Source organism: Schistocerca piceifrons, chromosome 11 (genome assembly GCF_021461385.2).
Source record: "Schistocerca piceifrons isolate TAMUIC-IGC-003096 chromosome 11, iqSchPice1.1, whole genome shotgun sequence".
NCBI lineage: Eukaryota > Metazoa > Arthropoda > Insecta > Orthoptera > Acrididae > Schistocerca > Schistocerca piceifrons.
Window position 1 is genome coordinate 58,083,361 of NC_060148.1, and position 144,179 is coordinate 58,227,539.

Consider the following 144,179-nt stretch of genomic DNA (forward strand, 5'->3'; position numbering starts at 1 on the left):
CACTGAACTTAAGCGCTGTCGGGCCGAGCTAGCACTTGGATGGGTGACCATCCGGCCTGCCGAGCGCTGTTTGCGAGCGGGGTGCACTCAGCTCTTCTGAGGCAAACTGGGGAGCTACTCGATTGAGGAGTAGCGGCTCCAGTCTCGGAAACATACATACGGCTGGGAGAGTGGTGTGCTGATCACAAGGCCCTCCACATCCGCATCCAGTTACGCCTATGGGCTGAGATGACACGGCGGCCGGTCGGTATAGTTGGGTCTTCATGGCCTGTTCGGGAGGAGTTTAGTATAGTTTCTATGTTGTAGTTTTGTAGTTTTTGGTGGAGATTTTAACTTACGAGCAACAGACTGGGAGATGCCATTGCTTAGGATGGCTGATATGTGTAGTTATTCTAACTGCTTTACTCGAAAATTACCTTGAGCAATTAATCAGAGAATGGACACATGAAGATAACGTCTCGGACCTGCAAGTGACAAACTGACCCGAAATGTTTTACGCGGTTTGCCCAGAACAGGGCATCAGTGATCACAAGGTGGTTACAGCATCACTGAATGCAGTTGTAAAAAGGAATACAAAGAAAGGCAGGAAGATATTTCTGATTAGCAACAGCGAAAAGAAACAGATTTCATATTACCTGAGTGATCAGAACGAAAAATACATCACCAGCACTTACAACGTTGAGTACCAATAGAGGAAGCTCAAGAGCATTGCACAATATGCTTTAGATAGGTACAAGGTGACAATTATTGAACTACATGCAATGAAATCGTCACAACTTCGTAACAGTTTGCGTTAGGATGTTCAAACTGTATGGTTGGTCGCGGGGCATGATGGGCAATAAGTGTGTGCTGCATCGTTCGGTTTAGTGACGAAGTCCACTTTCATTTGGATGGATTCGTCAATAAGCAAAATTGGCGCATATGCGATACTCAGAATCCGCAATGCGCGATGAAGATGTCCCTTCACCCTCAAAGGGTGACTGTGTGGTGTGCGATGTCCAGTAACTGAATAACTGCTGCGATATTCCTTCATGGCACTGTAACTACCGAACGGTACGTGAAGATTTTGGAAGATGATTTCGTCCCCATTATCCAATGTTACCCTGATTTCGAGAAGATGTGGTCCATGCGAGCTCGACCCCATCGAAGCAGGAGAGTGTTTAGTGTCCTGGAGGAGCACTTTGGGGCCGCATTCTGGAATGAGCCTCGATTGCCCGCCACATTCTCCGGATCTGAAGACACGCGACTCCTTTTTGTGGGACTGTATTAAAGACAATGTGTTCACCAATATCACTAAAACCAATGTTGAGCTGAAAACAGCCATGCAGAATGTCATCGACAGCACCGAAGTTCCGACCCCTCAGCGTGTCACGCAGAATTTCGCTATTGGTCTGCGCCGCATCATCTCCAATGATGGCAGGCATATCGAACATGTCATAACCTGAATCCGAATGTCTGTAGTGACGTTTACACGTTGAATAAAGTGTGTGCACTTCGTAGTTTGTAACTAACTCACGTTTATTTTTTCAAATAGTTCAATAATTGTCACCCTGCATGTGCCAAGCAAAGTTGTGAGGTATGGAAAATACCTACCATAATTTGACAGCCATGTTATAAAATTGCTACGAAAGCAAAGGGAACTTCAAATTTGAACGTAGTCAAAGCCTCACATGCAAACAAACGTCAAGCGAAGTCACGCATGACGCGTTAAACGAATTCGGAAGTAAAATTCTGTCTACCGACTGAACAGATTATCCTAAGTAGCACTGGCCTTATTTTAAACTAGTAATCGGATCAATGACATGAGGATGCAGAACGCAATGGAAACCACTGCATTAAAGACACGTCACGTGTATCCACAGGACATGTGGCCTGTAATTCAAGAAGTGTCATGATGATCTCTCCATTGGCAAAAGAGTCTGGAATAGTCCCCCATTCGGATCTCCGGGAGGGGACTACCAAGGGGGAGGTTACCATGAGAGAAAGATTGAATAATCAACGAAAGGGTAACGTTCTACGAGTCGCGGCGTGGAATGTCAGAAGCTTGAACGTGGTAGGGAAACTAGAAAATCTGAAAAGGGAAATGCAAAGGCTCAATCTAGATATAGTAGGGGTCAGTGAAGTGAAGTGAAAGGAAAACAAGGATTTCTGCTCAGATGAGTATCGGATAATATCAACAGCAGCAGAAAATGGTATAACAGGTGTAGGATTCGTTATGAATAGGAGGGTAGGGCAGAGGGTGTGTTACTCTGAACAGTTCCGTGACCGGTTTGTTCTAATCAGAATCGACAGCAGACCAACACCGACAACTATCGTTCAGGTATACATGCCGACGTCGCAAGCTGAAGATGAACAGATAGAGAAAGTGTATGAGGATATTGAAAGGGTAATGCAGTATGTAAAGGGGGACGAAAATCTAATAGTCATGGGCGACTGGAATGCGGTTGTAGGGGAAGGAGTAGAAGAAAAGGTTACAGGAGAATATGGGCTTGGGACAAGGAATGAAAGAGGAGAAAGACTAATTGAGTTCTGTAACAAGTTTCAGCTAGTAATAGCGAATACCTTGTTCAAGAATCACTAGAGGAGGAGGTATACTTGGAAAAGGCTGGGAGATACGGGAAGATTTCAATTAGATTACATCATGGTCAGACAGAGATTCCGAAATCAGATACTGGATTGTAAGGCGTACCCATAGACTCAGATCACAATATAGTAGTGATGAAGAGTAGGCTGAAGTTCAAGGCATTAGTCAGGAAGAATCAATACGCAAAGAAGTGGGATACGGAGGTACTAAGGAATGACGAGATACGTTTGAAGTTCTCTAACGCTATAGATACAGCAATAAGGAATAGCGCAGTAGGCAGTATAGTTGAAGAGGAATGGACATCTCTAAAAAGGGCCATCACAGAAGTTGGGAAGGAAAACATAGGTACAAAGAAGGTAGCTGCAAAGAAACCATGGGTAACAGAAGAAATACTTCAGTTGATTGATGAAAGGAGGAAGTACAAACATGTTCCGGGAAAATCAGGAATACATAAATACAAGTCGCTGAGGAATGAATTAAATAGGAAGTGCAGGGAAGCTAAGACGAAATGGCTGCAGGAAAAATGTGAAGACATCGAAAAAGATATGATTGTCGGAAGGACAGACTCAGCATACAGGAAAGTCAAAACAACCTTTGGTGACATTGAAAGCAACGGTGGTAACATTAAGAGTGCAACGGGAATTCCACTGTTAAATGCAGAGGAGAGAGCAGATAGGTGGAAAGAATACATTGAAAGCCTCTATGAGGGTGAAGATTTGTCTGATGTGATAGAAGAAACAGGAGCCGATTTAGAAGAGATAGAGGATCCAGTATTAGAATCGGAATTTAAAAGAGCTTTGGAGGACTTACGGTCAAATAAGGCAGAAGGGATAGATAACATTCCATCAGAATTTCTAAAATCATTGGGGGAAGTGGCAACAAAACGACTATTCACGTTGGTGTGTAGAATATATGAGTCTGGCGACATACCATCTGACTTTCGGAAAAGCATCATCCACACAATTCCGAAGACGGCAAGAGCTGACAAGTGCGAGAATTATCGCATGATCAGCTTAACAGCTCATGCATCGAAGCTGCTTACAAGAATAATACACAGAAGAATGGAAAAGAAAATTGAGAATGCGCTAGGTGGCCATCAGTTTGGCTTTAGGAGAAGTAAAGGGACGAGAGAGGCAATTCTGACCTTACGGCTAATAATGGAAGCAAGACTAAAGAAAAATCAGGACACTTTCATAGGATTTGTCGACCTGGAAAAAGCGTTCGACAATATAAAATGGTGCAAGCTGTTCGAGATTCTGAAAAAAGTAGGGGTAAGCTATAGGGAGAGACAGGTCATATACAATACGTACAACAACCAAGAGGGAATAATAAGAGTGGACGATCAAGAACGAAGTGCTCGTATTAAGAAGGGTGTAAGACAAGGCTGTAGCTTTTCGCCCCTACTCTTCAATCTGTACATCGAGGAAGCAATGATGGAAATAAAAGAAAGGTTCAGGAGTGGAATTAAAATACAAGGTGAAAGGATATCAATGATACGATTCGCTGATGACATTGCTATCCTGAGTTAAAGTGAAGAAGAATTAAATGATCTGCTGAACGGAATGAAGAGTCTAATGAGTACACAGTATGGTTTGAGAGTAAATCGGAGAAAGACGAAGGTAATGAGGAGTAGTAGAAATGAGAACAGCGAGAAACTTAACGTCGGGATTGATGGTCACGAAGTCAATGAAGTTAAGGAATTCTGCTACCTAGGCAGTAAAATAACCAATGACGGACGGAGCAAGGAGGACATCAAAAGCAGACTCGCTATGGCAAAAAAGGCATTTCTGGCCAAGAGAAGTCTACTAATATCAAATACCGTCCTTAATTTGAGGAAGAAATTCCTGATGATGTACGTCTGGAGTACAGTGAAACATGGACTGTGGGAAAACCGAAACAGAAGAGGATCGAAGCATTTGAGATGTGCTATAGGCGAATGTTTAAAATTAGGTGGACTGATAAGGTAAGGAATGAGGAGGTTCTACGCAGAATCGGAGAGGAAAGGAATATGTGGAAAACACTGATAAGGAGAAGGGACAGGATGATAGGAAATCTGCTAAGACATGAGGGAATGACTTCCATGGTACTAGAGGGAGCTGTAGAGGGCAAAAACTGTAGAGGAAGACAGATATTGGAATACGTCAAGCAAATAATTGAGGACGTAGGTTGCAAGTGCTACTCTGAGATGAAGAGGTTAGCACAGGAAAGGAACTCGTGGCGGGACGCATCAAGCCAGTCAGTAGACTGATGACCAAAAAAAAAAAAAAAAAATCGGATCGAAGCCATCTGGTCAGACACTCGGAGACCTTAAGGCAGTGAAACGGAGGGCGACACAGAAAAGGCCGAACTATGAGCGCTAAACCTCTTTTTCCAAAACTGTTTTGCAGGGGAAGATCGTACTGTAGCGCCTCTTGTAATTCGTCACACTAACGACAGAAGGCTGATATAGAAATAAGCGTTCATGTGGTTGAAAAGCAACTGAAATCGTCAACAGAGGGAAGGTCTCCGGACTTTATGAGAGCAGTACGATTCTAAACAGAGAACGCTAAAGAACTTGCCCCTCTTCCAGCAGCTGCGTACCGTAGATCATTTGAGGAGCGAAGCGTTTCTGATGACTGGAACACGCACAGACCATTCCCATTTTCAAGAACAGACGCACAAAATTGTAGGTATGTATCTCTGACGTCGGTCGCTTGTGGAATTTTGGAAAATATTTTATGCTCACGTATTATGAGAATCTTGGGGGACGAAAATCTCCTCTGTAGGAATCAACATGGATTCCGAAACCTACGATCTTGTGCAACCCAGCTCGCTCTGTAGATACAGACCCAGAAAGCAGTAGATACAGGCGTCCAGGTAGATGCCCTGTTCCTTGACTTCCGCAAGGCATTCCATACAGATCCGCACTGGTGCCTAATTAAGAAAATATCACAATAACTGTGTGACTGCAAACAGAAAGCAACAAGTCATTCTGAACGGGTAGAAGTCTTAAGAAGACGTAAAAGTAATCTAGGGCTTGCCTCATGGGAGGGTTATAGTACCATTACTTTTCAAACTATGTATAAATGACGTAGTACATAATATCCGAAGTTCCATGAGGCTTATCGCGGATGACGCTGTTGCATACAGAGAAGTCGCGACGGTGGCAAATTGTAGCGAAATGTAGTAATTCTGCAGAGGACTGACGCTTGGTGCGTGGGGTGGCAGTCGACTCTGAGCTTAAACAAATGTAACGTGTTGCGAATACATAGACAGAAAGACCCTTCACTTTACGATTACAGAATTCCTACCCAGGAGCATGCATACAGAGCGGGTTGGCTTTGAACGACAACAGATTAATCGCGAGTAATGCAGATGGCAGACTGAGATTCATTGGAAGAAAGTCCGGAAAATCTAGCCCATCAGCACAGGCAGTAGTTTACAAAACACGCATTCAACAAATACTTAAGTATTGGTCGTCAATCTGGGATCCGTACGAGACAGGACTGAGAGAGGAAACGGAGGAGATACAAAGAAGAGCGGCTCGTTTCGTTGCAGGTTGTTTAATAAGTACAGCCTGCTCTCGGTGTAGCCCCAGCGGCACCTCTGCCCTGGAGTTCCTGGATAGGACATCAGCAAGAGCAATGGCCTTCCACCCGTCAGGCTAGCGGGTCAGGCCTGCAACAACAGCAGCAGCAGCAGCGAGAGCCGTCACCACAGCCAGGCTGCTCTCTCTGGCCTGACCCAGTAGCAACGTCTCCTACTCCATCATATCCCCTCCAGAATCAGCGTCAACGAAAGGTGTGTGTGGCTTGGCGCATACCCCTGAACACCTTGCTGTAACCACTTTTGGCAATAGGGTGGACACCGTCATCATCTACTTATAGTATTAGTAGTAGCAATGTTCTTTCAGTGAAGAACATCAGAATAGTAACACCATACCACAATTAGAATACCCGGTGATTGCGGACACCATTGAGGAGCGAACCTCCTTCACTAGCATCGAGAATTCGGCAGAAGGGCACCGCAACATTGTTGGGTTTCTAAGAGCATGCCTTCCCGTCTTGGAGCTCCTTAAGGGTGTTAATGATCTGCAGTGTCCTGCCATTAAATGGATGAAACTGTCCCCCCCCCCCCCCAACCCCCCCACTGTTGCCTCTGGAGTTGAAGGTACAAGTCTTCATTATCTTTGGGAGGATAATGCCGTGATATACCGACCATATCAGTCACCGATTGGTTTCGTGAACCACGTTGTGAGCTATACTGGCCCATCTTTTCTGGATGGAAGTTACGGGGTCAGCTAAAACACTCAGCCACTGGACTTCCGTATACATGTCTATGATCGAGTAAATGAAGAGTCTAGCTATACCGAGTTACCTAAGGATATAGCGAATAATAAGGCATACATTAACGTCAAAAATGAAAAAGCCTTGTTTTGCATGGTCAATCCTGGCTTGCAAAAGGAATTATACAAAAGGGCTGCAGTGTACAGGTAAATACCATTTGCGTAAAAATACTATCCCTGGAGGGCATGACTTTGATGGTATCGAGTTCCCCATTAAGATCCAGAACATACCTAAATTTGAAGCTCAGAGTACTGGAATATTTGTTCATGTTTATGGCTTGGAGAAATGCAAGTCATATGAGCAGAACAAGGGTATAGTCATCAGCCTCCTCCATTTCTCATAATTTGCCACTGATTCTAGGATGCATGAGCCGACCGCTGTGGCCGAGCGGTTCTAAGCGATTCAGTCCGGAACCACGCTGCTGCTACGGTCACAGGTCCGAATCCTGCCATGGGCATGGATGTGTGTCATGTCCTTAAGTTGGTTAGGTTTAAGTAGTTCTAAGTCTAGGGGACCGATGACCTCAGATGTTAGGTCCCATAGTGCTTAGAGCCATTTCAACCATTTTAGGATGCATGTAAACATGATCTTATTCTATGATGAGAAAAATAAGGAAAAATTCAATTATAATTATGTTTGGATCAAAGACGTCTCATTTTCTCGTCTCCAGGTGAGTAAAAACAAGGGTAAAGGAAATCGAGGTAAAGAACATATTTGCATAAGGTGCCTCAATGCCTTTTCGAGAAGCGAGTATTTAGCAAGCATCTAGCAGATTGCGCTTCCAAGGACTCTGTAGGTGTTATTGTGCTTACTGAGGAAAACAGGTTCATAAAGTTTAGGAATGCCCACCATCTGTTTCTGATATATGCCAACTTTGAATGCCTTCTTGCTCCTGTCACCCTCCAGCCTCACATACTGCCTATACAGAAAAACATGTATCATATGAAACTTCCTGGCAGATTAAAACTGTGTGCCGGACCGAGACTCGAACTCGGGACCTTTGCCTTTCGCGGGCAAGTGCTCTACCAAGCACGACTCACGCCCCGTCCTCACAGCTTTCCTTCTGCCAGTACCTCGTCTCCTACCTTCCAAACTTTACAGAAGGTCTTCTGCGAACCTTGCAGAACTAGCACTTCTGAAAGAAAGGATATTGCAGAGACATGGCTTAGCCACAGCCTGGGGGATGTTTCCAGAATGAGATTTTCACTCTGCAGCGGAGTGTGCGCTGGTATGAAACTTCCTGGCAGATTAAAACTTCCGGAACGAGACGCGAACTCGGGACCTTTTGCATTTGGTAGAGCACTTGCCCGCGAAAGGCAAAGGTCCCGAGTTCGAGTCTCGGTCCGGCACACAGTTTTAATCTGCCAGGAAGTTTCATATCAGCGCACACTCCGCTGCAAAGTGAAAATCTCATTCTGGATGTACCATATGTATTGTGTTCCAAATGGTATCGTCCTATGTTTCAACTCTAAACCACTAGAAATCTTACATCAGGGACAATCCTGCAGTTGGCTTCTCACTGAGCTTGAAAAACTTTCGTAGAGGTTTGAGAAGCTTTACCATGACAATGTTCCCATGACCAGATCTCAGGAGAATGAAGATTTGTACAATAACTTGGTTGACTGTCAAGTTTGTGGGCTGCCGTTAGGTAGAAAAACAGAAACTCCTCATAGGGATCATTGTCATCTTACAGGGAAGTTCTGTGGCGGAGCTCACAAGACGTGCAATATGAATTACCAGTCACCAAGACAGATACCATAATTTAAGCGGGTATGCTCTCACTTTCTTGGTGAGTACTTGGCTGATTTTGGCTGGGAGAAAAATCTGTTCGGTATCCTACCTGAGAGCACCGAGAAATATATTTAATTCTCCAAATGTATGATGCCAAGACTCACACTCTGCTTCCTTGTCTCGCTTCGTTTTATGCGGAGACCACTCCAGAAACTCGTTAAAACCGTACCTCATGAGGATATGCACATCACTCTAGCTGCTTTTGCCTATGAGGAGAAGTTTCAACTTGTGGCTAGGATGGGGGTTTTCCCACATGAGTATCTGGATATCATGGCAAAACACAACGAAACCAGGTTACATGAATTAAGTGCATTCTCCAGCTACGTAACAGGCGGTGCCATAATGGATGCAGATTATGGGCATATCATGAATATCTGATGGGAATTCAGAATCTCCCCTTTAGGATAGTATACACAGATTTACCTGGACACAACGTGAACTTGCTTGCAGATATTTTCGAGAAATTCCATAACCACGTATTCTCTGTATCCAACCCTATATTAAATGGCACCTGGGTTGTATTGGAACGTAATGTTTCAGAAAACGAAGAGCAGCATCAAATTATTCATTGATTCCAGCATGCTTCTTTTCTTTGAGTGAGAGATTCATGGGGGCGTTTGCTAATGTGTCCATAGGCACGTAAAGGCAAATAGCTCACAGATGGGTGACAAGTTCAATGCATCCCTTGATTCGAATTACATCATGTACCTGGATGTAAATAACTTATACAGGCATGCCATGCAGCGATCACTGCCAACTGGCGAATTACGATAGGTGCCCAGACAAATCCAGGGGACTAGGTTGAAAAATCAAGGGCAGTATGGCGGCTGATGCTGATGTAGGATATGGGGTGGAGAAGGAACTCACATACCCCATTAGTTTGAATGATACACAATCTGGTTTGCCACTGTGTCCACAGCAGCTAATTCTGCGAGGATGCTCCACCCCAAAAGCGATGACAACACTGGGAAATGAGGGGAAATATATTATTTACTATTACAATTCCAGCAGTGTCTAAGCTTGGGGATGGAGCTGGTTAGAATCACTCAGGCTACCTCCTTCAAGCATTCCTCCTGGCTGAAAGAGTATATTCATTTGAATGCAAGACACAGAGATTCCATGATGTGTGCCCTTAAGAAGGATTTTTATAAATTAATGAATAATCCAGTTTTTGGCAAAACAAAGGAGAATTTGAGAGATCGTCGTGAAATTTTGATTACAACTGAATTGGACAGGCGTTATGCTGTAAGAGAATGCATTACCAGACCGAATTTTAAGTGGGTCGCCATATTCAATGAGAGGTTTTTTACTGTGGAGATGGGGAAGATTGCAGTGGAGCTTATGAAGCTTATTTATGTGCAGATGTGTGTACTGGACTTATCCATATTCCCATGTTCCACTTTCATTATGAGTTATGAAAAACTTATTTGGCAGATCCAAAGTTACTTTGTATGGATACAGGTAGCTTCATCTACTGTGATCCTTATGAGGTAATGAGGTGCCATGGTAATGAATACGGCATATCCTCATACAAAGTCCACAATCCTTACGGTATTGTTCCACAGACGAAGAGGATTATTGGCGTTATGAAAGATGAGGTGAATGTATTGCCAATTGTAGAGTTCTTAGGTCTGCAATCAAAAATGTATGCGTCTCACACATTGGAAGGTGCCACCTCAATAATTATCTACATACACTCTATGTGTAGTGTGTCACGCAAATAGAATAGTTTTTAAGTTTTGCCTGCCGATAACTGAATGGATAACTCACAGTCCATCACAATTACTGTAAAACATCCGCTATGGGACTGTGGAATTTAGTTGCAGTAAAAAAAAGTACCCTTTTGTTAGTTTTTACCATAGATTTTTGTATCTAGAAAATTGTGAATATTGACATCCATTGCTACTGGAAAATTGTAGAAATATTCTCAACCAGTGTTGCCTCTGGGAGGTTTATTCCTACTAATTAGTACTAGCATGTAAGTTAAAAGTAGATCTGGACTGAAATATCAGAGCCAAATTGTGTCTCAAGAGCTGAACTGTACCTTAAGAAATGGCTTATACCTCAAGAACTGAACTGTATCTCAAGAAATGAACTGTCTCTCAAAAATCAAATTGTTTGTGTGTGAACTGAATAAACGAAAAATTCGTTACTATATATCTTCGTCGTTATTTACAAAAAAAAAAACTATCCCCTATTTCGTTGTGTATATAAAGGACACACAGGACACAAATTACATTAGTTCTGAAGATGAAGGTGAAGTTTAACATGTAAGATAACAAAATGTATAGAATGGTTGCATGGGATATGCCTATTGTGCTGCACATATTGGGTTATGGGAACAGGTGGCACATAACTGTGCCTGCTTCCACATAAATACAGCAAACATGTCTAAAATTGTATCTCCTGTGCATGAAGAAAACTGTAGACATAGTATGTGAGTAAAGCTGTGTGCTATCAAAGTGAAAACAGGGTGAACACAAATCATATGCAGACTTTGAGATGAAAATTTTTCACCCAACTTAACAGATATTTTATATTTTCATAAGCAGACACAACACTATTTTTCACACATTTTCTTCTGTGTCTTGAGTCGACGGAGAGCAGGACACCCGTAGACTTACAGGTCTTGAATAGCAGCAAACTTGAATATTCGACGTATCCATGTGATCTTCTTTTTCCTCTTCACATAGATGATGATATCTGTGTGGTTGAATAATCGAAGCGACGTCTTTATATCTTTATATGCTATTCCAGGATCATAGCAGTGAATTCCATAGTAGAAATGTGTTAATCACTTGCACTCCTTTGTGTTTTAGCACACTTCACATCTTTGAAAGACCTTGGTGATACAATGTTTGTTGAGAATGTCTCTATTATAGCTGCATCTTCTGTGTACGCTATGAATGAAACATCTCTAACTATGTACTGTCTACGCTCATCATCATAGAAACCCTGAGCATCTGCAGTGATGTTCACACCTTGAAATACCATTGTGAAATGCTCTGGGTATTTGTACAGCTTGTTGCACAATGCAGGTGAGCAGGCAGTAGTTGACCACAAGGTCATGTGTAACAAAAGCATTCACTGCAGTGTGTTCTGGGAAATCTGCCAAAGATTCAAATTCAAATCGTACAACTATAGATCCAGATTTATTTATCTTATTATGTTTTGAGCAGTCTATCACAATTATTGACGCCAGCTACTTGAATTTCCGAGGAATGAATAGACATTCTTCCTCTTTATATTATGAAACACGGAACCTCACGTACATGTCATATACTAGACTGTATACATTTTCATCCCACTGCAGGTGTAAACTTTCATTCAGGTAGAAATTAGAGTTCAGGAAGTCTCTGGCATTAGTTAACTTGCAGTTATCAAATTGGGTGAATCATATGCTATATTCCCACTTTTATTGGTCCGAAAGGCAAGTATGATGAACCTGGGCATCTCCAGATGAGCGGAAGTTTTAATAGACTATGTTTGTCTGCTTGCAGTCGGTAGAATTGGGTACTCAAAACCTCCCATGAACAGAAAGATAACGGTAGAAATACACTAGCATTCAGAACTTGTAAAAGCTTCAAACGCTGCTTATCTGATACAATGATGTGTGGCATTTTCCATATTATATTATTGATGGTGATCTCGTTCTCCTCTTGAGCTCCTTGAATGAATGAGTTGTTATGTGTTGCACTCTATAGCACAATATGTTCCTGTTTAGCATCCATAACAATTCACCACATGTCCTCAAAGTGTCTCATAAGCAATTTTAAAGGTATACATGCAGTAAATCTCTTGTACTCATCCATTGTTTTATCCATTGGTTCGTCAATGAGCCATCCATCATTTTCTAAATCGTTCATATCCGAAGGAGAAACAGATACATACGTTTTAAGAGTTGTTACGCCTACATTGCGTGTACAATCAATCTCGACCCTATTAAGTTCATATCATATCTCAGGAAACAGGAACGCCAAAGCATTATGCATAAGGTTCGATGCCACTGTAGCTGTACCATCCCTTTTCGTAACGATCCATCAAGATACACGAAACTCTCGCATGGGAGGTTTAAAGCGTCTTGGTATTGAATGACTGTCCTGATTTCATTGCTCTTGTTAAAACGTTATTGATGCATAAGGCTTCTGCAAGAAGCAGGCTAGTTATACTGAACGATGTCACTGCATGGCTTCAGACCCACCGATTTAAGAAACTCGTAGTCTGCTCGTATTATCACCTCGCTGTTCTGTTGTGAAGAGCCACACTGTGCGCTGAGCACTTTGGTTTTATACCTTACGCCCGTCCTGTCTTTGTTGTCAATATGGGGATACTGCGATCCCTGACTGATTGACAACTTAAAGTTTGTCGCTTTCGCCGTCAACAGGTTCTGGCTTGCTGAAGGCCACCACTGTTTCTGGGTCTCTGCAGTTACAACGTCACTGGGGTTCTGCTTTAGGTGCAGCTGTACAATAATTTCGTCGCCATGAAAGTCGACAAGTCGATTATCCTGCTCTACAACACACAGGTCCAGATAGTCCAAAGCCTGAACTGTTACTGGAAAGTAAGTAGCGTAGGTCGGGGTCTCAACGACCATATACTTTGTTCCCACTGATGGGGATAAGGGTTTATTGCAGTGTTACACTGAACATGGATTGTCCTGACAGCAATTACATCGATCGACTGTTCGGGTCTGTAGAATTTAATACGATTCTTCTTCGAAACCTGTTGTTTTGTGAAACCCAACTGCCGTCCTATTGATCCTTTCTGGATAATTAGAATCGTTGCACTCATTGCCTTTATTTCAGATTTGAATGTATTGATATTTGCATGTACTGAAATCAGTTTTGGAGACCACTTTAAATCGTCAATCTCGTATGTAGCAGGTTCTACACTACTGGCCATTAAAATTGCTACACCACGAAGATGACGTGCTACAGACGCGAAATTTAACCGACAGGAAGAAGATGTTGTGATATGCAAATGATTAGCTTTTCAGACCATTCACACAAGTTTGGTGCCGGTGGCGACACCTACAACGTGCTGACATGAACAAAGTTTCCAACCGATTTCTCATACACAAACAGCAGTTGACTGGCGTTGCTTGCTGAAACGTTGTTGTGATGCCTCGTGTAAGGAGGAGAAATGCGTATCATCACGTTTCCGACTTTGATAAAGGTCGGATTGTAGCCTATCGTGATTGCGATTTATCGTATCGCGACATTGCTGCTCGCGTTGGTCGAGATACAATGACCGTTAGCAGAATATGGAATCGGTGGGTTCAGGCGGGTAATACGGAACGCCGTGCTGGATCCCAACGGCCTCTTATCACTAGCAGTCGAGATGACAGGCATCTTATCCGCACGGCTGTAACGGATCGTGCAGCCACGTCTCGAGCCCTGAATCAACAGATGAGGACATTTGCAAAACAACACCCAACTGCACGAACAGTTCGATGACGTTTGCAGCAGCATGGACTATCAGCTCGGAGACCGTGGCTGCGGTTACCTTTGACCCTGCATCACAGACAAGAGTGCCTGCGATAGTGTCCTCAATGACGAACCTGGGAGCATGAATGGCAAAACGTCATTTTTTCGGATGAATCCAGGTTCTGTTTACAGAATATTGATGGTCCCATCCGTGTTTGGCGACATCGCCGTGAACGCACGTTGGAGGCGTGTATTCGTCATCGCCATACTGGCGTATCAACCTGCGTGATGGTATGGGAACCCACTGGTTACGTCTCGGTCACCTCTTGTTCGCATTGAGGACACTTTGAACAGTGGACGTTACATTTCAGATGTGCTACAACCCGTGGCTCTACCCTCCATTTGATCCCTGCGAAACCCTACATTTCAGCAGGATAATGCACGACCGCATGTTACAGGTCCTGTATGGGCCTTTCTGAATACAAAAATGTTCGACTGCTCCCCTGGCCAGCACATTCTCCAGATCTCTCACCAATTGAAAACGTCTGGTCGATGGTGGCCGAGCAACTGGCTCGTCACAATACGCCAGTCACCACTCTTGATGAACTGTGGTATCGTGTTGGAGCTGCATGAGCAGCTGTACCTGTACACGCCATCCAAGCTGTGTTTGAATCAATGCCCAGGCGTATCAAGGCCTTTATTACGGCCAGAGGTGGTTGTTCTGGGTACTGATTTCTCGGGATCTATGCACCCAAATTGCGTGAAAATGTGATCACATGTCAGTTCTAGTATAATGCATTTGTCCAATGAATACCCGTTTAACATCTGCATTTCTTCTTGTTGTAGCAATTTTAATCGCCAGTAGTGTATTTCCACAATTTCTATGCACCATTAATTTTCAGAGAGAATTTATTGTTGGCCTCCGTGATATTCGGAACGTTCTCGTAAATCTCCAGACCAACCAACGCAGTATTCCACCCCCAGCTGCTTAAATCGATCGGTGCGAAGCAATTCGAGCGTAATACAGACGATCAATCTTTTAAAGTCAGACTATATGACATTGTATCTGTCTTGGAATCGTGAATTTCTTCCTAATAAACTTGTGCAGATCTGTATTTGCAAGCGGTCCATTCAGTACAAGGGTCTTTTTATCTATGACGGCGTCTAGTCCTTTCTTGTATGGTTTCAGGTATAGTCGTTTTCCGGTGGGTGCTGCTTCCCTAATGTGGTTACGTCTTCTTGCTTCCTCTAGCTGCTCCTAGTAGTTCTATGCATTCTTCACTGTTCTGGCAATAACTACAGCACCACAAGCCAGTGAGACCTTCGGTGAGAGACCTGGGAGGGCAGGAAAGAGAAAGGGAATAATTCACCTGATATCTTGGGTGTCAGCGAAACCTTTAGTGCTTTAACCGGTCACTTATTCTTCAGGGCCGTTTTAGCTGCATACAAAGCTGTCAGGATATAGATTTTTAAACATCCTTTCTTCTTTCTACATCGTTGTCTTCTTCTTCTTCTTCAGTGCAGGACGTGCAGCGTTCATAACTTGCTTAAAATCTACACTCAAACACAACATTAGTTTCCCATGCATTGTTTTATCAATTACAAATGCTGCAATGCGCTATCTTATACCAGTATCCTTTCTTGCACATAATGCTTAGCCGTTATCAGCTAAAATTTGATCTGCAGCTTGATGTACTGGGAGATCTTTATGTTTTGCGTATGCAATTTCATGTTCCAACCAGGGCTCATCAAACAGGTTAATCCTTCCAAACAGGGCTCATCAACACAAGGCAAACGATTTTGAAGCTTTGTGCCAGATGCACAGTAATTATACCACAGAATGTGCAATTTGACAGAAAATATGACGAGTATACTACCGCCTCTTATAATGCATCTCCTACACTGAAGATAAGCACATCATGCTGGGGGCACTGTCGTCAGCAAGTGGGTGTTCCAGCTCTCTTGGCCACGCTTTGGCAGTGCTCACTCCTGCAGACAGAGTGTGTTAGTTGTCAGGCCTATGTAGGAAACAGCACAGTGGTTGCATGCTGGTAGTTGCCAATCACAAGGTTGCTTTCACAGGTAGCCCTGCGTTTGTGTTGGAGACGTCTGACAGGGCTGGAGGAAACATGCATGTCTTGCATGTAGCTCTGTTTCGGGGATATGAGACATGAGGCAAGAGGCTGTAAGCAGGGCTGGAGTAGCAATGGGCAAGGATATTTCGTCAGTTCAGTTGGAGACAAAATACAACTGTTGCAAAAGTGGAGAGATTATTCCTCATTTCAGGGCATGAGAGGTAGGGTAAATCCTGGCAGAAAATGTGATTCAGTTGCTTCAGTCATGGGTGGTACCGATTTGCAAGGAGAGTGGTTCTTTATGGGGTCGACCAAAGCATCCAATCCCACCCGTCAGCTTTGACCTGTGACGTAATGCAGTTGTGGTGTGTGACGTCATGGCAGTGCGGAATTTAGTTTGTGAGAGTGGCATGTTTGTAGGTGTTTTGATGTGATTGGTAGTACTCTCTGGTGATGTGTTTGTGTGTTGTGTGTTAGGTGACGTTTCTGGTTTAGTTTGTACGTGTGGAGCTTTTATAGTTGGTGTATTGTTGCGGTCGGTGGTTCTCTCTGGTGGTGTGTTTATGGGTAGCATGTTACGTGGCGTATGGGGTTCATTTGCATGGTAGCATTGCATGTATGTGTTATTGGTAGTGACTATGCTTTCAGCGGAATATTTTTCAGGGAGTTAACAATTTTGGTTTTGTTATATTGACGTTATTTTTTTCTGTTCGCTGTGTGTGAATTTTGGTAAACAGCTTTTTTCATGTCTTTGGTAGGTATGGATATGACTGACAAGGTCAACAGTTTTCGGTTGTTGATGATGGGGGACAATGTGTTGTCTCTAATGAAATTTCTTCAACTATTCGGACTTTTGGATGAAGTCATGAAGTGTTAAGTGTGTCGTGCAGAAATGCGCCTTACTAAAGTTCTGGAGTCTCGGACCAGGGACGGCTATATGTGGAGATGTCGTAAGGATAACAGGTCAAGGGAAGTGTTCGAATCCAATTAGTGGGATCGGGAGCTGCTGTTGAGCTATGTTGCTCAAGGGATGTATCTGATTCCAGAGTATATTGTGTTTAGTGGAATTCGGGGAGATTTGTGTTGTCGGGTTTTTGCGTCGTTTTGTGTGGTTTAGTATGGTGGTGTGTGTCTAAATTTGTTTATATTTATTTTGTCCCCACCCAAAAACCTCCAATTTCTCATACTTGTCCCGTTAGTTTCATTAGGTTTTCTGTGGAACGTGTTGGTTTTTAATTGTATTTCCATGTTAGTGGTCATGTTTACAGAATGACATCATAGGCGCCATATTGGATTCATGGTGTATGGTCGTTTCCTCCATATTTGTGACATCATGGGTCGAAGCAGATGGGTGGAATCTGACGCTTCTGTATTTGTGACTGACAAGACAAGGCATGAGAGATCCGTTTCTGGGAAAAGGCTCTATAGGAAATTTTAGGCTGTGCAGGCCTCAGTGTGATCCTTAGCATATTCCTTCAAACCACATTGTTTCCCAATATTCTTAGCTGGTGGAGTCTCCTTACATTTCCTTTCCCCATAATACTCTGTATCAGAAAAATCTACCTTGCACACCTACAAATTCTTTCATCACCACCACTATAGTTTGTCGGTAAACTGAAGAGCGAGTGAGCGAGTCCCTACTCTGTCTACCCAGCTACGTCACAAGGCGTTTCTACAGGCTGTTTCACAACGTAGTACCGAACCTGCCGCGGCGCGCGCTTTAAATCTGTGGCGGTGCCGTGTACAGATGCATCTCGGCTGCGTTCAGTTTTAGACCATAAGAAATACAAAAAACGATACCTTCTTCCGAAACACAACATTATAGAGTAAATAATATTAAGATAAGAATGGAAGGCAGGATTATACTACAAACATAGAACTGAACGCCTTTTCATTAGAATGTATTGCATGTTCCTCTATTGCTATTCATAAAACGAACCCCGTATAATGCAATCAATCTGTAGAATTTGAGGCTTGTTCTTACTTTGTGTTTCTACTAAAAGGTACAAATTTTCTTTGAAGGACTGCATTGAAACTTAACAATTTTTGCAACACCAAGAGTGTTTAAAAAATAAGTAGAAATTTACAATTTTGCGTGTTGTATTAGTCCGATTTGCACTACCTTTTTTGTCACTATCTTCGTAAACATGTCTCTAAAGTATGTGTACAATGTTATGCATATTGAGTATTTACACTGTTGTCAGCTGTCAAAAAGGTTACATGTGTTTTGGTAGCATCAACGAATATTTGTTTCGTATGAAAATAGATTAGAGAATCTGTATTTAATTTTGTTATCGGAATGGAATGAAGTGTATGAAACTTTTAGAAATGTTAAATATTGCTTTTGGTGAGCCTGTTATAAGTGAACCAAGAGCATACAAGTGGTATAAACATTTCAAAGCAGGCCTTAAAAAACAGCGGTTTTACAAGCATGGATGAGATTAAAAATACACAGTTCAGAGACCTATTAACTACCCCGAAGAAACTGTTCCTAAATAATTTCGGGAATTGCAAAAAGCACTGGCACAAGTATATAGTATGTAATGGTGAATATTTTGAAGAGGATAACATTGCTGTAGATTAACGAATAAAGTTCTTATCAGAAAATAAAAATTAATACGTGAACGCATCTCACACGTCAAGCTATTTGCTTAGAAGTCCAGAATCGATGTACATGTTTCGAAGAAAATTTCAGCAGTGTTTAGAATAGCTATTGCCCACAAATTTCAAGCAATATGTCTCAGTGTCAAATGAATAGTGACCGAGATAGAGATTTAATGTTCCATAAGCATCAAAGGTTTTACGTGATTTTGAAACTGTCTATAACGATCGGTTTCCTCCCAAGGTTATTAGTTTTGCATCATGGCGATTCCACTAAACAATGCCGCTTATTTTCGCGTTCCTTCCTTGTGCGTCCTATTGGACGAGGCTAACGTTTACATAAATTGCATCCCTTTGATTGTGACTGGTACTATTAGCCAACAGTTCTTCTTGGGTCGCCTCTTTAATGTATGATGTAATAACATTAGAGACGATCGAAGGCTCGTTACTCTGCAAATACCTCCTCTTCCTCATATTCTGCACATTTTCTTGCAATGCTAGACGATTATCCATTACTTCGAAGTATATCAGTAATTATACATAGTGAACTGACTGGGACTGGCAACTAAGATAATACGAACAGAAACGACGTATATCCCTGCACGCCGATCTACACCTCTAGACAGATAACGGGCAACAGAGGTCCTACTTGTTGCAGACTAACAAAAACCTGTCAAGGCTACTTTTATAACATGACATCGTCTAGCGCGGGTATACATTTGTGTTTTCGCTGCTTCTAGAGAAACTCTCAAGATGAATGATTCAGAGAAAATTACATTTTTTCAGTGTCACAGGAGTGTTTTGATCTAGCTAAACAAAAAAAAATTAATTACAGCACTTTGATGAAGAAAGAAATTAAGGATATATTTTCAAAACAAGCTCAATGAGGAGAGAATTTTCTGTAAAATGTTGATGGCCACACACTGGAAACTTCAAAATCCAGCTATTCTCAGAAAAACTGAATCAAGAAGTGAGCTCTACAGTAACTTTAGCATGTTTTAATTTGCCAGAAGCTGACAGTGACATTCGGCTATAATTACTTCTTTTATGAGCACCAAATCCATAGGCATATGTTGTGTGTTACAGATGTGTCATATTTGAGCCCACGCAGTATAACTCTGTGATTATATTAACATTTAAGTAATTTATGTGATACCAAATATTTGGAATGGTAATGTGAAGATCTACTGATTAAAGAGCATTGCAAACATTCCATAGTTAAAACTGTAACACTCCTTTATTCTTTTAGTATCAGCATTACCACCATTTCCTTCTTAGGGCTCTAAATTACACTACCAATTACACTTTCATTTAATAGTATGTAAGCTCCTCAAAGGATTTCAACAATAATTCTTGGTCGCCTACCAATTCCCTGTTTTTAATAGATTCTGAATACCTGCTGACAAAACAAAAACAGAACAAGAATGGTAATATTGCTAACAAGAACTTTGAGGGTATAAAACCAATTAGTTGAGCAATAGCAAAAATAATACACCAGGAAAACAATATTGTAGGTCATGAGTTTAAATTTCTCCATCAGGCACCATGACGAATAGACTGCTAAATATTGTTTTTGCAATAAATCCACATATATATCCCTTTTGTCTGAGAAAGCAACTCTGGTCAACTTAAAAATTGACCACAATTATAGCATCTGATTAATTCGTCTAGCAAGCCATACAGCTGATCTACAGCAGTAGCTAAATCTGCCCTCTAGCAAGTAAAGTCCTACACATATATTACTGTATCATATCCATTGATAATACCACTTTCTAAAAAAACGAACAAATCTAGACATTAACAACTCACCAAACCAAATCTCAAAGTAGAAAGTTAATTCATAACAAGTGATTGCTAACGCCACAATAATTCAAGAACATGTGACAATTTGCTAGTAGACACAAACCTGTAATCATTAACTACTAGCATGCCAACACCACACTACCAATAAGCTACAGAAATTTTGAAACAAATTAAATATTAGAGAGCAGCATCATATACAAAACACCAATCCATTGCAAATATGTTGCACAGCCAAACGTTACAACTTCATTTGGTCAAGAATCAAAACCAACAGCCAGTACCAATTTTTTTCCGACAAACAACAGGACATGTCATCTGCGTGTTTACACACCACTTTGCACAGAGAAATTAATGAAACAATGGTAAAAATACAAAAACCTGTTTACCAAGGAGCCTGGTTCAGTATATACTTCATTCTTCTCTTTTTTCAGCCAACTAGTTTCCTTGCAGTCCATGATTGCCCTCCTAAGCCACCGAGAAACAAGAAAGCAGACGTGATTTGTTTACATTGTTACTATTGGACATAGTGCACAGACAGTGTTATCTGGCTGCAGCAAATGAGTCAATGCATATGGAAAATTTAAAAATGGCTGAGGAACAAAGAACCTGATAAAAAACTGATTTACAACTTGTTGGTTATAAGGACTCTGAAGCCTCACTGTCATTAATGGAAAACAAAACTCTATTTGAGAGAAAACAAAAACCACACACAATGGAAACAAATGACTTTAAGTTACTGCTTTTACTTAGTAGCATTTGTTTGTTGTATACAATCCTATCCTGAATATAGTAGCTGACATATCGTGCTTTTTCCACATAAATTTCTAGCTGTCATGTGAAGCAACTAAGATGAAGTGAATTTACCAAACAAATCTATTTACTGTAGACAATTTTGTGTATGAAGAATAAAAGATTAAACTGAGTCTCAAGCTATATCGAAGCTTGTCAATCTAGCCTACAAATTCCTTAATATATAGAATAATCTAAGAGGTTTATAATTATGTTCTCAGCAATGTATGCAAGGACAGAAAAGAATTATTTCTCAATCATACTGGCTGCACTTTCAGTCAATCTATAAACCCATATTTGCCCACGGTATTTAGAAAAGCACAGCATGAAAATCCCTCTGTGCGGACAGTACTTTCTTTTTTTTTCAGTCTGTTTAGTATGTATTTTTAACAATTGTTTCCTTATACAGTCATCTATATTCAACGTTATCAACCCAGTATAGAGCAACGCTGGAATCTTTACCCAGCCACTTAAAAACACGCACTGCTGCCTACACGTTGCATAGCAAAATAAATGATTCTTGACTGTCAAGATTTAACACCGATTAAATTCGTCTAACAAGACTTACCGAAATTACTTTCTCATAAGAGTACCTATGACAATGTTCTGTGGTGCTGTGATGCTTTTGTCGGTGGCAATTACACATACCCTTTAGGCCTTATAGAGTGAATTATATTTCCCATATCTTTCCATAGACTGAAACTGTACATTACTACAAACAGCAGTTAACACTATTTACTAAACTACGGAGCACATAGGCACATTGAAAAAAATCCATGGAAAACAACACAATGAATCCTCTCTACAGCATTCTCTTTCATCCCAACATAACCAATCCCTGGTACTCTGTATTAACATGTGCTTACGAATCTGATGTATCGGCAGTACAACTGTTTGCGCTACAACCCGGGCGAACCACAGATCAGATTACAGTAAACTCTTACTCTTCCTAGTCGTTCCTTTACAAATATTGTTACCGAACGTCGCATGCACAACAGCAAATCAATATAACGATATGAATGCAGAGGGTATGTGAAAATCATGAGGGTCTTTTTTCGTCAATCACAAAGTATTTCATTTGGACCTTCACTTTCTCTAACTACCACAGCATACAGACACTTTTCCGGTAATTACAGACAACCAAAAATATCAGGTGGTTCTTTTGCTAAATCACGGGAAGCATTTAGCAGTTTTATCGGACGGGATGAGAACAGCAAGCACATTACATACACGTCGATCTGGTATTTTTCGTAATTGACGAACAGCACAGGTACGTAATGTGCACTAATATGTTTGTCTAGTCACTAGTCACCTCCTGCTCGCAATGCGGAAACACAAGCTCGCTGAAAATAACAAGTGCTTGGTTCTGATACACATAACCTGAAATAATTACTTATGAAATTCTAAGGTTACCTCAAATCATAACCAGAGGCGCCAATGTTGATACAACAATTAAATGTGGAATAAACTTATGGTTCAAATGTGTCCAATAAATGACATTAAACCAATGTAATAATTGTATGAACAGTTACTATAGCATTATTACAAGGCATTGGCAAACTACTTCATTCGAGGCAATTAGCTGTAATGATAATAAAAATTAAGTACTGACTTAGTACCAGACTCAATATGCGTCGTTACTTGATTACCTGCCTCTGTCATCAAATCACTTACATATTACAAGGAAAATGCAACGCAGTTCCCTACAAACGCGTGATGTGAAGTACTAAACTTTAGAAATTACAGCCATCTGCTGCTGTGGTCAAAGTCATTAAATGGCGAAGAAAGAACCTACCACGGAGGTCGTTCTAACATTCTTGGAATCAGAGCTGCATATCTGCTAGGAAGGGAAATGAAAGTCGTTTGTTGGTTAATTTGGGGGAGGGGACCAAACAGTGAGGTCATCAGTCCCATTCCATTAGGGAAGGTTGCTGAAGGAAGTCGGCCGTGACTTTTCAAAGGAACCATCCTGGCATTTGCGTGAAGTGATTTAGTGAAGTCACTGAAAACCCAACCAGGAGACCTGGACTCGCGTTTGAACCGTCGTCCTCCGGATTGCGAGTTCATTGTGGTACAACTGTGCCACCTCGCTCGGTCATGAAAGTCATATGGGAAACTATATGTTTTTTATTACTTTTTTAATAGTAGCAAGTATCGTTTCAAAATCTATAAATAACTGTACATTATTTATGGCTACTATGGTCACACAAATTAAAAAAAACATTATTCATCCAATCGGCAATATAACAACTAAAACAATATTGTGAAAAATATATCCCATACTTACCAAATTTTAAAAATAATACTACTAACGAAAACAGAGACTCATGGCTTGACGTGTAATGTGGAGTGTATGATATGTCAGCTTAATACTGTATTAGGAACCATCTACCAGACTTCAAACAAATTCAAATAAAGCAATGCTTTATACAATTTTAGCATTCACAGAATCCCTCGTTCCTAACTTCATAGCAAATTTGAGAAAGGGAATTTTCGAGCTTTATCTTTAAAATATTGCCGGTAAATTGAGATTCAAGTACAGAATAAAAAACAGTTGAACGATTAATTAAAAATACAGAGAAAAACCAATCAAACAAGTTTGAATGGATGGTGTCCATCAATTAATGGATAGATTACCTGTAATTAATGGAGAAGGATTAGATGGGAATAAAAAGTATGATAATGAAAAACTAGGAATAATTTAAGTGATAACAAATAAATTTAGTGATTTAATTATTAAAAATCTAAGAAGAATTCCACTTTTAATTAGATTTTGAATGATCTTCCTCACACATTTTGGAAAAGTGAAAAATATGGAAAACGCTTAGTAAACAATTTGATTAACAAATTACCATTTGAAACGCATCTACTAAGCTATATGTACTGTGGTCCTGGACCCAAAGAGATGAAAGATTAGGTAGAGACAATCCAGGAATAAATGAATTAGATGAAACTTCCAAAGAGTATGACATCGCCCATCACAACTGTAAATATTTAGAAAAAAGACATGATGCTGATAAAGAACTTCATTTAAATGCAAAAGAAAAAATACACACTTCCAGCGCCTCATTAGGTCAAAAATTAGTTGCAACTGCATTTAAAGGGATAATGTATGAAAAAGTAATATTAGGTGTGAGCTTAGGTGTGGTTGAAAATGGTTGGCGAGTGTAAAAAATGTTGATCCTCATAAATTTTTATCTACATAGATGAATAAATTGAGCATTGATTATACTTTGCTGTCTAATGGCAAAACTAAACCGAAATCAGTTAAAGTTAAGCTAAATAATGAACAACTACATAGTATTGATCAACTTTTAACTGATCCTCAAAAAAGATAGATTAAAAAGCTGGTGGAAATTTACATATTACATTAGGTATTCCAGTTGTGAAAAATATTATCAAATAACTAAAAAAAAAGAAAAACGGCTCTGGAGAAACGAAACATGAAGTTGGATTATTACCATTTCTGCTTCCTGCATTACTGTTTTTAGCTGCAGCTGGCTCAATAGGTGGAGGAACTGTTGCTATAGCAAATGCAGTAATAAATAAGAAGAAACTTGAGAAACAATTGGAAGAACAAAAACATAATTTAGGAATGAAAAAGAAAGGGACAGGAGTAAAAAAATTGCAAAAAATGTCCCATATGTGGTCATAATGATTTAAGTAATTTCGATATCGAGGAATAAGTTAAACAATTAAAAATTAATCATTTTGGTGGTGTATTCATGACTGATGAATTACCAAGTTATCCTTGAGCATGTGAAACTGGAATGGTTAATTTAGATACATCTGATCATGTTGGTATTCAACAGACCTTTTATTAGAAGAATAAAGGAATAAAATTTGTTTTTGATTCGTTTGGTGGTAATGTACCAAAACAATTAGTTAACTATTTGGAAAAAATGATCTACACAATATTAAAAGAAAACAAAATGTTAATGACGTAAAATGTGATCATTTCTGTATATTTGTGATAAAACTATTAACAGACAATTATAAGTGTAATGATATTTTGGCTTTAATAAATGGACATTTTTGGAAAGAAGTTACATCCTAAAGACAGTCGAGAATTTTAAAGCAATCAATGATTTTCAAACAAATATAGAAATGAAAATTATGGAACAATTAGCATCAGAATGACAAAAAATTAAAATCATCATTAGAGTTGTTACAAATCAAATTTAGAGATATTCAATAAGTAGACACAAAAATACATAATGATCAAACATCTTCACAAAGAATTACACATCATTTTTAAAGTAACTATAGGTTATGTTACTTTTAAAGGTAGAATAATTATGAATATAAGTGATACAAATGTTGTAACAGGTGTCGTGAACAAATAATATTTACAGGATGAGTTATCGAATCTTGTTGGAAAAACAGGATACACAAGTATTGTAATACACCTGAATAATTATATCAGTTAAACAGATTTTTATGAAAATATTAATCAACTTAATAAAACTGATCTGTCAAATTACTTTACTAAGATGGAGACAAAGCTTTTTCAGATTATTTCCCAGAATCTCTATACATATATGAGTTAAGTAATGTTAAACACAAAGAAAATTATAAACAAATAACTGAATTTATATTTATACTGTAGGCGAACAAAGAATGCACAGATATGAAACTCACTGGCAGATTAAAACTTGGTGCCCGACCGAGACTCGAACTCGGGACCTTTGCCTTTCGTGGGCAAGTGCTCTACCATCAGAACTACCGAAGCACGACTCACGCCCGGTCCTCACAGCTTTACTTCTGCCAGTATCTCGTCTCCTACCTTCCAAACTTTACAGAAGCTCTCCTGCGAATCTTCCAGAACTAGCACTCCTGAAAGAAAGGATACTGTGGAGACATGGCTTAGCCACAGCCTAGGGGATGTTTCCAGAGTGAAATTTTCACTCTGCAGCGGAGTATGCGCTGATATGAAAATCCTTTCTTTCAGGAGTGCTAGCTCTGCAAGGTTCGCAGGAGAGCTTCTGTAAAGTTTGGGAGGTAAGAGACGAGATATTGGCAGAAGTAAAGCTGTGAGGACCGGGTGTGAGTCCTGCTTTGGTGGCTCAGATGGTAGAGCACTTGCCCTCAAAAGGCACAGGTCCCGAGTTCGAGTCTCGGTCGGGCACACAGTTTTAATCTGCCAGGGAGTTTCATATCAGCACACACTCCGCTGCAGAGTGAAAACCTCATTCTGGAAACATCCCCCAGGCTGTGGCTAAGCCATGTCTCCACAGTATCCTTTCTTTCAGGAGTGCTAGTTCTGCAAGGTTCACAGGAGAGCTTCTGTAAAGTTTGGAAGGTAGGAGACGAGATACTGGCAGAAGTAAAGCTGTGAGGACCGGGCGTAAGTCCTGCTTCGGTAGCTCAGATGGTAGAGCACTTGCCCGCGAAAGGCATAGGTCCCGAGTTCGAGTCTCGGTCGGGCACACAGTTTTAATCTGCCAGGGAGTTTCATATCAGCGCACAATCCGCTGCAGAGTGAAAATCTCATTCTGGAAACACCCCCTAGGCTGTGGCTAAGCCATGTGTCCACAGTATCCTTTCTTTCAGGAGTGCTAGTTCTGCAAGGTTCGTAGGAGAACTTCTGTAAAGTTTGGATGGTAGGAGACGAGATACTGGCAGAAGTAAAGCTGTGAGGAACGGGCGTGAGTCGTGCTTCAGTATCTCAGATGGTAGAGCACTTGCCCGCGAAAGGCAAAGGTCCCAAGTTCGAGTCTCGGTCGGGCACACAGAGAATTATTGTTGTTGGTAAGAATATTAACAAAGATCTGAAATTTGATGATTTTGATATCACTGTAAGTGTATCTGATAGGCTATATGAAATAGATAAAAGTAACCAGTCAACAGTGGTGTTTAAGTGAAATTTTCTTATTGTAAAATTAACAAACAGTTATAACTGTTTCTGCAGATGTAAAATTAATAATATTTGCTGAAAGAATTTAAATCTTCTACCATTTGAAGTGTAAAAAATTCTCTAAAACACATGATCCTCACAGAGTCACCACTAAAAATGTGAAACAGGGTTGAAGATCTTTGTACACTATATAACACCAAAAAGAGTAAATTCCTTAAAAATTTTCGTAGGCGAAAGGGAGAATGAATCGATCACCCATGAAAACATTATCAATGAACTACAAAAGCCTATGAGAAAACAATTTAAATGAAGAAATGTAATTCATCGTGGTATTGATAGTTTATGGCAAGCTGATATAGGCGAAATGGATTCAAGTAATTTGGAAGGTATTTCAGAAATAAATGAAGGATATACATTTTTGTTAAGTATTATTTTCTAAATATGCTTGGTGTATTCCAATTAAAGATAAACACTTTTAAGACTATAATGGAGTCTTTTGAAAAAATATTTTCTCAGACATCAACAAAAAATTTACAAACAGATAACAGGAATGAAATATATAATAAGAAAATATGAGGAAAAATTTGTTCTTATTAGTAACTATAAATGGATAGAAATGGTCTCCAAATCAGTTATTGAATGTGGTATCACAAAACATTTAACAGTAAAAATGAATCCGATAGAAGTTAATGAAGAGTATTATGAGCTGACTGTTGTTGCAGCTAATGAAAAGTCGAAATTTGAAAGGGGTGATAAAGTTAGAATCAGTAAACTTAAAGAAATATTTGAAAAAGGATACATTGCTATTTGGTCAACAAACCTTTTTCAAATTCAGTCTGTTATTAATTCTAAATCAATCATATAGCAATCAAGAGAATTAAATGATGAAGATCCTAAAGGAAATTTTTATCAACAAGAATTGATGAAAACAAAATATAGAGATTTCTATCTTGTTGAAAAAGTTTTGTAAAAGGATGTAATAAAGTATATGTTAAATGGTTGGGATCTGATAATTCATACAATGGTTGGGTAAACAAAAATGATATTATCTAATAAAAATCTTTATTCATAAATGGAGTTCCTTAAATATCATAGTAAGATATATAAAATTATATTGTTCAGTCTGTGAAGAATTAACATTAGAGTTTCTAATTGACAAATTGTTTGTTTGGCCTACTTTAAAATTATTAAATAAAAAATATCTTTTTGAGGTGACCTTTAAATATAACCATTTTTAGTTTTTTGTTTAACCTTGTCAGTAAAGAATATCATATTCATGTTGAATTGCTCATGTTTTAATTTTTATTTATAATTCTTTCCTTACATTTTTTGATTGACAATTGACTTCTAAAATATATAGCTAGCTGTTCTTTATCTTTATATTTTCCCATATAGTCATTTGTAGTTTGTATTCATCATATTGTCTAATGAAGATAAAACTTCACTAGCTACCTATTTTATAACTTCTGGGCCTCTTCTTTCTCAGAAGATAAAATAAAAATGTAAACAAAATTAATTTATAAATAATTGATATCCTTTTAAGTCTGGCAAATCACTGGTGCTGGAAATATCTTCACATTTTATTTTATCATAAACATCTATATGTTTACAGACTATTTAGTGAAAATACTTTCAATGCGTTCTGCAATTGTAGCAGTTAAACGTATTCTACAAAATAAAATATCACTCATTTGTAATGTAGTTTCAAAATAATGAGATTTTGATGTACAAAGTATTTCTTAAGTAGTAAATCCATAATGATCCTGAGTCGGCTGTTCTGTTAAATATAATACATTACTAGGTCGACTCACAAAATGGTTATTAGTCAGTATTCGTAATTTTCCTTCATCTTCAGTGTTAATAATAACATTTAAATAACAATTTGTACACAATACATTGTATAGAACAGGTTTACGCATATGATCATAATGTCTAAGATAGTAATTGTGTGGTTGGTTCAGTGATATTAATTTATAATTTACATTCATAATTTTAATTCTATATCGTAATTTATGCATTTTATCAAATCATGTCCAAGTGATGGCACTCCAATTAAAATGTCTTTCAAATTCTTTGTTTCTAGTAAATAATTTATAAGTGGTATTTGGTACAGATTTCATTACAGTGTTATCATATAAACAGCTTGGCCATCTCAAACCTTTTAATACTATTGTTTGTCCACCATACTGCAAGTCTCTTTTAGATACAGGTACTTTTTCGTCAATACATGCAGCTCGGTCTGCACAACGACGATTATATATTTCACTGTTCAGCCCAATGACTATAGCATTTGTTCATCAGGTAATGACTGCAATCGTTGTTCATTTCAACTGTCCCTTATACACCTACTCGCAACTAATCTCTTTACTTCAGCAATGTCTTTACCTTTAAACAAGGTTTCATTACATTTATCAACAATAACACACACTTGCTTGTTGTGGCATGCAATCTTGTTGTTCTGATTTAATTAAAAAACATTCATTGCAGCATTACACTTTCTTGCAATAGCTGCAATTTATTAAAAATAATTTTTATTAATTCATAAATATTATAAATATAAGTGGCTGCAATAATAATGAAGAAACTTGCACTTTCATTCTTTCTAAGTGTTATCCTAATGAAGATATATCTGTATTTAATAGTCAAGTAACTTAAAAAATTTGAATTCTTTAAATTATCTAAAAGGTAATGAAACCTGTATTGTTTATGAGTACTATAAGAAACAATTTAGTGTCTAAAGTAAGGATGTGGATTATAGGTTTATTGATTTAATTAGGTCTCCTTTCATTGATTTAAATATTTCAGAGTCCGCCATGCCAGACCTTGCAGTTCAATAATGAATTTATAGATAAAATTCCGTAAAATATTCCTTCCAAAACTATTTTCATTTTTTTACAAATTGAATACAATTTTTTCTATATAAATGGCGAGTCAAAATATTCTAAAAGTCAATGAATTCAAAGAAAGAGCTGAGGAGCTGGGAGTTAATGGTTTGTCTACATTAGAAATCGAAAAAATTATCCTATTGATTAATTATACTTTCGAAAATTTACGTTTTAAGGAATATTCAACAACAACTTAAACATATTGTAACAATATCATTGATTATATTAAAAATGAAAATCCATCCAATGTATTTCAATGGGATTAGTATCAAATTATTACAAATTACCAGAAAACTTTTTGACAGAAGATCAACATAAATTCAATTGTCAAAATGCATTACAAATTATCAGAAGATTTTAATAGCGAATTTCAAGATGAATCAAAATTAACTTCTACATCAAGTGAAAAAAAGATCTTATAAGAGAATTTCAGGATTAATTAGATGGGGAAATTGAGTCATATCAACAAGAAGTGTCAGAAAAATACATAAGAGAATTTCTAGTTAAATTGGATTGGATAATATATCAGATTTTCAGAGTTTACTTGAAGGTCTTATGATAGAATTTATGGATAAATTAGATTGAGACATTATATCACATCATTAAAAATTGTCTGAATATTTTATGAGAGAAGTTCAAGAAAAATCATAATGGAAAAGTTATATCACGTCACCAAAAATCTCCAAAGATTTTGTGAGGGGATTCGAAGAAAAAGGAGACTAGAATAATGTATCAACAAGACAATTACCTGTAGATTTTATAATAGAATCTCAAGATAAAGTTGTTTGGGATTTTTTTATCTGAATCATTCTTACAAATCAATAAAAAATCCTTATGACATAATTGATCAGTCTGAAGATAGTGAATTTTCTTTAAGTTTAACTGTGGAAGGTTATCAGTCTATAAAAACTAAATGTAGCCGTGTGTTGCAGAAATAGTGTGTTGATGAATGTTGATGGGAAAAAATTCAAGTCTATTTTGTAGAAAAGTTATTAAAAAGATGAAATTAATTTTGACAGAGCAAGAGCTAAAGCTGTCTTTAGACTGCAGACAGCTAAAGCAGTATTCCGTTTGTCTCTTAATCAAGTTAATTCGTTCATAAATCAACTGTTATTGACGGTAACTATTAAAACAAGTCTGTCAACAAATAATTGTTATTGTTTCTTTCATTTGTTGATACAAATTTATTGAATTAGGATTATAATTAAGTTTTAAAATTTCTTCAAAATTTCGATGTTTACCTTCCATTCTGTACAACTGTTTTTGTAAATTTTATTAATTAAATTTTAAATGTAATAAATGGGTTGTTGTGGTTTGATAGCTTCATGCATTGTTAAAATTTTTGTTTTGTTGTTGTATGCATTGTCACTAACATTCATTATAATTATAATTCATATCTTTAATTAAATTAATTATAATGAAGTAATATGAGTAAATGGTACTGGTATATTGTTAGCAAAAGTAAATGGCTTCATAAGACAGTCCTTCGACTGCTCTATTGGTTGAGCATAAAATTTAAATCCTTTTTCTATATCTTCTAGTTTTTCTTGTATGGAAAGCATTTTTGATCTAGTTAGCAAACAATATGCTAAATGGAAGGTAGTTCACCATAATCCTGTGGCCTTGATCTGTATCTTCTCTAATTTTGCATTGGCAATTCAAACAATGTTATTGTATTTATTAAATAATAGTTTTAATTAAAATAATAAAAATTTACCTAAATAAATGAAACTTCCAAACAGTAAAAATGTTGTAAAGTGGATAAATCAACTGATAATTTTTATTCACACAAGTGTACAAAGGACAGGCATACACATATTTGGAAGGAATGTGATAAAATTCTGAAAAGAAGTATATGTAAGAATAAGTAAGTTCTTCTTGAAGAGATTATATCTAACTATAAGAAACTTTCAAGTGACAAATATTCCAAAAATATTATTGTCAATGAAAAAATATGAAGAACCACAAAGAAGTTAAAAATTCTACTTGTTTTTACTTTAACATTACATCTAGGAACAAGCTCTCTAATGTAAGATTTGACAACAAGAAGATAATAATAAAAGAACAATGGTGTGTAAATGTGGATAAGAAATAATTAACAGCTATCTAAAAAAATCATTTGACAGCCAAACATAACAAATCAACTCAATATTAAATTTAATTTTGCTAATCCCGTTTTTCACTAATTTAATGTTTCTTTATACTACATAAAAGGAGTGATTTATAGACACCCAAATATGTGATCATTACACACGGAATAATTTGAGAGGATATATCAGGCTAAGGGAAGCTGTTTTAATCACCTTTATTAATGAAAATCACATACCTAAAGCAGGCTCTGCAATTAATGGCAATCTTTGGCAACAGCTGCTGTTTTATGAAATTGGAAATAATGATGAAATTTTTGGAAATGAAGAATCTAAATCACTGAAATATTTCCATTTTATAATAGTGAATTTAAGAAGTAGAGACAAAACAACAATTAGAGATCTAGTTGACACAGCATTTAAAAGCAGATTGCAAAGTATAAATTCTAAAAATAATATAATCTCAGTTGAGCCTAATCATTTCTTAAATGTGGCAATACCAAAAATTATAAAAATAGTTAGAGAAAATTTAAAATTATTTAATGTTTTAAAAATAAATTTTAATTTATCTTGTGATGACAGACTGCAGGCAAATGATAAACTTTAGCAACCTGAACAACAAAAACAAAGCAGTACTAGCATTATCAACAAGGATTTGCTTAAAAAATTGAATTACCAGAAAACATAAAAGAAAAATAAGCTTGCCTTAATGTACAAATAACGATCAAAAGTGTTTTCTGTGGTGTACGAAATCTGCATTATATCCTGTAAATAAATATTCGCAAACGGTTACAAAATATAAAAAAGTCAGTCTTGATCTTGATCAAAACTAAAAAATTTTGAATTTCCTGTGGTGTTTCACAACACTAAAAAAACTGAGATTAGAAATAATTCATTTGATGGAAAATATCGAGTGTTTTCATTCAAAATTACAAAAATTAAGAAAGAAGAACAGGTAAATTTATTATATTTTAAAATCAATGGAAAGTGGGAAACTCATATTATTGTTGGATTAAAGATTTATCTCAACTCGTTTCGGCCCATATCTCAAAACATAAAGAACAAAATTTATTTGGAATATGTGCTTACCCCATTTCAGCAGTGAAGAATCCATTAGATGGAAACAAACCAAACTGCTTAGTTAACAAACCAATACATGTATAATTACCTTAGAAAGGATCATTTGTAATCGGAACACACTGAAAGTTCCAGTTGTTATCTAGGCAGATTATGAGAGCATATTAAAAAAGGTGATCAACTGTAAACGAAATCCAATAAACAAACTGAAGATTTCTATGAAGACACGAAATCGATGATTGATCACTTTGATACAAGTGACTATCGATCAGATAATATATGCAATATTCCACAACTCAACGAAAAAGTGTAGGAAAACTGAGAGATGAATGTAATGGAAAAATAATATAAGAATTTTTACAACTGAAAGCAAAACTGTAAGCATATAAAGTTGATGATAAAGAGAAAAAAATCTAAGGGATTCTAGAAATGTGTTGTTAAAAATAAAACAAGTTTAGAAGACTATAAAAACTGTTTATTCAGCAGCAGAGAACAATACAAAAGATGAATTTGTCTGGAGCCAGACCAGAAATCTGTACGGTTAAGGTAAACATTGAGCACTGAGTCCTCATGATTATAAAAATACGTTCTGGAAAATAGGATAGATACATTATCATATTTAAATTCTTCATTATTATCATCTTCTGTATACTTTCCATATTCCTAATCATTATCTTCTTTCAAAAAGAAACCCCTTAATTCAGGTTTATTATATTTCATTTCTGCTACATATTCAACAATATGAAGTGGTGTAGAATTTTTATTGTTGTTTTCGGAGTCCATTTATAACATAAAATTAACAGTAAAAATATGAATAAAAATTTGTCTTCATAAATGGAGACTTTACTGAAGAAGCTAACAATAGAAAATTATTATACAGTGCCTTATGGAAACTGGAGTTGTTCTATCACTTCTAATATAAAATAAAAGTCCTTAGTGTATTGAAAATAGTATATTTATAAATGGTATAAATTTATTAGTAGATTTTTATTGTAATCTCTTTCATCAAAATCTCTAGCTATTTAGTGAGAAACTTTTAAAAATAAATAATTGACTTTAATATTATTTTGTAATATTTTTTATTGATAAATTATAATTTGCTATTTTTTTACAGTCGTAAAAAGAGAGAATCTGAAATTTCTATTTCTTCTCATATCTCTATATAAATCCCTTATAACTATCAAATCTAATTTTGTATTCTCCTTCTCCAAAAATTTGCTTCAATATATCAATACTGTTAGCATGGTCCTGACTTCTCAAATGTTCTATAATTAAAGGCGATTTAAAATATTTTTCTACAAATATTACATTCAACTTGTCTCTCTCCTGAATGATTTTTTCTCTCAACAAAAATGTCAAATTACAATTCCTCCCTTACATTAGTCATGTTTGTAAGATTAAAAACTTATAAACTTACTAAATTTTTAATTTATAAAAATGAATATTCTACTGAAGATGTTTAATGACGCAAGTTATTGCAATTTGTTTAAAAAGATAAGAGAGCAAGAAGTAAATGAGCTGTATTACAGTATGTTACAGTATATTTAAAAACTCAATATGGGGAAAAAATTGGTGTGAAGCTTAATAAAGGGTTTAAAATCATTTTTCCTGATAGATACTCAAAATTTATTACTGGTTGGAACTTCCAGTTCTTGATGATGCTACTATTAAACTGATGTATAAAGGAACGAAGAAGCCAAAAAATAATGATTATGAGTTCCATGATCTAAAATTTTTATTCAGAATCTGACTGTGCATTACTTTGCTTCAAGTGTATTTGAAAGTACATTTTGAACTACCTTACTAAATTTATACCTGTGAATTTGCTCTCATACGATGGCATGAGCGCGTAAATTGCGTTTATGTGGTTTTTTAATATGAAAATGCCGTTTTCTGTGTGCATATTTGCCTTTTGTTTTATTTAAAAAATAGGGGCTTCTGATTTTTTACGTTATTTCTGTATAAAAGTCCCTATTTGTAAAACTGCGCTTGTGTCCCAATATACATCTATTCACAGGCGTTCATAACCAGTAACAAGAGTCTTGAGCTCTTCTGTAAATGACCTTGCAGCAAAACATTGCAGCAATCTATGGGAAGTATAAGTGTTTATACGAGCTCCTTTTTGGGGTGTAAGGGGAGATGAGGACATGGATACACAGTGATGCTCTCCTGCACACTGCATTTGGGTGCTCAGATTTTTGTGTTTTATTGCTCCTAGAATTTTTGCTGAGGCAGAGCAGTGGACATTTGTGACATTTAGGATTAGAAACGTTGAAGGTTTCCGATATTTCGTGTAATGAGCCCAGGAGACAGTCAGGACCACTTGGTTTTCATATGGGTTGAAGTTTAACCTTATATTCATTCAGTGTCCATTTTGAAAGTGCATGCATGTCGATATTTAAATTCTCCACAGCTGTTTTCTAGTTTACTAGTTTTGCACTTAGATATAATTGGAGGTCACCACCATACATGTGGTATTTACAGCATGACAAAAGTGATGATACATCATTGACATACAATGAAAAGAGTACATGACCTAACGCCGAACAGGTGGGGGAGGGCGGGGGGGAAGGGAGGCGATGGGGGGAATACATGTTATTGCCTAACACCATTGTCGCATTATAGTGCTGGACACAAGATTTTGGGTGCGTGAGTAATCATTGCACTGCACTGGGCCAGAAAATTAGACACTGAGTTTGCCAAGTAAAATATCGATGACAACATCGAGAAAGGCTTTACTGAAGTCTAATAAGCGCTTGAGAGTCGCCTCTTGTCTATCTTTGGCAAGCTTGATATCTAAGTGGGGTGACAAGCTGCGATATTTATGGGAACCTGATTGGTATTCCACTAGAAGGTTGTTTGTAATTATGTAGAGGGTTGGCTGGTTGCAGACTACGTACTGTGAGGTCTTGAACAATGTTAGAAGGATTGAAATTGGTCAGTAATGAGAGGGCGCTGTGGCAATGTACTTTTTAGGTGGTGCCTTTACTAGTCTCTGTTATGAAGCCTCAGGTGAAACACATGTGGTTAAGGAGTGGTTGAAAATACATAATGGGCAGTAGTGGCTAGTCATTTGGTGTGTGATACCATTGTGCCCAGTGGATGCTGTTCTAATACATTTGATTGCTCTTTTTGCAATATTGTAAATAACATGCTTTACACAGAATTTTTCATTACTACTGTCATTTATCCCCATGATGTAATCAGTAAGTAACATTTTCGTTTGGGGTCAGCAAATCGTCATTCTCCTTTTCTACAAGGCAATTTTCGATTTCATAAATAGTGACTGGTAGACAACTATTCGCTTTACCACGCACTCAAAACCAGTTGAGGTACTGGCGAGGTCTATATTTTCTCCAGCTGTCCAATTACTATGACTTTTCATCCATATATTTGAGGTTTCACTATGCTTTTACACCTCACAACTCACAAAATTATAAGTAAGCCACATTCAATGCACCAGCGCACATTTAAAACTCATTGTAGACGATGTAAAATCGAGATATACTTTTATTTACTGCCCACAACACTCTCACAGCGTACAAATTAGCTGAATTTCATGACAGTGCACAATAGAGACCTTCGTGCTCAAATGTAACACTTATTTCCAGTAATCATTAAAAAATTAAGTGAAGACAGCTGTAGTTTTAATGATGATGTCTTCTTACTTCTACTGAAAAGTACTCATGAGCTGCCACACAGTACAAATGAAGACCCCTTCAGCAGATGAAAAGAAATGTAACACAATATGCTACTTTCAGTGAGTGTGTATGAGTTGTAGGTAATTATTTGAATTTAGAAGAAGTAAGCTTTTGTCGAGTATGTTTTCTTGTGCAACTGCTTTATTCCATAAATAGCCATTTGACGTTTATGAATATGTCTATTACAAGTGATGTGGAAACTAGGGATTGACTTTTCCATTCCCTAGGAAGACATTTCCGAGACAGAAATCTCACCGCTGATGGGTTTTCAGGTGGATGGTGTACACGTATAGTCTAGTAGTTTCATCATTCACTCGATCAGTAGCTTCATCTCACTGCATTATAGCTTATTAGTATCGCCCAGTGTTTGTCTTCCTTCCCTGCGAGCTATACAGTGTTCTTAAGCACTAAAATCTCTAATATTCTCGTCATAAAATATAAATTTAATTTTCCATTTTTCATGTTACTAACAAATTCTGCACTTCATTTAATTTTTCAAATTTCATGTCATTATGAAGATATTTCTTCATTTTATGCATATTTGTGCTTAACATCCGTTTACAATACAAGAATTCATTCTTTTAATGCTGGCAGTAACGAACGAAAAATGCAAGTGCCTTGAGATAAACCACAAGACTATATCAGTACATATAGGAAATAAATTCATGGTTTATCTGCTCAGCTCCGTTATACCGTCACTTAATGTTGTTAACTTGTCCTTGTTATGGGACTTGAAATGAACATATCGATACTGTAAGAAATGGACCATTTATTTGTGAAATACCATGTGCTGATCGTTTGAATTCCTTTTTGAAACTAAAAGAAAATATCAAAGTGCAAACTCCAATTGTTTCAACAAATGCTAAAAGATTTCCTAAATACTAACATTTCAAGAACCTCTGAATCCTATCATCCACTGTTATAGCCCTAAGATGGTTATCCAACAGTTTTCGTACACAACGTGAGGGACAATTTAAAATCAGAGATGGTGACATAGTCTATATTAAACTGAGTGCAAGTCCAAATCCACACAAGCTGTTTATTGTGTTTTCCACTGTATGACGACCGTTTTCATATCATGAAGGTATACCTCCAGGTTATATCTGCATATAGAATGAAACTACAAAAGTAAAAGCGTTAATAGTCAACATAACCTATTGATCGAAGTAAACAGTAAAGCGATGTACTCACAAAACTAATAGTTCATGCGCACCAATTCCAAGGTACAAGTGCGCATAAAATCATGTGACTCCTTCGTAAAACCTTGGATGAAACAGCAGATGGGCATCCGATCCAAACCATACAAGATCAGTAATACACTCCAAAACACATTCAAAAGACGGGCAGCAGATGACGATCTTCATATGATAGGATGAAACCTATGAGCAAAAAACATTGCAGAATAAACGTAATGTAAATTAAAACACACCTCACAGTGTCAGTAGGGTATAAGGGAGGAGAAACCTGCGAACGTCAAAATCCTTGGGAGAAACAAACAATTAAGACACACATTCCTTAGAACTCGTCACCATACTAATATATGTTGGTAAATGTCAAATTAAACTACACGTTACAGCACTAGCCACACACTGAATACTGTGAAGCCAAGCACACGCCATCCCATTGCATCTTGAAGATTCCGACGTCTAGTGGTAGAAACCAAAATTAAAAGGACACACAGACTGGACCTTGGAAATCACAACAAAAGGGATCTCAGAATTAAATAACTATTCTCTACAACACACAGAGAATATTACCTATTACACTTATGAGAAGTAAGATACGCTTAAAATTGCTTAGAGCTAAGGAAACCCAAACACCTGGTTACAGCCACAACCCAACTGAAGTCCTAGCCCTGGATAGCAAAATATATTAAACCAATAAAAATATAAAAAATATGTATAAAATGTCTGAAAATATAAGAGATATAAAAATACAAAAAAAAACAAAATATCTAAAATGGTGTTAAGTAATACTACACCAGGTTAACATTAAAATCGACCTCTACCCTTTTTTAGTTTATGGGTGCTGTAAGAATGGATGATTTTTGGCATGGCTGACGTTAGACTACCAGAGACCGAATGGTTATCAGTTTGAGTATCTTAAAATAACTCTGATAGGCCGAGTGACACCCATTGCCAGAGGTATAAGATTATCAGTTCAGCACTACATGAGAGATTTAAACACCTGCACTGGAAAGATAGTGAAGACATGGAAGCCTGATTAACGTTCATGGATTTGTTCCATGTGATGGGTCCATTACTAGGGATGCCTACAACGCAACATAGGATACTAACAGGATAGAATACTCCAGAGCATAGGAAGTCACACAGCATCCAAAAGCATTTACAACCATTGATGGAGGAATTCACCTGCCAGCAGTTAGCCAATGTAATCATTGAACACAATGATATCCCTGAGGTGTGAGTATTTTCATCAATCTCAATTATCACCAGATGGTACCAAGAACTATAGATACTGTTGCGAGTGTGACTACCTAAATGGAAGGACTGTCCATGATGCATATAACATCCCTAAAATTAAGCAACATTTCACAATTTGGGCCAATCTAGACACTTCTCAACCATGGGTTTGTAGAGTGACTACCACCAACCTAAAGCAGATCGAAAATATTGGCCAACAGCAGCCTTTTCATGTGGGCATTGGCAGCATCATAGGATCGCATGGCTGGCTACATCGAATCAGTCAGAAGATTCAAGGAAAAAAGATGCTATTTTGCCTAAAGAATGCGATGGCTAAATTGCTTAGACTCTCGGACAGAGTGTTTCAGAAACTGAAACATAAAAAGAAGTGTGGTCTCCCTTGATGACATAATTGTATTTTCAAAGGATATGGAAGAACACGAGTCAACTAGAAAAAGTCTTTAAAAGACTGCAGGTACCACATCTGACACTTAGTGCCCATTAGTGCCGTTTCACTAAAATGGAAGTAAACTATCTCAGTTATGTAATTAATCAGGAAGGAGTAAAACATGATCCACATCTAATATCAGCAGTCTGAGACTTTCTGGCTCTGCAAACTAAGAAACAAGTACAGTCATTCTTAGGTCTCTGCAATTATTATAGAAATTTTTGACGAATTTTGCACAAACATCCAAATCGTTGAATCGTGTATTGGGAAAGAAAGGAGTCAAATTCGAATGGTCAGCAGTGTCAAGCCGCATTTGAGAAACTGAAACAATCGTTGATATATGTCCTGCCTCAGTATTTTCTGAATTTGAACAAGTGTTCATCCTATCACGTGATGTGATCAGAACAGCAATTGGTTGTGTTTTGAGCTAGATTGTGGATAAGACGATACTCCCAGTGGCTTATGTGTCAAGGCAGTAGAACAAGGAGAATGTAACTATTCCACTACAGAGAAGGAAATACTAGCTGTCATTTATTGCATTATCTACTTTCAGTGTTATTTGTATCGACAAACGTTTAAGGTAGTTACGGATCATACTTGCCTTTAGTGATTGTTGAGAGTGAAAGACACTTCCAATACGTTGACACAATGGGTGATGAAGCCAAGTGGATTCAGTTGTAAAGTGCTGCATATACATGGGAAAAAGCACACAAATGCAGACACACCAAGCAGGAAGACTGGAGCTCTGCAAGCACTAGATGAAAGTCTCTTACAATGGCAAAGGCACAACCAGCTGTAGTAGATTGTGAGGCATTTAGGTCGCACCACAGTTTGATACGCCTGAAGGTTTGTTATGCAGAAGAAGTACGAAATGCAGAGCACACATGGTTGTTCCCACACCAAAGAAATATAGTATTATGACAGGCACATGACCATGACTACCAAGGTGGACATATGACATCAGACAGGTGTGAAACTGACAAGGTAGATGAAAGACAGTGTGCAATGTGCACAAAGAGCAAAGATTGGTGGTGGTGTTAAAACCTTTTGAAATTCTGGGTTTGGATACCTGTGGATAATTTAATAGGACGGCAGCAGGAAATAAATATATTCTGACGATACTAGCCACTTTTCCCAGTTTGTAGCAATGGTAGTGATTCCAGACAAGTGTGCATGCACATTACGAAACGGATAGGTACCTACTGGATACAAACATTTGGCATTCCCAATGCTATAATTGCAGATCAGTGTACAAATTTTGTGTCAGGTCTGTTGAAGCAGCTGTGTTGCCAGCTTCATATCAGAAAACTGTGCACTAGCTCTTTTCATCCTCAACAAATGCGCCTACTGAGAGAGTTCATCGCATAGTTTTTAGAATTTTGAGTCATTATGTAAATAATCAGCAAGGTAATTGGGACATGTGTCTTCAATACGTCTTCTCTGCGTATAATTCTAAAGTACACACAGGAACATGTCTTTTACCATTCGAGGTGAAATGTAGTAGGAAGATGCCATCTCCTTTAGAGATTTGGAAACTTAAATTAGGTTCTAATGAGGAATAGGTGGACAAGGTCGGGAAACAGTCAAGAGAGGTTTGGCAGAAGATCAAATGAACAAAAAGAAAGGCACTTGAACATCAAGAATGGATGGGGAAACTTACTGCATAACTTCTGCCATATTGAATGGGCCAGTGGGGATTAGTGACAAACCGTTATACACCAAAGTGCAGAACAAAGAAGTTTTTAACTATCATACTTTATATCAAGTGATAGGGTTGGTATACCTGAAATGTGAAGATGCAGCTTCCAACGAAGACATCTATTATTTATGCCTGCCAAGTCTAACCCCTGAGTGGAGTGATAGATAATTTGTTGCAGATTCCATCACTGCAGGGGATACACAACAAAATGTGTGTGAGGGCAAAGAAGCCACTATTTTAAAATGATCAGGTTACATGCAGCACATCAGATACACTAAGACTGCATGATAGGTAAACAGTATTTAATTTCTTTAGTCTCGATATGTATTTTTGTCTTCTTGCTTCTGAAAAACAATAACTTATCACTGCATCAAATTCCAGTTGAATGACTATAAAAATGCAGAGCATACACTGTACTACAAAAATGACTGTAGAGATAATTGTTGCTTGATACTTCATTGTATTGTTACGGATCGTCATTCTACCATATTTCTAACATTAATTCCGAAGATTTCTTAATACTGTTGTACTTCAAACCATTATGGAATGACAGTATTATATACTTTTCTTAGTGGGCTAAAGCTTCCACTTTGTTTTTGTTTCTTGTTTGTTAGTCATTTTTAGATGAACACAGGAGAAAATTCGAGGACAATTTTTTCTGGCTGGAGGGAATGTAGGCTGTATAACAATGATGTTTGATTTAAGGTTGTGTATAATAATTACGTATCATGGTATTATTTATGGTTATCCGGCATGCTCTGATGATCTGTGCCAGAAGACGCTGACCCTGAGGGTCGTTGGTTCGATTCTGAGATGGAGCGTGCCACACCATGTTGTAGCCGCTTGTTAAGAACGGAGCGACGCGCTGCAGAGTGTCCCAAGCATGGCACTGATGGAAGAATACGCCACCTGGCGCTCTGCTGCAACACGAGCCATCGCCGTATCAGTGGTCACTGGAATCTGCGTGCTACAATCCTGTGCCGCTCTGCTGTCGCAAGGAATTGAGCGAGTCAGAACACATTGTATTACTCGGTTTGTTTAAAGGGTCTCATGTCTCAATAAATGACTGATAGTGGCACCACCAATGTTTCACTCACACCTCACCCACTGAGTCAAGGAAAGAGCCCATCCACCGCCCACAAAGTGTCACTTTCCCTCCCGCCGTCCCCGACAAAATAATGACCTTTGCTCTCCTCTGTCACTGATGCTCAATATCTAGTGTCACAAAAGCCCAACCCACTACAGTAGAAAGGTCACGTAGTTTAACAGGTATGACCAGCCACCCATAATAAAAGATGATAAAAGTACACTACATGTATGAATATAATAGCTGTCACATGTTCATTATAACTGCCTATGTGTCATGAAGAAAAAAAGGCTGGAAGGATCCATAGGCAGAGAAGGCAGAGTATGTGTGTGGGAGAAAAATTTGTCTGAAGAAATCAATGGTGCATCTGAGCAGAGAACTGCAAATACCACAGTCAGCTGTCTGGTGTATTCTACAAGAACGTCTGCATGTAAAGGGGCATTAGAAAATGATCCACCAGACAGCACATGTGACAACCATCTGGCAGTAGAGCGAATGGAATTGAGAGAATTAGCAGACACATTATCTGCACTCAGAAAGAGATTGCAGTTCAAAACTCCTGTGAATTGTGCATGAACAAATTTGGACATGTACATTAGATGGCAACAACTTGCACGTACTCAGAAGGGAGTACTCTGAATATCAGTACGATTTCTGTTTGTTGTTGTTTATGGTCTGCTGTTGTTGACGTATGTGGTCAGCAGCAATAGTGAATTTAAAATTAGTTGCTACTTTAGACATTTGGCTGACCGGAGGGGAATGTGACATCCTTACCCAGTGCTGAGGTAACACCAATGGCGAGCTGGCTTTACCTACCACGCTGCCAGCGGTTCGGCTGGTAAAGTGTCCCTGTTGCCACACCATGAATAAACAGTACCACGTGATGTCATGCATTAGATCTATCAATGTTTGTCAGCTCTCGTTCTAAAGTCTTATTTCCTGGTGTGGAAGTATTCTGTAGTCGTGAGGTACTATAGTGTTGCCACTGCATTAATAACAACAATGCAGTATATCTGAATACGTGATTTTAAGTAAAAGTATCACCCAATAACACGTTCACTGGCTGGGAAGATAACGTTCTGCTGGAAAACATTACTAGGAATTCGACAATAGTAATGGACGAAACGCCACACTGCTCAGCTGAGATGCATAAAGCTCCAACAATGCAGTGGAGACAAGTGTATATTTTGCTCTGGGTACAAACAACTGTTCCTTGAGATAAAACTAAACTTAGCATGTATAAGGCGAAGTTAGTGTAATTGTAATGCTGTAGAAGCCAAAATCTTGCACTATCAGGTCGACGAACTGGCTAATGGTAAAGGGAGTATTTTAATCAGACTTCCTCCTTATCATGCACATTTAAATCCGACAGAGAACATGGGCTTAAGTGAAAAGTAATGCGACAAAAACAAGAAGAAGTTTATGTTCACTGAGGTTGAAATACCAACAAAAGAACCCACTTCAAATGGTACATGGCAGGATTGATCTTGAGATGTCAGCCATACCAAGAAGTTGCGTTGAGGAGACATTGATTCATGAAGACTGTAATAAGTTTTGAGAAATGTGTGTCTTCTCTTGTTGCCATATTAAAATATTCTTCCTTTGAGAAACACAGTAGACTTTAGAAATATTCATCTCACTAAGATTCTAATACATACCAGTAAACGCATCACAAAAAAGCCCTTTGTTTGAAAAAATTGAGGTTGTTGTTGTTGTTGTCTTCAGTCCTGAGACTGATTTGATGCAGCTCTCCATGCTACTCTATCCTGTGCGAGCTTCTTCATCTCCCAGTACTTACTGCAACCTACATCCGTATGAATCTGCTTAGTATATTCATCTCTTGGTCTCCCTCTACCATTTTTACCCTCCACGCTGCCCTCCAATTCTAGATTGGTGATCACTTGATGCCTCAGAACATGTCCTACCAACCGATCCCTTCTTCTAGTCACGTTGTGCCATAAACTTCTCTTCTCCCCAATTCTATTCAATACCTCCTCATTAGTTATGTGATCTACCCATCTAATCTTCAGCATTCTTCTGTAGCACCACATTTCGAAAGCTTCTATTCTCTTCTTGTCTAAACTATTTATCATGCATGTTTCACTTCCATACATGGCTACACTCCATACAAATACTTTCAAAAACAACTTCCTGACACTTAAATCAATACTCGATGTTAACAAATTTCTTTTCTTCAGAAACGCTTTCCTTGCCATTGCCAGTCTACATTTTATTTCCTCTCTATTTCGACCATCATCAGTTATTTTGCTCCCCAAATAGCGAAACTCCTTTACTACTTTTAGTGACTCATTTCCTAATCTAACTCCCTCAGAATTACCCGACTTAATTCGACTACATTCCATTATCCTCGTTTTGCTTTGTTGATGTTCATCTTATACCCTCCTTTCAAGACACTGTCCATTCCGTTCAACTGCTCTTCCAAGTCCTTTGCTGTCTCTCACAAAATTACAATGTCATCGGCGAATCTCAAAGTTTTTATTTCTTCTCCATGGATTTTAATACCTACTCCGAACTTTTCTTTTATTTCCTTTACTACTTGCTCAATATACAGATTGAATTGCATCGGGGACAGGCTACAACCCTGTATCACTCCCTTCGCAACCACTGCTTCCCTTTTGTGTCCCTCGATTCTTGTAACTGTCATCTGGTTTCTGTACAAATTGTAAATAGCCTTTCGCTCCCTGTGTTTTACCCCTGCCACCTTAGGAATTTGAAAGAGAGTATTCCAGTCAACAGTGTCAAAAGCTTTCTCTAAGTCTACAAATGTTAGAAACGTAGGTTTGCCTTTCCTTAATCTTTCTTCTAAGATAAGTCATAGGGTCAGTATTGCCTCATGTGTTCCAACATTTGTACGGAATCCAAACTGATCTTCCACGAGGCCGGCTTCTATCAGTTTTTCCATTTGTCTGTAAAGAATTCGTGTTAGTATTTTGCAGCTATGACTTATTAAACTGATAGTTTGGTAATTTTTACATCTGTCATTACCTGCTTTCCTTGGGCTTGGAATTATTATATTCTTCTTGAAATCTGAGGGAATTCCGCCTGTCGCATACATCTTGCTCACCAGATGGTAGAGTTTTGTCAGGACTGGCTCTCCCAAGGCTGTCAGTAGTTCTAATGGAATATTGTCTACTCCCGGGGCCTTGTTGTGGCTTAGGTCATTCAGTGCTCTGTCAAACTCTTCACGCAGTATCATATCTCCCATTTCATCTTCATCTGCATCCTCTTCCATTTCCATAATATTGTCCTCCAGGACATCGCCCCTGTATATACCCTCTATATACTCCTTCCACCTTTCTGCTTTCCCTTCTTTGCTTAGAACTGGATTTCCATCTGAGCTCTTGATATTCATGCAAGTGGTTCTCTTTTCTCCAAAGGTCTCTTTAATTTTCTTGTAGGCAGTATCTATCTTACCCCTAGCGAGATAAGCCTCTACATCCTTACATTTGTCCTCTAGCCATACCTGCTTAGCCTATTTTCGCTGCCTGCCGATCTCATTTTTGCAATTTTGTATTTTCTCCTTTTGTCAATTAAATTCAGTATCTCTTCTGTTACCCAAGGATTTCTACTAGCCCTCGTCTTTTTACCTACTTGATCCTCTGCTGCCTTCACTATTTCATTCCTCAAAGCTACCCATTCTTCTTCTACTCTATTTCTTTCCTCCATTCCTGTCATTTGTTCCCTTATGCTCTCCCTGTAACTCTGTACAACCTCTGGTTCTTTCAGTTTATCCAGGTCCCATCTCCTTAAATTCCCACGTTTTTGCGGATTCTTCAGTTTTAATCTACAGTTCACAACCAATAGATTGTGGTCAGAGTCCACATCTGCCCCTGGAAATGTCTTACAATTTAAAACCTTGTTCCTAAATCTCTGTCTTACCTTTATATAATCTATCTGAAACCTTCTAGTATCCCCAGGGTTCTTCCATGTACACAACCTTCTTTCATGATTCTTGAACCAAGTGTTAGGCTCTGTGTAAAATTCTACCAAACAGCTTCCTCTTTCATATCTTAGCCCCAATCCATATTCACCTACTACGTTTCCTTCTCTCTCTTTTCCTACTGTCGAATTCCAGTCACCCATGACTATTAAATTTTCGCCTCCCTTCACTACCTGGAATACTTTATTTTATCTCATCATACATTTCATCAATTTCTTCATCATCTGCAGAGCTAGTTGGCATATAAACTTCTACTACTGTAGTAGGCATGGACTTCGTGTCTATCTTGGCCACAATAATGCGTTCACTATGCTGTTTGTAGTAGCTTACCCCCACTCCTATTTTTTTATTCATTATTAAACCTACTCCTGCATTACGCCTATTTCATTTTGTATTTATAACCCTGTATTCACCTAACCAGAAGTCTTGTTCCTCCTTCCACCGAACTTCACTAATTCCCACTATATCTAACTTTAACCTATCCATTTCCCTTTTTAAATTTTCTAACCTACTTGCCCGATTAAGGGCTCTGACATTCCACGCTCTGATCCGTAGAACTACAGTTTTCTTTCTCCCAGTGGGCATCAATTTCCTCACCACAACAAAAGCAATGTTTATTAAAATCAAATACCTTCTTGTATGATCGGAGATTTGAAGCTAGCTGAAAGTGAAGTGCACTCTTGTCAGAGGAGCACAAGAATGCAAACATAATTAGATCTTCTTTGAAAATATAAATAAACAAAAGGCGCTGCGACATTACTCCCAAGAGATGCTCATATTGGAAGACAGAATGGATGCTGCTTAATTCAAAACATTTACAGCTGCAGGCTACTTCACCATTAGGTGGTTTTAAATTTTCGTGTGGCATATGGTCTGAAATGACGATAGAGCAAACTTTAATGAGGACAATGAAAGCGAAAGGTGGCTCAACTCACGGATGTCGGTTTTCAGATTCTTTGCTTTCAAACTCGACTTCAGGGATGGAATCCTTACAGGAGATTTGTAAAGAAATGAAAAATTCTCTGGTATATCATAAGGAAGAAGCGAGCAACATGTAGATTTAAGAGCTTCACGCACAGATGGAAATGTAGCAGACAATGACAATCTGAATAATTGGCTGTTATCCATCTTTTTCAAAATGTAATGTGATTACGTCAATAAACAGTGGAGTAATTGGTGATGAATGGGTAAACTTTCATGAGTTATTAGTAGAGGAAATCAAACGGATCACCTGAATTAAAAGAGAGAACTTGAAAAACATCTTATTTCAACGGAACACCAAGGTGCCTTACAACACTTGCGTCCTGCACTACGGCACTCAAGATAGGGAAGAGGAGGATTTATACCATAAACCCATTAACATTATTTTACAGACTATGTGTTACCAAGCAATCTGATAAAGATGTGAAGTTCTGTTCCTCATTTGAACTTTCCCCATACCCCATGTCGTTGTTCACAGAAGATGGTCTCAATAAGGGTACCAAATCATATTGCTATGATGCATTCATACTTCTCCAACAGAATGAAGTACACAAAATAGAGAGCCTTGTTGTGAATGGAGGTCACCTGCACCATAAGGTTGCTTGGCACGTCAAAGAAAAGATTGGAATCATCTATATGAAATATTTTGAGGATGGAGATATTAAAATGCAACAGGCAGAAGAAGATGTGGATTCATTAATTGTGAAAACGGCTATTTCCCAAGTTGCTGAGTCTGACAGTGTGGCAGTCGTGAGCTTGTACAGTGACTTGCTTGTTCTCCTAATGGGTCGACAAAACAACTACAACAACTTGTGCTTCCATAAACAGGGAAGAGGGAAATTAAGCAGGAGTGTGGTACTCCAGTAATTCTTTCACTTTGTACCCTGCATCTGCTTTTTCAGTTATGCCTTACAAGATGCGGTACCACACCTTCTACTGTTTTTGGCGAATGAAAAAGGAAATTAATAAGCCTTATGGAGCAACAGCCACACATCAAAGTGCAAGGTGCTGAATTCGTTAACACATTAGTCTCTCGAGACGTTATAGCACAGGTAGGAGAACGGCTGACGTTAGCACTGTTTGTGAATTCCAACTGTGTGTCTTTCTATGAGCTTTTCGTAAAGTCTTCCCAGAGAAAATCTCCCAAACTTGAAAGGCTACTGGCAGCATCGGACGCAGCAAGGCGGCACTCATTGTGATCCCACCATCAGGTTCAATCTTGACTGGGGAAGAAAACCGATCCATGCCAGCTGGGCTGGAAGGAAAACTTATCAGGCTTGTTTCCCATGGCGATGAGGAAAGATGCGGCAGCACTCGCGCTACTGAAGATGGTTTCCTACACTTGCAAAACAGGATGCACAGCAATACCTGGATGTCGCAAATATGGACAGAACTACTCCTCCAGATACAAATACTGTTGTGGTTTATCTTGCGTGAATGCCCCAAAAATTGCGTTCAACAGGGCTGAAGAAGAGATCGAAGATAACTTACAGGACAAGGAAGTGGTGAACGTGTCGTAATGGATCCTGAAGATCGGACGCTGGACCGGTAACTGCTGCAGTCTCCCAAACGACCTCGATAGAACTGAAATTTGATGCAATGTGAACTTCTGTTATTTAAACTGTGCTTCTTTAAATACTCTCATGCGCTTTTATTTGTTCATTTGCACATACTTGTGTATTACTCGTATGTAAACAAAAACTGGCCATTACTACGTACTTGGTTTTCATTTTAGGAACCCACTGTCACCAATAAAGTGATGGATAAAAATGAATAAAAATACACACGAATGAAGAAACATGAAAAGATGTACGTAGAAGCACATATGTGCTCATTAGAGAGCCGTCTTCCCGCGGGAAATTCATTTCATTGAATAACTTTGCTTATAAAAAAAAAAGAGATACCTTTGGGTTCGATAGTATGAACACTTTATAGCGCCTAAAACAGCAAAACTAGATGCTTTCGTAATATGAAATTTCATGCTCTACAACTTTGGTGACGTTTTCCATTTGGAGTAGGCATTTTTGAGTTACAGGAGTTGAAGACGACTTTTTAGACCAGTTGCTAAAAATGAACGAACTTTGACAACTTACTGCAGCCAGATTGTTACACCAATATTGGCATTTACATAATCATTCGATGCAAAATTTAATGCTCCTTCATTTTGGTAATAGTAAAATTCTGAGTAGCATCCATAGTGACCGAGTAATAGGTGAAAACCCAAAAAAGTACCAAAATTCCGTGGTTTTCTGTCCACAAAAATTGTCCGGAGGGTTTTAGAGGTCGAAAACTTGGATTATACATGCTCTCAACTATATGCACAAAATGGAAAAATTAAATATTCTATCCCAGCTTTTGCAAGCAAAAGCACCCGGTTACTGGACTAATACATTTGAAATTGCGGCAGAATAATGACATAATGGATTATTAAACAAACAACAAAGTGCAAGTCAGGTCAATAGTTTGCGGAACAGCCGAGTCCCAGTATAGAGATAAACTTGTAACTTCTTTACTTGTACTGTTACAAAGCCTACGGCAGTTCTCGTTTCACAAGTTATCTATGGTTCTCAATAATTACATTATTTCATTCAAAAAGCCTGGAGTCGCTTGAAGAGCGAGGCAGAAATGGAAGTTTCACATATCAATCACATGCCAAAACACTCTAGTGCTATCATTTGACAAAATCTTGTTTCGATATCTCAGACCATTTGTGATGTACGAGGAAGTTTTGAATACGTCGTTCTAGTCTTTCACTGACACACGAGGTCGTGATGGAGCGCTTTAAATACATTCTATTTTCTCGAGACTGGAAACAGACAGCGATATACTTCCAAGTTTAAAGAATGATTCAATATATTATCTACATTTAATACACAGCAACATGTAATCTGACAAGAATCAAACACAGATTCATAGCGGTACCTATTTTTCACTGCAAACTAAGAATTTCTTGCGTAGTTCACCTACTAGCGAAATATCACAATAAATATGACCATTAACGAAATGCTAGGTGTTTCATCTTGAAACTGGCGCATTAAGTTATAAGATACACGAGAACGAGCGTTTACTACCGAATAGTTTCTTTAAAATCGTTTCAGAAAGATCGCAGATTGTCTGGCTTGAGCGGCAGTTAAGGGAGCCTAACTGGTTCTGCGCAGAGTAGGTCTGTACTGGCATTACACTGTGGTCACCTGCTCACCCACCCAGGACCCATTAGCAAGCTGCACTTCTCTCCACTCGCTCCATACTGAACTGTTGAGGGTCGCAGCTTATTTTAAACGCACTTGAACTTCAGGTTTCCATAGTGTAAATTTACCACAGTTTTCAGCGATTAAATTTTCATAAATGTAATAATTAAACAAAAGCTATATTTTGCCAACAAACTTTCTTTTACACAAATTGTTACCGGAAAAGAGTCTTTGTACTGATTATTTCGTATCCTGCAAATAGAAAGAAATAAACAAGCATTTTGTGGTATAAATCATGTGTTTGGTAAGGAAACGTGTCTGTGTGGTCATCACAACCCACCGTATCATATTAAAGTCATCGGCAAACGTTTAGTTCTGAGTAATTAAGTATATAACATTATATCTGTACTTTCGATTTCTATGCGTAGTGCCATAATTGCTGAAAGGTCATGTTTGATTTGATTTCATCTTTTGCTATATTTCAACATGCCAGGAACGAGAAACTGGCAAGAGTAGGTGAGAGTGCTCGATTAAAAAATGTGAAAAAATGATTAAATGGTTTAAGTCTTACTTCTGACTAGATGAAGGTGTCTCTAACATTACTGTATCAAATGTTTTTTATTTCAGTCTCTGATCACAATATCAATTCTTTAGACGATCACCGGTTTCAGTCCGTAATGACCATCCTCAGATCTTTTTTACACCATGCCCTAAAGCGATAAGGCCATAACGGCATCATCAAAACATATAAATATAATCAGCACTGCATCATCACATGGATCTAAAATAAGGTGTAGAATAGGCCACATCGTCCACATAGTGATTATTGCAACTGGCTACTCATATTTATATGTTTATATGTTTTAACGACAGCATTATGGTCTTATCACTTTAGGACATGGTGTAAAAAAGATCTGAGAATGGTCATTACGGATGGTAACCAGTCATTGTCTAAAGAATTGATATTGTGATCAGAGACTGGGATAAAAAGCATTTGACATCATTGCATCACTGTTTGTGTACGCGATTATGTCACAATGGTGAAATTACTATATCAGTTGAGTGAATTACTTCCTGTATCATTGACAGCCGATGTCGAAATAAGCCGCCCCATTCTCACGAAGTTCCAGAATTCCTGCAGATCTGCGTCAGTTCCTTCATCAGTAGGGAATACATACCATCACCTTCCTCCCTTTTTCCCAGCCTGGTTTGAATCTAACAATATCTGGCTTGTGCTCATCATTATACTGCCCTAATCCTAAGAGTGACAAACACTGCCTGTCTAGTAGTTCCAAAAACAACTGCATCCTCCATGTGCATAATGCTGTAACAGCACAGTTCAGACAAACATGTTCTTGTGATGCCATATGTCATAACTTAAAACAAACAGTTAAGCCCATAATTGAGAACAGATATAGTTCCATGATTGTTACATAAGAGAACAACAATTACTTAATAAATAATAATGACGAGAAGTAGAAACAATTATTTAGTAAATAGAAACTTCGAGTTCTCAGACAGTTTTAATTTGAATGAACACCTTTACAAGAAGTCAGACAGCCCACCTCAAGATTTGCGCATAATTACCATCTAGTGTGAATGCCTGGACTCACACCAGGACTATTCTGTCTGCATCATGTAATCAAGTGACGTTAACCAATGTACACTTGGGGCTCTGCTGCATAGGCCTAGGACTACATATTAGGTACATCATGTAATACAGGCTTAAAACAATACTAGCTACAAGTGACGACTTCAAGAGACTACAAGTGGAAGACACTTTTTGATAATGTTGGTTTTCAGTGATGAAGCAACATTTTGTGTGTCTTGAAAGGTCAATCAACCACACAACATTACAGAAGAAATTCGTGGTTCACCTAACATTAACGTCTTTTGTGCCATGTCCTCTTCAAAAGTTTACAGACTAATTTTATTCCTGGAGAAAACTGTGACTGGTTTCGTGTACCTACACACACTGCAGCTGTGGCTTATGCCAGAAGTACAGCAGGCAAGTGAAGAGTTCATTTTGCAGCTAGACAATGCTCCACCTTACTTTCGTGAAGACATTTATGGTTATCTCGATACCAAACTGCCTCAGTGTCGAAATGCACATCGTGACCCTCTTCTCCAGTGGTCCCCACGGTCACTTCTCTTAGCTTCATATGATATGTTCTTATGGGGTTAAGTCCAAGATCACGACGTTCCTGCTTCCATTGCCACTTAATTTGGAAGAGTTGAAAGGAAGGATTAATATGGTCGCTGACAATGTAATTGGTAATATACAGCGACACTGCCTTGGACAGATTTAGAAGCATAGAGAACGTAACATTATGGCATAAAATAGAAAATTCGGTTTAAAGTTCTTTAGAAGGATGAGAAATGCACTTAACTCTTCCTGAGACTAGCATGAAAGAACGTGAGAAACCAATTTTTGAAAAATTGGATTTGGCTTGTATGCTACACAGTGATAAAAAAATTTCTCTGTATTCCTGTCTGATAGTAAATACATAGCAGATAATGTGTATATCTGACACTGAAAAATTTCACAGGAGTATTAGTCATGAGCAGCATGACACCAGTAAATGATGTACTAGAGAACTAGACAGCCTTAAGGTACTGATAATTTTTTTGAGCAGCTCAAGCTAATATGAAGAGCCTAACACATTTTTATTCTTTCATTTTTCTACAGTGCGTTTGTGGAGAAAGACGTGTTGCCCTGAGAGGCATGTGGCAGAGACCAAGTGAACTAGTTGTGACATGTTTGCCACAAGCAGCCAGAGATGCTAAACACCACTATGAATTTCGAGTCACAAGGTTCCAACAAGTCCTTCATTCTTTATGTAAATGTAAACAATGGCATAAGTGTGCACTTTTGCTATCCGTTATGACTTTTAACAACTGACAAGCATCAAAATAGTGCTGTGTTGGAAAGTTCCACAAGGTGCATTTTAGCTGTGTATGTTTTTACTTGTGACAAATCTATTTGTGATGAACTTTTTGACAAACCTGTGTGGAATGTGGAATCCGATTTCCACTCAAATGTGAATATCACATGAGTGATGAATGCACAATGGAACATGATGTAGACCCTAACAAGTTTTTAAAGATCTGAAGGTGACAAACTTAGCTGTTGAAACTGGTCAATAAAAAACAGTTGAGATTTAAATCTGGCCTATAGAACATTTTTTTAAAGTACATAGAGATCTCTGATTCTCATTTCTCATTATAAGAAACTTCAGAGAAGTTATGTGCCAGTTTAAGCTTAGGGAACAGATGTATAATGAGCAGGTTGCTGGAAATATGGGGTGAAGTATCACAAAGGTGCCATCAGAAAACAAATTTTGTGAACAAACAAAACAAAAATTTTGTACACCTGCTTGAGATGTATTTATGTAAAAACCGATAACTGGCTGTAGTACTTTTTCAATACAAGGAAACTTTTGAAAGTGGAGTCTTCTTAATTGACATTATCAAATTAGAATAAAAAGTGATTGATGAACTTTTGACATAGACTTTCTTCTACCAGTATAAAGCTTCCAGTAGACGCTCAAGTTAATAAAACACACAGACTCTGAGAGGAACAAAGCACAAACTGAGTGTGACTTTACCTTCTGGATTCCTTTTATTTCTAAACTAATTTGTAGTATAAATGTGAAAATGGACAGTTAAATATTCATCTAATGCACTTTGCACATTTCTTTAACACAATTATTTTCTTTCTACATTCTAACGTTTCCTGTCATTGTTAGCAGCTTTTTTAAAGAGGACATTTAAGTTTCATTTATCTTCATATTTTTTTCCCAAGGATCGAAGCTCCATGTGACTTTTCAATGTAAATACGTACATTACTTGTAACAATTATTAACAAAAGGTTTACATGAAGTAATTGTATTTTGAATGCTATTAATCGCTTCCTGAAGCAAAATTAAATCAATCGAAGAATAATTATAATTACCAACAGATGAAACTTCATACAGTTTCTGTTATGCCACTTGCAGTGGCGTCACTTTGGTTGCAAGTCACTCCTGCACCCCATATCAGTTAAATATGAGCCAATATTAAAGTTACTCTATAACGAATTTGGAATTATGCTTTGTGCAGGTGCACTTAAAGACACTCTGATACAATTCATTTGCACTGTTAAAAACTACACTTAATCTCTCTAATATCGTTCATTTTCTTTATTAAAAACTACACTTAATCTGAAGTTATACTGTCACTGCAACCTCCTTACGTCCTTCCCCAAATCCACTAGGTCAGTGTCTAACGCTTTGTACTCTGTAATGGAGACACAGGGCATCTGTTTACACTCATATTTAAATCGCCACCACCTTGGGGAGAACTAGCCATTTTACACCTACTTACTTGAACATGGTAATTACAACTTTTCTGTCAACATTATGGATATAGTTCGACAGGAGTTAACACAGACTTCCCTAAATGGGAAGCAGTCAGGTTCGAGAATGGCGTATGTAAGAGCTACAAAAAGTACTGGCCATTGGAGTGGGAAGGATTGAAAGCACTGGCCATTGGAGTGGGAAGGATTGAAAGCACTGAAACTACAAATCACCTTCCATTAACTATACAATAATATTTACTTACTTAGACAGAAATCTTAACTGTGCATCATATAATGGAACATCATAAACATTCTTTAATAAAAGAGAATATATCAACTGCAATATAATACTACAATGTTAACAACAAACCTGCGTTTCTTTCAAACTATTAACTGTATTTTAGTATGTATATGACGTTGTCATATCACACACATCACACACAAGACAAATTTACGAAATGGAAACCAAATTACAGCGATGGTGCTTTGAAATTCAGTCAAAAGGACGCAGCCAAGATTAGATTAGATTAGATTAGATTAGATTAATACTAGTTCCATGGATGATGAATACGATATTTCGTAATGATGTGGAACGAGTCGAATTTTCCAAAACATGACATAATTAGGTTAATTTAACAACATACTTAAGTTAATATAACAACTTTATTTTTTTGTGTTTTTTGTTTTTCTTTATTTTTTATTTTATTTTTTTATTTTTTTAATATTTTTGTTTTTTTTCTTTTTTTTCTTAATTTATATCTAAAAATTCCTCTATGGAGTAGAAGGAGTTGTCATTCAGAAATTCTTTTAATTTCTTCTTAAATACTTGTTGGTTATCTGTCAGACTTTTGATACTATTTGGTAAGTGACCAAAGACTTTAGTGCCAGTATAATTCACCCCTTTCTGTGCCAAAGTTAGATTTAATCTTGAATAGTGAAGATCGTCCTTTCTCCTAGTATTGTAGTTATGCACACTGCTATTACTTTTGAATTGGGTTTGGTTGTTAATAACAAATTTCATGAGAGAGTATATATACTGAGAAGCTACTGTGAATATCCCTAGATCCTTAAATAAATGTCTGCAGGATGATCTTGGGTGGACTCCAGCTATTATTCTGATTACACGCTTTTGTGCAATAAATACTTTATTCCTCAGTGATGAATTACCCCAAAATATGATGCCATATGAAAGCAATGAGTGAAAATAGGCGTAGTAAGCTAATTTACTAAGATGTTTATCACCAAAATTTGCAATGACCCTTATTGCATAAGTAGCTGAACTCAAACGTTTCAGCAGATCATCAATGTGTTTCTTCCAATTTAATCTCTCATCAATGGACATACCTAAAAATTTGGAATATTCTACCCTAGCTATATGCTTCTGATTAAGATCTATATTTATTAATGGCGTCATACCATTCACTGTACGGAACTGTATGTACTGTGTCTTATCAAAATTCAGTGAGAGTCCGTTTACAAGGAACCACCTAGTAATTTTCTGAAAGACAGTACTGACAATTTCATCAGTTAATTCTTGTTTCTCAGGTGTGATTACTATACTTGTATCATCAGCGAAGAGAACTAACTTTGCCTCTTCATGAATATAGAATGGCAAGTCATTAATGTATAATAAGAACAACAAAGGACCCAAGACTGACCCTTGTGGAACCCCATTCTTGATAGTTCCCCAGTTTGAGGAATGTGCTGATCTTTGCATGTTACGAGAACTACTTATTTCAACTTTCTGCACTCTTCCAGTTAGGTACGAATTAAACCATTTGTGCACTGTCCCACTCATGCCACAATACTTGAGCTTGTCTAGTAGAATTTCATGATTTACACAATCAAAAGACTTTGAGAGATCACAAAAAATCTCAATGGGTGGTGTTCGGTTATTCAGATCATTCAAAATTTGACTGGTGAAAGCATATATGGCATTTTCTGTTGAAAAACCTTTCTGGAAACCAAACTGACATTTTGTTAGTACTTCATTTTTACAGATATGTGAAGCTACTCTTGAATACATTACTTTCTCAAAAATTTTGGATAAAGCTGTTAGAAGGGAGATTGGACGGTAATTGTTGACATCAGATCTATCCCCCTTTTTATGCAAAGGTATAACAATAGCATATTTCAGTCTATCAGGGAAAATGCCCTGTTCCAGAGAGCTATTACACAGGTGGCTGAGAATCTTACTTATCTGTTGAGAACAAGCTTTTAGTATTTTGCTGGAAATGCCATCAATTCCATGTGAGTTTTTGCTTTTGAGCAAGTTTATTATTTTCCTAATTTCAGAGGGAGAAGTGGGTGAGATTTCAATTGTATCAAATTGCATAGGTATGGCCTCTTCCATTAACAGCCTAGCATCTTCTAATGAACACCTGGATCCTACTATATCCACAACATTTAGAAAATGATTATTAAAAATATTTTCAACTTCTGACTTTTTGTTTGTAAAGTTTTCATTCAATTTGATGCTAATACTGTCTTCCTCTGCTATTGGTTGACCTGTTTCTCTTTTAATAATATTCCAAATTGTTTTAATTTTATTATCAGAGTTGCTGATTTCAGACATGATACACATACTCCTGGATTTTTTAATAACTTTTCTTAATATAACACAGTAGTTTTTATAATTTTTGATAGTTTCTGGGTCACTACTCTTTCTTGCTGTCAGATACATTTCCCTTTTCCGGTTACAAGATATTTTTATACCCTTAGTAAGCCATGGTTTGTTACAAGGTTTCTTACGAGTATATTTAACTATTTTCTTGGGGAAGCAGTTTTCAAATGCATTTACAAAAATGTCATGAAATAAATTATATTTTAAATTGGCATCAGGTTCACGGTACACCTCATCCCAGTCTAACTGCTGTAGGCTTTCCCTGAAATTTGCAATTGTTAAATTGTTGACTGAACGTACTACTTTGGAGGACTGTTTAGTATTGCTGAATGGAGCTATGTCATATATTGTAACTAGCTGTGCACCATGATCAGAAAGACCATTCTCAACAGGCTGAGCATTTATCTGGTTAAACTTATCTTGGTCTATAAAGAAGTTATCTATCAGTGAGCTGCTATCCTTTACCACCCGAGTAGGAAAATCAATAACGGGTGTCAAATTGAAAGAACCGAGTAATACTTCAAGGTCATTTTTCCTATTACTCTCTTTCAGAGAATCTACATTGAAGTCCCCACAAATAATAATTTGCTTCCCCCTGTCTGACAGATACCACAACAAGGAGTCCAAATTTTTCAGAAATAGATGAAAATTTCCTGATGGGGACCTATATACAGTTACAATTATAAATGTGCCTTTATTTAATTTAAGCTCACAGGCACATGCTTCTATATGTTTCTCTACACAAAACTTTTTTGTTTCTATACTATTTGCACAATGATAACTTTTGACATATATGGCAACTCCTCCTTTCTCCATATTTTCTCTCATTACATGTGCAGAGAGCTTATAACCACATACATTTACCTTATCCATATCAGTAACAATGTGATGCTCAGACAGGCATAGTATATCTATTTCATTCTCAGCTTCTAAATCTTCCAAACAAACCAGAAGCTCATCTACTTTATTCTTTAAACTCCCAATATTTTGATGAAATATACTTACATTATTTTTAATTATACTTTTATGAGAACCTTTCCTTATACTAACATTTGCAGTACTCTCCTGTCTGAGTTTCTCATTGTGCTTAGGCCTAGTTCCTATACCAGTGGTCACATGGTGTTCAGAGAGGCAGATTATGTCAGTTGGGTTGGGTGACTTTAGTTCATCAATGCAATTACCTAGGACTGAGATACAAATTGGTGGAGATAAAATTTCTGGCGATTGGTGAAAATTTATAATTGATAGCTGTGATTGGTGATCCAATGTGCTAGAATTGTGCTGTTGAATTTCTTTCCTAAACTGAAGATTTGTTTCAATCCTGACCTCTCGTAGAACTTGACATCTTTCTGTCTTACCTATCCTAAAAAAGGTGCTGCTCCAACACCTGTAACCACTGGTATTTTACCATTCATGGCAGTGCCTCCCCCCCTTAAATTTCCTGCTATTACCCCAGCCAGTTTCCCCTTCCCTTTCCTGTTGAGATGTAGGCCGTGCCTGGTATAGTCCCACCTACTGAGATAATCAACAGGAACCACACCAATATGAGCCCCCGCACCCGACACAAGCAGCCGTTCCAACTCCAAATTAACTCTCCCAACAGAAGAGTTCAAATGAGGCCGGTCATGGCGTCTCAGGACAGATACAAATTCAACATTGGTGTGTCTCGATGCCGACGCAATCTTTACCAGGTCACACTCTATACTGTACCCAGGATCTCTGTCGATGCTGTTCCCTGGCCCTCCCACAATAACCACGGTGTCTTCCCTGGTAAATCCTTTACAGAGTGAACCTAAATCCTCTGTCACCTGATCCAGACTAGCACTTGGTTTGAAAAAATTTGTGACCTGGTATTCTGGTCCTAATTCCTCCTGCAGAAGTTGGCCTACACCTCTGGCATGAGAACTGCCTAACAACAAAACTTTCTTCCTTTTCGATGACTTTCCTACATTCTTTTTCAATTTCCTATTGAAAGTTTGTTGTGTCCTGTCTACACCTACCTCTGCTTGAGGCTCATCAGTTTCTAACTGAAGCAACAGGTCAAACTTATTTTTGACATTCACCACAAAACTGTCAGACTTAGTTCTAGGCCTGTTCCTTCTGCTACCTGTTGCCACTTCCCACCTCTCTTTGCCCTTCTCCCTCCTTAACCTGTCCAGATCTTCCCAAGCCTGATCTAGCTCAGCCTGAAGGGCAGCAATTTTCCCCTCCTGTTCCACTATCTTCCTATCTCTGCTGCAAATCCTACATAACCACTGATGAGCCTGATCCACTTTCCCAACACCCACGCCACTGCAGTCCCCCCAGTGAAAAAAACTACTGCATCCATCACACCAAACCCCGGAACTAACAATTCTACGGCAAGTCAGGCACTTCTCACTCATGGCAAAAATAATACTTTAGCTAGAATAAATCAATTAAATTACCGAAAATCAGAAAATGACGCTAGTCAGTGGTGGGAATGGTAAGTGGAGTCACAAAGTAGAATGGAGTTGAACTTTTTGTTGCAAGATAAATGTTGCTTAATTTGTGTTGTGTAACTGAAAACTGTGTGTTTACACATGCAACTGCGGGGTCACTCCACTATTCCATCATCTGGGGTGTCATATTAGTTGCACATGTGCACTTGGCTTAAATCATGAACGATGATTTACTACGAACTATTTCACGTACAGCACTATTAACTTAAGAAAACTCTCAGACATGCACTTTTGTTCATGTTGATATGCTCTGAAGTTAGGAATGAGGGATTCTCTGAATGCTAAAATTGTATAAAGCATTGTTTTATTTTAATTTGTTTAAAATCTGGTAGATGGTTCCTAGTACAGCATTAAGCTGACATATCATACATTCCACATTACACTTCAAACCATGAGACTCTCTGTTTTCGTTAGTAGTATTATTTTTAAAATTTAGTAAGTATGGCATATTTTTCGGAATATTGTTTTAGTTGAAGTTTTGTTATATTGCCGATTGGGTGAATAATTTTTTTTAAAAATTGTGTAACCACAGTAGCCATAAACACTGTACACTTATTTATAATTTCGAAACCATACTCTCAACTATTAAAAAAATTAATGAAAAACATATAGTTTCCCATACGACTTTGATGACCGAGCGAGGTGGCGCAGTTATAGCACAATGAACTCGCATTCCGGAGGACGACGGTTCAAACCCGAGTCCAGGCCTCCTGATTGTGTTTCCAGTGACTTCCCTAAATCCCTTCACGCAGATGCTAGGACGGTTCCTTTGGAAAGTCACGGCCGACTTCCTTCAGCAACCTTCCCTTAATGCAATGGGACTGATGACCTTACTGTTTGGTCCCCTCCCCCAAATTAACCAACAAACGACTTTCATTTCTCTACGTAGCAGATATGCAGCTCTGATTCCAAGAATGTTAGAACGACTTCCGAGATAGGTTCTTTCTTCCGCATTTACTAACTTTGACCACAGTAGCGGATGGCGGTAGAGTTTAGCAGTTCGTATCATGCTTTTGTAGGGAATTGCGTTGCATTGTCCGTCTAATATGTAAGTGCTTTGATGAGAGTGACAGGAAATCAAAAAAAGGCGCATATTGAGTCTGGTACTAAGTCAGTACTTAATTTTTGTTATTATTACAGCTAACTGCCTCGAATGAAGTAGTTTGCCAATGCCTTGTAATGATGCTATAATAACTGTTCGTACAATTATTATATTGGTTTCGTGTCGTTTATTGGACACATTTGATCCATAAGTTTGTTCTGCATTTAATTGTATGAACTTTGGCGCCTCTGGTTATGGTTTGAGATAGCCTTAGAATTTCATAAGTAATTATTTCAGGTTATGTGTATCAGAACCAAGCACTTGTTACTTTCAGTGAGCTTGTGTATCCGCATTGCGAGCAGGAGGTGACTAGTGCCTAGACAAACATATTAGTGCACACATTACGTACCTGTGCTGTTCGTCAATTACGAAAAAGACCAGATCGACGTGTGTGTATGTATGGTGCTTGCTGTTTTCGTCCTGTCCGGTAAAATTGCTAAATGTTTCCCGTGATTTAGCTAAAGAACCGCCTGAAAGTTTGTGTTTTCTGTAACTACCGGAAAAGTGTCTGTATGCTGTGGTAGTTAGAGAAAGTGAAGGTCCATGTAAAATACTTTGATTGACGAAAAAAGGCCCTCGTGAATTTCACACACCCTCTGCATTCATATCGTTATATTGATTTGCGTTGTGCATGCGACCTTCGCTAGCAATATTTGTAAAGGAACGATTAGGAACAGTAAGAGTTTACTGTAATCTGATCTGTAGTTCGCCCGGGTTGTAGCGCAAACAGTTGTACCGCCGATACACGAGATTTGTTAGCACACGTTAATACAGAGTATCAGAGATTTTTAATGTTGGGATGAAAGAGAATGCTGTAGAGAGAATTCATTGTGTTGTTTTCCATGGATTTTCAATGTGCCTACGTGGTCCATAGTTCAGTAAATAGTGTTAACTGCTGTTTGTAGTAATGTACACGTTTAAATCTGTGGAAGGATATGGGAAATGTAATTGACTCTGTAAGGCCTAAAGGGTATGTGTAATTGCCACCGACAAAAGCATCACAGAACATTGTCATGGGTACTCTTATGAGAAAGTAATTTTGCTAAGTCTTGTTAGACAAATTTAATCGGTGTTAAATCTTGACAGTCAAGAATAATTGATTTTTCTATGCAACGCGGAGGCAGCAGTGTGTGTGTTTTAGTGACTGGGTAGAGATTCCAGCGTGGCTCTATACTGGGTTGATAACGTTGAATATGACTCTATAAGGAAGCAGGGGTCGACAGAAGCGTCCGATCCCACGCGTCGGCTTTGACCCGTGACGTAAGGGTGTTGTGTGTGACGTCATGACGGCGCGGAGTTTGGTTTGAGTGTGGCTGTCTCCAGTTCTGTTTTATCTTGTTTTATTTACTTTTCTGATCTGGTCGTTCTATCTCGTGAAATTTTTTTTTGTAATTTAAAAACACTTATTACTTACTTTAATTATCTGTTTCCTCCAATTTCTGTTTTAGTTTATTATATTTATCTTTCTGATCTGTTCGTTCTATCCCGTGAGATTTTCTTTTTTTTTAAGACAAAGAACACCAATCAGCTTCTGAAGCATCTTCATCTTCTATGGGTTGCAGGGGTTACGACCCCTGGGGAGGTGGGTGGGTATTCATGCATGGCTGTCTTCACTTACACGTTGTAGCTACGCAAGGCGTCTAAATTTGTTTATATATAGTTTGCTCCCCACCCAAAACACCCCATTTCCCGCACTTGTCCCGTTAGTGTCATTAGGCTTCTTGTGGAAAGTGTGTGTGTTTTTGTTTCCGCCATATTTGTGACGTCATGGGTCAAAGCAGACGGGTGGGATCGGACGCTTCCGTATTTCCGTCAAGAATGATTTATTTTTCTATGCAACGCAGAGGCAGCAGTGTGTGTGTTTTAGTGACTGGGTAGAGATTCCAGCGTGGCTCTATACTGGGTTGATAACGTTTAATATAATGACTCTATAAGGAAGCAGTTGTTAAAAATACATACTAAATGGACTGTAAAAAAGAAAGTTCTGTCTGTATAGGTGGATTTTCATGTTGCTTCTCTAAATACCATGAGCAAATGTGTGTTTATAGATTGATTGAAAGTGCAGCCAGTATGATTGAGAAATAATTCTTTTCTGTCCTTGCATACATTGCTGAGGACATAATTATAAATCTCTTAAATTGTTCTGTGTATTAAGGAATTTGCAGGATTGATTGACATGCTTCGATCCATTGTGTGTGGTTTTGTTTTCTCTCAAATTGAATTTTGTTTTCCATTAATGACAGTGAGGCTGCAGAGTCCTCATAACCAGCAAGTTGTTAATCAGTTTTTTTTTATCAGGTTCTTTGTTCCTCAGCTATTTCTAAATTTTTCATATGCGATGACTCCTTTGCTGCAGCCAGAAAATACTATGTCGAATAGTTACTATGTGAACAATATCACTTCTGCTTTCTTGTTTTTCAGTGGCTTAGGAGGGCAATCATGGACTGCAAGGGAACTAGTTGGCTGAAAAAAGAGAAGAATGAAGTATATGCTGAACCAGGCTCCTTGGTAAATAGCTTCTTGTATTTTTTACCATTGTTTCTTTAATTTCTCTCTGAAGTGTGGTGTGTAAACACGCAGATTACATGTCCTGCTCCTTGTCAGATGAAAAATTTGGTACTGGCTGTTGGTTTTGATTCTTGACCAAATGAAGTTGTAACTTTTGGCTGTGCAACATATTGGCAATGGATTGGTGTCATGTATATGATGCTGCTTTCCAATATTTAATTTGTTTCAAACTTTCTGTAGCTTATTGTTAGTGTGATGTTGGCATGCCAGTAGTTAATGATTACAGGTTTGTTGTCTAGTAGGAAATTGTCATATGTTCTTGAATTATTGTGGTGTTAGCAATCACTTGTTACAAATTAATTTTCTACTTCGAGATTTAGTTTGGTGTGTTGTAAATGTCTAGAGTTGTTCCTTTTTTTTAGAAAGTGGTATTATTAATGGACACGATAGTTAAATATGTGTAGGACTTTACTTGCTAGAGGGCAGATGGTTTAGCTACTACTTTAGATCAGTTGTATGGCTTGCTGGACGAATTGATCAGATGCTATAATTGTGGTCAATTTTTAAGTTGACCAGAGTTGCTTTCTCAGACAAGAGGGATACATATGTGGATTTATTGCAAAAACAATATTTGGCAGTCTATTTGTCATGGTGCCTGATGGAGAAATCTAAACTCATGACCTACAATATTTTTTTCCTGGTGTATTACTTTTGCTATTGCTCAACTTTTTGGTTTTATACCCTCAGAGTTCTTGTTAGCAATATTACCATTCTTGTTCTGTTTTTGTTTTGTCGGTAGGTATTCAGAATCTATTAAATACAGGGAATTGCTATGAGACCAAAAATTGTTATTGAAATCTTTTGAGGAGCTTAAATACTATTAAATGAAAGTGTAGTTGGTAGCATAATTTACAACCCTCGGAAGGAAATGGTAGTAATGCTGATACTAAAAGAATAAAGGAGTGTTACAGTTTTAACTACGGAATGTTCGCAATGCTCTTTAACCAGTAGCTCTTCACATTGCCACTCTAAATATTTGGTATCACATAAATTACTTAAATGTTAATATAATCACAGAGTTAAACTGTGTGGGCTCAAATATGACACATCTGTAACACACAACATATGCCTATGGGTTTGATGCTCATACAGGAAGTGATAATAGCAGAATGTCACTTCCAGCTTCTGGCAAATTAAAACATGCTAAAGTTACTGTTAGAGCTCACTTCTTGATTCAGTATTTCTGAGAATAGGATTTTTAAGTTCCAGTGTGTGGCCATCAACATTTTACAGAGAATTCTCTCCTCATTGAGCTTGTTTTGAAAATATATCCTTAATTTCTTTCTTCATCAAAGTGCTGTAATTAGTTTTTTGTAGCTAGATCAAAACACTCATGTGACACTGTAAAGATGTCTTTTGCTCTGAATTATTCATCTTGAGAGTTTCTCTAGAAGCAGTGACAACACAAGTGTATACCGATGCTAGACAATGTCATGTTACAAAAGTAGCCTTGACAGGCTTTTGTTAGCGTCAACTGCCAGTCTGCGTCAAGTAGGACCTTCCTCACCCCCCCCCCCCCCCCCCACCCCACTTACCTTTCTTTCTATGAAGTTGGTGTGTCTAGTGTCTTGCTCATATTCAGGATCTTCATTCTTCTAGTAGTATTGTAGGTCTTCCATTGATCTCAAAATGTAAGCAGTTGGTAAAGGCAAATAGTAGCAGATTTAGCACACATGCATTTGGTGTTACAATCTTCTCTTATCACTTCTTTTTGGAACAACTGCAGAAGTGAGGACTACGTTCCACCTTCATATCATGTGTTACATCTGTATTGTAAATGTATCTGTTTGTCCACTTGCTCAAAGCTATGTAACTGAGCAATTGCTGTTCAAGCTTTTCATGTGACGTATCTGAACTGGTCCAATGGTGACAAGCAAAACTTGGTTGCCTCTGTTATGTTTTCCAAAGAACAGAGAAAGTAAAATCAAACATGGAAAATGTCAGGATAGAATAATGATATACAAAGGATACATTCCTACTCAACACATTTGAGAAGGGCTTTGGTTGCAGGTAGGTAGAATGAATTGACGGCTAAATATTTAAGCTTTTGGACAATGTCATTTATATGAAGTTCAGAACACTAGGGCAAGGACATATCTAATGCAAGCAGAAATCTGTTGGAGTTAGTGATGGTGTAAAGTGCTGTGGGGTGGGAAGTGAGGGATAGCAGATGGTGTGCTGCCTGTGGGATTGGTAAAGGACATGGGGGGGGGGGGGGGACAGTATAGGGCTGCTAGGTGTACTGTTGGGATGCTGTATGGGGCATGGGGGGGGGGGGGGGAGGAGGAGGAGTTGTGGGGTAGGTGTGTGCAGTGCCCAGTGCTAGAATGAGAGCAGGGTAGGGAATAGGTGGGGTCGATCATACAGACTAGTGAACGATGAGGCTGGGGGGGGGGGGGGGGGTTATGGGGATGAGTGATATGTTGTTGGAAGAGCTTCCATTTGCACAATTTAGAGAAGCTTGTTATGTGCATGCATTTTTTAATGTGCTCACAAAGACAGAATCTCTGCTCTTATGGGACACCATCTTCAGCCCGTTACAACCTACCCTACCACAAAAGACATCAGTCATTTCCTTTATGGAATATCCACTGTTACTGTTCCTTTACCACTCCGCACCCTGCTCATCGTCAGCGCTATCACCCTCTATGATTACATCCCCAAGACCCAATGCTTAGTCACTGAACAGTACCTTTCCCAGTGTCTGTCTGTCTCCTAACCTACAGCCCTTCCTGATCACCATGTTGAACTACATTCTCAGCCACAATTCTCTATTGTAGGCATTGCCTACAAACAAATGTGCAGTACATCAAAGGGCATTTATATGGCATCATATTCTGCTAATTTATTCATAGGCCACCTCGAGAATTCCTTACTAAACACCCAGAATCACAAACCCTTCACCAGGTCAAGATTTGTTGATGACATTTTTGTGATCTTATTGGTTTGCTTGTTTGATCTGATTAGGTCCATCAGGCCCTATATTAAACTGGAACACAGTTTTACAAATATAGTACCCTTTTTATATCATATTTTTATGAACCTAAGTTTTAATGACAGATAGTATTACAATGATTTGGGTGTCTGAAGTAGCAGTGTCAGTGAATAATACTATGAACTAAAAGTTAATACTGGCAGTACTTCCACTACTGAAGTTGCTACCACTATTGGTGCTGGTACTGGTGGTGATGAAAGAATTTGTAGGTGTTCAAGGTTGATTTTTTTTCTGATGCAGTGTGTTATGGGGAAAGGAAATATAAGGAGACTCGACCAGCTAAGAATATTGGGAAGCAAAGTGGTTTGAAGGAATATGCTAAGGATCACACTGAGGCCAGCACAGCCTAAATTTCCTTTCGAACCTTTTCCCAGAAACTCATCTCTCGTGACTTGTCTTGTCAGTCACAAACACATAAGCGTCAGATTCCACCCATCTGCTTCGACACATGACGTCACAAATATGGGGGAAACTACCATACACTATGACTCTAATATGGCGCCTATGATATTACGTAAACATGACCACTAACATGAAAATACAATTAAAAACTAACACACGCGTTCCACAAAAAACTTAATGAAACTAACGGGACAAACATGGGAAACTGGGGATTTTTGGGGTGAGACAAAGTAAATAGAAACAAATTTAGACACACACCACCATACAAAACCACACAAAATGGCGAAAAAACTGACAACACAAAACTCCTCAAATTCCACTAAACACAATATACTCTGGAATCAGATACATCCCTTGATGTACATAGCACAACAGTAGCTCCCGATTCCACAAATTGAAATCAAACGCTTCCCTTGACATGTTATTCATAAGACATCTCCACATAGAGCCGTCCCTGGTCTGAGACGCCAGAACTTTAGTAAGCTACATTTCTTCGCGACACACTGAACACTTCACGACCTCATCCAAAAATCGAATAGTAGAAGAAATTTTATTAGAGACAACACACTGTCCCCTATCATCGCAGACAACCAAAAACTGTTGACCTTGTCAGTCATCCATACCTACCAAGGACATAAAAAAAGCAGTTCACCAAAATTCACACATGACGAACAAAAAAATAACGTCGACATAAAACCAAAATTGTTAACTCCCTGAAAAATATTCTGCTTAAAGCACAGTCACTACAAATACCACACACGAGCAACACTACCACGCAAATGAACCCCATATGCTACATAACACATTACCCATAAAGACACCACCAGAGAGCACCATTGATCACATCAAAACACCTACAAACATGCAACTCTCACAAACTAAATTCCGCACCACCATGATGTCACACACAACAGCCTTACATCACAGCTCAAAGCCGACAGGTGGGATTGGATGCTTTGGTTGACCCCCATTTCCCTGAAGCAACTGAATCACATTCTCTGCCAGGATTTACCCTGCCACTCCAGCCCTGCTTCCAACCTCTTGCCTCATGTCTCATATCCCTGAAACAGAACTACATGCAGGACATACATGTTTCCTCCAGCCCTGTCAGATGTCTCCAACACAAACACAGGGCTACCTGTGAAAGCAACCGTGTGATTGGCAACTACCGGCCTGCAACCACTGTGCTGTTCCCTACATAGGCATGACAACTAACATGCTCTGTCTGCAGGAGTGACCACTGCCAAAGTGTTGCCAAGAGAGCTGGACCACCCACTTGCTGAAAGTGCCCCCAGCATGATGTACTTACATTCAGTGACTGCTTCACAGCTGGCACTATGTGGATTCTACCTTCTAACACAACATATTATTTCCTGTAACTCTTCTAGACTCAACCCATGCTAGTCCATGTCCTCTACCCATACCCATATCCATTTCCCTGCTCTCACTTTAGCAAAACACACACACACACACTCACTTCTTTCCTCCCAGTGAAAGTACTATTTTTCCCTACTCAATTTCTCTACTCCCCTTCCCCTCCCACAGAACAGCTTCCCAAAACTGCTTTAGCAACCCATAATGTCTCTGCCACATCCTTGCATGCTATCACATAGAACACATTATCTTCCCCCCACCCTTCCTCCCCCCTTCACACTGCTATCCCTCTCTCCCTACCCTGTGCCTCCTCATACCTCACAACCCACCCTAACAGATTGTTGCTCAGGCCAAAAGTAGATGGTCATGTCCCAGTTCCTGGAGACAGTGGCCATGTGTGTGTTCCTTTGAATGTGTTTTCTATTTCAGAAGGGCTTTGTCCAGAAGGTCAGGTTTTTAACACTCTTTCATTGTACCTGTCTGAGAGCCAGTATAGAAAGTAAATGTGCCAAATTTCATGTTGATGGGAAAGTGAACTGGGAAAAACACACAAACCAAATCTGCAAGAAAAGTCCTCAAGATTGTTCTACCTCATGTGTAAACTGGGAGGAGTGTTTGGTTGTAACACTCTCTGTATGTCATATTTTGGTTCCTTTGTCAGATACATGTTTATTGCCCTGATATCAGTAACACTAAAAAAAAGTCCACGTGATAGGCTAGGCGGAACATATAGTGCTGTCTGTATCTTGTTTACCAGGCTTAGAATACTAACAGTTTTTGATATCTCTATGACTCTGCTGTTGGCATCTGGAAGAATGTTAAAGAATGGGTTGACAGAAAGCAGTTCATGAGCAAGATACTGTAAATAATACAAACATCCACATCCCAAGTCATAGGCTAGCAAGAACAGGAAACTCTCACAAAGTGAATGGCCTCAAAACCCACGTTACAATTAGTTGTGTGATGTGGGTATTGTTGATTGCAATATTAAAGATTCTAGTTGTACCCACTGATTTCACTACACTACTGTTTTTTTTATATGATGCACATTTCTTATAAAATAGTTAATGATAAGTAAATAATGATTATGGGAGTAGGAAATACGATTGAAAATAGAAGCATAGGAAAATGAAATGCAAGATGCAAATAAATTTTCAAATATGTTGTCACTGATCATTCATATAACTTTTAGATCACTACCATTGAAATGCACCTTACTGACTGTCACTGAGAAGGCCACTTTCTGAAAAGAATGAGCCATTTATTCTGTAGAAGTGTCGGACTTAAAATGTGATACTTTTTGTAATATATGTAAAATTGACTTCTTAAACTCCTTGCTGTTTTTTTTTTTTTTACTGTTCACCACAGGTACAGTTACACACATCGATCATGAAAGTAAAAGAAGAATGGGATGAGCAAGTGGACCAACAGGTGATTCTAGAATTTGTGTGACTATGAAACTAAGCAGTGTTAATGTTGTGGCTCAGTTTTGGTGAATATAATATAGATTGGCTTGATGTACTTGCCCATGATAGTCTAACCTCCAGAAACCCGTTAATCTCTGACTGTCGCTTACTACATCCATCTGAACTTGCTTCTTGTCTTCATGTCATAGTCTCCGTTTACACTTTTTACCCTCACATATCTCTCTATTACCAACTTGACTCAGAATTTGTGCTAGTAACAGGTCCCTTGTGTTAGTGACATTGGTCCCTATGTTCCTCCCTCATTTGTTTCGCCTACCCATCAAGTCTTCAGCATTCTTCTGTAGCAGATTTCAGATGCTTTCATTCTCATCTTCTCTGAATTGCCTATCATTTATATTTGACTTCCATGTAAGGCTGCACTACAAATAACTTCAGAAAATACTTCCTAACACTTAAATTTATATTAGGTATGAACAGGCCTCTTCATTAGCCACATGTTCCTTGATATTGCTAGTCTGCACTTTATTTCTTTCTTACTTTGGCACCGAGCGAGGTGGCGCAGTGGTTAGCACACTGGACTCGCATTCGGGAGGACGACGGTTCAATCCCGTCTCCGGCCATTCTGATTTAGGTTTTCCGTGATTTCCCTAAATCGCTTCAGGCAAATGCCGGGATGGTTCCTTTGAAAGGGCACGGCCGATTTCCTTCCTCATCCTTCCCTCACCCGAGCTTGCGCTCCGTCTCTAATGACCTCGTTGTCGACGGGACGTTAAACACTAATATCCTCCTCCTCTTACTTCGGCCATTGTCAGTTATTTTGATGCCCAAATAGCAAACTTTGTCTACTACATTTAGGGTCTCATTTTCTAGTCGGAACTCAACATTGCCCGATAGCTAGATTCCATTGCTTTCATTGATGTTTGTCATACAATCTCTTCTAGTGATACTATCCCATTTTACTCTTCCAATTTTTACCTCCCACACATTGCTTCATTGACAATTTCAAGATGCCTGTTTTGTTTGATAGAATTACGTTGTTGTTGGTAAACACACAATTTCCTTTCCTTCATAAATTTCTTCCAGATTTCCTTCATGTCTTCCTCGTACAGAGTGCATGTCAGATATAGGGTACAAGCCTGTCTCATTTCCTACTCAGTGCTTCCCTTTCATTTCTTTTAGAAACTCTTGCAACTGGAGCCTGGTTTCTGTGAAAGTTGCAACCAAACTTTTGCTTCCTGTCTATTTATTCTGCTGCTGTCCAAATTCCAAAGAGTGCAGTCAACTCCACATTCTCAAAAGCATTTTAGTAAATCTGCAAAAGCTGTAAACACAATTTTGTCTTTCTTTAATTCGTCTTCTAAGGTAAGCCATACAATGAGTATTGCTTCGTGTTACATGTTTCTGGTACCCAAAGTGATCTTATGTAAGGTTAACCCTCTAAAAGCTTTCCCATTCTTGCAAGCATGACATATTAATGTGATGGTCTGATAATATGCACACCTGTTAGCACCTGCCTTTCTTCAAATTTTAATTATTACATTCTGGTTGAAGTATGACTGTACATCAGATTTCTCATATCTTGCACAGAAGTGGAATAATTTTGTCATGGATGGCTTTCCCAAGTATCCCAATAATTCTGAGGGGCATCAACTGCAATGGCCTTGTTACTAGTTCTCTCTTTCAGTGCTTGCTGTATCAAATTCTGCTCATATTATGACACCTCCAGTCTTGTCTACAACTACTTCCGTTCCCCTTTCTAGAGCAAGTTTGTTCCCCTTTGCCTTACAACCATTCTTGTTTGGCTATATTGCATGTTCTGTCAACACCATTCCAGTAATGTCTGTATTCCCTTTTGTCTGCATAAATAGCTGCATGTTTGTATTTTCTCTTCTCATCAATTAAATTCAGTATCTCATGAGTTGCCTTACTTTTTACCTATGTTTCCCCCTGCATTCACTGTTTCATCTCAAAGCTGCATATTCATGACATACTGTATACTTACCCTCTATGTATTACTTGTCGCCTAATGCTGATTTTCAAACTATCAGTGAGTTTTGGTTCATTCATTTTATCCAAATCCCATCTACTTAAATTCTACTTTTACCATTTCTTCAACATTACTGTGCAGTTGATAAAAACAACTCTAGCCAGAGTCCACATCTCACTGGAAATGTTTTGTAGTTTAAAATCTGCTTTTGAAATATTCGTTTTTGCCATTAAATAACCATTTGAAATCTTTTGGTGTCAACATGTTATTCCACATACATAAACGTCTTTCATGATACTTGAAACAGGTGTTCGCAGTGACTAATTCATGCAACGTGCAAAATTCTACCAGGTGGCTTCCCCCTTCCAGTCCATTGTGCCATTGGATGTTCTCTTGCTATTTTCTTATTCATCCTGTTCCTACTATTGAATTTAATTACTTTCTAGAATTGGTTTTGATCTTACTTAGCTATTGAATAATTTTTTCTCATCAAACCTTTTCCTATTCCATTCTTCTGCTGGTCTAGTTGCCACACAAATTTCTACCACTATTGCATCTTCCTCATGCCTATTTCAGCCATGGTAATTAATTGACATTGCTGTTCATAGTACCTTACTCATGTTCCTATTTTCTTACTTATTACTAGGTCACTCCCTACATGACCCCTATTTTATTTTTTGTGGATAATCCTGTACTGACCTGACCAGAAGTCCTGTCCTTTCTGCCACTGCACTTCAGTTTTTAATACAACTGAACACAACCTATCCATTTTTCCTTTCAAAGTCTCTAATCTTCCTAGGCAACTGCTGCTGTCGTCGTTGTTTTCTTCTTCAGTCCAGAGACTGGTTTCGTGCAGCTCTCCATACTAACCTACTTTGTGCAAGCTTCTTCAGCTCAAAGTATGTACTGCAACCTACATCCTTCTGAATCTGCTTCGTTTATTCATCTCTTGGACTCCCTCTATGTCTTTTACCCTCAACGCTGCACTCCAATACTAAATTGAGGATCCCTTGATGCCTCAGAACATGTCCTACCAACCGATCCCTTCTTCTTGTCAAGTTCTGCCACAAATTCCTCATCTCTCCGATTCTATTCAGTGCCTCCTCATTAGTTGTGTGATCTACCCATATAATCTTCAGCATTCTTCTGTAGCACCACATTTCAAAAGCTTCTATTCTCTTCTTGTTTAAACTGTTTGTCATCCATGTTTCATTTCCATATAAGATTACACTCCGTACAAATACTTCCAGGAAAGATTTCCTGACACTTAACTCTATACTCGATATAAAAAAATTCGTCTTCTACAGAAAAGCTTTACTTGCCATTGCCACCCTCCATTTTATATCCTCTCTACTTCAACCATCACCAATTATTTTGCTCCCCAAATAGGAAAACTCATCTACTACTTTGTGTCTCATTTCCTCATCCAAATCCCTCGGCATCACTGATTTGAGTAAATTCTATTATCCTCATTTTTCTTTTGTTGATGTTCATCGTATATCCTCCTTTCAAGACACTATTCTTTCTGTTCAACTGTTCTTCAAGGTACTTCACTGTTTCTGACATAATTGCAATGTCGTTGGCACACCTCAAAGTTCTTAGAATGAGATTTTCACTCTGCAGCGGAGTGTGTGCTGATACGAAACTTCCTGGCAGATTAAAATTGTGTGCTCGACCGAGACTCTAACTCGGGACCTTTGCATTTCACAGGCAAGTGCTCTACCATCTGAGCTACCGAAGCAAGACTCACGCGCGGTCCTCACAGCTTTACATCTAGCAGTATCTCGTCTCCTACCTTCCAAACTTTACAGAACTCTCCTGCGAACCTTACAGAACTAGCACTTCTGAAAGAAAGGATATTGTGGAGACATGGCTTAGCCACAGCCTGGAGGATGTTTCCAGAATGAGATTTTCACTCTGCAATGGAGTGTGTGCTGATATGAAACTTTTGGATTTTAATTTCTGCTCCAAATTTTTCTTTTTTCATCAGTGCTTGCTGAATATACAGATTCAATAGTATCAGGGATAGGCTACAACCCTGTCTCCCTCCCTTCCCGACCACTGCTTCCCTTTCATGCCCCTCGACTCATAACTGCCATCTGGTTTTTGTACAAATTGTAAATAGCCTTTTGTTCCCTGTATTTGACCCCTGCCACCTTCAGAATTTGGAAGAGAGTATACGAGTCAACATTGTCAAAAGGTTCCTCTAAGTCTACAAATGCTAGAAATGTAGGTTTACCTTTCCTTAATCTGTGTTCTGAGATAAGTTGTAGGGTCAGTATTGCCTCATGTTGTCAACAATTTCTATGGGATCCATGATTTATCCCAAGGTCAGCTTCTACCAGTTTTTCCATTCATCTGTAATGAATTGGTGTTAGTATTTTCCAGCCACGACTTATTAAACTGATAGTTTAGTAATTTTCATGTCTGTCAACACCTTTGTTCTTTGCGATTGGAATTGTTATATTCTTCTTGAGGTCAGGGTATTTTGCCTATCTCCTACATCCTACTCACCACATGGTAGTGGCTATCAGTAATTCTAATACAATGTTGTATACTTCAAGGGCCTTGTTTAGACTCGGGTCTTTCACTGCTTTGTCAAACAGTATCATTTCTCATTTCATCTTCATCTACATTCTGTTCAATTTCCATATATTGCCCTCCAGTACATCACCCTTTTATAGATCCTCTATATAATCCCTCCACCTTTCTGCTTTCTCTTCTTTGCTTAGAATTGGTTTTCCATCTGAGCTCTTGATATTCATTTATTCATTCAAGTGCTTCTCTTTTCTCTAAAGGTCTCTTTAATTTTCCTGTAGGCAGTACCTATCTTATCCCTAGTGATACATGCCTACTCTACTAAGGTATGTAATACTCCACACACAGACATATAGACTGCCTGGCCAGCTTTTCCTGATTACATTCTTCTGAGTAGTCTCTGCCTGGAGATCTGAAAGGGGGACTAGTTTACCTCCTGAATATTTTGCCTAAGATAATTTTGTGCAAAAGAGCTGCATGCTGTTCAGAAGAAAAACACACACAACTACAGTTACCCTTTGCTTTCAGCAATTTGCAGTATTGGCACAGGAATCTGGTTAATGTTACAAGGCCAGGTCAGTTGATCATCCAGACCATTGCTCTAGCAACTGCTGAAAAGGATTTTGCCCCCTCTTGAGGAACCATGTGTTAGCTTGATTTCTCCTCAGATAATACTTACCTGTGTTTGCACCTAACACTGTTTTCAGTATCGTTGACATGCAAGCAACCCTGTGTCAGCAGTGTCCATGGTTCATTTGGGGTGGGGCCTGTGCACTGTTGTTTGAAGTGCTGTCTTTAAGCAGGAGAACTAGTTTTAGCATGTATATCTGTAGAATTACTTCATTATCTATATGAATATAACAATTCTGTGAGACTGAGACTGCATTGGTACCCATACAAACTAACAGATGAAAACTGTTGCTATGTCTCCGATTTGAGGCTGTAACTCCTAGTTTCAGGATCAGTTACTTCAACAATTATCCTACCCAAGCATGCCTCCAGGGCTGCCAAGGGGATGTCACTTGCGTGTCCTCATAGATTTTCATCTTAGGTTCAGAATTTGAAGGTCAGTGACCAGCCAAATATTTTGTATGACACAGTTCTCCATAAAAGTAGAAACAAGGAATGCATTTGGCAATTGGGTGATTTGTGAGTGCTGGTAAGTATAAAAAAATTTATTTATGGTTGTCTGTAGCTGAATGCATAGGACAATAGTATAATAATCATGAAATTGGTGGTTCAGATCACACTAAGTGCTACCAGTTCTTTTAGTTTTATTTACATTCCATATGTAAGACGAATGGTAATTTTAATTCATGCTGAATCATACTTTTTAATACTTATTTTTAATTAAAAGTTACATAAAAATGCAAGTTCTGTTGAGAAATTACATTTTGGTACAAAAATGAAGAGCATCAAATGGAAAATAAAGAAATCTAACATAAATTCATCAAAATATTTCTTTTCATATGTCAAATGATGAAAAAATATGTAATTTTCACCAAACCATTACAATTCAGTATTTGTTAAATTTGCAGTTTTTAGTAGTTTTGGAAGTTTTTAAAAAGTTGTAGTTCCTACTAAGAGATTCGAACCAGGAACTTCCCCATTAGGGCACTTTTATGCTATACTCTAAATTATCAGCAGTTGTGTTAATAAATAGGAAATATTTTGTGGTAGACAGCACTCAGAAATCTTCTGATGTTAAAGTAAAATTATTTTAGTTGTTTGGTAACTGCATAGTGCTGGTTTAGGAAATTGATTTTCCAGCACTAAACTCCAAATACTGTAAATCTGAAAGAAATTGAAGAGGATGATCTGCAAGATCCCCTTTTCTGTCAAGTTCTTACTGTCACAGGGATGTGTCCGTAATGCTTAAGGTGACAGCCCATAAAATGCTAGAAATCCAGGTTTAACTCATCAGTGCAGCCCAAATAAATTTTTACATCTGTTGTTACGTAGACGATTCTCTAATATTAGGCAGTCATTAGATTGCAGTGTGAATGTTACTGATTAGCTTAAATCTTCTGGTATTCAAAATTGCAGCAGAACTGTGAGTGAATAGAGCAATCAATGACTGTAGGATCCATTTTAATTATTGCAGAGGAACTGTTTTCTTTACAAAATCATATAGGAGAACAAAATTACCTGCTGTTTAGGTCTTTAGCCCCAAACATGTTTCCTGTGCCTCTTCTTACAATCTGAAATGACCTGTGCATTTTTCTATTCCCTTGAAAAGCCCATGTTCCATAAAGTAACAGTTCCATTGCCAGAGGTGGCTCTGCAACACCCACTTGTTTTGTTTAATTTGTTGGCTGCCCCTTTAGGTCTAGTGGTCTACTGTGTAGAATAAGTTATGTTTTTCTTTCTCCCTCTTGTCCCCACCTTAGTCAATTATGTATCTGTCGTTTTAGTATCTATGCTGTAGTAAAAAATTTGAAATGCATTTTTATGTTCTATAGTGGAGAAACTTCATAAGGCAAAGCATTGTAATTATGTCTTTTCTGTTACTGTCTTCTGTTTTGCTACCATGTGCATTATTGTCACCTATCATTTGTAGAGATGTCTTTGATCCCTTTTCTAACATTTTTGTTCAGATGTTCTGGGGTTTTCGTTTTTTGTTTCATGTTTTGCAAGATATGATCTTGCTTAGAAATTAATGGAAGGCTTCTTATATAAGCTGTCTTGGTGGTTCTCATATGTTCAACTTTCGGTTGGCCGTGGGGATTTGGGGATTTAGCTTCATTTGGGTTTGCTGTACAGGTACTTGCTGTCATGTAACTATGTAATGTTAACATTTTCTGGTCCTCACTGTCTTCCACAACATTCCCCATGCTGTTTGTATTGGCTGTTATGTCATGTCTGATCACTTTACCAGGTTTGTTAGGGAGAAGTATGTTCCTGTCTTTCAGAATTTCTTTTTAACAGTAGCAACCTGTGATCCTTCAGTAGTCCAGTGCTCATATTCCAATCTCTGTATTTAGAGAATTTATTATTTTTGGCATGTCTAGTGCTAACAGAACAAATATTTGCCTTTTGTGTGGGTTTTCTAAACAGTTAGAGGTTAATTTAGGGAAAACATGTTTTGTAGATTTTTCACAGGAATCTTTGTTCTCGCAGCTGTGCTAATGTCACAGGACATGATTTTGAGATGAAAGAGTTCAGATTGTCCTCTGAAATTTAGATCTACATTTTCCATGGATTCTCAAAATCACCTAAAGGAAATGGATGAACAGCTCCTGATAAAAGGCCATGGCTCATGTTGTCTATATTTGCTCAACCTCAGGTCATGTTGTACATTATTGATGTAATTTTCCTCCACATCTTTCTCCCCATTTGAATGCATGCATTGACCAGTATATATATCCTGTCACTGCAGTATGATACAGGAATTTGATTTGTATACAATATTTACCAGACTATTTCTTAAGCATTAATGTACTATGGTGGGTGGATGTTGGAACTCAGATGGTTATTTTTTCCACATCACAATTGACACTTTAAAATTATTTTTTCCTCACATTTGATACTTACCTGCATGCAGATTTCAAATTTCAGTTACATGCAATGAGATAAATGCATATTTATTTCATTGTACAGTACTGATTTTTCATGATGATGATAAATGTATTACTGCCTGTGCTCTGTGGTGCATCTTCCTAGTGGGTCCTCTGTATGGAATATCAGATTTTGTAGCTAATTATTTCTAGTTTTCCTTCCAGTGTTGTGTGTACAATCCCACTGTTAGTTAATGAAACTCCGGATCTTGTCTTGAATGCTTACACACTTTCCTAAGAGTAAGAGGATTGCGTATTGAATGGGAGTGAGGTTACAAATTCAAGTGTTTTGGGTTCAGTCCCAAGCATCACATGTAACTTTTTCACATGGAAATTGTATATGTGGAAAACGAGTTTCCATTCCAGTGTGAAGCTCAAGGTCCTCATGTAACTTACTGTGTCAGTGAGTTCAGAAGTTGGAGGAAGCCAGTGGCCTACCGCACCCAGTAAGACAATGCCTAATAGAGCACTAAGGTGTTAATAACTACCTCCAGGTTGTTGAAAGCTTTACTTTTACCTTGGGTTTCATTAGGTTTTGTGACATTTGACTTGTATTTTCCTCAGTTCCAAAATTAGGTGACCCAAACTTAGATCTGCATTTATCTATTTACTGTCTTCACAGGTGGTTTTCTAACCTAAAAATCCATTCTGCATGTAGCCTGCTACGTGTTTCGTTTCCTCTTGACCATAGTGCCCTCATGGGCTTTGCAGAGGTACCCTATCATCTTCCACTGAATAACACAGGTCAGAAAATATGGAGCTGAGATCATCATAAAATCAAAAAATATTCTTATTGGAGCCTTCACCTTGGCACAGGCAGAGGGGAGCTAAAGTAAAGAAGTAGAGCTTGTGAGTGGAGTTCTACAAAATGGACATGAAATTTTGTGGTGCATCAAAATTGCTTCATAGGTAGAGATTTGCTGATTAGTCAACCAAACTCACCGGAACATAATTCAGTTGCAAATGACAATCTATCTGTATGTAGAAAAATATCGAGGATGATACATAACCCAGAAACATAGAAAAATTAGGTAACAGTGAAAAGACATAAACTGTTAGGAGATCTAATTTTGTTAGGATCATTATTACTTGAAACATGTAGGTAAATAAAAGTACCCACTGATGAAGGCAGAAAAGTGCTGAAACATATCTGGGCATTTATAAACAAGTTGTTTGCATAACAGGTGGATCTGAAATCCCAGCAGTTGTAGTCTATATTACCCAAACTCGCCATTGGAACACCACATCTTGGATGGAACCTTGGCAAACACAAGATATTGACATGCCTCTTATGCCCTGTACTTTTACACTCAACACATTATTTTGTTTCTGTAATCTTATTACATAAATAGCTTCGTAGTTGCAAGTAGCATTTGTTGGAAAGATTATGTAGGGATATGCATCACTTCTGCATAGTGGCATGCATCACTTCTCCATGGTGGCATGTATCACCACATTTCTTAATAGTGGTGTGTATCACTACACAAGGCTGCTGTGTGCCGGAGTGTCTCTCTCTCTCTCTCTCTCTCTCTCTCTCTCTCTCTCTCCTGACACTGAATTTCCCAGTGAAGAGCAACCCCTCACTGCTTGGTTGGATATTGCAGTGAGGCATTCTTCAGGCCCAAATATGCAAGTTGGATTAGTTTGGGTGTCCACTCAACAATGCTGAGCACATCATGCCTCTTAACAAGGCAAACCGGAATAATCTTGCAGCCAGTACCCTCCCTTTCCTTTTGGCTGAAAACAAACCAGCAAGGTCAAGAACACTAGAAAGTTTATAGGCCTGTAGCATCTTCATTGGAACCAGGAGCTTCTGTTGTTCCTTAGTGGAGACACGGTAAGTGCAGGTACTTTATATGTACATTCATTACTTTGAAATGGCTTTAATGTGCCCCCATTAATAACATAGTTCCTCAAGTCAACAACTCCAGTGGACAGGTTTATTAGCTAAACTTTACAAACAGTGGTCCATGTACTGCACTTGTTTATGGTAGAAAGTAGATATTTGTAATGTGTCTCTGGATCGGTTTGGTGACAGCTAATAGGAAGATATTACATCATAGACAATGCACAGCTGTCAACCAGCTCATTCGTGCCATTAACATACAAACTAATCATTTTGTGGATGGTCTTTCCTTCACAGCATGCTTTTGACCCATGATAACAATTCTGTTAATGTTATATAATCATGTGTGTATACAGAACATATGTGCAGCTTTAATTTTGAAATTTTATTAATTTTATCTGGTATACAAATCCTGGTTTTGGTGAGTGGTATTGTCTGCATAGTTCTACTTCATGTTCTCCTGCTGCTTCCAAGAGGTTCTTGTATTGGGGTGTAGAGCAGTGTTTCACTGCCTCTCTTCAAATATTATTAACAGCTTTCTCTCAGAGATGAAATCTAGGTTGTGACAGACTGATATATAGCCTTCTGAGTTTTAGGGTAGCCTGGAGACTGACGCCTTTCTTTTCCCTTATTTCCTGTTTTTGTCCACAGTCCTGCAGGATACAAATCAATATCAGAAAGAAAAGTGCAAAAATAATTGATGTGAACCCAGTGTTACATTATGTGTTACATGTTTTTGTTTGGTCCCTGCAAACAGGGTTTTTCCATAGGAGCCCTGATTTTTTTTTTTTTTTTTATCCTGCATTCTGAAGCCTTCTGGGATCTATGTTGGTGGCAGTGTATCATTCTACAGTCGATTGCATAAGCTGGTTATCTGAACTTTCCCACTAGCAGTTTACAAGAATATGTTCTTTCCATGGGAACCTAAAAGTACTACCCAGTTCCCTTTACACAGGTCCCACTACCTGTGTAGCCACTTCCTGTGTATAGTGGACCCCTGACCTATTAAGCAGAATCCAGAAACCCACCACCCTATGTTGCAAGTCAAGGAATCTTCAGCCAACGTGGTTGCAGAACCATGTGGACCCTTGATTCGGGCCATCCACTGGCCTCTGTACCCAAGGACAACAGTTGGTTATGCATACGATGCTACAGATGGCGAGCTCTGCCTTCATCTCACAACCAAGACTTGGTCTTTACTACTAGCCACTACAGCTAGCCAATCAAAATCAAAGCATCTCTTCCAATCCAATCCATCTTTTTAGTTCCAACATGAGCCACTACCTGCACTTGGCAGCACCCTTTGTTCTTCATGGTACCTGGAAGCACCCATTCCCAATCTAGGATAATCCCTTCAAAAATTCCTCCTTATATGTGCACAGTGCACACTGGATTCCTTCCCCTTCTTGGCACCTACATTCCCTGATATTGGTACTCCCAACTACCAGTAAATCCACCCTGTGTGAATGCCCAGACCTTGTGAGCTGAGAGACTTGCTCTGGAGAAGAGGAGTGCCTTCATCTGGCTCAGCCACAAATAGCACCCAGAATTTGTTTGTTGTATTATCTGGGGTGGAACTCTGAACAGCCCCTCAGAAATTCTTTTGCTGGAGCTACCTATCACTCAACCACAGGTGACAGGTCACCTCCAGTGCAGGCAGTTCCAAGGAGGGCCACAGTAGTGGACCAATCGGGGAGTGTGTGGGACATAGTAGACATCTAGTCTTCCATAATGATGCCAATTGGCAACAGCCTCAAGCAGTGTGACCAAAGCCAACACCACCTGGAGCTGTTTGCTAAGAGTCACGAACTAGGCTCAAACCTGAACAGAGCAGTCAGCCCCTATTCATATCAAAGATGGAAAAACTGCACACTACCCAGTTATTAGGATGCTAGACTGTGCCTGGTAATTATTCAGACATGAAAGAAATTAGAAAGTAAACTATATCCACACAGATAACTGAAAATAAGTTGCTGCTGTTTGAGGCTTATAAATACAATTTGCAAACAAATGGTGTTCTCATTTTATCTGCAGCAGCACATAAGATTGGCACTCTGGTGGTCCAGCCAAACTGACCCAGTCAAAGCAAAGCAAAAACAAAAAAATACCAGTATGATAAAAGTATCAATAAAAGTGTCAGTCAGGTACTCCATGCCACACTGTGGAACGAACAGTTCTCAAGATACAAGACAAACACTAGCCCTAACTGGGACATTTGCGACTTGATCAGTTATAGCAATCAACACCATCCAGATAAGATGCCTCTTTCTTCCAGATGCTGCACCAAGCTCACTTGGTCCCTGCAAACAGGGTTTTTCCATAGGAGCCCTGATTTTTTATCCTGTATTCTTAAGCCTTCTGGAGTCTATTTTATAATTTATCTCCTTTAAACCATTTAATGACATTGGTCCTCTGCTCAGACCTTACTGTGTCAGTGCAGCACTCTTAATTCCTGCTCTTCACAGAAAACTGTTTCACTAAAAGCCCATAGTCTCACTTGATAGCCACGCTGTTCACTCACGTTATGGTTTGTCAAATGATAGCATTTATGTCATAGTGTCAGACAGTGTATAGTGTCAAATTTTGCACTGGGGTGTCCAAAGTCGGAACTAATTGTTTCCAGTGTAAACCAGTTCCCCATTAATGCAGCTACCAAGTTTTGCTTTGATATGATCATCAAAGTCCACACTGAACCTGTGCAAGTAGCTGCTCTTTAATTACAACCACCTGGTGCTTAAGTCCCATATGTATCCCTTCCATATGTGTCTTGTCAAAATTAGATATATTGCAGATTTCTTGAACACATTTAAACAGTCATTCTTCCTGCACTCCATGTGTGAATAGGATGGGGAAAAAGTCAGTGAGATGTTACCGCTGCCATGCACATCACAGTGGTCTGCAGAATTAAGATGTGAATGTAGACACACTCACAGTTAACAACATTAACATTTCCAAAATATATAAAAAAACAAATTCTACTAATTTGTGCCATTTAACTTACGGCAAACGTACATGCTCGCCAGGTAGGACTAGCAAATTTTTACAACTCTCCTTTCAAGGCAACAATTTCTACCCATAATGAAATGGCAGTTAAACACACTAATAACCAACTACCAGTATAAAACACACAAACACGTTGAGTAAAAAAAAATTGGCAGTAAACAGCTCTGTACTGATTGTTGCCATCAAGTCTGTGGAAAGTGGTAGTTGACACTGAACAATAGAAGATGTGAGGTCCCCCACACCAGAATTGTAGAACTCCACTTTTGGTTTACATGATAAATCGTACAGATTTAATGGTTGCTGTACAGTATGGGATCCTTAGTAGATAGGATGAATGGAGGGTACCGAGAAAGTTCAAAGAAGGAAAGCTTGTTTTGTATTATTGCAAAGTAGTGGGAAAAGTGTCATGTGTACATTATGAGTTGATGTGGTAAGGGGAAGAAAGGCGTTTCTCTTTGTATTGAGTTCTTTCCTCAAAATTTCAATCACCAGCTTTTTTCCTCTGAATGCCAAAATATGTTTTGACACCCAACTACATCAGGAGAAATGATGATAAAATAAAAGAAATCAGGGCATACACAAAGGGAATTGGTAACTTACGTGCCCAGATAATCTCAGCACTACTAGATCAGTCTCTGGCCATTCATACACACACAAGTAGTCTCAAGGGGCAGCATGAGACTTTCATCTGTATCTCCTAACTGTTACTGACAATTAGCAGTGCAGTTCTTCACATGCCACTACTCTGAAGGGAAGGGAACTGTAGCCGTGTGTGTGTGTGTGTGTGTGTGTGGGGGGGGGGGGGGGGGGATGTGGAAGGTGGAAGTGCAGTCTACTGATTGCACGTACAGCAGACATTCTTTTAGTAGTACACTCAAAGTGTAGATTCTAACTCAGCTGGAGATGTTGTGTTGTATTATTATAGGTGAATGGAAGGGAAAATGGAAAAAGAGTGAACAGCATCTACATCCATGTCCTCATAAAAATCCATACTCTGGAATCTGCTGAGAGTTACATGGCAGATAATACTTCCTACTGCACCAGTAAGTAGGGCTTCTTCCATTCCATTCACATACAGAGTGTAGGAAAATTGTTGTGAAATTGACTATGTGCATGCTGTAATTAGTGAAGTCTTGTCCTTATGCTCCCAGGGAAGTGATATGTAATAGGATGATATATATTTCTAGATTCATCACTTACAGCTGGTTCTTAAATCTCTGTAAATAGTATTTCATAGGATAGTTTGCATCAATCTTAAAGCATCTGTGTGTCTTGTTTCTTAGCATCTGCACGACACTGTAAATTGTGAAAATTTGTGCCGCTCATCTTTGTATATGTTGAGTATTCTGTGAAAATCATATGTGGTGCAGGTGCCACACACCTGAGCAGGCTTCTAGTATGGATTGTACAAATGTTTTATAAGCAATCTCCTTTGTGGACTGTTTTCATTTTACCAGTATTTTACCAGTTAACCAAAGTGTGCTATAGAAGTGCAATTTTACATTTCTGAACAGACCGATGGCCTCAGCAGTTTAAATCACTTAGGAATTCAATTCAGCCCCCCCCCCCCCCCCCCACACACACACACACACTATATAAATAGATATATGTTTTCTGGACATTTACAGCAAGTTCACAATCTCTGCACCACTTTGAATTCTTATCCAGCTGTGACTGACCATTCATGCAGCATTTTCCGGTATAGGGCGACAAAATATAAACAGCATAACAAATGACCTGCAAGCAGCAAATTCGAATTCCTGGATTTTATACAACAATTAAACTGTGCCATCATGATCCAGTACAGGTGACTCTCTTTCTGCCTTAACACTGCATAATATGAACATGAGAGAACTACAGAGAAATGTGTTTGATACCTTATGAGATAGTAAAATGCTGATTTGTTTTATATGCATGGGAATCTTTTGTGGCTATTTAACACAGTGAGACCATTAATTAATGTGAGAGAGGGAGAAAGTTGGTTATTTGAAAAGAATTTTTAACAACACATAAATGAGGGGAAGAGCAATTGTATGTGTTAAGAATGTCATAAGAAATATTTAATATTGGAAAATTTTTTCAGTTCTCACAAACATCTCTAACCTCCAGGAAGTGAGAAATTTCAGTCACTGGGCACTGGTTGCAGATCAACCAGATACTTCATTCATAATTGTTTGCACCTCATGAATGCATTATCATCATTGGTATAATGAATGGAAACCACCATCTGCATCACTATTTTCTGTAATAAAGATGATCAGTTTTCATGGGAATTGCAGATCAGCCCCGTATAAAAATTGGAAAAGTAAGAATGAGGCCAGGCAATATAAATATTATGCGAGTATAACACTATAAAAATAGTGATAATGTTACAAGAAATAACATCAACGTTCTGATGATTCATTAATTCACTGACAGCAACATAATTACACAGCTTTACAACATGCTTTCAACAGTAGGCAGCAACAACATGACACATTTACCAATCCAGTCCCTTTCCCACCAACACTGTCACATTTACAAACTAAGTACTTCTCAGCCCCGCTTTAAGGCTTGTGCTTTACACTATAGCTCACATAATACATGCAGTGAGCATTGATTTAATAATCTGAACATAACACCACTATATAGGGCAGGACCGGCCAGAAATTCTGCACGCGTGCGGTGCTCCTGCACATGGGCAACTTCCGGGTCACAGCGTGCACGCCGCAGCCGTCAGCGTTCATGTAGTGCATGTTTCTACCCATAGATTTCGCTTTATCCACTTGCTAGGATACTCTGTACTAGCGCATTCTAGTGCTCTTTCCACAGCTTGCAAGCCAACCATGGGAAGGTATTTTGCGTATTAAACATTTAAAATACTGTCGCAGTCTACTCATTGAGATGTCTAGTTTTATGTTAACAGTTTAACCCAGTAAGACAAGTAATACAGTTAACAACCGTGGGTTTTTATTAAGGCAGCTTGACTGACGGCAGGTAGATACGAGTAATGTTTTTGATCTAGTATTTAAGAAAGAGAGCACTTAGTGACTTGCAACGAACCTTATTCATGATTTCAAATAACATTAAACTAATGCAAGGTTTCCTATAACTAATTCTCGGTGCCCTCAGTCACACCCACATAATTTCTGTCTCACTGACCTCCGAACAGAATGATAACCGCAGACCTCTCGATCACCTGTAATTTCAATACCATTATTGCTACATCTTTCATCAGCTTCGTCTGAATTCTGCATAATAACCAACAATTCGATGAATGTTACGTTTTATCGACTTCAGCTGAGCGTAGCCCTTCACACATTAAAAAAAACCCTAAATGTAAGTATACATTGGAACAATCGGTTTAATGACCAACTTCCCTGATACTAACGTAACATGGAGCAGAATGAGGCACTAATGCACAGTTAGTAAACAATCATTTTTAAGTATGAAAGGAATAAATCCAAACACGTTTATCACTGGTCATGAGAAATGATAATAGAGATGATGTGTCTCATCCATTTTCTTAAGGACATTTAATTTTGCTTGTCGTTCTTCACTCTTGAGTACACTACACTCGTCTTTGTGATATGTATTGTAGTGTCTTTCAATTGAAAACTTACGCTGGTCGCCTATTATTCGGTGGCATAGCAAACACTGAGTTTTCACCAACGGCTACAAAAAAGAATTGCAGTTCCCAGTCATTTTAAACAACAGAGAACATAGATCTCCCGTCCTTTGCTTTTTCACAGTACCTGCCATTTCTCAATACTTCTCTGTTAAGGTTACGGTTACCAGGGGTAAACGAGACTGGGTATGTTGCGCTCTTGCTTGTACCACATAAACAGGGAAGTGGAGCCGCCGCCGTTCAATTAGGACACATGTCTAATAACAGATGTCGCTGTTGCACACGTGTGCAAGTGTGCAGCACTTCCGCATGTCTGCACACTGTGCAGCGTTTGGCCGACCCTGATATAGGGTGTTTTCTCCACCATTTACAAACAGGGATTGATTGAGGAGAGGATACAAACCAGAAAAGGTCTTATGTCCAGAAATGCATGATTTCCATGCTAGAGACCATTTGTTAAATCATACATTGTTACAGAGATTGTGGTCTAATATGTACCGTACCATCCAGCCAGTCAGTCACAGTCATTCTATGCATTGTTTCTCATACATCATGCTATAGGATCCTCTCCTGCCATAGTAATTGTTAATGTGTCATGTCAACTGCATTTGATATTGAGCAAGGAACTTTATTTTCTATGCCAGTAATTCCTAGACACTGCTGGACCTTTTTATTCAGTTGTGTACTGTTCCATAAGAAGGGAATGAAACAAGTGTCATTCTGGCTTGCTCTAGCTAGATAATTACTTGAATCAATTTATGCTAGACATCGCTAGGAGTGGCATTGTGACTGGAGTAATCTAAAATAGGGTGAATACGGTTATGAATCAGAGCAACACGTATGAACACCAGAGCAATGATAGGCAAAGTTATTACTACAATCGTCTGAAGTATATACCCATAAATTGACGAAACAAACTTTCAGCAAAGTGTTATTGAAATGTAGCTTTCCTTGTGCTTTACTTCATCCAAAATCAGCGTATCTTTGTTTTCATTTTGTCCTTTCCGAAAATAATTCCTAATTGTTCTATGGGCTCTTTGTTAATTTCACATGAGCATTTGAGATCATTTAATTTTGGAGATGTTTCAGAAGGTTGTTGCAACAATGCGTGCTTCAAACAATGTCTATATCCTTTGAGCTACTATTTTTCAAGAGCATGCTATCCAGAATAAATTCATTGTCACATCACATAATGCATTCTATTGCTGTTTTTAAATTGGCATTTCTTTAACATACTGACAAATATGATTTTCTGCTTTTACTAAGTTTACAATGATCTAGGACATTTGTCTGAGCTATCTTATGGTTTTCATCTGAGACTTGTTTTTGGAAGAGATTGATTTCGGCATTTGCTGTCCTTAATTTATCACGTAATCTGACAATTTCCAGTTCCTGGCACATGAACATTGTTGTAATGTGATTACTACTCTGTCCAGTACTGATCAGCTCCCTACGTTTTCCTCAGCTGAAGAAGCACTGGCAGACATTGAAACTGCAGCTTGTTTACTGTCTTCTTTCAACAGCTTCCCTTAAGCAAGTGCTTTACTGAAGATTTTCTTTTGTGTAATATTTTCGTTAGATATTTCAGTAAACTGGGAAATACACGATGAACCACTGAGCCGCTCTGGTTTTGAGAGACCACCCTTGTCTTAAAATTTCAACTTGTTTACTGGTGATAAAGATTTGTTGTTCCTCACTGAAATGTGGATCACACACAAAACAACTGCCAGACTGTGTTTCTGAGGAATTGCCGTCAACCATTTTTAAATTCTACTTTAGTTTTTGGAGACTTACAAAATATTTACCCTTAGTTTCTCTTCACCCATATCGGTTCACTGGATCAGAAAACGTGGACATGTTTTGTTTGTTTTCTTCTATAAATACCAGTAACTATAACTCTCAGCACCTCCTTATAATCACAGCCTTCAACTCTTAACCATTCACTCAAAAGTCCATAAACAATCTTTCGAAATAAGTTGAGACAGAAGCAACAAACACCATCCAATTCCATGTGCACTTAAGTCTCAAGTGACAGTGCTAGTCTTAGTTCTTGAGTATATGAAAATGGTACCTGTTCTTTCGGACAGGTACAAAAGAACAGATACCATCTTCATATATATAAGGCTCACTGGTCATTTGACAATCTTCTTCAACACAGATGCACAAAAAGTGCCCGTACTCTTACGGGTATGGGCAAAAAGCCGCAAGTAATGAGTATAATGGGCAGGGGCACTATGAGTATAGCGCAGGACAATAGGTTGGAAATGTGGGTCTCAGGGTAGGCATGCCAGAGATAAGTCCCTGCAGTCACACTATCCTCTGTGTCCTGGGTGGCTCAGATGGATTGAGCATCTGCCATGTATGCAGGACATCCCAGGTTTGAGTCCTGGATGGGGCACACATTTTCACCTGTCGCCGTTCACTTATATCAATGCCAGTGTGCAGCTAGGGGTATTCATTTCATTGCAGTTCTTGGGCTTACCACCTTTACTGTCCTATGTTAATGCACAGGGAGTAGCACACTCCCTCTTCTTCTTGGTACGGGCAAACTGTGAGGTTACCAGATGAAGGATAAGGGTCAGCAAGCACTATGAAGTACACTATGTACTGACTGATTATATGTAAAATTAGTGCAGTATGGCACTGTGTGAAATTACAGTGATACATGTTGGCAGAATAGCTGCTCAACAACTATATTTTTTAAATTTTTGTGTGTGTACATGATAAAATCTCTGAAAATTTGTATGATATTCATAAAAAAAGAAATATTAGGAGCCATGTCATAAGTACAGAAGGGTACAAGCAGTTTTAACTGAGTTTTTTCTTTCTTTCAGTGTCTTGAAGATAACTTGGGAAACTCTTGGCCAAATGATTTTATCAAGGAGGATCCTGAACTAAATTTGGATCTGGGTGAAACTGAGAATACTGTAAGCACTCCCATCTCTGATTCATTGCATGTAGAGTGATAAAAATGTATTTGCGTAATTGCTTAATGTAAGAAATGCATTACTGTGGGACAGGCACAGATTATGAGTTTTCTTGGCATAAGTGCAATTAATAATTTTACAGTACTCTTGTGCTATTCCACTTGATGTGGATTAGCAACTGTTACTTGCATATTGTTCTGAGTAGAATCCAAACCCTTCTGGATGTTAAACATTTTGTATAAGTGTAAACTCTGAGAGTGTAGGTCATTTGAAAAATATTCCTCCTTCGATTAACTTATGATTAATGGATTGCAGAAGAATACATTGGACATGATTCATCTTTTCAGTGAATCATTGATATTTGTCAGTTTGAACCAAAAATTTTCAAAGGTGCCAAAGGTACAAAGTGTGATACTCTTTGTATGTGATAGATCATCCTCGATGCATTGATCTTAAAATAGTTACAGTATGGCTACCTCAATGGTATCTGTTGAATTACTTACAGATTTGTCAGTCACAGAAAAACTCTTGAACCCATGCAGATAAATACTTGTATTTCGTCACAACAGAAGTCATAGCAGATCCAAATAAATTATCTTCTTGCCACAACCTACAACTTTGATAAGGTCTGCTTGTATGAAGCATAAAATTTAACCCAGTAAAATAAAATGTTGTGGTATTAATTTTGTCCACCTTGCGTAAGAGAAAGTGGATGGTTAGATTCATAAACTTCTCACAGGAATAAAACCTAACAAATATATAAGGAAGAGGACTGAAAAACCTAAATCAGAAAACATACTATGCAAGACACTTCATGGTGCATGGCGGTGGGTATGCTCCACCACTATCAGTCATTTCCTTTGCTTTTCCACTGGCAAGCAGAGTGAGGGAAAAGCAACTGTCTGTTGTCTCCATACAAGCCCTAATTTCTATTGTCTTGGTGGTGTCTGTAAAGGACCATCAGGCACATTGATGCCTGGTGATTGTGCAAGCATACCAGTTAAGGAAACAATTTATCATGCTAGGGACAGTGAGTATGGTATTTAAAAAAAGAGTGAATCTGCCATAACTGGTTCCTGCATCACATTTTCTCTTCCCAAATTAAGCATTTGTTTGTTAGGCTTCATTCTGTTGTATATGCATGGTGCAATAATAATTTTCTGTGGGGCACAGGCATAGTAGTTTTGCATATGGAATTCAGTTTGGAGAATGTGTTCAATATTGAAATCAATTCATTTAGCAAATATGTTCCTTTACTGTCACTGCTCTGATATTTTCCCACATTACATCAGTCCACAATAAGAGGTAAATCGACATTTTGGACTATTAACTTAGTTTTTTGGCATTGTGCTTAATAAAATTTTCCATTAGTAAACATGCCTCTGCATCATTTCCAAGTTGCTGCCTTCATGCTATTATGTGGAAAATTAATATGGAATGCATAACTTTAATTCCATTTTGTCCATTATCTTTACAATCCACAGTGCAACAGAAAAAAGGTATTTGTCTATGTTTACAAGTTCGCCATACATGACTATACTGCCCAACAGCAACCTTACATAATTGATTTCCTCCCATTGTTACATCAAAACTCACTATTTATGGTACACATCAAAATTCACTCGTCCAGAATATTAAAATTACTAAATCCTATTAATCATTTTCAGTTTCAGTATACACAAACAGGTGATTTCATTAACAAAAGACATTAGATGAAAAAACAGTAAACAGAAAAATAAAACTGTCTGTCTCTGACAGTTCTGGAGGATACACAAAGTGTGATGCATTATATTATAGGCAAATAGTAGTATCCAAATCAGACACACAAAGTTTCATTATGTTTCCCTTAAAATACACACTGATCAACATTTACATCTGCAGTGAGCCTCAAATGCCAGTTCCCTAAATCGTCTCGACATTGACTCTCGAAAAGAACATCTTCCCTCCAAGGATTCCTGTTTGAGTTCCTGAACCATACCCATAACATTTGTGTGCTAATCAAAGCTAATAGTAGCAAATCTAAAAGCATGCCACTGAACTGGTTCAGTGTCTGACTGGTGGGATGTCATGCATATGTTCCAACAAGAAAATTATAGAAAACAGGAGTTCAATAGAGAATATATGAAAATGGTGAGATAAAGCTGGGAGAATGAGATCAAAAACACTACCACATAAATTAAACCGGCGAAGAACCTACAAAAATGAAATTTTCTTAACTCCACTTTATGTGAGTTTCAGATATACCATGTTGTTATAGCCAATAAGGATACAAAAATACTCTGTGTAAGAACAAGAAAGGATTTTTTTTACTGATTTCAACGTCTCCTGCATATAAGAAACACATACGAATAAATCACTCATCATTAATCCATTAACACTCGTATTATGAGTAAAAAAATTTTCAACAAATTATTCGTTCATATACCATGAATTGTAAGAAACTTGCAGACATACTAAAAATCATTATGAAATTAAGCTAATGACAAAGGAGGAGAGAACACAGGTAGTAGAACATTGCATATGATCAGTGTGTAGTAGATGCGAGGGAACAAGCATTGAAAATTTTAAATAGTTACAAACCCCAGAAAATGGCAGGAATTCTTGAAAGTATAGAAAAGAATGTTCAAGGCTATAAAAAGGAGTGTAAACTGGGGTCACTTGAAACCAACAAAAAATAACAATTTTAGTCCATTACTTTCACTCAGATCTTGACTGTCTGCCTCTGAAAGAACTAGATTTTGGAGGCAAAACAATTCAGATTAAAAATCATCCGTTGAAAAACTGAAGGAAATCAGTACTTTGGAAAATAGCAAGTCATCTACAGAAGACATAAACTCATAGCAGAAGTATCGAGATATGGATACTGAGCAACAGTAATCTCACACAGGCAACTGGCAGAATTATGTTACACATTTGAAAAAGTGAAAAAAAATTACTGAAGAGTGGAAATGTGCGTTAATTGATCTTCTTCACAAAAATGAGATAAAAGTAGTCTGAATAACCGCAGGGAATTTCGCTGCATCCTGTTACGTCCAAAGTTCTTTAAAAAGCCCTGTGAAGTCAACTGGATGAACAAGTAGGCCCATTAATAGTTGAGTATAAGGCATGATTTTGCAAAAGGCAATCGTGTAGAGAACAGATACGGGAACCAAAGTCAATTTTGCAAAGATGATGATTTGTAAATACTGTGGCAACTTATGCCAAGTGTCAGAAAGGCTTACGATTTGATAGGAAAATCTTGATTCAGTACTTCAGAGGAATTCAAAAGGGACAGGAAAACAGTGGCAGCTATCCAACAGACATTAATGAGTACAACCCTAAATGTTAAATTGACCCCCTCGAATTTAAAATAATTCTGAAAAAAGTTATGAAGACATAGGTGAAGGAGATAAGGGAAGCCAAATTGAAATTAAAAAAGAGCAGAGAATCAACATGAGGTGTATGGCTTTAGTACACACTCACTATTCTAAGAAACTCTAGAGAAGTCAAACTTGACCTTGAAAAGCTTCATAAAATGTCACAGAAAACGGTCTAAAATTCATCTGTGAGAAAACTCTGTATTGGACAGGAAGCCTACAGATAATCTCTCCATTATAACATGGTATGAGGAAGTGTCACAAGATACATACGTTAAATATCCAGGAGAGATCATCCAATTAGCAAGACATTATTTATTTATTTATTTATTTATTTATGCTAGTCTGACAAGAGCCATCAGGTTCTCTTTTGTATTGGACCAGGGTTTCACAAGTATATCATAGTTACCTAAGAAACAACAATTTTAATATGACAAATAGTATTAAAATGATTTGAATATCTGAAGTGGCAATGTAAGTAATATTGACTATAAACTAAAAAAAATAATAATGACAGTACTAGTAGTATTACAGTTGTTGCCACTAATGGTTGTGATGGTAAGAGTAGTAACGACGACAATAACAGTGGCAGGTATAAAAGGGTTTGTAAATGTACAAGATAGTTTCCTGATATAGTGAGTTCCATGGAAAGGAAATTTAAGAAGCCTTCACCAGCTAAGAATTCTGTGAAAAGGGGAAGATCTGAGTGGCGCATAATTATATGCTCACATGTCGGTTCAAAGTGCAATTTAAAGCAGCCAAACCTGGCTACTTCAGGACGTTCGTAGAGGACGCACATTGGTGACTTTCTGTTAATGGATGTAATCTCTCTGAACATATTCCTCTTGTTTATCTTCATGATTATTGGATGTGTGTAGCACATTATGTGATAAATCGGAGCATGTGTATGCCCTACTCCACGCAGTTGTCAGTTACATCTGTTGCTTCTTAAAAAGATGTAGTCTTCTCAATTTATGGAACTTCTGTACATACTTGGTTTGAGCCATATCTCTGACGGAAGTATCATATGTACGTCCATGTCTTGAAATATGTGACAGACTTTGTTATGATGAGGTGGCAGAGATCGAACATTAGCGTGAGCAGTATGTAGTAGTAGTAGTAGTAGTAGTAGTAGTAGTAGTAGTAGTAGTAGTAGTGACTTTAGGCCGGTGAACAAAGCATACCAGACTGCATTGTGGTAGGGGAGCAAGGTTCATTGAAGTGAAAGTGGAAGATATCTCCCGGAGGAGGGAGGTTTTGTGGCCAAGGCCAGCAGGCTTTGCACTGGTCAGTGAATTGTCAACTGAAGACAGGAGGAGAAAGTTACTGAACAAAGCTAGAATAATCTATGCACAACAATACTGAAAGTGAGATAAACTGAATGAAAGCAGTGTCTTATTATTGGTCCTAATGATTAGTAACCAGAGTAATATGATGTTAAATTATTAAAGTAGAAATGACAGTAAATTATCATCTGAATCAGTCTTGTGAGCATTTTGAAGTAATAGTGAATTAATGAATATTATTGATGTTAGAGGTATGATAATTGAGCAGAAAATTAGTACTAAAAGTAATCCTAGACAAATAGAGAATAATAAGAGGAGAACCTGTTTTAAGTATTATATTAGTAAAACAAATTGTTTCTTTGCAAAAAAGGACGTGAAAGTAAACACACTAAATTAGAGGCAACAAGAGTTGACAAATTTTTTAGGTTCTAAAGTCGCTACAATCAAGCTGACCTGCATTGCAGACTGATTATTCCTATTTTAGGTCTTCACCATTATCCTGCCATCATTTGCCCACACGTTTTGCAGCTGAAATCTTGAGATCACACTGTTCAAAATCTTCAGTCTTTCGAAAGTGAGATCCTTGCTTATTGTCAAACTAACTACAGGAGTTTCTGGCTCAAAAGCTTCTCAGCTGATGCGGAGTCATTGTAACAGAAAATCTGTTTTTGTCAATGCAAAACTACTACTCTAATAACACCCTGCTGCAGAAAGTACTGTGATTCATGGTCACACAAAAATGACTGACTGAGAAGCAGGAAAGAAAAATTCTCAGCACAATATTTGGACCAGTTTTCTGTGAATGAATTGGGATAGAGAGACCCTTAGGAGAGATCTATAGATAGACAGAAACAGTAACGGACACCTTTAGATATAGAGGGATGAAATTCTGTGGATGCATCACAGGATGACCGACGACAGGTTCACAAGGCAGATATTTGAGGTAGCAATCACTAGAAAAAACAGTTCAAAATGGGTCATAGGTACAGAAGAAGTTGGACTGTCACAAGATAACATAATAAGACGAAAAAGAGTCTAGTAAGACTATGAAACATACTTAAATAGCAACACGAGGAAAACGGAAATGGATATAAATATTTGGAAGACCACAAGAGAGACCACAGAGGACATACACCATGTGATCAAAAGTATTCAGACACCTGGTTGAAAATGGCTTAAAAGTTCGTGGCACCTTCCATCGGTAATCCAGGAATTGAATATGGTGTTGGTCCATCCTTATCCTTGGTGACAGCTTCCACTCTTGCAAGCATACGTTCAACAAGGTGCTGGATGTTTCTTGGAGAATGGCAGCCCATTCTTAAGAGTGTTGCACTGAGGAGAGGTATCGATGTCAGTCGGTGATGCATGGCATGAAGTCAGCATTCCAAAACATCCCAAAGGTATTCTAAAGGATTCAGGTCAGTTCTCTACGAAGGCCAGTCTGTTACAGGGATGTTATTGTCGTATAACAACTCCACCACACGCCATGCGTTATGAACAGGTGCTTGATCATGTTGAAAGATGCAATTGCCATCCCCAAATTGCTCGGGAAGCAAGTAGGTGCTTAAAACATCAATGTAGGCCTGTGCTGTGATAGCGCCATGCAAAACAACAAGGGGTTCAAGCCCCCTCCACGAAGAACATTATGACACCATAACACCAGAACCACCTCCGAATTTTACTATTGGCACTACACACACTGGTAGATGATGTTCACCAGGTATTTGCCATACCCACAGCCTGCCATCAAGTCACCACATTGTGTACCATAATTCTTGACTCCACACAACGATTTTCCATTGTTCAATTGTCCAATGTTTTCACTCCTTACACCAAGCGAGGCGTCATTTTGAATTTACCTGCATCATGTGTGGCTTATGGGCAGGTGCTGGATGGTGAAATATAAGTTTTTTCACCTCCCACCTAACACTCACAATAACTGCAGTGAATAATGAAGTTGTCTGGAATTCCTGTGTAATGGTCTGTATAGATGTCTCCCTGTTACTCATTACAACCCTCTTCAAGTGTCGACAGTTTCTGTCAGTCACCAAACGAGGTCAGCCTGTACGCTTCTGTGCTGTACATCTCCCTTCACGTTTCCACTTCACTATCACATCTAAAACAGTGGACCTAGGATTGTTTAGGGGTGTGGAAATCTGGCATACAGACACATGACACAAGTGATACCCAATCACCTGACCAAGTTCGAAGTCTGTGGGTTCTCTGGAGTGCCACATTCTGCAATCTCATGATGTCTAATAACTACAGAGTTTGCTGATATGGAGTACCTGGCAGTAGAAAGCAGCACAATGCGCCTAATATGAAAAACCTATGTTTTTGGGGGTGTTTGGATATTTTTGATCACATTGTGTATTTAAAGAAATTGGGAAGGATGTAGAAATAAGAAAACTTTAAATTTAGATACAATCTCTTAAATGTTTATGTATGTGGTGGTGGTGGTGGTGGTGGTGGTGGTGGTGGTGGTGGTGGTGGTGGTGGTGGTGGTGCAATCTGGAAACGTCCCATAATTATCAGTGTGAGGAGATTAGCGATCGTCAGGGCAATCTGATTGTCAGTAGACCTTGCAGAAGTAATCTGCAATAGCAGCTTCTACTTTTTAATATGCAATGTGTCACATTCTGCAACCCTCGAGACTATATGATTTGTAGAACACAATGTGTGGATCTAAGAATGAATGAACAAGTGAACCAATGAATGAATAACCTTCACACCCTCTCTCTGGCCAGGATATAGGCTACAGTGTGATTTCACACTGAAAGAGAAATCAAATATACAAAGAAAATAAAAAAATTAAGAAATACTTTCAGCACATGAAAACAGACTAAAATTACCCTAATCTACTGAAAGGGGAGTGATAGCTGTGTAACCAGAACCTGTGTAGGTTCCAAAAGGCTATATCCTGGACACAAATAAAGATATAAATGCAGGATAAATTTATGTTTAGAGGTATCGCTATAAAGCTTTTATTTCCAGAAGAACCATTCAATTTATCAAGAGTACATCTTCTATACAGCTGAAAGGAAGGGGAAACTACAGCCGTAATTTTTCCCGAGGTCATGAAGCTTTACTGTATGGTTAAATGATCGTGGCGTCCTCTTGGGTAAAATATTCCGGAGGTAAAATTGTCCCCCATTCGGATCTCGGGGCAGGGACTACTCAAGAGGGCGTTATCAGGAGAAGAAAACTGGTGTTCTACGGATCGGAGTGTGGAATGCCCGATCCCTTAATCGGGCAGGTAGATTAGAAAATTTAAAAAGGGAAATGGATAGATTAAACTTAGATATAGAGGGAATTAGTGCAGTTCGGTGGCAGGAGGAACATGACTTTTGGCCAGGTGAATACAGGGTTATAAACACATCAAATAGGGGTAATGCAGGAGTAGGTTTAATAATGAATAAAAAATAGTTGTGCAGGTAAGCTGCTACAAACAGCATAGTGAACACATTATTGTGGCCAAGATAGACATGAAGCCCACGCCTACTGCAGTAGTAAAAGTTTATGTGCCAACTAGCTCTACAGATGATGAAGACATTGAAGAAATGTATGATGAGATAAAAGAAATTATTCAAGTAGTGAAGGGAGACGAAAGTTTAATAGTCATGGGTGACTGGAATTCGAGAGTAGGAAAAGGGAGAGAAGGAAACATAATAGGTTAATATGGATTGGGGCTAAGAAATGAAAGAGGCAACCGCCTGGTAGAGTTTTGCACAGAGCATAAATTAATCATAGCTAACACTTGGTTCAAGCATCATGAAAGAACGTTGTATACATGGAAGAATCCTGGAGATACTCGAAGGTATCAGATAGATCATATAATGGTAAGACCGAGATTTAGGAACCAGGTTTTAAACTGTAGGACATTTCCAGGGGCAGATGTGGACTCTGACCACAATCTATTAGTTATGAACTGTAGATTAAAACTGAAGAAACTGCAAAAACGTGGGAATTTAAGGAGATGGGACCTTGATCAACTGAAAGAACCAGAGCCTGTACAGAGTTTCAGGGAGAGCATAAGGGAACAATTGATAGGAATGGGGGAAAGTAGTACAGTAGAAGAAGAATGGGTAGCTCTGAGGGATGAAGTAGTGAAGGCAGCAGAGGATCAAGTAGTTAAAAAGACGAGGGCTAGTAGAAATCCTTGGGTAACAGAAGAAATACTGAATTTAATTGATGAAAGGAGAAAATATAAAAACGCAGTAAATGAAGCAGGCAAAAAAGAAGACAAACGTCTCAAAAATGAGAACGACAGGAAGTGCAAAATGGCTAAGCAGGGATGGCTAGAGGACAAATGTAAGGATGTAGAGGCTTATCTCACTAGGGATAAGATAGATACTGCCTACAGGAAAATTAGAGACCTTTGGAGAAAAGAGCCATTTGTATGAATATCAAGAGCGTTGATGGAAACCCAGTTCTAAGCAAAGAAGGGAAAGCAGAAAGGTGGAAGGAGTATATAGAGTGTCTATACAATGGCGATGTACTTGAGGACAATATTATAGAAATGGAAGAGGATGTAGATGAAGATGAAATGGGAGATAAGATACTACGTGAAGGGTTTCACAGAGCACTGAAAGACCTGAGTCGAAACAAGGCCCCGGGAGTAGACAACATTACATTAGAACTACTGACGGCCTTGGGAGAGCCAGTCACGACAAAACTCTACCATCTGGTGAGGAGGCAGAGTACCCTGAGATTTCAAGAAGAATATAATAATTCCAATCCCAAAGAAAGCAGGTGTTGACAGATGTGAAAATTACCGAACTATCAGTTTAATAAGTCACAGCTTCAAAATACTAAAGTGAATTCCTTACAGATGAATGGAAAAACTGGTAGAAGGCGACCTTGGCGAAGATCAGTTTGGATTCCGCAGAAATGTTGGAACACCTGAGGCAATACTGACCCTACGACTAATCTTAGAAAATAGATTATGGAAAGGCAAACCTACATTTCTAGCATTTGTAGACTTAGAGAAAGCTTTAGACAATGTTGATTGGAATACTTTCTTTCAAATTCTGAAGGTGGTAGGGGTAAAATACAGGGAGCGAAGGGCTATTAACGATTTGTACAGAAACCAGATGGCAGTTATAAGAGTTGAGGGACATGAAAGGGAAGAAGTGGTCGGGAAGGGAGTCAGACAGGGTTGTAGCCTCTCCCTGATGTTATTTGATCTGTATATTGAGCAAACAGTAAAGGAAACAAAAGAAAAATTTGGAGTAGGTATTAAAATCCATGGAGAAGAAATAAAAACGTTGAGGTTTGCCGATGACATTGTAATTCTGTCAGAGACAACAAAACGTGGAAGGGCAGGTGAACGGAAGGGATAGTGCCTTGAAAGGACGATATGATGAACATCAACAAAAGCAAAACGAGGATAATGGAATTTAGTCGAATTAAGTCGGGTGATGCTGAGGGAATTAGATTAGGAAATGAGACACTTAAAGTAGTAAAGGAGTTTTGCTATTTGGGGATCAAAATAACTGATGATGGTCGAAGTAGAGAGGATATAAAATGTAGACTGGCAATGGCTAGGAAAGCGTTTCTGAAGAAGAGAAATTTGTTACCATCGAGTATAGATTTAAGTGTCAGGAAGTCATTTCTGAAAGTATTTGTATGGAGTGTAGCCATGTATGGAAGTGAAACGTGGACGATAAATAGTTTGGACAAGAAGAGAATAGAAGCTTTCGAAATGTGGTTCTACAGAAGAATGCTGAATATTAGATGGGTAGATCACATAACTAATGAGGAGGTATTGAATAGAATTGGGGAGAACAGGAGTTTGTGGCACAACTTGACTAGAAGAAGGGACCGGTTGGTAGGACGTGTTCTGAGGCGTCAAGGGATCACAAATTTAGCATTGGAGGGCAGCGTGGAGGGTAAATATCGTAGAGGGAGACCAAGAGATGAATACACTAAGCAGATTCAGAAGGATGTATGTTGCAGTAAGTACTGGGAGATGAAGAAGCTTGCACAGGATAGAGTAGCATGGAGAGCTGCATCAAACCAGTCTCAGGACTGATGACGACGACGACGATGACGACGACGACGACGACGACGACGACATCATCTTCTATATGCATGCATGTATAATGTGGTATGTTTCACAATTTGGTGTAATTTCAGTGTTTCCATTCACCTTTGACAAACATTCAGTGTCCCCTCCACTGGACACGCAACAGACATCGAGGCAATAGACTTGTCTCATACTTATTGAAGCACATTTGGAGATCTTGTGCTCAAAGGTGTTTTTTTAGTGAACCTTAAGTCGTTGCATGGCAAGACAAATGGGTGGAGCCTTCCACAAACCCCGACAAAATGACATACTGCAAGATCAGACAAATTTCAAGGTCAGCAGCTGAATGTGAGACGTGTATGCCCCTTATGGCTGATACCTCAGTAAGGCAGCTTATTGTTAAGAAGTGCTCTTTCATGCAGGTGCCAGTGTGGTGATGCTCCATCCTGTTGAAAAATGATTTTTTTTCCTCTGGATAGTTTCCTTTGCATCTAACTCGAAACCTTTTGTTATTTCTATTTATGTCTACATTTCATGTGTTGCAACATTCCTTGCTGTACTGATCATATTCCTTATTAATATCATGGAAGTCTTGCTTCATTAAATTACATAATTTGAATAACAAATCATGACCACCACCAAGAAATGGTTTCTGTTTACAATTCACAATACATTACTTTTATCTTTGTTATTACTCATTTTCAGTGCAGTTGTTACTTTTAAAAAACAATTGACTGATCTAGTTACCTCAATTCAACTTGCTGTCAGAGATGACTCAGTCTTTACTGTTAATATGAAATAGTTTGTTTAATCCGACACGTTTCTCATTAGGTGTCATCTCTGGGTTTGATGACTGAATTTTTGAATTATCCATGATGTTAAAGGTCTTCTGCTAGGCTCCAATAACAGACTTGTTTTACTGCTATTGTAGTTGTCCACATTCTGATTGCTTCTTCATATGTATTCATTGTATACTGGCTCTTCATAATTCGGCACCTGAATTTATCTGCAGTTGTATTAACCCCTCCCCTCCTATGAAATGTATGAAAGCACATTCATTCATTTGAAGAGGACACCATCCTCATGTTGACCTTGTTGTTTATTTCCTATTTATGATAATATATGAATCTTTGTCATTTATATGCCTATAAAATAACAGCACTTCATGTAATAATTCCTATCACTTTCATGTCATGCTGTACTCCTTAGTTTCCTCTGTGGATGAAACTGATGTGACATTTAATGAATTTGATGTTCCATGCAGTGAGCTATCTCAAGAGAATGGCATAATATTCAATGCTGCAGTTGTGAAAAAATACATTTAATAGCAGTTCAGATAGAAATGTTTTCAGTTCTTTTCTTTACCAGTTTCATCAATAAAAATCGGACGATTTTTTTACGTTTTTCTCTGGTACTTCGCCTTACTGTATGTGCATGGCACGTTAAAGATGTTTCAGGCTTTAAATTTTGAAGTATCAAGTAGGAAATTTGATTTCAAATGAATCAATGTTTTTATAGTTATTTACACAGCTGAAACTCAAGTGCTGAAATGAAGTGTTAATTTTACTTATAATTTTCTTCGGTAACTGGTACAGTTATGTAGTCTCTCTTTGATAATACTGCCCCCAGGGGCTCAGAATTCATTTGCTGAGTACAGGCTTGGTGACCCCGGGGTCCTGAGCTGGGGACTGGTCAGTGCCGCCAGTATCCTGTCACCGTAACCCCCGGACATGCTTCAGCGACCACTGTATGGCGCGGCGGTGGAATGTTGTGTGCTGCGGGGAATGGTAATCTTGGCTTGACCGCCTGGATTGCGAGGAAGGCCAACCTCTATAAAAACCCCTCAATCTTCCGGTGTGCTCCGCGCCTATGAGATGCATGGCTGTTGAGGTGGAACAGTCGCAAGCGGGCAACCTCTGGGGCACCTGCCACACCCCAGTTGTATAAGGCTTACTCAGGCACGCGGGGCTCTGTCTGAGCAGACCTTTAGTTCCCTAGATGCTCGTGGGACCGCAATGGACCCTTCGACCTCTACATTTCCCCCTACCAGTGGCTTGGGTGGGCCACTGGTAGGAAAACACACCCCATCGAAGAAGCGACTTCGTGCTGCGAGTCCTCCAGCGCCTAGTGTTGATAGAGATTTATCAGACTGTCGTAACAGAGCACATGCTGATAATCAGAATGTGTTTTTGATTATCAAACGACGGAGGGTAGCTTTGAGAGGGTTTCTCCCTTTTACATCCACAAGGGTCTTGAGGGAATTGCAGGAACACTTAAATCTGTGAAGCGACTGCACAATGGGACTCTGTTAGTTGAGACATCTAGTTCCCGTCAAGTCGGTTCTCTTCAGAAAGCAACCTGTCTCGGTGAGTACGCTATCGAGACCGAGCTCCACTCCACTCTGAACTACAGTAAGGGTGTTGTGACATGTAGGGACTTGGTGGATATCCCCACAGACGAGTTAAAATCTGAATGGGCTGATGAAGGTATTGTTGGCGTGCAGCATATTATGAAACGAGTCGATGGGGACCTAGTCAAATCCAACTCGTTTATTCTCACGTTCAGTTGCCCACGACTCCCAGAGCATGTTAAAGTGGGGTTCTTACGTTTGCCAGTAAGGCCATATTTCCCCAACCCAATGTGCTGTTTTACATGTCAGCGCTTTGGCCATACTACGTTGGGGTGCAATGGGATAGCCACTTGTGGTAAATGTGGTCAGCCTGCCCATGAAGGAGCTGATTGTTCATCGCCTGTGAAGTGCGTGAATTGCTCTGGGCGTCACCCTGTCAGGAGCCGGGTCTACCCCATCTATCTCGACGAACGGAAGATACAGGAGATTAAAACATCTAAGCGCATCCCCTATGGTGAGGCCAAGAAGCTCTTTAAGGCCATGCAACCTCCTGTGTTCACTACATCTTTTGCTTCCGCTCTGAAAAAACCGGTACAACTGACCACTGTTGTTACGCAAACGGAGGTTGCTAGTGATAGCACTAATACCTGCATTTGCCAGTGCAATTGTGCTGCTGTGGTTGTTTTGCAACCTGCGGCTCTCCCTGCAACGTCGGACAAGGCTGTGGTTGCTGACATTGGGGTACTTCCTCCCTCTCCCCATATGGGACCTTCTGCCCAGGCGAGTAATGCTCCACCTGTTGACAAGGCTCTGCATTCTAAGCCCCCCAAGACAAAGATGCCGAAGCTGAAGGTTTTGCCACCTGAGGAGACTAGTCAGGGTCGGTTCGATGACGAGGCCATCGCACTGACATCTCCCGTGCGTCGTCATCGGAGTTGATGGACATTGACATCGACCGGGGGCGATCTTCTCGCCCCAGGAATAAATCTCCGGCCAGTACGGGCTCTCCTCCAAAGCACAGAGGCAGGGTGAGAGTTCAGCCCCCCTGATCACTGGCTCCCATATTACAGTGGAACCTGAATGGGTTCAGGACACATGTAGCCGAATTACAACTCCTTGTACGAGAGTGCCCTTTGTGCTTATGTCTCCAAGAGACACATTTTCAGGCCACTGATGCTCCTTCTTTACGGGGCTAGACCGTCTATTGGAAAGATGATCTGACAGGGGAAAGGGCAAAGGGTGGTGTTGCGGTTTTTGTCCGTGACATGTACCCCTCATCTGAGCTCCCTCTCGTTAGACTTGCAAGCAGTTGCAGTTGACCTTCTTGTGGGTCGGAGGCTCACAGTATGTTCACTTTACTTACCACCTCAGGATGCGATAGACTCTTGAGGCTCTCGCAGACCTTATTAGCGAACTCCCCCACCCATTTCTTCCTCTGGGAGACTTCAATGCTCATAATGTCTTAAGTCAGGTGATGCTGAGGGAATTAGATTAGGAAATGAGACACTTAAAGTAGTAAAGGAGTTTTGCTATTTGGGGAGCAAAATAACTGATGATGGTCGAAGTAGAGACGATATAAAATGTAGGCTGGCAATGGCAAGGAAAGCGTTTCTGAAGAAGAGAAATTTGTTAACGTCGAGTATAGATTTAAGTGTCAGGAAGTCATTTCTGAAAGTATTCGTATGGAGTGTAGCCATGTATGGAAGTGAAACATGGACGATAAATAGTTTGGACAAGAAGAGAATAAAAGCTTTCGAAATGTGGTGCTACAGAAGAATGCTGAAGATTAGATGGGTAGATCACATAACTAATGAGGAAGTATTGAATAGGATTGGGGAGAAGAGAAGTTTGTGGCACAACTTGACCAGAAGAAGGGATCGGTTGGTAGGACATGTTCTGAGGCATCAAGGGATCACCAATTTAGTATTGGAGGGCAGCGTGGAGGGTAAAAATCGTAGAGGGAGACCAAGAGATGAATACACTAAGCAGATTCAGAAGGATGTAGGTTGCAGTAGGTACTGGGAGATGAAAAAGCTTGCACAGGATAGAGTAGCATGGAGAGCTGCATCAAACCAGTCTCAGGACTGAAGACCACAACAACAACAACAACAACAACAATGTCTTATGGGGCTTTTCAACTACTTGCCCCAGGAGTCGCATTCTGGAAAGCCTCATGATGTCTGAAGAACTGTGCATCCTCAACTCTGGTGCTCCCACTCATTTCTGTACTGCTTCTGGGAAGCCATCAGGAGGATTTCCGGGAAAGGCAGCCAACTACCTGTCACAGCATTGCTGCATCAGGGAAGTCTTCTCACGGCGCTGAGAGACATTGCCCAGACACTGGCCATGCATTTTGCGGCATCTACTGCCGCTATTAACTGTGATCCAAATTTCTGCCGCTACCGCACTGCCATCAATAGGGGTCACTTGGACTTCCGGTCTCAAAATTCTGAGCCCTACAACTGCCCCTTCACAATGTGGGAACTGGATTCGGCGCTGTCTGTGGCTGATGATACTGCGCCTGGTCATGATCAAATCTGGTACAGCATGCTGCAGCACTTGTTACTGCCTTCCAAGGAAGTTCTCCTGAATTGTTTTAATGTGATATGGTTATCCAGCACATACCCTGACTCGTGGCGGGAGGCGATTTTGATTCCCCTCCTCAAACCGGGGAAGGACCGAACGCATCCCAGTAGTTATCGGAGTATTGCTTTGACGAGCTGTGTCGGGAAGACGTTGGAACACATGGTCAACCGTTGCCTGGTTTGGCTGCTCGACCAGGCAGCTCCTTAGCCCCTCTCAGTGTGGCTTTCAGAGGTGTCGTTCAGCTATAGATAACTTGACCTTGCTTGAGGCAGCCATCCAGCAGGCCTTTCTGCGTAACCAGCATTGTCTAGGTGTATTCTTTGACATTCATAAGGCGTATGACACTACTTGGCACCGCCATATCCTCAATCAACTCCATGAGTGGGGCTTTCGTGGCCGTCTCCCCATCTTCATTCGGTCCTTTCTTTCCCACCGCCTCTTTCGATATAGGGTTGGTAATGTGCTGTCTGATTCATATGTGTTCCTCAGGGAAGCGTTTTAAGTGTCACCCTCTTTGCCGTCGCCATTAACAGTATCACGTCCACTATCCGGAGTCCTGCCCAATGCTCTTTGTTTGTGGACGATTTTGCTGTTTTCTGTTCTTTCTCCAGTCTTGCCACTGCTAGTCAGCAGTTGCAGCTTACGATACAGCGATTAGAGGCATGGACTGCGAAGACGGGTATTACCTTTTCTGCAGACAAATGTGTGTGTGTTCATTTTAATCGTTCTTGATGTCTTTTTACCTCCCCTGAATTGCGTCTGAGGGACACCGTTCTTCCTTTTAGCGACACTGTGCGATTCCTGGGCCTCACTTTTGATTCCAAGTTGTCGTGGTTGCCTCACCTTAAAGACCTCAAGGTGCGGGCCCTGAAGGCACTGAATATTTTGAAGTGTCTGAGCCATCGGTCCTGGGGAGCAGATTGGGCGCGTCTGCTGCAGTTTTATAGGGCTTTCGTCCGATCGCGTCTTGACTATGGTTGCACCGTGTATGGGTCAGCAAGGTCTTCGTATCTGAAGATTCTTGACGCAGTACACCATGAGGGTATCAGGCTGGCCACTGGTGCCTTCCGTACCAGTCCCATCCCCAGCCTATGTGCTGAGGCAGCGGAACTGCCGCTTGCCATCCGGCGGAAACTCTTCATGGTGCGACGGGTTTGTCAATTCCTTGCCTGTCCTACCTCCCCTGCTTACCCTACTGTTGCCTGACTGCCTGGGGAACCTCTCTTTTCCAGTCGTCCCAGGGCAATGAGACCATTTGGGATTCGTGCCAAGCATTTGCTCGAGTCCCTTGGTGTGGAGCGTGTGGCCCCCCAACAACAAGGTTTTACTCGCCTGCCTCCCTGGTTGCTCCAGAGGCCCATCGTCCTTATAGACTTGTCGGAGTACCGGAGGAGCTGCACTCCTGTGTTTGTTTTTACCTCCTTATTTTATGATATTTTAAACCAGCATCCCGACCATGTACCAGTATTTACGGATGGCTCTATACAGGGGACTGTGTTTGTTCTGCTGTTGTTTTCCCTGATCGAGTCTTCAAGTTACGGCTTCCTGCGGCGTTTACCATCTTTGATGCCGAATTGTCTCCAATCTTGTGGGCATTGGAGCAGATGAGATGTGTTCCCGGTCTTAAGTTCCTCATCTGTTCTGACTCCCTGAGTGCCCTTCAGACCATGCAACACTTGTACCCAGCGGATACGGTCGTCCAGAACATCCATGATGCCCTACTCCACCTGCAACGGCAGGGGAAGGTGGTTTCCTTCTGCTGGGTGCCGGGGCATGTGGGTATTGGGGGAAACGAACTGGCGGACGTGGCTGCCAAAGATGCATGTTCCCTCCCTCACGTTGTTGCATGTGCCGTCCCCCTCCATGCTGTTACCTCCCTCCTGCGTTTTCGTGTTCTGCATCAGTGGGAAGAGGAGTGGCTGGCAGTCGGTGAAAATAAGCTGCGTCTGGTCAAGGCCACCACGCGGCCATGGCGTACATCCTACCAGTCATGCAGTCGGGATGAGGTTCTCCTCACTCACCTCCGCATGGGGCACAGTCCCTTAACACATGGTTTTTTACTCCGGCAGGAGGACCCTCCAATCTGCAGTGCTTGTGGCGTCCAGATTACTGTCCGCCACATTTTACTTGACTGTCCTTTATTCTGTGACCAGAGGGCGGTGGTTTCCTTGCCACCGGATTTGCCCTCTATTTTACAAGATGACGTAACGACTGTAGTTAAGGTCTTACGGTTTTGTGTCCTGTCCAATTTGTTGCCTCGGATTTTAGGGAGAGGCTTTTAATGTGCTGCTGGGTGACTGGCTCACCCAGATTTTAGTTAAGAGGTATGCCAGTCACGATTACCTCCTTGTTTCCCTTCGGTTTCTGTTCTCTTTTCCTTGTTTCCCTTCCTTTTTAGTGTGTTCCTTCTCCTCTTGTTTTGCCTCTGTATGTGAGGATTTGGAACTGCGTCAGGTCTCTGTCTTTTAGCCATTCTCCTTGTTCGCTGTTCGTCTTAGTCCCTTCACTGCATGTGTTCCTGTTTCTTATGCGTTTGGGCGCTGATGACCACGCTGTTTAGCGCCCATAAACCTCACACACACACACACACACACACACACACACACACACACACACACACACACACCATTTGATAATATTATTTCCAAGTATTGTTTGGAACAATCAGCTGTTAGTGGGTGGTAACACAATTTTATTTGTTTACTGTTTCATCAATTTTAAATCTCCAGTAATTCTTTGTAATGTTTCAGGTGGCAGCTTCATTAAGAAATGCATCTGATAGTTTAAGGTACGTTTTTATTATTCACTGCAGAATTTTTTTGAGCAGTATAAATTTTTACTTACTCCATGTGAAAGGAAAACAATCAATAACCCTTGGGGACCAAAATACAGAAGTTATTTTTAAAAAGTTCTATTTTTGGAGTTCTATTTCTTCTATATATTTAACATATATAGTATATACAGACTAGAGCAATATTATGCATGTTATCAGAGAAAACACTACTATATCTACTATTCTGTTATTGCAGAAGATTAAAAAGTAGCTTTGCAATATAACACCATACATCAGTCCTATTTATAACATTGGTTTGCAATAACAACACAAACGGCAAAAATGAAAATGCATTAAATACTGTACTGCAACTTGAAAAAATTACACTTCAATAATATTCTAATAGTAAAAATCTAGTATGTTGTGCTGTCAGAAAGAAACTAAAATGCTTGCTAACATCATGGCCAGCTGTAAAAACTTCTGTAAAATGAATGATCAGGTCAGATGTTGAAGCAAAACTTTCTAAACTGTCAAAGGCATTTAACACTTCATGGTGGGTAGGCAGAATGGTCTTGTCCTCCTCACATTCTTGTGATGTATTTTGCACCTCAGACAGAAATGTTTGTACATCAGGTTCAGTATTTGAAATGTGTTGCAAAATATTCCATTGTCAGGCAAAGTGATATTGCTGTTCCAGGCATTGCTAAAACACTTCTGTAAGTGTTATGAGGAAACTGATAGAACCGATTCCCAGCTTCTTTTGCATCCAATGCTACCCAAATTGTTGTTTCCATCTAGTTTTGAGCAATACAGATTGTGCAAGTGGCTTGCGATACAATGTCTTCATAGCAGCAGTAATCCCTTGATTCAAAGGCAGAAGGCAACTTAATGTATTTTAAGTAAAAGTGAACATTTACATTAGTTAATATTAAAGCAAAAGAAACCATTTATTATTAACTGTCAATCCAAGCTTCCCAATAGTGAGAGTAGGTGCAAAGTAAAGCATTAATTACATGTTCTTGAAACATATCAATTTCTCAGATTTACTGATGACCCAAGATTGTTGTTTATCTATGTCATATGAATTACAGACAAGTACAGCAGTTAAACGTTGTTTACTGCTGGCCCCTCCATGCCACATGTCCCCTTTTATTTTGTGGGTTTGACTTGGCAGAAGTTGTACAGAAATCGTAGCTGTGTCCGCATTGCTGGCAGAAGATACAGCAATCTTTTCTCTCACTTGGTCAAATTCATGCGACCGATGGTTGCTCCTTCATCAATTTCATTCATTTCATTGCCGATCACTCAGCATGAAATTAGGCCTCTTTTGGAACTTACACAGGCAACAAGAATAACAACTGAAGTCTGTTTTGAATGTATAAATTTTCTGCAGTCTCATTTGTTGTTGACTACAGTTCCACTCAGATACATTGGAAGTGCACATACAGCTGAACCACTATAAAAGTTCTGCATCTTCATACATAACTCTGTGAAGTCACTTTGATTTGCACCTGGAACCCAGTGCAGCAGAATTAAGAACTCTTCATTTAAGAAGTGCAGATAATGTAGATTTGCTGAGTCTAAGCTTTCTGCCAATTGTGCTGTTTTTCAATACACCATGGTCTGCTTCCTGCAGAATTTTTAGTTTCACTTGCTGATCTATGCTGTGTGCTTCCTATTGCATGACAACCCTTTTACTGCTTGGAACTCAATGTTACTAATGCTGGCCCTATTTAAAGAATGTAAAAGCACATCTCAACATGGAATGGCACTTGGTGATGGAATCTAGTTTTTCACACTGTTAGTGTTATAATTTTTTTCCTTGTTGATGGTGATTGTTGAGCAATTTTATGCACAAAGGTCAGCTAGAGAAACATTAGGATAAAACATTGACAGTTCAGGTCTAATGAAAAATGTAATGATGCAACAGACTAGAAAACTGTTTGCAATTCATGCCGACTGAAATTTTTTAACCAGTAAAACGTATAATACCATGTACATCACTGCCCGTACCAATATTTTGCTAGTGTTAATGAAATGTTGACCTTAAGTGATTTCATGTTAAGCATGATGTTTGACATGTACATTATTGTTCATTATCATTAAGTAAAAATATTAAAAACCAGTAGAGTTAGTAACACATTCTATAAAACAGCTGGTTTGTGTATCTTTTCCTTAAGAGTGTACTTCTTTTATACAAAAAATAAACAAAAGTGCAGGTGAAGTTTCAGCAGCTGTATAGTGCTAACTATTCTAATTGAATGTGACATGGAAGTCATAGAAATTCAATGTGATGGGTACAAGCTAATGTCCTGCCATGTAGAACAAGTAAGAGGAAAGGGTGAGTGTTATATTTCCAAAAACTAGTCAAGTTTCAGCCCCTTCAGATTAATGAATGTTGGGGTGAACAGGTCTTTGAATACTGTTTCAGCAATGTGAATTGGGAAACATAAGCTTGTTGTATTGACAGTTTACAGGCCACCATCATGATCTTAAATTTCATAAAGCAACTGTAGGCAGCTTTAGTAGGACCATGAAGACTTAATTGGTGAGTCGTCTTTTGAGACTTGAGAGAAGCTACTAACCAAGGACACCTAGAATCGCCAATGTCTGCATTTGGGAAATGTAACACAGTAAAATTCCCCAAAAGAACTTAATGCACACACTGAAAACTTGGCTGATTTGGGAGCAAAACTGATAGTGATCTATCTGGCCATCACATTAAATGAATATTGATCAGTTGTGTTCAAATCATAGGAGGAAAGTACTGTCATCACAGAATTAGAGTGAAATTACAGGGCAAATGTTGTCAATAGGTATACAATGCACACAGTGTGGATGGAGAATTAAACTTTGTGTTAATAATTTTCCTAGTAATCTTATTCCCTAAAAAACCATAATACCGAATAGAAGTAAGAGCAAGAGACAAATAACTCCCTGGACTTAATTATCTTCCGCAAGGTAGAGAGAGCTCTACCTACTTCGAAAGACAAGAAACTGTGCATAGTGAAATATTCTGGTATACTGTCTGTAGTTCACTATCATATCTTCCTTTGTGTTCAGTAAAGGTCTTTGTTCCTGGCACAATATGTTCTCATCACAAATTGTGGCTATGCTTTTCTGATGTTGGAACTGTAGTATCCACTTGACCTGTTGTATAGGAAGCCTGGGCTCATGAGGTTGCAAAATCATTTTTAGGAAATAATTTAATTCTGCATTTATTGTGTATATCCATGGTAAACATTTACCATTTTTCACCAAGTAAATGCTCAAAGATGAGAGTGGCTGCTATGTCTAGATATACATCTGTTCCTTGAAAAGCACTGTGAAGTAAAGCATTAATATCTATGGTTAGACCTATTTAATATGCATCACACACCCTTCAGCAATGTTTTGAGGCGAGTCACACAGTTGTTTTGAAAGCATCACCTTTATAGCATGATTGGATTTCTGTGGTATCCTAGCAATGGATTCTTTGGTATCATAGCAATGGACTGACTGCTGTACCTACAACTGAACCAATGTGTTGATTCCATTGGTATCTCCACATATAGCTACACTCACGAATTTATGAGAGTAGCGATAGGACACTGTGTTTTTCATTTTTGTGAAATACACTATTTTAATCCTAATGTTTGAAGTTAGTTGGCAATGCTTACACCAGTTCAAAATTCTATCAAGATACAAGCTGACACATTCTTTTAATTTCTTCATAATTGACACAGCTGGTAATTATATGTGCCTGTACAATTGTGGATAGTTTTGCCATTTTATCTGTCTTGCCTATGGAACTGAGTCAACAATAACTAAAATGGTAAGCTGCAGTTAATAAATATAATATTAAACTCAAGTTCATCAGGGTTATCATGTGTAACTGCTCATGTAACGAGCCTTGACATGATGCCGTAAGTCACAAATATCACAAGCTTTGTTGTGGGATTTCACTGTGTCATTTAAAGGACAAGAACTCCATGAAAAATAGCAGAAAGCTGCATATGTATCAGGAACATAAGCATTGCAATTTGCTGTGTCATTCACTTTTGTATGGGAAGGTTGTTCCAATGAGGCATCTTGGTATATTCAGTGTTGGAACGTCCACTAGCAAAGTCTTCAAGAACACATTTGATGGTGGCTTGGGGGTTGCGGCAACTGATAGGGGTGTTACTTGATGTTCTACACTATCCCAACAGAACAAGGTAGAAAATATTTGAAATCTAAAGCCACCACCACACTCATTGGAGAAAAAACATACAGGAAACAATAACTGTCAAAATAATGAGACTTGATACTTTCAGAGCATCAGCTACATACACCCTATCCCATGAATCACATGTAGACTCAGCCCCTGATGCAAACTTTGATGCTTTTGTGGTGGAACCACCAAATTCCACAGCAAAAACTCTCAAATTGTCATCTCCCTAATGCCATGTAGTAATAACACAAAAGCTTATCATTGGTTTAATTACTCCTATACTGCAATGGAACATTCATGGTTTGATAGCACATGTAGAGTAAATGAAACTTTTTAGTTGTAGAAGATCACTGTATTTCACGTGAGTCGCTTCATAAATGTTCCAGTACTCACATGCTGTCAGGGCACAGTATCTGACTGGTTGACACGGTGGTGGGGGGGGGGGGGTGTAAGGATTGGTGGATGGACAACCTGTTATTTGCTGTGTGTGAGGCATAAGTGAGGGCTGAGATCAGACACTAGCTGTATGAATTCTTAGGGCAGTTATTCAACAATAACAGTAGATTTTGTTTTGACTTGCCAAGATCCTCTTTGCAAGAAGCATTGCTAATATTGTCCTAAAATATACAAATCATTTCATTTGTAGGAGATATTATTGTCAGTAATACGCATGTGTTTTGCCAGCATCTTGTGGTGGGTTGTGAGATAAGCTATCTCTTCTGAATAAAAGTGCTAGAATTTATTTCAGCATCGTTATTTATTTTCTCACAACTTATCTCTAAGCCTGCTTCATTATAATTTTAACCCACACACATGGGCATGTCAAAAGGTCATTTAGGTGAGTACCACTTAGACCAAACAGAGGATTGTTTTACCATCTAATGATATTCAAAAATTGCTTACATCTTGCCAGACCATGATTATTGCAAGGTAGATTCACCACACTGTTGGAGCACTTGTCCTGTTGTGGAAGCAAGTGTCAACTCACAGTATTCACCTCCTGCCAAGCTTGGTGATAGTTCAAATACTGTTCATCTACAGTGAATATTTAGCCCAGAACAGCTGTCTATATAATTTCTTTCATCAGCTGGCTCAACAGAAATATGAGTAGCAACGAGGAGGATTCATTATTGTTGTGATAGCCCATAAAACTGCTGTATCAGGCAGGAACAAATCTGAACACCAGAGGGGAGAAAAGGAGATAGATCAGACAGTGTGGATGTAATCTCACAAGAAACCTAGATATTACTTTTTATTTTCAAGTAGTGCAACATAACAGCTGAACTAGTAGGAAAACTTCAGCTTTATGTGAGAAAGCAATCTTGCCTCTTCTACTGAACCCAAGGGAAAATGATACATTGCACAATAATTACTGTAATGTCACCCTCACCAACTGTAAGCCAAATTACAACAAAAAGTTCGATCAGCATGTGGCATACCTGGTCTGTAGAATCCAAGAAACTGTGCACTCACATCTAGCGCACATGTGAAGGATATTGCTCCATGCTGAGAATGCGAATGGCTTTCCCTAATCCGATAATATGTTGGAAACGTGTAATTGTGGCTGTGTACTATTTGTATGTGTGTTCATGTGTTCATAGGAGTGTTTGGGGAAAGTCAGTGCCTGCCATCTATGCCATCTGTAAGCTTTGAAAGTGGGAGGTGTTTCCAGCCACTTTAAGGGACACCAGATATCTACTCTTACAATCTGTCCTATGTGGAAGCAACTGTATAAGGAATATACCTACATAGGGCATACACAAAAGATGTGATCATTTTAAATTCAGCATACATTACTGTAGTCAGTGGGATATAATATTCTACAATAACTTAGTGTCTGGAGATACTAGGCAGAAGCCTATTTTACTGTGAGTTTCTCTTCAAGAAAGATTTCTGCTGTATGGCGTTAATGACAGAGCGTATAACTGTTCTGTGCAATGTAGTAATTAACTGCAAAGATTTTTATTAATCACAAAGAAAAAACTTTTACTGTAGTCTGATTAAAACTACTTGATAGCTGATGTGTCACTTGCCACTGCAGTGTTGCTACATCCACTATCAGCTACTGCCCGGTTATAGGCAACACACAAACACAGCTGATTTTAAGTGACCTATGACTAAACTGTGGCAGATGACAGGTTTTGTCCTTGAATTTAAACTCGTGTCCTAACCTTACCACAACTATGTGATCTGCAGTATACCCAAGAAAACAGTGATCAACAATCTGTAGCACAATTGAGATCATGATCATTTTGTTCAGAGCATGTAAGGCTAGGCCTCTATGAGCGAACTCAAGTCAGAAAAATTTCTTAATATGTTTCTTTGCATAGCCATCTTCTGCAGCAGAATTTCAGTTTTCGACGAAAGCAAACTAATTTCTTACTGTCATTGGTTACTTGAAACCATAAATCCATCAAAAGCAAGACAATCAGAAGCAGCAATCAGGATAGAATAATATGTGCATGCTCCTATGCACCCACAGCCATATCCACACTCAAATTACCTCATTGGGAAGCTCAAAGATGTCCATTTCCATTGTGATGGAACGGGGTAGCTGCAGGTGGAATTGTTGGACCCAAATATCACACAGGTAGACCATGCACCTACTGGCATTACTTGCTCTCAAGACTTTGGTAGAATGGACTGTACAAAATTCTATCGTTCTGGCCGAATGTCATTAGGATTTTAAATCACTTACATTTACTGAATAAGTTATATGTGAAGCCCATACATTTTTAACTTTCTGTTTATAGTACCTGATTTTGTGGATTGTGAAATACTGTTTTTTTGTATGATGTAAATCAACATTTCACACCTCTTTCCTCCTTCCTCAGTTTAATTCAAAGTGCTGGTGACAGCTGCGACATTTCATATCAAGAAACATTACATCAAGGAGTAGTCATTGACAAGCTGGAGATAGATGCAGAGAAGTCAACAGATTTCAGTATGTCTTATAACTATACGAAAATACGGACTTCGCAAGAAGACAGCTTATGTGGCACGAGATTAAGTTGCAGCATCAGGGAAAAGGAATTCCATAAGTTTATCTGTAGTTTCTGCCTACAGGGCTTCGCTTCAAAATACAGACTCATAATGCATATCTTCATCCACATTGATGGTGTGCAGGCACCTGCATATGTGTGTAAGTCATGTGGTGAGGTATTTCCCACTGATGACTGCCTGAAAGAACATTTGAGAATGAGTGAGGGTGACCAAGCATTATCTGCTGCCAACAGTGAGAAACCTGAATGCAGTGATGACCATGAAAACAATATCTCCTTGGAGTGTGTAGGAGAAGGAATTGTGGAACAGACTGAGAAATCTTCATCCAAGGAAACCAAGAAAACTGTAAAGAAGTCCTTTAATGACATACATAATACAGGTAATGTTACAAAAGCTGCAGAGAAACTCGAAAGATTTCATGACTATGGAATTTTATGTACAAGTGATAATGCTAATGTCCACACTGTGCTAAATGCAAAGAGAAATCACAAATGTGATGTTTGTGGTAAATTGTTTACTCTGTTAAGTAATCTTAAGAGACATAGCTTAATACACTCAGCAAAGAGACCCCACGAATGCGATGTTTGTGGAAAATCGTTTACTGAGTCGGGCACTCTCAAGAGGCATTCATTAATACACACTGGTAAGAGACCCTACAAATGCACTGTTTGTGGAAAATCGTTTACTCAGTCTGGCAATCTCAAGGTACATGAATTAATACACACAGGAAAGAGACCCCACGAATGTGATGTTTGTGGAAAATCGTTTACTACGTCGAGCCATATGAAGAAGCACATTTTAATACACACTCGTACGAGACCTTTCAGATGTAACGTTTGTGGAAAATCTTTTACTCAGTCCGGCAATCTCAAGGTTCATGAATTAATACACAAAGTAGAGAGACCCCACGAATGCGATGTTTGTGGAAAATCGTTTATTCAGTCGTGCCATCTCAAGAATCATGTGTTAATACACACTGGAAAGAGACCCCATGAATGCGGTGTTTGTGGAAAATCGTTTACTCGGTTGAGCAAACTCAAGGTACACGAATTAATACACACAGGGAAGAGGCCCCACGAATGCGGTGTTTGTGGAAAATCGTTCATTATTTCGGGCAATCTCAAGGCACACGAACTAATACACACTGGTAAGAGACCACACGAATGCGGTGTTTGTGGAAAATCGTTTGCTCGGTCGGATAATCTCAAGGTACATGAATTAATACACACTGGAAAGAGGCCCCACGAATGTGATGTTTGTGGAAAATTGTTTGCTACGTCGAGCAATATGAAGAAGCATATTTTAATACACACTGGTACGAGACCTTACAGATGTACTGTTTGTGCAAAATCTTTTACTCAGTCTGGCGCTCTGAAGGTACATGAATTAATACATACGGGAAAGAGACCTTATAAATGCAGTGTTTAAGGTAAATAGTTTCCTTAATGGAGCAGTCGCAAGGAACAATAGTACACACTGAACAGAGACCACACAGATTCCATGTTTGTGCCAAATCGTTTTCATAACTGGGTCATCTGAAGGCTAAATTAATACACGCAGGAATGATCCTGTACAAATGTGATACTTGCATGCAAAATACAACTTATGAAGTACAGAATTGCAATTTTTTGTTGTAAATGCTCCATGCTCTAATTATCTGGCTACCACAAATTGATGCATTGAGAGAGATCTTTTACTCATGAGTAGAAGTTCCATGCAGTAGGCAGATCCCCATATTCAAGAGAATGTACCAGTATGTTACTAAATATTTCAAAGAAACTGCCATTTCAATGTTCATGAAGCTGTATGCACTACCCAGGCGGCGACAAATATTTTTATTACATACCTATCACTCAGGCTATTCAACTCAACAATGGAGAAATATAAAAAATGTCATGATTATGCAAACATGTTACTGAGGTAAGCCTCCTTAATGGTAATGCTATTTGTGTGATCAATAATCTGCACACGTGTGAACTTTCTATGCTAGCTCTACATTAGGAAATAGCTGACAGTGGCAAGTATGCAAAGATAAGGCAAAAATTATAATCTGTGTAGTAGTGTTGTGATTCACCTTCAGACTGCAATACAACAGTAATTCTGTACGGTATGGAGTCATTAATTCTTTGTTTTCCAGCAGTAAATTGGAGTTCATGTGTACATACATCTCACACAGTTCCCATTAATTGTAGGCTATCGGTTTGTTGCAGTGTAGTTCGTGTGCATTAGCATCCCACATTCGTTTCATCATGATCTGATATGAGACAAGCTTGGCCGGAAAGACAACAGTGTGAGTGCTCATGCTACTCAAACCATTGCAGTGTGATTCTGACCTTGTGATTTGGACAGTTATCCTGCTGTAAGATGATGTCACTCTCAGGAAATACATGAAGCATTAAGTGATGCAGATGTTGCAATAATGTTAATGGTCTCCACATGTCATCGTGCTTTCAATTATGACCAGCTATTTCTTGGCACCTCATATGAATATCCCCCATAGCATGACATTGCCTCCACGTTCCTCCACCTGTTGTGTGGTGCATGTATTGAACAATTGTTCATCTGGATGATGGGATGTCTGGGCATGACCATTGACCTGGTCCACAAGAAATGTTACTTTTCACAACGTGTGACACATCTTTATAGGTATGCAGTCCAATCTCAATTATCCCATTTCTATTGATATTGTAACCGCCAATGTTGTTAGATCAACATGGGAGTACAAAGTGGTTGTATATCTTGGGGCCTCATGTTGAACAGTGTCTGCTGAATAGCTTGAAACTCTTCAGCCTGGTCAAGCATTTTCTCCTGTCTACACAGATTGTCATCTATCCCACTGTACAGAGCAGCTAGGTTCTGATCTCCTTGTTCTAGATAATGCATGGGCATCCTACAACCTTTTGTCAATTTGTGGTTTCACCATCTGACAACGATGTTCCATAGAGACTCATGATAGAAGCGTCTGAGCAGTCAACCAGATTCGCTGTTTGTGAGATGCACTTACCCAGGCACCAGGCAAAACCATCTGCTCTTTGGCCAGATTATTTATGCCACTTTTTTTACACATACCGTAAATAGAATGATTACCCATTCATGTCTGGTTATAGTTTCATTACTGTGTGACATAAACACTGTGCCACTGGGTAGGACACACTCCTCCTAGGGAAGTGGGCATAATCATTTGGATCAACAGTGTATCTTGACACAGAAGGGTCTTTTGTGTAGTAATTCAAATTTTCATGCTTTGTTAAATTTTATGCGAATGCACTATTGTCAGTTTAAGTGACACATTTCATGTGAAAAATATTTTTATTTCAGAGCTCTGTACATAATTCTGAGTTAACAAAGATTAATTTTATGCCTCAAATCTTTTAATTATTTCTCTATTTTTAAATATCATGTAACTACTGTACAAACATCAGTGGGAAAACTGTCATCATGTAGTGTCAGATAATAATTCCAATTGTTTGTATAAAAACAAGGACACTTGAAAGAACTCAGTGTGGTTACTAGAATATGAATTTAATCCAAATGCATAATTTTTATTGTAATAAGTTAATTTATTAAATGTGCTTTCTTTCTAATTGCTTTGTTTTAATTTGATTATTTTAGTTGCCTTTCATCTGCTTTAAACATGATTTCATAGTGTGTATTTTCCATAATTTCTCTGAGTAAATGTGAGGTTTTCAGAAATTTTCACTAATGCTTGGTTTGATATATAATGTTTGTTTGTTTGTCAGTTTTTTCGATTTCCTACCAATTTCTTTTTGGTGTAAGGTATTTTGTTTATTAAGTTTTGTTATACTTTTAACAACTTGAAACAGTTATTAAGTGATAGGCATTTTTGAGTTTTGCGACACTTTCAGCTGTGTGGCTTTTTACTGAAATGAGAATGTATCTGGCATGATAGTTCTTGCAGGATAATAGTGTGCTGCTATAGGGGCTGTAATACTGCAGTGGTTTTTAAATATTTAGGGAATGCTGATCTATTTATAGTTAGTGGGATCCTATTCTCATACACACTCGATAAGAAATTTTGGTTGTGACTTGGCATGAAATTGCATGGATTTGAAATTCTGTCATTCTCCTTATAGTAATGTTGTTACACTATTGTCGAGCTACTTGATTGCATATTTGGTACTATGCTCTTTGTTAATGGTCTACTTCAATCATGACAGAAAAATATTTTGTTCTCTCAGTAACGCTTGCTGAGACAAAAATCGTTACCATTATTATTCAAGTAAGATCAGAGCCTTGAGTTCACAAACTTACAATGCTATACTCACATGAAGCTTAAATTCTGGATTGTAACTCTTCTATTTTAAGTCTCATCACTGAAAATAAGGTTGTGATGATTCTGAAGCTTCTGAATGGAAATTAAAGTATCCCACAGTGATGTATTAAAATGGGATTTCAAATAATAGAAGGAAAGAACAACATTGACAACAGTACTTTGTCAAAATAAAGTGCCATTAATTGTTGTAATGTGCTATTTATATAATAAGACCAAAACAAATGTCATTATAAGTAACTGGTTATTACTGCTATCATCATATGATGTTCCTGACCACTTTTAGATGTTTTCTGCTGAAATATATCTGGCAAATGCCGTAAAGGCTGTAATGAATACCTTCAGATTATCACCATTGCACTTAAAGCTAATATGGGTGGCATTTGTCAACCAAAAATTCTTAGGAAAATCATTTAGACACGATTATTGTTGCCTTGCACTTCTGTCCAAAATGGTTCTTTTTAAAACATGTATTGTTAGACATCTGTCAAATACTGTTAGTGTTCACTTGATTCCAAACTGAATCATAAATCAAAGTATGATTCTAAATATTCTGTAAGCAGAATTTCAGTACTTTTTGCTTGAAATTACGTGAGCGGGTTGAGTTTGTTGGAAGATGATACAGATTTCATTTAAAGCTAAAAAAGCTACTTCTCACTAAAATATAAAATTGTGAAAATAGTTTGCAGATTCATGCTACTTATTTGGATTCTGTGTGTAAGTATTCCTGCTATTAGATTTTTTTTATGGTTTAAGTTTAATGTAGCTATGTTTACTAAGGGTAAGTTAACTAATGTGCCACATAGGACTGCAGATGTGAGTCACTCATACATTTATACCCATAAATTTGTATAAGATGGAACTAAGCAGTTGCACATTGACGCAGTTTCATAGCTTTGGTTACAGCACATGAGAGTGATCTATGCAATTCATACATTGTCTCATAAAGAACAGATTGAGATACACCAGTATCCCCCTGTGGTGTTTCCATTAGTTAAGTCTATTTAATTATACTCAGGTTAGTCGATTTTCAACAAATATTGCCATAAACCATGCTATGGGACATTTCTTAAGTATTTGAATTACTACAAATAATTATCTCTTCAGAGTTAAGGCATCATCTAATAATGGGGTACATGAAAGGAGCCTCCCTGAAGATTGCAATGTTTTATGATAAATACAGAGACATGAACTGCAATCAGGTGTACCCTGGGCAATGTCAGAGTTCAGCTCAGAATGACCTGGTGGCTAATCGTTTCACACCAGAAGTATTAGAGATATCAAATCAACGCTCGTTTTTGGACCAATGTTGACTATAATATCTGTGAATATTGAGGGAATACCTCAATGCAAGCAACAACTCTTGCAAGACATGTGCCACACTAAGCACTGTGATATTTTGTGTGTTCAAGAAATATATAGGGATATCCAGCAGAGACGTCCTTCTGTTCCTGGAATGAAACTGATTGTTGAAACACAACATGCACATTATGGAAGCGCCATCCTTATAATACCCGACATGTAACATTTCGAGTCAAGACAGCTGTAAAGGAACTTGAATAGCGTAAAGTTATTGTTAAAAACGCACGCCACGCGATTTGTTAAGATTTGGTCGGTCATAATAGTAGTAACATGCTTTTGAATACAATTAAAATATAACGGCGATACCTGTTTAGCGTTATTGGAAATAATATGTAATAAATTAATGAGTAAGGTAGCCGATCCTATAAGAAGAGGTAAAATTGGGCATATTAAGGTGTTTTGCTTTATATCGACTAAGCCGATGACACGGCGTCTTTTTTTTCCGTTTACTCTTAGAAAAAAAAGGAAACAAGTAACGAAGTGCTAATTGTGTGTTGTGAAAAATATAGGGGCGAATTTTAAATAGCGACAGTGTATAATCAGACTAACAAATGGACATTCAGTTACGCAAAATAGCGGACAGTGAAATGTGGTCATTAAATTGAGTACACCTACAGGGCGGTCAATTCCGGGATAAATCTATTCGCATCTCACGAGGGACGCGGTATTGAGACCGGATTTTTTTATTATATCATGGAGAGCGGGCTTCAGTTTATAAAAAGGAGAAAAGCTGTATCATTATCATTGACTGTTGGTGTTAAGCAACCAAAACTGTTCATCAAAGGGTTTCGGTGAATGAGTGGTGAATGCGAAATGAAACTGTGAATGAAGTTATGTTAAATAAAGCAGAAGAGACAAGACAGTTTGGTCGTATCTGTTATTATTCCATAAACCGTAACATTTATTCTCGTTGTACAAAGCCTTTATAGACGATCGTTATGACAATTTGCTTTGAAGGGATCTCGTTACGAGTTAAGTTTTGGGGACCGATCAACGGGGGATAGTTCGTAGATCTTAACTACTGCAGCTATTCTGGAATCAGGTGCTACCGTGACCGTTGTGTGTTGTCAATGGCTTAAGTTCATCATATCTCATGCTCTAAGATCGACGCGCCTTTCCTCTTGGTATAACGGTGTCTCACGGTAACCACGACAACGCCGACGGCGAAGGAAGATACGGTAGAAGTGGCGCCACAACGTGCGGCTCGATCGAGGAGGATTGCTGCATCGAGTCGAGTGTCATCCGGATTCACGAACCCTAGAGTTGGAAAATATTGTAGCAGCCAGTGAGTCTGTCCAATGAAAGAGGTATTCTTCAATAATCGCTAAAAGTGAGCGATACTACCAGGTATGATTAAAATAACTGTATAATTATTAAAAAAAAAGGAAGTTGAGACTTGTGATTTCGGTAGATAAATATATATAAATACATAGTGAAAATAAGTGTATGTCTTGGTAGTGAATAATCATGTCAAAACGAACGAAAAGAATACATGATAATGTGCAGTTGAGTAGAGTAATGAGTAGAGAGAGAGAGGAAAGTGAAGAGGATAGGGATGATGCATCCCATGAGCTCAATGTGGGACAGGAGACATGTACAGATAATAATACAGTTATTGATTTAGAGCCGTTAGGAGATTCAAATACAATGATAAGTAAGGTAAGCAGCGTGGGAGAACATAAAGATCTTGAGGTTTCGGAAGTAGATCAGCAAGTTGATCCTCAAAATGGAAATATTAATCAAAAAATGTTTGATATGCTGGTATCAATAAATACTCAAATGGGTGTAATGAATGGAAGACTTGGTTCACTAGAAAAAGATAATAAGCAATTAAAAGAGGACAATCAAAAGTTAAATGAAAAATTTGAGGCCAAATTTGGTTCATTAGAAGTTAAAATGGATTCTTTGGAAAGCAAACTGAACACCTTTGATTATAAACTGGAAAATACTAAGAAAGAATTAAAGGCGGACTGGGAGACTCAATTAAATGCGAAATTTGGAGAACTAGATGTAGAGTTTTCCAACACCTTAGAAAGGCAATATAATAATTTAATGGGAAAACTTCATGACGTAGAAAAGAAATATGAGGTAGTTTCGAAGAGTTATGATGGCCTGTCCAATAGGATGGTTAAGTGTGAAAGCAGCTGTTTCAATGCTAGCGCACAGATAGAAGAGCTTTCGAAACAAATAGTCGAGTTTGAGTCTGATGCTCGTAAAGGGATTGACAAGTATTTAGTAGATCAAACTAAAAGACTTGATGAAGATCTAACTGAATGGATAGAAATAAAAGGAAATGTAATTGTAGACAAGGTTAAGACTACTATTGGATCCCAGCCAAATGAAAATATCAATGAGCACCTAAGTAGAAATGATGAATTAATTAAGCTCTTCACTAGCGAAATTCAGAAAATAAAAGAGAAAATAGTTGATGAGTTACCTAAATGGCAAAAGGAAACCAATCATAAATTGGCGGAGTTAGAACGAAAGTCATGACAAAATTTGTTGACAGAGGACGAACGTTCGGAGAATAGGTCGAAAAACAACCGAACATGTGATAATACAAAGTACAATTGTGGTGAAAATTGGCATTGGGAAGTTGATGATTCGGTTGGTAAAGATGATGATTCTTTTGGTCAGCGAGGATATTTGTCTTCTTTAAAGGTGGAGAACAGCATTTTTAAAAGTAGACAATTCCCAACATTCTCCACTGAAAAGAACAACCTGCTTCCGAAAATCTTGATCAATAATTTCAAAAGAATATTTCCGCATAGCTGGTCAGAACACGACCGACTTCAATTTATAGTATCCAAAATTACCGGAGAAGCCGCATCATGGGCCGCTGAAGTAAGTGAAAGTTGCCATACTTGCGCTGAGTTTGAACAACTTTTTTTGGCTAAATACTGGTCGTCGAGTGAACAAGAGAAATTAAGAAAAGAGGGTTACCAACCTGAGTATTTTAACAGTAAAAGGAGTACTTTAAGGCAATATTTTGAAAAGTACATAAATAAGACACGTTATTGGAGTGATCCAATTTCTCACAAGGAAGTGATCAGAATTTTGAAGGGAAGGTTGCCCATAAATATACGTGAAAAGTTAATAAATGTTCCTGACCACGATGTAGAACAATTCTTGTCAGTGATTGACTCTATAGATTTGAATATGGAAGACGCAAGACAAATGAGTAGTAATCAAATGTCGACTCACACTCATAGTAATACGAATAATTATAATAATAATTTAACGTATGATAATAATAATGCCGAAAACCAGGTCAAACCCGCATCACAGGAGCATGGACAATCTTCATCCTATAGTTGCAATAAAAACAATGATTATAATAAATATAGAAGAGATACTTACTGTGCTAGAGGTAAACCTCGATATGGTGACGCGAATGTGCATAGTAGTGATATTAATAAGAGTAACAGGTACCCAAGTGATGAACCCAATTGCATTCGACCTTGGGAAGATAATTCGAAGCATAATGTTCATCAGCAGGATGGAACAAATGCCTCGAGTCCTCATCCAGCACAAGGAGTTATACCAATGGGCGAAGGAGCCTCCAATGTGCGACGGGGTGAATACCATAACTCGGATCATACTGTACGGATTGTGGAAGTTCATGAACCCCCACCGATGACTCAACGAGATAGATTAAACTAACACCAGTCACCAAATGCCTTCCTAGGATGACTGGAAAGGAGAAGGAAGGCAGGCATTAACTTGAAGTGAGAGTATTAAGGTACAATAATGATCAGGATATAAGGAATGAGTTAATTGAAGAAAAACCTGAAGTTACTAATAAATGCGGACAAATTTTACAGGCAATAATTACAACAAGTATAAATAATGTTGATGTTGAAATATTAATTGATACTGGAGCAACTATTAGTGTCATGACGTTGGACTGTTTAAAACAGATAAGCCGAGGGGTAAAAATGCCCACTTTTCCTATCACAGGATGTACCGTGTCTGCCGCGTTCAGCGCAAAAATGCAAAAAGTTATGAAACAGGTACGTGTTGACTTTACAATACAGGGGGCTCAAATAGAAAGTACATTCCTGGTTGTTCCTAAAATGACAGTACCATGTATCTGGGGTTTGGATTTTTTATGTGAGACCGGTGCAATCATTAATTTAGAGAAAGGTGAATGTATATTTAATTCCAATGGTAATGTTTTGACAACCACCCTGAGAAAGTGCCGAGTAATTCCAAATCAATTGTGTATGAATCTAATGGTAAAATATGTCAGTATTGATGATGAAAATGTGTATGATATATGCTTTATTGAATGTTCTGAAGAAATGATGGATAAAATGTCATTGCAGGAAAAGGTGTTAGAATCAGAATATTTATCTGTTATCCAAAGGGATGAACTGCACTACTTGTTGGAAGCATATCAGTCGATTTTTAGTAAACGTCCGGGTATAATAAAAGACTTTGAATTCCATATAAAGACGTATGCACATAAACCCTTTTGTCGTACTTCCTATTCTATCCCATGGACAAAGAAAGAAGTAGTCAGAAAGGAAATCAATAAAATGTTAGAATGGGGTATTATTGAGCCCTCAGATTCTCAATATTGTAACCCTCTTGTGGCGGTAATTAAACCCAATGGTGACATCAGATTGGTGTTGGATGCCAGAGAGATCGATAAGATCATTATACCTGCACAAACGCGACCGGAGAACCTAGAAGAGTTAGTACGAAAGTTTTATGGTGCCCGCTTCTTAACCCCTTTGGATATGCGTAGTTCATATTGGCAAACTAGAATATCGAAAGAATCTAGAAAATATACTGCATTCGTTTTTCTGGGCCGAAGTTACCAGTTTACTGTCATGCCACTTGGGTTGAAAATAAGTGGTGGTGTTTTCATATCGGCATTAGATACGGTACTGGGCAGAGACCTTTTGAATGAAGTTACTTTATATGTGGATGATTTGCTAATTGCTTCTGAAACTTGGGAGGAACATTTGGACTTATTAAGAAGAGTTTTTGCGAAATTTTTGGAATACGGAGTTACTGTAAATTTGAGAAAATCCAAGTTTGCTCATAACCAATTGAAATTTCTTGGACATATAATCACTCCTGAAGGGATAAAACCAAATCCTAGAAAGATGGATGCGATTAACAGATGTGCTTATCCAAAGAATAGAATGGAATTAAAGTCATTTATCGGCTTAGTCTCATTTCTTCGACGATTTTTACCCAATCAGTTAGGAAGCCAAGACTGTTTGTTACGGCTGTTAAGAAAAAATATCATGTGGGAGTGGAATTCCGAATGCACGTCAGCTTTTGATAACATCCACAATGCTTTGACTAATGCTCCACTGTTACATCATCCGAGACTTGATCAAGATTTTTATATTGCTGTGGATGCTTCTGAAACAGGATTGGGTGCCACTCTTTTCCAGATGGACAATCCAGAAGATATCACTACCATCAAGATAATTGGGTTTGCCAGCAGAACACTCTCTAGCTGTGAACGTGCATATTGTACTACTGAATTGGAAGTACTGGCTGTGATCTGGTCCCTTAGAAAGTTTCGCTATTTTGTATATGGAAAGAAGATGATTGTATTCTGCGACCACAAAGCTTCATCTTTTAACAGGAAGGATGTTCCATTCACGTTTAACCCGGTGGGCCTTGCTACTGCAAGACTATGATATTACGCTCAAATACATCAGAGGGAAAGACAACATCATAGCCAATGCTCTTTCAAGACTACCGAAAAGAAAGAATGACGACGAGTGTGAAGAATGGACTATTGACTTTAAAGTCATGAATTTATCAAGGCAATATTGTGAGAGGCAGATTTCACAGCTATCTCGAAGTCTTCCACAACTGCAAGAAGATGATAAGTTGTGGAAAGCCATTAGGCATGCTGTTGAAAGCAAAACGCTAAGTCACTCTCAAGAACAGTATCAATTAAAATCCGGAATATTGTATCGGAGGAAGGATGAAGAAGATGTTTGGAAAGTTTGTATTCCAAATAAATATTTAGAATCACTATTATGGTACACTCACTTGAATTGGGGTCATTTTGGTTCCGCTAAATGTACAGCCAAAATAGCACAATACTGCTATCATCCAAATTTGGGACGTATAGCTACAAATATTATGAAGAAGTGCAAAATATGTCAGAAGGCGAAATCCATAAACTATTGTCGGAAGATAGAATTACATCCTATCATCCCACAACAAACTTTAATGTTGGTGTCATGTGATGTCTGTGGGCCATGTCCCATGACACGTGGACAGTTCAAATATGTATTGGCTTTCTATGATCTCTTTTCAAAATATGTGAAATTATATCCTTTGAAAAATCTCCACGTTCGACCCATGTTACACAAATTTATCAACAACTATATAACTGAGCTTGGCAAACGTATAATGATCTTGACAGACAACGCTGCTTATTATACAAGCAAAGTATGGAGAGACACTATGAAAGAACAAGGAATCCAGCGCATTTACATCTCAAGATTTTACCCTTGTGGAAATCCGGTTGAAAGAATCTTCCGAGAGTTGAACCAATTTTTACGGACGTACATACCCAAACAACATTATAAATGGATCGATTGGATTTATGAATTTGAGAAAGTGTATAATGACTTACCACACTTATTGACAGGTTATTCACCTAACCAAATAGTATTTGGTGAAAGTATTGTGCCAGAATGGATGAAGAAATTACCTGCGATAGAACAAAAGATTACCAAGAAAGAAGATATGGTGAAGAAGGTCTACGAAAACCTGAAGCATCAAGCACAATTGAGAAAAACCCGTTTTGATAAAAATGTGAAGAAAGTAGTCACATATGATGTAGGGGAAGAAATTTTATTGAGAAATCACCCAAAAGCATCAACCAGGAAAAGACTGAATAAGAAATGGCAATATTTATATACAGGTCCATATAAAATAATGAAAATGCCTCATGAAGGGAGCTACCTCCTGGCAGATTGTGATACTGATGTAATTAAAGGCTTGTTCCCTCACATAGACCTGAAGAAGTATTATCAATAACGAGCAAAATATAGATTCAAGAAACACTGAATGATACCAAGACTACACTCAGTGGACTAAATAAAAGCACCAATGGATAAATACGTACTTATACTAACTTACAAAGAAAATTAAAGAATGTACCAACAATTTCCATGAGATACCTTCTTGGTATCAGCAACAATGACGACGCTGAAATACGATTTATCCTGTCACCGAACAGCGAGGATGGATGATTTAAAAGTGGAATTAAGAGGAAAAGAAAAGGACCAAATCCTCTCTGGTTAAACAAGTGGCCTGAAAAGGGTTTTGGCCTAGGATGCCAATCGTTGAACCCGGCTGTGATCCCTGCCTTGCACAGTCGGTTGAAGAACTGAGGGCTTCATCCAAGAAAAAAAATGTGGTGTGAATATGAAGTGATTAGTGCGAAGTGTTTCTAAGACAACTTATAAACAAATGTGGAATTTAGTTAAGGGCATTTTGTCTAGGCCCATTAACTCAACTTAAATATTGTAGAATGTATGTACTGACTTGTTGAGTGAATCTGAGAGTGAGTGTATTCGCCGAAACAAATACCCTCTCCTGTCACAGTACACGAAAAAAAATAAGCCTGTTCTGTCTAGAACCCTCTTCAAGACATCACAGTCTGGGGGGCCGTGTAACATTACGAGTCAAGACAGCTGTAACGGAACTTGAATAGCGTAAAGTTATCGTTAAAAACGCACGCCGCGCGATTTGTTACGATTTGGTCGGTCATAATAGTAGTAACATGCTTATGAATACAATTAAAATATAACGGCGATACCTGTTCAGCATTATTGGAAATAATATGTAATAAATTAATGAGTAAGGTAGCCGATCCTATAAGAAGAGGTAAAATTGGGCATATTAAGGTGTTTTGCTTTATATCGACTAAGCCGATGACACGGCGTCTTTTTTTTCCGTTTACTCTTAGGAAAAAAAAAAAGAAAACAAGTAACGAAGTGCTAATTGTGTGTTGTGAAAAATATAGGGGCGAATTTTAAATAGCGACAGTGTATAATCAGACTAACAAATGGACATTCAGTTACGCGAAATAGCGGACAGTGAAATGTGGTCATTAAATTGAGTACATCTACAGGGTGGTCAATTCCGGGATAAGTCTATTCGCATCTCACGAGGGACGCGGTATTGAGACCTTTTTTTTTTTTATTATATCACAGAGAGCGGACTTCAATTTATAAAAAGGAGAAAAGCTGTATCATTATCATTGACTGTTGGTGTTAAGCAACCAAAACTGTTCATCAAAGGGTTTCGGTGAATGAGTGGTGAATGCGAAATGAAACTGTGAACGAAGTTATGTTAAATAAAGCAGAAGAGACAAGACAGTTTGGTCGTATCTGTTATTATTCCATAAACCGTAACATTTATTCTCGTTGTACGAAGCCTTTATAGACGATCGTTATGACAATTTGCTTTGAAGGGATCTTGTTACGAGTTAAGTTTTGGGGACCTGGTCAACAGGGGATAGTTCGTAGATCTTAACTACTGCAGCTATTCTGGAATCAGGTGCTACCGTGACTGTTGTGTGTTGTCAATGGCTTAAGGTCATCATATCTCATGCTCTAAGATCGACGCGCCTTTCCTCTTGGTATAACGGTGTCTCACGCTAACCACAACAACGCCGACGGTGAAGGAAGATACGGTAGAATATCTGTGAATATTGAGGGAATACCTCAATGCAAGCAACAACTCTTGCAAGACATGTGCCACACTAAGCACTGTGATATTTTGTGTGTTCAAGAAATATATAGAGATACCCAGCAGAGACGTCCTTCTGTTCCTGGAATGAAACTGGTTGTTGAAACACAACATGCACATTATGGAAGCTCCATCCTTATAAGACCTGACCTTGAAGTCTGTAGAGTTCGTCAGTCAGATGATAACAATATTGAAATTATTACTGTTACGTAAATGTGGAGTCACATATAAACCTCCAGCAACAGATTTTTCATTCATCCCACCTGAAAATTTTATTACAGGGGAAGATTCTATTGTGATACGTGATTTCAACAGTCACAGCCATGTTTGGGGGTACGCTCAAGAGGATCAAAATGGTGAGGCTGTCCTCAGGTGGGCTGAAACTTTTCATCTCTCACTCCTTCATGACAGCAAACTTCCTCATTCTTTCTACAGTGGACGCTGGCTATAATCCGTATCTGATTTTTGTTAGTGAAAGTATTTTTCATACCTCCACTAAATCCGTCTGTAAGCCCATACCGAATGCACATCGACCTATTATGTGTCAAGTGCTCCCACAAGTAAGATCTCAAGAAATCCCTTTCAGACGAAAGTACGACTTCAAAACGGCAGATTGGCAGGAATTTTCAAAATTATTAGCTGAGAAAATTCTAACTACAGATCCTGTGATAGGTCAATATGAGAATTTTGTTAACGTCGTTAATGCCTCCTTCTGAGCATCAATTCTATGGGGATGCAGAATGAACTATATCAAGGGTATAACACCTGAAACGGCCTCTTTTCTTAAAGAATACTACATGAAGTTTGAAGAAGATCCTTTTAGTGAAGCCACATCTAGCCTTGCACAGAATGTCCTCTCTTTAATATCTGAGGCAAAGAGAGAGGAATGGATACAATTGATGGCTGAGTGTGACGTGAGTAAAAGTAGCCAAAAGGCCTGGAGGCTCTTACATCACCTGAGTAATGATAACACTCAGGTCAACGCATATGTTAATGTTAAACCAGATCAAAATGCTCACCAACTCCTCATTAATGGCAGATCAACTAAACGCAGAAATATAGAGAGGAAACAATTATTCAGGCAAACAGATCAAGAGTATAGTATCTTATTTCCTCCTTTCTCTCTCAAAGAATTGAATTCAGCCCTGAATAAATGTAATAGGGACGAGCAGCAGGATTGGATGACATTAGAGCTGAGTAAACCAAGAATTTTGGTCCCATTAAACTGCTTTGGTCACTGGAATTTATGGGCAACTGTATTTGAGAATGCAAGATCCCTAAAGTATGGCGAAAAGCAAGAGTAATTGCCATACCGAAACAAGGAAAGGATAGGAAAGATCCCAAAAATTATAGACCTATCTGTTTACTCTGTCACCTCTACAAGATACTGGAGAGGCTCATTCTTCAGAGAATCATTAGAAAGGTGGAGCCCCTTCTAATACCACAGCAAGCAGCTTTTAGAGAAGGGAAGAGCTGCACATCTCAAATATTAAACTTAACACAACATATCGAATATGGATATGAAAATGGTTCATTACAGGTGCTGTATTTATCCATGTATCCACAGCTTATGATACAATCAACCATTGGCTACTTCTGAATAAAGTTTATGATGTAACTAAAGACTTCACATGCATGTGCAATATTAGAAACCTTCTCCAGAATTCCAAATTATTTTATTGAATTTCAGGGCAAGAAAAGTAGGTGGAGTAGTCAGAAAAATGGGCTGCCACAAGGCAGTGTGCTAGCACTGCTATTATTCAACATCTATACCAACGATCAGCCTATCCCTGAAGGAACTTTAAGCTTTATTTATGCTGATGACTGCAGTATCACTACTCAGGCTGACTGTTTTGAAACTGTAGAAGATACGCTGTCAAAATCATTGGAAAAATTCACTGTTTACTACTATGAGAATTACTTGAAACCTTATCCTGCAAGACCCAGACCTGCGCTTTCCACATGAAGAATAAACAGGCAAATAGATCCTTTAATATATCCTCGGGTGTATTGTACTTGAAATAATTCTACTCACAAATATCTTGGAGTAATACTGGATAGAGGGCTAACATATAGAAAGCATTGCCAGAAACAAAGTGGCAGCCAGAAATAACACAGTGCGAAAATTGATAGGTACATAATGGGGTGATAAACCATGCACTGTGCACTTGTTCTATGTTGTTCCACTGCTGAATATGCATGTTCAGTATGGAACAAGTCCAATCATGCCAGGAACGTAGATGAGGCTCTAAATGAGTCTTGCCAGATTATCATGGGTTGCTCAAGACCTACTCCTGTGGACAAACTCCATCACTTCACTAGCATAGCTCCTCCTGAAATGAGACGTTAGGTAGCTGCAAGATATGAGAAAAGTAAGGCCACAACAAAGGAAACCCATCCACTAATTGAGGTTGAAATCAAGAAAGAGCTTCTTGACAACTATTGAGGCTCTCATCGAGAATCCACATGTGGCAAGGATCTTGCGATGGTGGGAGGAATGTCGGTATTTTGGAGAATGGATCGCTCCAAAGGAAGAACTTCCTCCTGCCTATTCGGAGAAGTAGTCAATATGGAGGTCTCTCAATAGATCACGATCAAACACAATGAGATGCAAAGCCAATCTTCAGACTTGGGGTTTCTCTGAGGAATCAGTTCTTTGACAGTGTGGTGTTGAGCAGACTAACAGCCATTTCCCCTCATTGTTCCTCATCACCAAGCACCTGCACCGTGTAAGACCTTATGAGAGCTACACCAAATGCGCTTTAAGTGTCCAATTTTTGGTCTTCTTTTGTGTAAAATTATGTCAACACACATATATTTTTGACGTTTCAGTACTTTTGACATGATAAATAAATAATCTAACAATAGTAACTATATCATTTGGTTTTACTGTCCAGTGAAAAAAAGGTTATTCATATGTTAATGGAGGACACATGACAAGACGGCTTTTGGTACAGTGATATTGGCAACGAAATAAACCCAGTAATGCATCCTTTTGTGGTTAACCAGATGGAATGCCACAATCATAACATTAACTCTCAGCAGTTTGCAGGTACAAAGATGCACAACCTATTTAATACAAACCCAGTTTGATATTCCTTCTGACAAGAACAGGGAAAGTAAGAATATGGTGAAAAATATTAGTACTCTGTGTATGAAAATTAGCAAACACTAAAAGGATGATGGATACCAACAGCTACAAGAGTTGTGCCTAAACAAAAAGAAAAACGAGTGAAATCCTAGCATGAAATCGTATCAGCATCATTTGTGGGAATATAGGAGCTGCTGCAGTGCAGAACACCAGGTGGATTGTGGGCAAGATAGTCGATGGTTGCGTGGTTGAGTGAGGGCCAATTAAGAGTCATAAATATAGTCAGAGAAGTCTGCAGTTATTGCAGTGCTAGTTTATATTGGGCCATCCAGGAAAAAATGAAGTTGCCAGTCTCGATAGCAACAGGGATGGGTCGCCTGATCTGTAACACAGATAAAACACAAGTGAGGCTGTTGTGGATGCCAGAAACCATGTCTGCTTTAGCACAAGTAAATAAAAAAAGACTCACAAGCATATCGGTCTAAATCAACTCCCCTGTACCAGCACGTGCACCTAGCTATTATGATTGAGCACAGAAGGTGGAACTGTAACGAAAAAAGAAAAGACAAAAATAATATCTAGGGATCCTTTTTTGGAATTGCACACAGAGTTGTACATTCTTAACCTTTCACCCTTTCGAATAGGCCACGGATGTAGGTGAAGGGACATTGTTAGGGACGTAAAATTACAGAGCAACCGAGTTTGTTCAGATCTGAGTTTGGTTTATATTACAGTAACGAAATAAAAAAAAAAAATATCTGTCCATAATAAAAGGTTTGCTGGCCATTAGATGTCCCAGGGTAGTTGTTGTGGTATTCCAGATCTGGCAGAACTGTTGAAGTGACACGCCCAGAAAAAGAAAATAGTTGAAACACTTGCACAATCGTAATGGGAGGGGTCTTCAGAAATAGTGTAGTAGTAGTAGTAGTAGTAGTAGTAGTAGTAGTAGCAGTAGTAACACAAATAAAAACACTGTGTTGATACTGAGGATAAATGTGGTAAGCAATAATTATTTCAGCTGTGGGTATCAAAATTAATTAGAAGTACAAAGTGCCAATATATTTCCCATGAATAGAATGATACTGTGCAAAAATTACAATATGTTCAAAAATGGTAGAAATTTGAAAATTTATTACCTGGTTGTTAGTCCACAACAGAATGAAATGAAAGGAGTAAAAGGGGACAAATTCAAAAACAAATGTGAAAAGTGTTTTAGAAACTAGTATTCCATATTTTGGGAGGCAGTAGTACATATCATAACAAGAAAAACTGTTTAGAAGACATGGGCTCCAAAATACTTACTGTACCTTAAGGGGGGATATAATGGAAAATGTAAACATTTATTTAAAAAATCATTACAGCCATATTTATTGATGTACAAATCTAAAATTTTGCATGTGTAAAACAAAAGAGATGGGTTTTAACGGTAAAATATAACAAAATATGCAGGAATAATATTTTGCCAGAAATTTGAATTTTTAATTTAAAATGGTCTTTTTTATCAAAAGCCCAAACTGGAATTGTAATCATGCAATTAATCTGAAAATTCTAACTTAGTGTTCTGAGAAGGTTATAAGACTGCTGAACTACAGTTATTTATTTATGGTACAAATTTTATTATTAACAAAGTTTCTGATATTACATATCCAAAGTAAACTTTTTTCTACATAGCAAAAAATCAGAATTTAATTGCAGGATCTCATAGTTTTTAGTTCCGGGGAGACAGCAACATGATGCAAAGAGTTCCTGAAAATTTCATAGCATTTGCGCATATACTTTTTGAGAAAATGCTTCTAATAACGTGAGAAATGTAAAACAGAGAAAATGAGGTTAAAAAATTTTCTTCTCATACTTCTACATGTAATAAGCTTACCTCAGTTTTAAAACACTCCATACTGATACATCCTCCAGATTTCTCTTCTCTCCTCTTCGAATCTCCCTGGCCTGTATTTGCAGGGCAGACACTGATCTGTTAGCTTTCTTGACCCAGCTCTCGTCGATGGTGTAAAGTGCTTTTGTTTTAAACACACCAGGTTCTATACCAGCTCTATTCATCACTTCAGTTCTGCTGTAACATAAAACTGCATCATAGACACCTATTTTGAGTACTTCAAGTTCACAGAATGTCCTTTTTGAGCATCTAATCCAAATTAAATTCTTGAGACTTTAGTTTCCGTTTTGTGTCTTTCCTTGAAGACACTTCTTCAATAAATCAGGGTTTGCAAGAAACATGAACATGAAAACTTTATAGCCTGGCAGAGAAGCCCTAAATCAATAAGTCTGAATCCTGTGGAATCGATATCAACATCATTCACCTGTAGAATTATCCAGTCCCATGTTTCGATGACGAAGCTGAGAGCTTATGTTCTTCAATTCGAGCTGCTTCCTCTTTTTTGTTGGTAAACTGATTTCCATGAAACCTCCATTTCCTAAACACTGTTTGTCCACCGCACATTATGCATAAATCTTGATTTCCATGTAAAGGTTTGCGAATTCAACCCACACCTACGAATATGTGTTAGTATTGTCAAAACGCAAATAAACCACATACAAGAAAGTTTTCAGGCAAAGATATAGATGTCAGCCGAAGATATCGAAAGAAAATAGCCTTCCCACTGACAAAAGTTCCACTGAAGCAAGCAGTTTCCCAAATGTTGGAAAAGGTGGGAGTGGCTGCCAGTGCAGAGTTAATCAGTTTAACAATTTAAAGGCATTTCTGAAGCTGCGATCACGATAAAATTCACACACAACATAGAGTAAACTGTTTAGATCAAGAAAATTATATTTTTTAAAAATCGATATTTTGGACCAAAATTCACTAGATCCCCCTTTTAGAGATAAGAGTATTTGTTGATTTTCGTACTGTGAAACATCTCTTCTCCTGCAAACTCTTTTTTCTAAAAGCTACCAAACAAATTGAACAGTCTACAGAAAGTAGTAAACAAATGAGTAGATTCAACGAATCAGACGACCATATTCTGTTATAGTGGGACAGTAGAGCTTCCAATGCATCTGCTAATGTATACAGCCAGCATTTGTGAGCTATCACTGAAGGAGATGTCCATTATGATATCCATTCACAGTAAGGCAAGCTTCTATCCATGTCTTAGGGGATCTTGGGTAACCACATCCTGTGGAGAAACTTTCGTGTGCGACAGATGTGCTGGCAGATGTTGATGATGTATGTCTGTAGTGTCTGAACATTGTTAATGACACGTCCATAGACCAAATGTTTCAAGTGTCCCCACAAACAAAAATTCAAGGGATTTCAGTTGGGGGATTGAGCTTGCCGAAGTACTAGGCCTCCTCATAAAATCCATTGTCCAAGTCGTGTTCTCATACATTCAGCAGAAATTGGGCTGGTGCTGCATCTCTAGTCATTGGTGAAATGCTACATTGTCTAGCAGTACAGACAAATAAATCGATAGGAATTGATGGTACTTCATACCAATCAACATGTTTGGTAGCACAAAGGGTGTGGTAGAAGAGCTGATGTGTTTCACAGTGAAGAAGATGAACAAGTTCTCATAGTTCCTACAGTACACATTTTGAAGTCCATATTGACTGTACATTTTTGTCTTGCTTTGATTCATACTACCACATCTAACAAAGTGGAGTACTTTTTTAACGCCCAGTATACAGCAAGATAAAATTATCTCACAAAAACGAAAAACAGAGATATGCTGTGTCAAAATCAATTGTGTGAGGCACACATGCTGCACTGTGGCTGAAAATAAACGCGCTTCATATGCTGCAATCAGAGTGCAGGCAGTTTTATATGATAATGTTCACCACCACTTGCATGGACAATATGAGGATTATAGCTGAGTGCTTTTTTACCATTTGCGTGCATTTTACCAACTATGTGTACTTCATCAACTAGATTTTTATCATGAAATTTATACATGCAGAGTGCCTTTTATGCTTTGGCTTCATGTAATGTAGCACGGCAATATTATAGCAAGTTCCAGAAGATCAGATGATGGCAACATAAGACTGCCATCTTGGAGCAAAACGTGTCTACACTGTGATGGTGGCATATGAAGTGTGCTCATTTTAAAACCTATGAAACTAGGTTTAAAAAGAGATAGCAGATCATTTATATAAAAGACAACTATAGCCCTAGCTGTTAACAAGCATGAAAAACTTACAAATGCTGTTATTAAATATTATGAACATTCTATCTCCCATAGTCACAACTACATCTTTTTCTCTAATTCTTGCTTGTCTTGTCCCATTTTAAGATGGGGTTGGCATTTTTGTTTGGTTTGTGGTAATGTTAGTGACTGGGGGTGACTGTGTGCCCTTCCTGATGCCACTATTCCCCCAGTATTGAGTCTGTATATCCTCTCTGTCTGTATCTAGAGTAAATTTCATGTGAAAACCTGAGAACATTTTGCTTTAAATTTTTGTTTAGTGAGTAACTGAGGTAGAACAGTACTAACTGGCCTGTATTTACTTAATTGATTCTGGAAAATCACCTAAAAATCATACCCTGGTTACCAGCCCACCATGAGTCTAATTCAAAGTAGTGTTGGCTCACCTCCCCAAATCCTGTATGTAGTACATGAACATGTGTGACAATCTGGACAGACTGCACAATCAGAGGTATATAAATAACAGATAATGTAACTCAATAAAGATGTGAAGTAAATGGCCGGAACAACAGCAGCAGACATAGAAGAAATTGTAATTATTCGTTTCCACACATTATAAAAGAAATACTGTGTTTTTTTCTGTTTCCAAAAACAATCTTACAGAATTATAATGGCGGTAGCGGTAGCGTGACTAGAAGTGAACAAAGAAGTGTGTAATAAACTTAAGTTGTGTGGGTGTAAGGTAACAATGTCTGGTTTTCAGCCTGCAAGTTAATTCGTTAGCTAATGTATGTGATAGGGATCTTGTACATTTGTCCGAAAAAATAAAAAAGCATGAAGACTGCCATTTGCACAAAAATCCGAAACGGAGAGTAACCCAAACTTGCACATTATTTCGTTCTTGCCCTAAACTGTACTTAATTTTGTACAAAGTAACAAAATCACCCAAAAACAATTCTTTTTTCAGGCGAGTTGTGCATATTATTGTTATTATTATTATTGTTATTACTATTACTACTGTTCTTAGTATTTGCAGCGGCCGTTGTTGTGTAACTCTGTTGATACGCATAACTGTTATACAAAAAATACTATTAATTTTATAGTCTCACTATGTATATGAGTCGATAAATTTGTGAACACACAGAACTTATGATCACGAGCCACTACTGGCAACAGTGGTGGGAAACAGTTGTTCATTCAACAAACCTTACTGAACTTTAAACCTGAAAATATGTGATTATTTTCACTTGTTGTGTGAGATACTTTAACACAAGAATGGGATAAGATCTCTCACAACAGAACAGAATGTGTTTAATTTCAGAGGAGTGGAGTATTGTATTCACAAAAAGTTCTCAGAGTGTCTGGTGCAGTTGGTGCTGAGACATTAGCACGTATTTCTGAAATAGAATAACTGTTCAGGTATACTGAGTCCACTTGTATACCATGTAAATAAAAGAAACAACAAACGAAAAATGTGATACCCTGCAGGAAAACATCGATATTCCTCTGACAAGCAAACTTGTTACAGAGAACTGCTACACGCCTAAGATACATGGTGAAGCAATGGTGTATATGTACATGTAGACGAAGAATTGTTATCCTTCTAGACTGCTCCCAGATAAATGGCAGATTTCAAAAAGGAATAGATTGCAAGGCAATCTTGACACGTCCTTTTCACTCCCAAAGAGTGCTTGATGAAAGAAATACAACAAATCTGAGGACTATTACTGATAGCCAGAAAAAAAAAACTATGTTTCCAACACTACAGAGAATTCAAAAATAGTTGACAGATACTACCGACATTCTTATTATATATTAATGACTTGACATTCTATATTTATGAAGAGGCAAAGTTAGTTCTCTTCGCTGATGATACAAGTATAGTAATCACACCTGAGAAACAAGAATTAACTGATGAAATTGTCAATACTGTCTTTCAGAAAATTACTAAGTGGTTCCTTGTAAACGGACTCTCACTGAATTTTGATAAGACACAGTACATACAGTTCCGTACAGTGAATGGTATGACGCCATTAATAAATATAGACCTTAATCAGAAGCATATAGCTAAGGTAGAATATTCCAAATTTTTAGGTATGTCCATTGATGAGAGATTAAATTGGAAGAAACACATTGATGATCTGCTGAAACGTTTGAGTTCAGCTACTTATGCAATAAGGGTCATTGCAAATTTTGGTGATGAACATCTTAGTAAATTAGCTTACTACGCCTATTTTCACTCATTGCTTTCATATGGCATCATATTTTGGGGTAATTCATCACTGAGGAATAAAGTATTTATTGCACAAAAGCGTGTAATCAGAATAATAGCTGGAGTCCACCCAAGATCATCCTGCAGACATTTATTTAAGGATCTAGGGTTATTCTCAGTAGCTTCTCAGTATATATACTCTCTTATGAAATTTGTTATTAACAACCAAACCCAATTCAAAAGTAATAGCAGTGTGCATAACTACAATACTAGGAGAAAGGACGATCTTCACTATTCAAGATTAAACCTAACTTTGGCACAGAAAGGGGTGAATTATACTGGCACTAAGGTCTTTGGTCACTCACCAAATAGTATCAAAAGTCTGACAGTTAACCAACAAGTATTTAAGAAGAAATTAAAAGAATTTCTGAATGACAATTCCTTCTACTCCATAGAGGAATTTTTAGATATAAATTAAGAAAAAAAAGAAAAAAAAATATTAAAAAAATAAAAAAATAAAGAAAACAAAAAAACACAAAAATAAAGTTGTTATATTAACTTAAGTATGTTGTTAAATTAACCTAATTATGTCATGTATTGGAAAATTCGACTCGTTCCACATCATTACGAAATATCGTATTCGTGATCCATGGAACTAGTATTAATCTAATCTAATCTAATCTAATCTTGGCGTAAACATATTAGGCTTCGAGTACGAAAAGCTTTTCAGTAATGATCTTGCCAGAAGAACAAAGATATAAAATACAAAGAGAAGACTACTTCTGTTATAAAACACCTTCAGCTTAGACGAAATTAAATTTTTTAACGACAAACACAGAGCAAAGCAGTAGAGGAGAAGCAAATAAATTGAAACAGAAAGAATTTATGTTTTTCAGTGAAACATTATTAACTCTTTATTCACATAAAGAGAGAAATGCTATCGACAGGAAATCTCAAATGGATTCCATATTTCTAGATATCAAGAAAACGTTTGATACTAGTCCTCAGAAGACACTTCTAATTATACTGCATACCTATGGAATATTGCCTCAGTTATGCGAATGGATTCATGATTTTCTGTCAGAAAGATCACAGTATGTAGTAATCAAGGGAAAATCGAGTCAAACAGAAGTGATTTGCCACTAGGAAGTGCTACAGGCCCTGTACCGTTCTTAATCTACATAAATTATTTAGATGATAATCTGGGCGGCCCTCTTAATCGTTGCACACAATGCTGTTATTTATTGTGGAGTAAAGTCATCAGAAGATCAAACCAATTGCAAAATGATTCAGGCAAAATATCTGCATGATGGGAAAAGTGTGAGGTCATCCTCATGAGTACGAAAAGAAATCTATTAAATTTTGGTTACATGATAAATTACTCAAATCTAGGAGCTGTCAATTCAACTAAATACCTAAGAATTAAAATTACGAACAACTTAAATTGGAACGATGACATAGATAATGTTGAAGGGAAGGCAAATAAAGACCACATTTTATTGGCAGAAGACTTTGAAGATGCAACCGATCTGCTAAACAGACTGCCTACACTACATTTCTCCGTCCTCTGTCAGATTGTTGATGTGCACTACGGGATCCTTATCCGGGAGGAATGACGGAGGACATTGAGGAAGACCAAAGAATGACAGCTCGTTTTGTAGTATCGCGAAATGGTGGAGAGACAGTCATGTATACGGTAAGCGAGTTGGTATGGCAACCATTAAAACAAAGGCGCTTTTCTTTGCAGCGAGATCATTTCACGAAATTTCAAGCTCTGATAGCCTCCCATGAATGTGAAAATATTTTATTGTCGCCAACGTACAGAGATAGAAATGGTCATCGGAAAAGTAAGAGAAATCAGAGAACATATAGAAATATTTTACTACGCACTGTTAGAGGTCGAAATGCTATAGAAATAGTCTGAAGGTGCTTCGAATAACCGTCTGTCAGACACTTAAGTTTGACTTGCAGAGCAATCACGCAGACGTTGATGTAGTTCTTCCATGTCCATTGTAATAACCAGACAAATATACAAAATAATCTTTCTCCGAACAAGGGCATGGATTACTCCCATAAAATTCTTTTTTAATTACAACCTAAGAAATAAGTGTTTTGAAAGTGATGCCCGAAGTCTTTTAGTTGTTATTTACCGCTATTTCGCAGGAACGTTTTGTAGTAACTAAAAACATCGTTCATCATCTACATATACATCTATATCCATATCAGCAAACCACTGTGAAGTGCACGGCAAAGGGTGCGACCACTTTTCAGTGTTTCTTCACGTTCCATTCACATATGGAGCGTGTGAAGAATGATTGTTTGAACACCTGTGTGAATGCTGTAACTGTTCTAATTCTGTTCTCATGATCCCTATATGAGAAAAACTTGGGTGAAGTCATCCGTAGTTTCAATGTAGAATCTGACAGGGATTGCATTGAGGCATAGAGTTTTTTGCAATTTTAACGATTTCAGTTCTTTCTCAACACCACTGACACTAAAATTTATTTCACTCATCTTCCAGTTGCCCAAGGATTAAATTGTGGCAGTTCTCCTGGCTTTTCCTTTGAAAAGGAACATTTGGAAATGGAGTTAAGGATTTCAGCTTTTGCTTTGCTGCCCTCAGTTTCAGTTCCTGTCTCATTCGCTAGGGACTGGACACTAACTTTGGTGCCACAATCAGCCTTTACTTACAACCAGAACCTCTTTGGGTTTTGTGAAAGATCATTTGACAATAATCTGCAAAGGTAATCACTGAGGACATTGCCCTCTTGATAAGGCAATGTGTTTCATTTCAATATCTCCCTATCAATAGTGCTGTTCCTTGTTATACACCTGTTATGCAGTACTTTCCGTTTCTTTAGAAGTTTCGTTACAGTGACTGTATACCATGGATGATGCCTCCCATTACGAACTGTTGTACTGCGTACATATCTGTCCAGTTGTCCTTTGTACTTTGGTAATCATTCTTGCCACAATCGCATCATGATCACTGATACCAGTTTGGATGTAGACATCCTCAAAGAGGTGAAGTCTGTTTGTTCCCATTAGATACAATATATTTCCATCATGAGTGTCCGCCCCTGGTAGCTGAGTGGTCAGCGTGACAGACTGTCAATCCTAAGGGCCCAGGTTCGATTCCCGGGTGGGTCGGAGATTTTCTCTGCTCAGGGACTGGGTGTTGTGTTGTCCTAATCATCATCATTTCATCCCCATCGACGTGCAGTTCGCCGAAATGGCGTCATATCGAAAGACTTGCACCAGGCGAACGGTCCGCCTGACGGGAGGCCCTCGCCATACGACATTTCATTTTTCCATCATGAGTGAGGTTCCAAACTATCTGTTCTAGGTAGTTTTCAGAGAAGGTATTTAGTACTGTTTTCATGCCCACCACTAACAAAACTATAATTTTCCCAATTGATCCTTGAATGACTGAAGTCTCCATCAATGATTACATTATGACTGGGTAACTTACATAGAAACGAACTGAGGTTTTCTCTGAAGTTTCTGGTTACATCAGGAGATGAGTTTGGTAGACAGTAGAGAATCCAGTTACCATTTCATGTCAACCACTGATACTGAGTCTTGCCCAATCAGTCTCTCATCCAGCTTCAGTTTCTATCTCACTGGATTTCAGTTTTTGTGTACTGTGACAAATACATTGCTTACATTTCCCATTAGCCTATCCTTTAGATGTGCACTTAAATTTTCCCCAAAAACCTCATTGCTATCAATTTCAGGTTTCAAATGGCATTCTGTATTATGGAGGATTAATTGCTTTTCAGCTGTGCTCCAAATTCTGGTACTTTGTTGCGAATGCTTCAGCCGTTAACCACTAGGTTTTTAATGCTCTCGCCTGTGGGAGGCATTTGTTTCGATCATACACTGACACTACTTGTGGATTTACTGCAACTCTTGTTCTCAGGATTGCATAGAAGGTCGCCTAGTCTAAAAAAAGTTTTGTTTGCTCCCACATACAGTCAGCTACCTGGATAGCAGCCTCTGATGTGTAGTGCACACCTGACCCATCTAGAGGCACCCTACAGTTCTCAACACAATGGCGCAAGTCCAGGAAGTAGCAACCTAGCTTGTTACAGACCTTTCGAAGTCTCTGGTTCAGTGCTTCCACTCGGTGCGGAACCAATGATCCACAATCAGTGCTGGAGACAATGCTACAAATTGTGAGCTCTGCTGAAACTTTGTGCACAAGGCTGGTCTTCTCAGCCTTCTCCATCAGTTGCTGGAATGATCCCAGTATGACCTCAGAGCCCAGATAACAGGCTTAATTTATTCCAACATGTGCAACTATTTGCAGTTGCTTGCACCTCATTACCTCAATGGCTGTTGGAATAACCTTTTCAACATGTTGAATGAGGCCTCCAGATATACACACTGGGTGCACCTCATACCCTTTCCTGTCCCTTGCTGTCATTTCCCTAAGGGGTACCATCATTCCCTGTAAAATTGAACTGCCAACAGTTAATAAACATCTACCTTTCTTCATGTACCTCCTACTGACACTGGACAAAACAGGTTTCCCAAAAACAGGTGATGTGAGTCCCATTGGCTTAGTTTCAGTTTCAATTTCAGTGAAAGACAGCACATCGAAATTAATATTTAGGGTACAAGTACAGCACCCTGAGTCCTCCATGGTCCCTGTTGACACTGTGGAGGAACTCTTCACCACAATGATTCGCAGCAGCTGACAGTCCTTTGACAGTAGTCAAGGCGATTTACAGCTGCCTACAAAAGTCAACCAGCTCATCCCATGTTTGAGAATAGCTTTCGCTGCGGGGCTGAATTTTGGTTGGCGCAATGTATTGCAATACAGTGAACAAATAACTTCAAATTAAGCCCGCTGCTTATCTTTTATGTCCATTGAGCTAAAATGTTACTAATTCCCGTAAGAACTGAAGCAAATATAGAAAACTATATTTCTATTAAGACAAGAGAGTAAACTTTTTAAGTTTAATTATAGCTACTAGGAAATTTGAAAATGGAGTTAATGTATGATAAATGTAGGTAATATGTACGTTCTTTAATAGAAAACTATATGTCTGCTACAGTACCTAAATCACAAACTTTGATTTACGACAGGTTACATTATGCACAGGACGAGTAGCTACTGAAAATTCCCAAAAATGCACTTTTATTTGCGTCGATATACGGTGAAATTTGGGGTGATCTACTCTTTGGCAGAAACTGTGAATGACAAAAGACTGATTTTCTACGAAATAAGTTATCCAA

General features: G+C 38.5%; 1 protein-coding gene across 5 annotated transcripts; it reads left to right on the plus strand.

Annotated features, from left to right (window-relative positions):
* The first annotated feature begins 61,191 nt into the window (after window positions 1-61,191).
* Window positions 61,192-118,644, plus strand: LOC124720001 (zinc finger protein OZF-like). 5 transcript variants are annotated; one of them, XM_047245232.1, is made up of 6 exons: window positions 61,192-61,278; window positions 63,754-63,840; window positions 70,040-70,102; window positions 89,471-89,563; window positions 107,920-107,957; window positions 114,969-118,644. In XM_047245232.1, the coding sequence occupies exons 2-6, from the start codon at window positions 63,772-63,774 to the stop codon at window positions 116,563-116,565; spliced, it is 1,860 nt and encodes a 619-aa protein (XP_047101188.1). In that variant the 5' UTR covers window positions 61,192-61,278; window positions 63,754-63,771; the 3' UTR covers window positions 116,566-118,644. The 5 variants fall into 5 exon arrangements, with proteins under 5 accessions (XP_047101188.1, XP_047101192.1, XP_047101190.1 ...); XM_047245236.1 differs by having other exon boundaries at window positions 115,371-118,644; XM_047245233.1 differs by having other exon boundaries at window positions 61,215-61,333.
* The last annotated feature ends 25,535 nt before the right edge of the window (window positions 118,645-144,179 follow it).

Excerpts from the sequence above, each read along its gene's own strand:
- LOC124720001 (XM_047245232.1), top strand. The coding sequence starts at position 63,772 with ATGGACTGCAAGGGAACTAGTTGGCTGAAAAAAGAGAAGAATGAAGTA. Across the intron at positions 63,841-70,039 it reads ATGCTGAACCAGGCTCCTTG|GTACAGTTACACACATCGAT; the intron begins GTAAATAGCTTC and ends TGTTCACCACAG. Across the intron at positions 107,958-114,968 it reads AATGCATCTGATAGTTTAAG|TTTAATTCAAAGTGCTGGTG; the intron begins GTACGTTTTTAT and ends CTCCTTCCTCAG.